The sequence below is a fragment of the Acanthochromis polyacanthus genome, chromosome 23 (assembly GCF_021347895.1).
Source record: "Acanthochromis polyacanthus isolate Apoly-LR-REF ecotype Palm Island chromosome 23, KAUST_Apoly_ChrSc, whole genome shotgun sequence".
In the NCBI taxonomy this organism is placed as follows: domain Eukaryota; kingdom Metazoa; phylum Chordata; class Actinopteri; family Pomacentridae; genus Acanthochromis; species Acanthochromis polyacanthus.
Window position 1 is genome coordinate 17,450,287 of NC_067135.1, and position 113,367 is coordinate 17,563,653.

At 40.6% G+C, this 113,367-nt stretch overlaps 7 protein-coding genes and 2 long non-coding RNA genes across 9 annotated transcripts; 1 reads left to right on the forward strand and 8 right to left on the reverse strand.

Moving 5' to 3' along the window:
• Positions 1 to 566: 566 nt before the first annotated feature.
• LOC110968208 (uncharacterized) lies at positions 567 to 11,358 on the reverse strand. Its single transcript, XR_007939886.1, has 8 exons — positions 10,195 to 11,358; positions 6,683 to 6,761; positions 6,528 to 6,578; positions 6,176 to 6,382; positions 2,220 to 5,935; positions 2,074 to 2,124; positions 1,785 to 1,967; positions 567 to 944 (listed from the first exon to the last, which is right to left on the reverse strand). It is a non-coding gene; the product is annotated as an uncharacterized LOC110968208 (long non-coding RNA).
• A 2,379-nt stretch (positions 11,359 to 13,737) lies between these two features.
• On the reverse strand, positions 13,738 to 16,931 carry LOC127532487 (odorant receptor 131-2-like). Its single transcript, XM_051944228.1, has 2 exons — positions 16,875 to 16,931; positions 13,738 to 14,688 (listed from the first exon to the last, which is right to left on the reverse strand). Exons 1-2 carry the CDS (start codon positions 16,929 to 16,931, stop codon positions 13,738 to 13,740), a joined length of 1,008 nt encoding a protein of 335 aa, XP_051800188.1.
• A 3,542-nt stretch (positions 16,932 to 20,473) lies between these two features.
• On the reverse strand, positions 20,474 to 23,669 carry LOC110970608 (odorant receptor 131-2-like). Its single transcript, XM_051944229.1, has 2 exons — positions 23,613 to 23,669; positions 20,474 to 21,424 (listed from the first exon to the last, which is right to left on the reverse strand). The coding sequence occupies exons 1-2, from the start codon at positions 23,667 to 23,669 to the stop codon at positions 20,474 to 20,476; spliced, it is 1,008 nt and encodes a 335-aa protein (XP_051800189.1).
• A 3,541-nt stretch (positions 23,670 to 27,210) lies between these two features.
• Positions 27,211 to 28,367, reverse strand: LOC127532488 (odorant receptor 131-2-like). The gene is made up of 2 exons (XM_051944230.1): positions 28,347 to 28,367; positions 27,211 to 28,161 (listed from the first exon to the last, which is right to left on the reverse strand). Exons 1-2 carry the CDS (start codon positions 28,365 to 28,367, stop codon positions 27,211 to 27,213), a joined length of 972 nt encoding a protein of 323 aa, XP_051800190.1.
• A 2,010-nt stretch (positions 28,368 to 30,377) lies between these two features.
• LOC127532489 (odorant receptor 131-2-like) lies at positions 30,378 to 32,305 on the reverse strand. Its single transcript, XM_051944231.1, has 2 exons — positions 32,225 to 32,305; positions 30,378 to 31,328 (listed from the first exon to the last, which is right to left on the reverse strand). Exons 1-2 carry the CDS (start codon positions 32,303 to 32,305, stop codon positions 30,378 to 30,380), a joined length of 1,032 nt encoding a protein of 343 aa, XP_051800191.1.
• A 5,387-nt stretch (positions 32,306 to 37,692) lies between these two features.
• LOC127532431 (odorant receptor 131-2-like) lies at positions 37,693 to 39,174 on the forward strand. The gene has a single exon (XM_051944084.1). It carries the CDS (start codon positions 37,820 to 37,822, stop codon positions 38,795 to 38,797), a length of 978 nt encoding a protein of 325 aa, XP_051800044.1. The 5' UTR covers positions 37,693 to 37,819; the 3' UTR covers positions 38,798 to 39,174.
• Positions 39,175 to 39,261: 87 nt separating this feature from the next.
• On the reverse strand, positions 39,262 to 58,346 carry LOC110968210 (protein NLRC3-like). Its single transcript, XM_051944082.1, has 11 exons — positions 58,172 to 58,346; positions 58,021 to 58,050; positions 57,669 to 57,791; positions 55,365 to 55,437; positions 54,979 to 55,204; positions 51,863 to 53,645; positions 50,735 to 50,908; positions 48,041 to 48,214; positions 43,875 to 44,048; positions 43,113 to 43,287; positions 39,262 to 42,309 (listed from the first exon to the last, which is right to left on the reverse strand). Exons 2-11 carry the CDS (start codon positions 58,026 to 58,028, stop codon positions 42,265 to 42,267), a joined length of 2,955 nt encoding a protein of 984 aa, XP_051800042.1. The 5' UTR covers positions 58,029 to 58,050; positions 58,172 to 58,346; the 3' UTR covers positions 39,262 to 42,264.
• Positions 58,347 to 69,505: 11,159 nt separating this feature from the next.
• LOC127532450 (transmembrane protein 272-like) lies at positions 69,506 to 77,016 on the reverse strand. The gene is made up of 5 exons (XM_051944128.1): positions 76,940 to 77,016; positions 74,511 to 74,597; positions 74,360 to 74,410; positions 73,994 to 74,200; positions 69,506 to 70,113 (listed from the first exon to the last, which is right to left on the reverse strand). The coding sequence occupies exons 2-5, from the start codon at positions 74,572 to 74,574 to the stop codon at positions 69,905 to 69,907; spliced, it is 531 nt and encodes a 176-aa protein (XP_051800088.1). The 5' UTR covers positions 74,575 to 74,597; positions 76,940 to 77,016; the 3' UTR covers positions 69,506 to 69,904.
• Positions 77,017 to 82,130: 5,114 nt separating this feature from the next.
• On the reverse strand, positions 82,131 to 84,083 carry LOC110968211 (uncharacterized). The gene is made up of 3 exons (XR_007939894.1): positions 84,024 to 84,083; positions 83,867 to 83,917; positions 82,131 to 82,276 (listed from the first exon to the last, which is right to left on the reverse strand). It is a non-coding gene; the product is annotated as an uncharacterized LOC110968211 (long non-coding RNA).
• Positions 84,084 to 113,367: the final 29,284 nt, after the last annotated feature.

A 113,367-nucleotide genomic window follows, 5' to 3' on the forward strand; every position in this document is an offset into this window, starting at 1 on the left:
AGTACAGACAGTTACATACTGAGAAACGGCCACAGTCTTCTTACCACAAAGGTACAAAGTGCTCTTCTCCTTCCAGCATCAGGAAATGTCTTCAAAGCTTCTTCAAATCAAAACGAAATACAATCAAAACATCAAACTCACGTCATTGTGCATTCAAGTGCACTCGGACAATGAAGTTGCGTTCAGCAGCGTCGGAAATCGGACCATCAGTAATAAGGTTACATATTTCCATAACAGCAAAGTGGAACTTTTTTTTGCCCGTGTGATATTTGGAGTGTGTCGTGAGAGCGTGAAGGGACTGAGTTGCGTGTGTCTCACGGCCAAAGCGTGAGAGTTGGCAGGCCTGTGAACTTGTTCATGTTAATGTTAGCTACATTTATCTCTTTCTGACTTGGCCTCACTTCATTGTGTGGACACTTACTTGTAACGTCTGATGTAATACAAGTTGTAATATTTGTTTTATTATTTAGTTTAATGCTATTTATGTGCAATAGTGTATGACTTCAAATGTAAAACACATTTCAGAAGAACATTCTGATAAAAGAATTTTAATAGAAAATAGAAAATGTATTGCATTTCGTATTTTAATGCAAATTCTATTTCAGGTATAAAAAAATAAAGCCTGTGATACCAGGGCTATCCAAATATCCTCCACAGTTTAGATAAAATATACATTAAAAGATTTATAGAAACACTGAAAATTATTGCCATGTTTACTGACACTTAATCCTCCACCACCCTTACGTTTTCTTGGGTTGTGCTGTCATCCTCACCAAACAGTAGGCATGTACAACAGCTAAAGAAAAGGATGTAGAGTAACACTACGTAGTTGAGGTTGATAGTCCACAAGGCAAACTGATACAGCGTCTTGATGCAGAAGGTATCCATACTGCTCATTGTTTTACTGAAGTTAGGTACATCGATGGAGTAGATCCACGTGATACCTATGGAAAAAAAACAGACGACAATGAAATAAATGTTTCTCACTGATTAATGTTCTGCTGTCTGTTGAGAAAAGCTTAATTCCTGTGTGGTAATATTGTAATGTTCCTCTGTATCCCTATGTAGATATTCCAATACAAATTATCTGTTTCCAGCAGGAATAGTCATTTACCACATTAACAATGGCTAGATTGTATTCCTGATTAATTTATTGTTATCGTCAATGAAAAAAAAAGCTTTTCTTTCCAAAATAAGGACATTTCTTAGTGACCCTAAACTTTTAAACAGCAGTGTACGTCCTAAAGTGTCCATTTCAAATGAGTGTAGTCGTTAGGTTTAGTGAAACCAGATAATGAAAACACATCCTGGATATATTAAAGTAGTCTTGTGGTACAGCTACTGTTTGTATGGCCTGGTGAAAATCGAGCTTTATAAAACATACCAAAATCATGATGAGGTAGTGTGAACAACGGTTTTTGCATGTCAGAAATGTGCATATATTTAGTCAAAACTGCAGTCGTTTTTTTTGGTGTGTGTGTTTAAGTTAGCACACAAACCTCATATGATATTATCTTTAGCAACAGTTGCCTTTGCACAACTAACAGGAAAGTAGTCATACTAAGGCTCTGGATTCTTTTTCGGGAACTAATCACTCTCCTAATATATATAATATAAACAGTTCATTCAACAACACAAAACTTTAACACAGAAAGGTTAGATTGAAGTGGTAGAGTTCGCTGTGGCAGGAAATAGCACTGACATGCTATCTGCGGCTGGAAATGGTTTGCTTTGACTGTTTGTTTGCAAACCCTTTAATCAACCACACAAAACTTTCAGCTTACCGGCGGTGAAAAAGCAGAAGAAGAGGAATGAGACAAGACAAATCCAGGTTGTGCTGTGATTACCGAAGCCACCGGTGCAGGGCATGATGGTGAGGAAAGCCAGCAGCAGAGAGAGGGCTCCCATTACCAGCAGATAGACAGAGATATAGGACTGCTGAGGGCAGCCATATTGGCACAAGGCTCCTGAAGGACAAATGTTGCAATCACCTGATATAAAGGTGCTGCCACAGAAAACAAATCCAAACAACATTTATAAAACGTTATGACTGTAAGTATACTTGCCACTTACCTATTACTAGCTGAGCAATGGACACGGAGCACAAAATCACCTGAAAACAGACTGAGATAAGGCAGAACACATATTAAAGTCCACAGCAGCACCTATGCATTAAGTTAATCCAGCTGGAGCACTTTTATTGTATCATTGTCTCTCACCGAGCGCTGCTGTTAGAGGCGTAGGAAGTCTGCAGATGTGCTGAGGTCTCTCAGTCTCTGACATAGCCTCTAATGATGAACCTAACCTCAAAAAAAGAGCAGAGACAGATGCATGAGCTCTCTGCTCTTAATGTCACGTACAATAAGGAGAAGTCTATCAGGCAAATTATCTTTCGTAACAGGTGCTCTTTTTTTCGGTGTATTGTGGTGGAAGAGGTTCGACAACACACGCTGGAGCCTACTTCCCTTTAAATGAAGTTCAATTTCATGTTTGAGCAGAAAGAACAGTATCATCAAGAACAGAAACTGCAAAGCTAATAAGCAACCAAGCTGAAAACAGAACATTGGCTGACTAATATTCCGTTTTAGTTCAAAAATACTGTCCAAACAGCATCTGTGTGGCAGATTGTAAAGGTTGTGTTATACTTCTCAGAGCGCCTCTTCAGCGTACCTCCTTCGTGAAGGCTTGAAAGAAAAATAAAAGCGCTTGTGAGCATCTGCAGGTTAGCGAAAGTTCACTGCTCGTGTGCAACTTAAAAAAAGTTTCCATATATGAGTCTCTCAACTTCTGAGGTCAGTGGCTTTTACCTTCCTTTTCTCTGTTTTGTAGTAATGACGTGTACAGGCCTATTATGCTACTTACATAAAAAGACAGATCATGTGCAGAATAAATAAGAAAGTCATGAAAATGAAACTATTTCCATGATGAAGTGGAGGATGGATTCAATAATCTCTCATTCGAGGTAATATTCTTATGCTGTGTAAGACTTTTAGCTGTATTCTTTTATTCTGGTTAGGTATTCAGCATAAGTTACCATGGCGATATACATGGTAAAAAGTTGAAGGACTGTGTATGCCTGAAAAGACAGTTAATCCAGAAGTTATCTCACTAACCTAACCCTAACCCTACCCTTAAATCCTACTAAAGACTGTTAAACATGTCCGCGTCATTACAAGTTAGTGCACTCTTATAGCGTCATTTATCACCACTCAATAGGTCTAGAGGTTTCCCAGTAGAACGTTGCACTCTAACAAGATGATCAGTGTTATTCACTTCACTTGTCAGTGGTCCTAATGTTATGGCTGATTAATTCATCTTGTGTAAGTGTACATAACCACACTTCTTCCTGGAAGAGTCTACTTCTCTCTATCAGAGCATGACCAAAGGTTTCCATGTGAGGTGAAGCATATGTTGTGGCTGTTTATAAGACCACAAGCTAACATCTGCCTGCTTAAATGCTTCACATAGAAGACTCAAAAGGCAATCAAAACAGTCTGGGTCTCTCAGAGGTCATACAAACAGAATGCACACAACTTCTGCAGATGTGGTGAATGTTCACTGATGAGAAAACACTTAGTGATCCTGTTCATATCACCCCACCCTTAAGCATCTATCTACAGAAGGCCACGCGACTGCTGTTGTCCCACATTCTTTACGATCATGATTTCAAATGTTCAAGTTTACTGGAAACATATCACTTGTTCAACAGCAGCTGTTGTGTGTTCAGCCTTGATGCAGCAAGGTTGCTAGACGTCAGGGTCGGCGTGACCACATAGGAAGAACATGCAGCTGCCGAACAGCGACAAAGCTAGTAGGATGTAGGTCACTGTGGTTGTCCAGAACGCAAACAACTAGCAGGAGGGACCACATTTGTGGTGCTCTTGCTGTAGTTGGGCTTGTTAAAAGAGTAGACCCACACATTACCTGGAGAAGAAACAAGAGAAATCATCAGACATGTTTCACTCGCATTGTGTGATTGACTCGAATGCTTTAAGGCATTTGTTGTCATCTTTTGCACACACGTCTAATGTTTGACTTCTTGTAGCTAAATCATTTCTGAATAATATCTGAATTTAAGGTCACGTTGGTCACCAGGGCTCTCCAGTATCATGTATTTACTGAGAGGCAGAAATGCAACGGATAGTTTGCCCAAAATATAAACGCGAAATACATATGAACATCAACGGACTGGAAATGACCTGATAAGTTCAGAGGACAGCTAAAAGGCTGTGCATGTGTTTCCTGGGTTTTACATCGCTGAGTCGAAATCATTCTTATATTTCATTTTACATGAACACCTAAGTGCTTTGTGTGCACCTATCAGTTTAAAAAAGGCCCAGGTGGACATCTAGTGGCTCATACATGTTATTACAGTGTGTTGCTTCTTTAACTGACTTTAATGTTGCCTTAAAGTTCTACTGTGTGTATTCTTAGATTTAGCTCGCTGTGACATTATTCCCTTTCCTTAAATGAAATTCAAGATTAAGGCTCACTGTTTTGACTCAGTAGATTCAACATGCACCAGTTCACCACTGTTCCATGTTTCTCTATTTGTGGATAATGTCTCTCACTGTGGTTCTCTGCAGTCCCAGAGCCTTAGCAATGACTTTGTAACCCTCCAGACTGATGAATGTCAATGACTTTGTTTCTCATCTGTTCCTGAATCTCTTTAGAATGTGGCATCATGTGCTGCTTTTTGAGACCTTTTAGTTACTTCACATTGACAGACAGGTTCTATTCAGCGATGTTTAGCTCCAGCAAGTCTGGCAGTAATCATATATGGGTGTTGCTGGTGAGACTGAACCCATTTGTCAAATGAATTTGGTCATTTGGTGGATTGGTAGCTAAGGGGGCAATTACTTTTTCCCATAAGGCAAGATGGGCTGGACAGCACTTCTCCTTCAATAAATGAAACTATCATTTATAAATTTCCTTTTGTGTTTTCTTGGGTTATCTTTGTCTTATGTTAAAGTCTTTCAAAATGCCAGTGAGAGGACCGTACTTTAGAATTTATTGTGTTACATTTGCTGTGTGATGACTCTGGATGCCAGACAGAGAAAAAGGTGCAGGCACTCAGTGTTGAACACCTGGCATGATTAAATCTGTGATTATGGTTTTCTTTTGGGTTTCCACATCCTGAGGAAGGTGTTTTGGTTTTTGTTGTCTGTAGCCAATTAAATAAATACATTTGAAGATTTTTTCTTTTTGTATTTTTTTCTCCCTATTCAATACTCTAATTGCAAGATGTATTTTCATGGCGATTTTGAACAATGTTACCACATATCAGATTTTCATCATGCCATGCAGCCCTGATTTGCATGTTAGTGGGTGAGATCTGCAAGAGAATAGGTGTTGTAAAGACTGTGCTTCTTATTTATCTCAGGATGTGACTAGCTTTCTATGCAAGATGAAACATATGTTGTTTTTGGCACCGTCCTAAGCTTAAACAGGAAGAGACTTCCTGTTGCGACACAATTCCCAAATAACAGATTTCTACTCGATTCTTTCGCTTTTAATTTCATTTACTTCTTTAAATGACAAAATAGAACATTTATTTCACTGTAAATCTTCAGATTAATTGTACATAATACACCATCTTACTATTTTGTGTATATCTTAGAGGAGTGAAGATACTACAACTATGGTTTTTCCATTTCTTTTAAGAGCTTGTTACCAAATGTTACAGTGCAGAGGAAAAATGCCGCTCATGCGTAACTGTGTGATTAGGGCCCTGGTGGTACAACAACGTCATCGTCGTCAGAGTTGGACCGGCCGCACATTAAGGCGAAGATGCCGACTACCAAGAATACAGCTAGAACGATGTAGGTCACGGTGGTTGTCCAGAAAGCGAACAGGTAGAGCCTCCTGTTGCAGTAAGGAACCCCTTCTATGATGTCGTAGTTAGGCTGATAAATAGAGTAGATCCATACACTACCTAGAAAAAAACAAAACAAAACAAAGGTAGTATGGTGTAATTGCGGCTAATGGTGCATCTACTAAATATTGACCTGAATTGGGTGCATATTCATGCCGGCATTTATTTTACGTAAATGCCAGCCAACCAGAAACATGTCTTTCCGCTGGCTTTGGTGCAATGTAAAGTAGGCTTGATTCTGACGTACTATGTGTCCTTTCTGTAGGATTGTTTGATCAGTCCACTTCTGTTTAAACTCACCAGCGATAAACCAGCACAAGAGGAATAAAGACACCAGCCCATTCCAGGCTTTGGAGACATGACTCAGTGGGTTGGAGGTGCCATCGGTGGGATCCTCGGCACAGGGCAGGCAGGAGAGCAGCGCTAGGACCAGGCTAAAGACTCCCAACACTATCAGATAGATGGGGATGAAGTGCTGCTGTGGACAGTCGCGTAGGTATACTGCCCCTGATGGAGAAAAGAGGCAATGACAGAACATTATTTGTGCTACGTTTTCAGAAATTTTAGATATTACCCACAAGAGTGTAAAAATGCAGACTGTTTTCTCATTTCCAACCACGTCTTCATTGAACAACTTAAATAGTGGACTCACCAATCGCAATCTGAACAATGGGCATGATGCTAAGAAGCACCTTTGAACACCCTGCAGAAAGAAACAAAATTCTTCCAGGTCCTTTTCTTTACTTATAATGTGAAAAGTTAAACTATGAAACGAGTGTCCATGACTTAAATGCCACTAGATCTCACCTAGAGCTGGTGTTGAGGGTTGACGAGTGCGGCGGAGGCGTCGAATAAGCAGAATGCTTGACATTATCAGTGATGAGGACTGCAGAAGATGTTAAAAAAATAAAATAAAATTGTGACAGAAGCACAGACTAAAGTAGCTTACATTGTTACAAAGACAGTAACATCTTAGATTTACAGCAGTGATGCTTGACCCATTGATTAATCAGTCAATTGATGAAAACCACTTTGATGTATTATAACTATTTTATCTTTTTCTTAAAGCAAAATGTCAAATATTTGCCTCCAAAATGTCATTTTCGGCAGTTTTTATTTGTCTTATGTGATGAGAAGCTCAAGCACTATTGGGTAAAACAACCAATCTGTGTCACTAACTGAATCATAATGAAAATAATCTATTCTTGCAGCTTTAATTCAAATAAATCTATGAATATATAAACATCAAACTTGTGGAAGTCTGTTTTGTTAAGAACTTTGTGTTCAATGTGTTAAATTTAACGATGCACAAGTCATCTCATCACCCTAAATTCAGTTTATTTGTCATGCATTTCCCAAGTTCAGTGCTGTCAAAAGTAAAGAAATAAAAATAACAAGGCTTGAAGTCAAATGGTGATGTGGAATAACATCTTTCAAAAGCTCTACCGACCTATAGAAGGCTCAGGCGCCTGAAAAACAAATGTTGTCAAATAAGGAGAGATAAGGGTTGAATATGCCCTCACCTTTAACCAAATTCAAACAAAGGTGTGGCCATGTAGTAGATACAATACAATGCCAATAAAAAGAAAAAATATTAACCCCCTAGCTGAAGGTTTCCTCTTTTAATGCCATTAGGCATCGAATTGGAGTCAATTCCATTTGATTTTTTGCCAATATTTGCAAAACTAGACTACTTAATGTCAAAGTGAAAACAGATTTCTACAAAGTCAACTGATTAAATATCCAAAACATAGTTCTCTTGCAGACTATCAGGTTGTCAAGCTCTTCCCTATACTTTGCTGCACTCATTTCATCCTCTACCTTTGCAAGGCTGATGCAGGAAAGCATTCTCACATCATGATACTGCCACCACCATGCTTCACAGTGGGGGTGGCGTGTTTGTGACAATGAGCAGTGTTTGGTGTCTGTCAAATGTGATCTGACAGTCAAAAAGTTCAATTTGGGTCTCAGTAGAACAGAGAATCTTCTTCCAGTTTACTTCAGAGTCTCCTATAGGCTTCTTGTTGAACTGCAATCTCTAGCATGCAACTCCTTCAGAGTAGTCATAAGTGTCTTGGTGGGCTCCCTTACTGTTTTTTTCTTGTGTTTTAGCTTTTTAGGAAGGCATGCTCAAGGCAGATTTACACATGTGCTACTTTCCTTCCATTTCTTGGACTGAATGTACTCCAAGCCATATTCATTGACTTGGAAATTTTCTTGTGTTTATTCCTGACTGAGGCTTTTGAAGAACCTTCCAGATACAGGAACCTTGATCTCCATTTGGCTAATTGGTGAGTCATTTTAAAGATGCTGAAGACTTGCAAGTAAAAATAACTTAAAGATTTTTTTAAAATTAATTAACTGCAACTTCACTGAAATCTGTTTTCACTTTTACTTGAGTTTACTTTGTTAAATTTTGTCAAAAAGCCGAAACTTATCTGACCATACGGTAACAGCAGCAACAGTCTCCCATGTACAAAGCATGGTAACCGCAGACATAACATTAGAGGAAATAGGTCACATGAAGCAAAGCAATTCAAATTTAACTTAATCCTTCACTGTAAAAAAACCAAAAAAAAAAAACCAAAAAAAACAAGATTTAACTTTAGCAAGAGCTGCGTCACATGCGAAACAAACGCGGTAAAACCTGAACTGACAACGTTAAACAGCGGCTTTGCCTTAATTTTGGTCTTTGCAAAAGGTTGGTAGATCCTCTGCTCACCACAAAAATGTATCATGGAAATAAAACAAACCAAAAATTATATATACTCTTATATACTCTTATATAACAAAAGTAAAAATCTGTCTGAAATAAAATAAAATTTTTAAAAAAAGACAGAATACTGGATAGTTCAAAAACTGTTTTAAAACCATTTTTTAAAAAATCATGCTTTTTAGTTTAGCTGCATACAACAAAACTGTCATTTTAGAGTCATGCACTGTCAAAGAAGAGATTAGTATTTGTAAAAATACACATTTTTGATGTGGAAAATCTGTAAAATAGCTGTTAATCAAAAATTTTCAATCCATCATCATCGTCATTGTCATTTTTCTTTCACATAACAGCAGATATCTGTGAAATAAGTCTTTTTCAGCAGATTTAAATAGAGAAAAATGTGTGTAACTTTACGGTTGTAAAAACTTTGTTTTGTTTATGGAAGGAAATGAATACCATGTTTCTATGATTTTACCCGTAATTCCACAAAACAGAAAAGCTAAAATCACAAGCAAAATATATGTAAAAAATATGACATAAAATCCACTTCTGCACCATGATAACCTTAATCTCCAACGGCACAAAATCTCTGGCGAGAGTGAACAGAAGCAGTTTATTGTGTAAAAACTGCTTTTAATCTCCGATACTTACCTTCTAAGTGACTCAGAATTCACCTTCTCTCTGTCTGCTTCTACTCTCTGACAGCCGCACCTTTTTGAACACAAAACCTCCACCTCTAGGAAGTGCACATGTGCAGTCAGATGCACGTTCACACAGTTAGCTGATTGTTTAAAGGCTCCCAAACATCAACTCCAAAATTTCTCCATTCCCTGTTCATGACATGTGTGGGTACCATCTGTATGCATACCCGAGACTGAAAATAAAAAGTGGAGCAACACATAAAAGAAGCATATCTTCGAACAGGTGCAGGTTCCTGATCAACAAATATTGTCAAATGAGGACTGATAGAGGTAGAATGAGTACCTCAACTTTTATCAAATCAAAACAAAGGTGTGGACACAGAGTAGCTATAAAATAAAGTTGATAAAAAGCATTCACTTCCCCTGGAAGGTTTCTTTTTTCTTGCATTTCAACTGTGCATTATGGTCATATTTTAAGAAAATAATGTAAATTAATAAAACAGATACAATTTAAAATAAATGACAATATAAATATTCATCCTTTTTATTGTATCTTAAAGACCTGATAGTATATTATCCTAGTAGAACTCTTCGCTCTCAGACTGCAGGCTTACTTGTTGTTCCTGGAATTTCTAAAAGTAGAATGGGAGACAGAGCCTTCAGTTATCAGGCTCCTCTCCTATAGAACCAGTGCCCAGTTTGGGTTCTGGAGGTGGACACCCTCTCTATCTTTAAGACCAGGCTTAAAACCTTCCTTTTTGACAAATCTTATAGTTAGGGCTGACTGGGTGACCCTGAGGGGGTCAGCTGGTGTCTTCATTGGCACAACTGACTTCCCTTTTTGATGTCCCTTAGTTCTGCTGCTATAGGCCTAGGCTGCTGGGGGACCTCTCTGGATGCACTGAGCCTTTCTCTACCTACCTTTATATTGAATACACACACCATTATTGCATTATACTCACTCTGTTTCTCCCTGTGTCCTTTCTCCGAGTGCCCTTCCCAGAGCCAGATGCTTCAGATCTGCGGCTGCTGTCCCACCAACTGGTCTCGTCTCCATCATGTCCACTGTGGGAGGATGCTGCTGCTGACCTTCCTCCAGCCCACTGCTTCCAGCTGCCCATTTCCACCAGTCAACTCTGCATCACTCTCACCATACTTGATATGCTAATCTACGTAATCTAATCTAGATACATTTAATGCCAGAGCCGTACAGCATAACAGTAAACTATGAATCAATTTCAACGTTAGCTTGTACTTTGTATGTGTAGGAAACAAGACAGGCTGAATGCACACAAGGGTTTTATTTCAAATAGGAACTCAAAAACAAACTACAAAATTTGACCGGAAGACTACAACCACAACTAAGAGGTGACTGAAACTCAAGGGGACTCCTATAGGCGTGGAGGTATAATTAACACACTAACTCACGATAGGTACCACCTAGGCAAGAAAGACAACCAAAATACTAGAAACTCGATTCTAAAAAAACATTAGCAGCTAGGAAAGGTTCAGACTTGAGCAGATTTTGACGACCACTAAGAACTAGCCGTGTTGAGGAACAGAAACTAAGGAACAATAGATGCTCGGACTGGGGCTTAGCTGTGAGCGGTGAGGGGGCAGGTTCTCCTGGGAGGGAGCAGGCTGGAGACTTTGGCCGAAGCAGGCTCGGAACCCCACGGTGTTGGGCGGGAAGTCTGCAGCGGCAGGTCGGTAATGGCGGATAGCGAGCGGATTTGGGATGCAGAGGTGAGCAGGTCCAGGTAGGTAAACGGAACCGCTGGCAGAACTTCTACATGGAGGACTGGAGCTGAGATACAGGTGGAACACAGCAGGAGTGGGCGGACCAGATGTAGCTTCTATCATGATCCGGCACTGAGAGGTGAGTGGCGTTAGGTTATATTGTGAAGAAGGTGGCTTCTGATTGGCTGGATTCCTCCCCCCCGCTCCTGCACCAGCTGATGATGATTGTCGATAGGAAACACCTGTGGCTGCAGCTCCCATCCAAAACACATGGGCTGAATCCCAAATCGCCCCCTACACACTCCCCCTCCACTACCGAGTGTCACTCCAAAAGAAGTCACACTCGCAGCTGTGGAGGGCACCTATTATTGAAGGGGGAGGGTATAAATACGAATGTCAGGAATGGGACGCCCTGTCGCCTCACCGGAAAACGGAAGACGTCATTGCCATGGTAACACAAATACGCCTACTGTGCATGGCTGTACCGTTGTGGCACAGGTTGCAACTAACAAGGATCGCTGCTGCTTCCAGAAGACGAAAGCATCCCACTTTTTTTCACTCACATTTTTTCCAATCCTATTATCTGGCATTTCAAATCCAACAAATGAATAAATGAATTCTATCAGTTGTGTTCAAATTTTAAGGTGTCAGGGGGTGCACAATTAAATCAAACATCAGAAGAGAAGAAGATTTGTTTCTTTTGATTTAACTTTTTACATCACTCTTTATGTGATGTTCTGTCAGTGTAAAAAGGGCGTGGGAGAAATAAAGGACGCACGTGGAACTCACATCAATATGTTGTTTCCTCCTCCATTTCGACGTTGCACTTCCTGAAAAAGTTGTCCAGAGTGAGCATCGATGCAGACTCGCTATTTAAGGGCTGAACAGTCCACTCCCCCTCCGCACTACGCGGTTTGGGACGGCCCTTAATATGGAGGACCCTCCGCGGGAACGCGCAAACGGAGGGGTAGTGTGTAGGGATAGTGTGTAGGGGGCGGTTTGGGATTCAGCCTTAGAGAAGGAAAGAGGGGTGAAGGGAAGGGGAGAGCACTGTCTAGGCCCAGCAGCCACAGGCCTGACAGTATGTATCATCAGGCTTATCATACATGTATCCCATTGTGTGTTATATGTGGTTCTGTTTAAAGGGTGTTTTCCTTGCCTCGCCTAGCTATGGCATTGAACTGCCAGAAACAATGCTTCTAGGCATTCCATGTTTTCCACACAGGAGATAGCACTTGATTGCATGACTGTTGTATTTGATGACTGCAACCATGCATCTTGGCATTCTCTCCACCAATTTGGTAGTACCATGTTGGGTCTTGTTTTTTCACTACCTGTCTCTCACTCATGCTCATTCCCAGCAGTGCCAAGATGGCAGCCTTTATGGCTTCACATAATTGTTTTGTTTTAGGCATTATGTGAGAGCTGACAACTTCTGAGATGTGCTACGGCTTGAATGTCAGCAGGAAACCACACTGAGCCTTTGCATGTGCAGCGCTGCTTAGGACATGAAATGCCCTCTTATGGACCCTGGGAATACAATAAAGCTTCAGCATATCAAATAGGACATGAAGCATTATGGAATCAGCTGCATTTTTTGTCGTGTTCATTGTATTCTTCCGGTAATATACCTTTAGTGGTACCAGGCATTGAAATGAACAAGAAATTGAAGAAAACAAGGGTGTTTTAACTCGACATTTATTATCATAGACTATTTTCTGCATCATACACCACGTGTAAAGTTCATGTTTAATTTCCGTTGCCTGGTTAATCTACGTCTTATGTTCAATCGTGATTTTTCTTCATATCTAGTAGTCGTTATGATTTCTGTTTTCATTTTCTCAAGCTGCACTGAAGACCTGGTAAAGATGTCTTTTCTGGTCTGCAAAGCAACACAATGAATCATCTAAATTATGAAGATTTCTGCACATCAGTCTGTTGTAAATTCTTCAAAGTCTTGAATAAAAACTTGACCTTTGGATGTGCTTTTTAAAAATTGTATTTTACGTTGCACCCTCATTTATCTTTTGAAGTTTAGTCTTATCTGCATTGTTTTTCAGCTTCATGTCAAAGTCCCACATTTTCTTCAAACACAATAAATTTCTTCTGATGTTATTTTGTTTTCAATCATCCCTTCTTGTAAAATTCTTTCAAACTGTAGTTACACCAACTATAATATGAAGAAAATAACAAACAAGAAAAGGTAACCATCAGTCCCTTTATTAATCACACAATTGTTCCCAATTCGTGGCTTAAATATTTTCTTTGTCACACATATTTTTCTTTTCCTGGCAGAAACACAGCAGATAAAAACTCCAGTGAAAAATGAGACAGATGTTTGGAAAGGTTGAAGGTATTTTTCAGATGAGGTGGCTGATGCTGTGCAGGACAGAGAACCAGGCAGAGTTAGTTTCCTTCAGAGAGCAGCAGAGGAAAAAAGCAGCAGATAATCTTCACAACATGATCAGTGTTATAGCTGACAGTAAAAATTCAAATGTAATGTAACAATCACAAATAATATATTCTCAATAAGAACAATAACACTTTGTTGTGACAGGATTCTGCTGTCGCAGAGGATTTAAGACAGACTGACAACACAACAGAACAACATTCTCAAAACAATGTTTGTGAAGCTCATTCAGAAGCTTTCAAGTTAAATCAAGGATTTGGAAGCTTTAGGATGTTATTTACCATTTATACCACATATACAGACATATGTAAAGCTTAGTTCATGTATATTTAAACCGAGGATGAAACCTCAGACTTTACTTTGACACCTGTCGGCAGCAGAGGTAGAACATGAGGACAGGCCTGATGCTCTGATCTCTGAGGCCGTAGATGAGTGAACTCAGACATCTGGGCACAATGAAAGTAAACATATAAACAAGAGTCTGGATGCGGACAAGCACAATTCTGACCACTACTGTTGACAGAGCAATGAGCAGTGGAGTGTAAATGGTGGAGGAGAGGCTGAGGCCCAACTGCACCAGATGCAGCAGCAGTGTGTTTCGAGCCTTATGGGCTGAAGCTTTGTCTGCAGAGGCCGACCTGGCTGCTGCTGCAACACCAATATAGGAGGAAATGATGGCCACACCGGCTGATGTGAACACAAAACCTGTGAATGCTTTGCTATAAGCTTCAGATATTGGTCCAACAAACATGTTTTTGCTCGAACAGAATCCTTTGACCTGGAGATTCAGCAGGTCGTCAAAAGGAAGCTCCAACAGCAGAAGAAGTCGAATGAGAACATTCAGAAAAGAAAACATCCAAATCAAAATGACTGACACATCTGTGTTTCTGACCGTGACAATATCAGCATGTCTCAGTGGGTAACACACAGCAACATATCTCTCCACAGACATCACCACCAGAGTGAGAGGAGAGATCACAGTGGTGAGAATAGTGAGCTGGGTGAGAAATCCACACACAGGATACGTCATTATTACTCTATCAGCAGCCAACAAGAACAGAACCTGACTCAGAACCAGCTGCACAGTTTCAGCAAACAGCAGGTTATACAGCAGAATGTAGCGAGCAGTCTCACAAAAGACAGTTTTACTCCTCAGAGTGAACAACATGATCCCGTTAATGTAGAGAAACACACAGGATGGAATTGTAGACAGAGATGAAACCATCAGAATCTCAAGGAACCTGTCATCCTGAGCTTCACTGTGCACAGAATCATTGGCATGAGACATTTTAGAAGTGAACTGAAGCTGTCATTGTCCCTGGAAATAAAACAGAAAGACAGTCTGACAGTTTGTATTCATACCATGAAGATCCAGAGTCAGCACAGACATCTGTTGAATCTGCAGGTTGGAGGCTGTTCTGGTTTCCAGGTGAGCAGTGCTGGACTGCAGGGTTTCTCCAGTCACACACTGGATATGAGCTTCGTCCTCACAAACATCTCACGTGACTTCATCACCTGTCCACAGGGCTAACAGCCAATCAACAGTTATTTCCTGAAAGAAGGAGCTGTTGTGTCCTTGGTGACATGTGGTGATGTTTTAATTTGTTGTTGTGTGTCAGTCTGAGTCAATTCAGACAGAATCCAGGAAATATGTTGCGTCTCCCAAAAGACTGACCTGGGAAATCCTTTCAAGGTTTCAGTGTACTTGGAGTTATTAATATAATTGCCATCGCCGTGAAAGGTGGTAAAGACAAAGACAGCATTGTTTCTTTCAGATCTGAATGACAAGAGCTGGTGCCAAATTTTGATTATTATCCCTTGAATTAGGAGAAAAAATGCAAACTTTTCAAACAACACTCATGTTGGGGACCTAGAAAATTCCTGAAAATGGGTATATAAATGTATCAATATTTCCTTGTGAAAATATAGTTAGTGTTAAATATCTGACTAACTTTTTAGGCTTTTAATGTCAGTGGAATCTAATGTGTGGAATATGTGGCAAGACAAGGTTCCAGTTTTTTCGATTTAACAACATGGGAAATAAGTGTTATGTTGATGATGACTGAGTTGAGTTGCTGCCATGTAGGGGAAGGCTTCTTCATGGATCAGTGGTGGCTACCAGGATGGCGGACTCCCAAAAAGTCCCCCATAAGGATGGAATGAAAGAGTGGATCGAACATACTATCGGTCTGAAGGGTTGGAGCCCATGAAAAGCTGACATGCTTGCAATGACCAACAGGCCATGGCCTGAAATTAGGTGATTCAGAAACACTCAGCTGGTAGCTGTTAATACGGTGCTAATATGCAAGGAATGGCCAGAGAATAGGCCGAAGAAGATTCGGGATGCTGTCAGAACTTGCTGGAAGTGGAACCAGGATCAACACCATTTCTCAGCCAACAGCACTGCATCAGTGTGTAAAGGTCTGAAACATGTCACAAATTACAAGCTGCCACCAGCCACCTCTGCTAGGAGCCAACAGCTGGCTGATGACCTGAACCTGTTCTACTGTAGATTTTAAAAGAACTATCTTACACCCCACACCGACCCTCTCTCCGCACAGCCATCAACACTTTCTGCAGCCCGGCTTACCGCCCCCTCTCCCTACCTTCCTGCCACCCTGCATGCACTCAAAATCTGTGAAGAAGACGTCTGTCAGCTCGTCAGGAGACAAAAGACCCAGAAAGCACAAGGCCCAGACCGAGTCTCACCTGCCTGCCTGAAAGTCTGTGCAGACCAGCTTTCATGTGTCAGATTTTCAACAGATCACTGGAGCAGTGTGAGGTTTCTTCCTGCTTCGAATGCTTCAACATCATCGTGGTCACCAAGAAACCCAAGATCACATTGCTGAATGACTACAGACCCATCGTTTCAACGTCTGCGGTCATGAAGTCTTTTGAGAGACTGGTGTTGGTCCACCTGGAAGACATTACCAGACTCCTCCTGGACCCCTTGCAATTTGCCTACCGAGTAAACAGGTCAGTGGATGATGCAGTCAAAATGGGACTGCATTACACGCTGCAGCATCTTGACAGATCGGGAACCTACGTGAGGATTCAGTTGATGTACTTCAGCTTGGCCTTCAACATGATCATCTCCTCCCAAACTCACCGAGCTGTCAATGCCAGCCTCCACCTGTCAGTGGATCACCAGCTTCCTGACAGCCAGACAGCAGTGGGTGAGGTTGGCCACCTTCACATCTGGCACCTGCACAATCATCACTGGTGTCCCCCAGGAATATGTTCTCTCCCCTCTGCTCTTCTCACTGTACACCACCAACTGCACCTCCACACAACCCTCTGTGAAGCTCCTGAAATTTGCAGACAGCACCACTGTTGTTGGACTCATCCAGGACAGTGATGAGTCTGCATACAGAGAGGAGGTCGAGCGGCTGGCTGTCTGGTGCAGCCTCAACAAGCTTGAACTGAACACGCTTAGAACAGTGGAGATGACATTGAACTTCAGGAAGAACACCCCTGCACTCACTCCCTCACCTTCCTGGACAGCACTGAGGCTGCTGTGGAGTCCTTCAGGTTCCTGGGCATGACCATCTCTCAGGACCTGAAGTGGGAGCCCCACATAGCGTCTATGGTGAAGAAGGTCCAACAGAGACTGTAATTCCTCTGTCAGCTGTGGGAGGTCAATCTGCCACAGGAGCTGCTGATCCGGTTCTACTCAGCAGTCAATGAGTCGGTTCTGTGTTCCTCTATCGCTGTCTGGTTCGGTTCTGCTACCAAATCAGACATGAGGAGTCTGCAACGGGCAGTCCGCACTGCTGAGAGGATCATTGGTGCCTCTCCTTCCCCCCTCCAGGGCCTGTACTCCTCCAGAATGAGGAAAAGGGCAGGAAATAACCTCTCCAACTCCTCCCAGCCAGGGCAACGCCTTTTTTAACTGCTGCCCTCCGGCCGCTGCCTCAGAACTCTGAACACCAGAACACTGAGGCACCGGAGAAGCTTTTTCTCACAAGTCATCTCCCTCATGAACACTGGACCAGTTAGCCACAAACTGACTTTTGAAAATACCAGACTCGTGCAATATTCAAACCCATACAATTCATGTGCAGTACTTTAATTTATGTGCAAGTCTTTACAGCCCATTTGTAATAATGGAATTCATTTTACTTAATATGTAGATATAATGCTGCTGTTTTTGTAGTTTGTTTTTTGTAGTCCCCACCATAAATTGCCACCTTATCGTAGTGGAGGGGTTTGAGTGTCCCTGTGATACTGGGAGTCATGTTGTCCAGAGCAATAGCCCCTGGTAGGATCTCCCAAGGCAAATTGGTCCTGGGGGAGGGACCAGACACAGAGCGATTCAGAAAACCCCGATTACAGCAAAGATAAGGAAAGTCACTACCTCGCCCGTAGTGTCTGGTCAGGTGCTATGTGAATTAGGGGTTTGGCAGGAGTGGGCGTCTAGGTGCACCACCTCCTGGTGGTGTAGACTAGCTCTGGGGACATGGAAGGTCACCTCACTGGTGGGGAAGGAACCTGAGCTGGTGCGGGAGGTGGAGCAATACCGCCTAGATATAGTTGAGGTCGCCTCTACGAACAGTAAGAGTTCCAGAACCAAAATCCTGGACAGCGGTTGGACTCTCTCCTTTAATGGAGTCGCCCAAGGTGAGAGAAGGGAAAACTCTGACTGTTGTCTATGCTTATGCAACGAACAACAGTTCATAATTTTACCTGGTAGCTCAAGGTAGCTCATAATTTTACCTGGTACCAGAGCACCTTAGGCCAAAGGTCGATGATTGACTTGCAATCAATCGTGTCATCAGACCTGCGGCCTCATGTCTCAGACACTTGAGTAAAAACAGGTACAGAGCTGTCAACTGATCACCATCTGGTGGCGAGTTGGATTCAGTGGTGGGGAAGGCTGCCAAACAGACCTGATAAACCCAAACTTGTAGTGAGGTCAAACTGGGAATGTCTGGATTGGTGCAGCATCAGCAGTAATGCGGGCGTTGTATCAAACTGTCGTGGTGAAGAGGGAGCTGAACCGTAAGGAAAAGCTCTCAATTCACCGGTCTGTCTATGTCCCAACCCTCACCTACTGTACGGTCATGAGGTCTGGGTATGGACCGAAAGAACGAGATCACGGATACAAGCGGCTGAAATAAACTTCCTCCGTAGGGTGGCTGGGCTCAGCCTTAGCGATAGGGTGAGAAGCTCAGACATCTGGAGGGAGCTCGGAGTAGAGCCGCTGTTCCTTTGCGTCGAAAGAAGCCAGTTGAGGTGGTTTGGCCATCTGATTTGGATGCCTCTGGGGAGGCTTTGTTTGGAGGTTTTCCAAACACATCCACCTGGAGGAGACGGCTGCCTGCCACGGTTGCTCTCTGTCGTTGTGTCTGTTTTAGAAATTTGGTACTTTGTATTTTTTTGCTATTTTCATTTTACTACTATCCTCTGTGTAATTGTATATATTCCACGAACCTTTCTCTATTGTTTATTGTTCTCTGGCAAAATAACTTCCACCAGGATGAAAAAGTAGATCTTATCTTTTCTTATCTTAACTGGTTACCAATGTTACTGTTCAGTCTGTCAGCATATTTGAGTGTGTGTGTCTGTGGCTTTCACAATACACAATGGCCTTTTTGCAGTAAAAGCATCAGGAGGATATTTAGGAGGGAAAATCAACACACAGAGTGAATGCATCTGACTTTTTTCAGAGATTTCAATAACTTAACAATGTTCAAAAAAATCATTGTGCCTATTTACTATATGCATTCTTTTAAAAAAAAATAAATAAATCAGGCGGCTGCAGTGAAAATGCTATAACACCATAAAACAGTGGATAGCTTTTTTATTTATTTGCACAATATTGTTTTAAATAATAGAAATGTCTTTGTATTTCTTGAAAAATCCATCACACCTGTATTTTCAATTTAAAAAGTCAGTGTTGAAATACATTCATTTTATTGGTTTATGTTTTCTTGCAGTGGTATTAAGAACCATAGAACATCAGTGGCATTGGTATCGATTGCCAAATTACTGGTGTCTTCAGATCTCTAACAGTATCATTAAGTGACTGTATGAAAATGTTCTGCTGGAATTTAAACCTTCATGTTTTCTTTCTGTACCTCTGCATAAATCACTGACCTCTTTTGATTCGGCACTTATTATCATAGACTATTTTCTACATCGTACATCATGTGTATGCTTTATGTTTCATTTCTGTTGTCTGGTTAATCTATGTCTATGTCATTTTTTTTTACATATCTGTCACAGTGGTTATGATTTCTCACATTAGTCTGTTCTGAATTCTTCAGAGTTCTGAATAAAAACTTGACCTCTGGATGTGCTTTTAAAAAATTGTATTTTACATTGCACCCTCATTTGTCTTTTGCAGTTTAGTCTTATCTGTATTATTTTTCAACCTCATGTCAAAGTCCCAGATTTTCTTCAAACACAATAAATTTCTTCTGATGTTATTTTGTTTTCAATCATCCCTTCTTGTAAAATTCTTTCAAACTGTAGTTACACCAACTATAATATGAAGAAAATAACAAACAAGAAAAGGTAACCATCAGTCCCTTTATTAATCACACAATTGTTCCCAATTCGTGGCTTAAATATTTTCTATGTCACAAATATTTTTCTTTTCCTGGCAGAAACGCAGCAGATAAAAACTCCAGTGAAAAATGAGACAGATGTTTGGAAAGGTTGAAGGTATTTTTCAGATGAGGTGGCTGATGCTGTGCAGGACAGAGAACCAGGCAGAGTTAGTTTCCTTCAGAGAGCAGCAGAGGAAAAAAGCAGCAGATAATCTTCACAACTCAACATGATCAGTGTTATAGCTGACAGTAAAAATTCAAATGTAATGTAACAATCACAAATAATATATTCTCAGTAAGAACAATAACACTTTGTTGTGACAGGATTCTGCTGTCGCAGAGGATTTAAGACAGACTGACAACACAACAGAACAACATTCTCAAAACAATGTAATGTTTGTGAAGCTCATTCAGAAGCTTTCAAGTTAAATCAAGGATTTGGAAGCTTTAGGATGTTATTTACAATTTATACCACATATACAGACATATGTAAAGCTTCATCCATTTACATTGAAGCCAAGGATGAGACCTCAGACTTTACTTTGACACCTGTCGGCAGCAGAGGTAGAACATGAGGACAGGCCTGATGCTCTGATCTCTGAGGCCGTAGATGAGTGAACTCAGACATCTGGGCACAATGAAAGTAAACATATAAACAAGAATCTGGATGCGGACAAGCACAATTCTGACCACTACTGTTGACAGAGCAATGAGCAGTGGAGTGTAAATGGTGGAGGAGAGGCTGAGGCCCAACTGCACCAGATGCAGCAGCAGTGTGTTTCGAGCCTTATGGGCTGAAGCTTTGTCTGCAGAGGCCGACCTGGCTGCTGCTGCAACACCAATATAGGAGGAAATGATGGCCACACCGGCTGATGTGAACACAAAACCTGTGAATGCTCTGCTATAAGCTTCAGATATTGGTCCAACAAACATGTTTATACTCGAACAGAATCCTTTGACCTGTAGATTCAGCAGGTCGTCAAAAGGAAGCTCCAACAGCAGAAGAAGTCGAATGAGAACATTCAGAAAAGAAAACATCCAAATCAAAATGACTGACACATCTGTGTTTCTGACAGTGACAATATCAGCATGTCTCAGTGGGTAACACACAGCAACATATCTCTCCACAGACATCACCACCAGAGTGAGAGGAGAGATCACAGTGGTGAGATTAGTGAGCTGGGTGAGAAATCCACACACAGGATACGTCATTATTACTCTATCAGCAGCCAACAGGAACAGAACCTGACTCAGAACCAGCTGCACAGTTTCAGCAAACAACAGGTTATACAGCAGAATGTAGCGAGCAGTCTCACAAAACACAGTTTTACTCCTCAGAGTGAACAACATGATCCCGTTAATGTAGAGAAACACACAGGATGGAATTGTAGACAGAGATGAAACCATCAGAATCTCAAGGAACCTGTCATCCTGAGCTTCACTGTGCACAGAATCATTGGCATGAGACATTTTAGAAGTGAACTGAAGCTGTCATTGTCCCTGGAAATAAAACACAAAGACAGTCTGACAGTTTGTATTCATACCATGAAGATCCAGAGTCAGCACAGACATCTGTTGAATCTGCAGGTTGGAGGCTGTTCTGGTTTCCAGGTGAGCAGTGCTGGACTGCAGGGTTTCTCCTGTCACACACTGGATATGAGCTTCGTCCTCACAAACATCTCACGTGACTTCATCACCTGTCCACAGGGCTAACAGCCAATCAACAGTTATTTCCTGAAAGAAGGAGCTGTTGTGTCCTTGGTGACATGTGGTGATGTTTTAATTTGTTGTTGTGTGTCAGTCTGAGTCAATTCAGACAGAATCCAGGAAATATGTTGCGTCTCCCAAAAGACTGACCTGGGAAATCCTTTCAAGGTTTCAGTGTACTTGGAGTTATTAATATAATTGCCATCGCCGTGAAAGGTGGTAAAGACAAAGACAGCATTGTTTCTTTCAGATCTGAATGACAAGAGCTGGTGCCAAATTTTGATTATTATCCCTTGAATTAGGAGAAAAATGCAAACTTTTCAAACAACACTCATGTTGGGGACCTAGAAAATTCCTGAAAATGGGTATATAAATGTATCAATATTTCCTTGTGAAAATATAGTTAGTGTTAAATATCTGACTAACTTTTTAGGCTTTTAATGTCAGTGGAACCTAATGTGTGGAATATGTGGCAAGACAAGGTTCCAGTTTTTTCGATTTAACAACATGGGAAATAAGTGTTATGTTGATGATGACTGAGTTGAGTTGCTGCCATGTAGGGGAAGGCTTCTTCATGGATCAGTGGTGGCTACCAGGATGGCGGACTCCCAAAAAGTCCCCCATAAGGATGGAATGAAAGAGTGGATCGAACATACTATCGGTCTGAAGGGTTGGAGCCCATGAAAAGCTGACATGCTTGCAATGACCAACAGGCCATGGCCTGAAATTAGGTGATTCAGAAACACTCAGCTGGTATCTGTTAATACGGTGCTAATATGCAAGGAATGGCCAGAGAATAGGCCGAAGAAGAAGATTCGGGATGCTGTCAGAACTTGCTGGAAGTGGAACCAGGATCAACACCATTTCTCAGCCAACAGCACTGCATCAGTGTGTAAAGGTCTGAAACATGTCACAAATTACAAGCTGCCACCAGCCACCTCTGCTAGGAGCCAACAGCTGGCTGATGACCTGAACCTGTTCTACTGTAGATTTTAAAAGAACTATCTTACACCCCACACCGACCCTCTCTCCGCACAGCCATCAACACTTTCTGCAGCCCGGCTTACCGCCCCCTCTCCCTACCTTCCTGCCACCCTACATGCACTCAAAATCTGTGAAGAAGACGTCTGTCAGCTCGTCAGGAGACAAAAGAGCCAGAAAGCACAAGGCCCAGACCGAGTCTCACCTGCCTGCCTGAAAGTCTGTGCAGACCAGCTTTCATGTGTCAGATTTTCAACAGATCACTGGAGCAGTGTGAGGTTTCTTCCTGCTTCGAATGCTTCAACATCATCGTGGTCACCAAGAAACCCAAGATCACATTGCTGAATGACTACAGACCCATCGTTTCAACGTCTGCGGTCATGAAGTCTTTTGAGAGACTGGTGTTGGTCCACCTGGAAGACATTACCAGACTCCTTCTGGACCCCTTGCAATTTGCCTACCGAGTAAACAGGTCAGTGGATGATGCAGTCAAAATGGGACTGCATTACACGCTGCAGCATCTTGACAGATCGGGAACCTACGTGAGGATTCAGTTGATGGACTTCAGCTTGGCCTTCAACATGATCATCTCCTCCCAAACTCACCGAGCTGTCAATGCCAGCCTCCACCTGTCAGTGGATCACCAGCTTCCTGACAGCCAGACAGCAGTGGGTGAGGCTGGCCACCTTCACATCTGGCACCTGCACAATCATCACTGGTGTCCCCCAGGGATATGTTCTCTCCCCTCTGCTCTTCTTACTGTACACCACCAACTGCACCTCCGCACAACCCTCTGTGAAGCTCCTGAAATTTGCAGACAACACCACTGTTGTTGGACTCATCCAGGACAGTGATGAGTCTGCATACAGAGAGGAGGTCGAGCGGCTGGCTGTCTGGTGCAGCCTCAACAAGCTTGAACTGAACACGCTTAGAACAGTGGAGATGACAGTGAACTTCAGGAAGAACAACCCTGCACTCACTCCCTCACCTTCCCGGACAGCACTGTGGCTGCTGTGGAGTCCTTCAGGTTCCTGGGCATGACCATCTCTCAGGACCTGAAGTGGGAGCCCCACATAGCGTCTATGGTGAAGAAGGTCCAACAGAGACGGTACTTCCTCTGTCAGCTGTGGAAGGTCAATCTGCCACAGGAGCTGCTGATCCGGTTCTACTCAGCAGTCAATGAGTCGGTTCTGTGTTCCTCTATCGCTGTCTGGTTCGGTTCTGCTACCAAATCAGACATGAGGAGTCTGCAACGGGCAGTCCGCACTGCTGAGAGGATCATTGGAGCCTCTCCTTCTCCCCTCCAGGGCTTGTACTCCTCCAGAATAAGGAAAAGGGCAGGAAATAACCTCTCCAACTCCTCCCAGCCAGGGCAACGCCTTTTTTAACTGCTGCCCTCCGACCGCTGCCTCAGAACTCTGAACACCAGAACATTGAGGCACCGGAGAAGCTTTTTCTCACAAGTCATCTCCCTCATGAACACTGGACCAGTAAACCACAAACTGACTTTTGAAAATACCAGACTCGTGCAATATTCAAACCCATACAATTCATGTGCAGTACTTTAATTTATGTGCAAGTCTTTACAGCCCATTTGCAATAATGTAATTTATTTTACTTAATATGTAGATATAATGCTGCTGTTTTTGTAGTTTGTTTTTTGTAGTCCCCACCATGAATTGCCACCTTATCGTAGTGGAGGGGTTTGAGTGTCCCTGTGATACTGGGAGTCATGTTGTCCAGAGCAATAGCCCCTGGTAGGATCTCCCAAGGCAAATTGGTCCTGGGGGACGGACCAGACACAGAGCGATTCAGAAAACCCCGATGACAGCAAGGATAAGGAAAGTCACTACCTCGCCCGTAGTGTCTGGTCAGGTGCTATGTGAATTAGGGGTTTGGCAGGAGTGGGCGTCTCGGTGCACCACCTCCTGGTGGTGTAGACTAGCTCTGGGGACATGGAAGGTCACCTCACTGGTGGGGAAGGAACCTGAGCTGGTGCGGGAGGTGGAGCAATACCGCCTAGATATAGTTGAGGTCGCCTCTACGAACAGTAAGAGTTCCAGAACCAAAATCCTGGACAGCGGTTGGACTCTCTCCTTTAATGGAGTCACCCAAGGTGAGAGAAGGGAAAACTCTGACTGTTGTCCATGCTTATGCAACGAACAGCAGTTATTAATTTTACCTGGTAGCTCAAGGTAGCTCATAATTTTACCTGGTACCAGAGCACCTTAGGCCAAAGGTCGATGATTGACTTGCAATCAATCGTGTCATCAGACCTGCGGCCTCATGTCTCAGACACTTGAATAAAAACAGGTACAGAGCTGTCAACTGATCACCACCTGGTGGCGAGTTGGATTCAGTGGTAGGGAAGGCTGCCAAACAGACCTGATAAACCCAAACTTGTAGTGAGGTCAAACTGGGAATGTCTGGATTGGTGCAGCATCAGCAGTAATGCGGGCGTTGTATCAAACTGTCGTGGTGAAGAGTGAGCTGAGCCGTAAGGCAAAGCTCTCAATTCACCGGTCTATCTATGTCCCAACCCTCACCTACTGTACGGTCATGAGGTCTGGGTATGGACCGAAAGAACGAGATCACGGATACAAGCGGCTGAAATAAACTTCCTCCGTAGGGTGGCTGGGCTCAGCCTTAGAGATAGGGTGAGAAGCTCAGACATCTGGAGGGAGCTCGGAGTAGAGCCGCTGTTTCTTTGCCTCGAAAGGAGCCAGTTGAGGTGGTTTGGCCATCTGATTTGGATGCCTCTGGGAAGGCTTTGTTTGGAGGTTTTCCAAACACATCCACCTGGAGGAGACGGCTGCCTGCCACGGTTGCTCTCTGTCGTTGTGCCTGTTTTAGAAATTTGATACTTTGTATTTTTTGCTATTTTCATTTTACTACTATCCTCTGTGTAATTGTATATATTCCACTAACCTTTCTCTATTGTTTATTGTTCTCTGGCAAAATAACTTCCACCAGGATAAAAAAGTAGATCTTATCTTATCTTTTCTTATCTTAACTGGTTACCAATGTTACTGTTCAGTCTGTCAGCATATTTGAGTGTGTGTGTCTGTGGCTTTCACAATACACAATGGCCTTTTCGCAGTAAAAGCATCAGGAGGATATTTAGGAGGGGAAATCAACACACAGAGTGAATGCATCTGACTTTTTTCAGAGATTTCAATAACTTAACAATGTTCAAAAAAATCATTGTGCCTATTTACTATATGCATTCTTTTTTTTAAAAAAATATCAGGCGGCTGCAGTGAAAATGCTATAACACCATAAAACAGTGGATAGCTTTTTTATTTATTTGCACAATATTGTTTTAAATAATAGAAATGTCTTTGTATTTCTTGAAAAATCCATCACACCTGTATTTTCAATTTAAAAAGTCAGTGTTGAAATACATTCATTTTATTGGTTTATGTTTTCTTGCAGTGGTATTAAGAACCATAGAACATCAGTGGCATTGGTATCGACTGCCAAATTACTGGTGTCTTCAGATCTCTAACAGTATCATTAAGTGACTGTATGAAAATGCTCTGCTGGACTTTAAATCTTCATGTTTTCTTTCTGTACCTCTGCATAAATCACTGACCTCTTTTGATTCGGCACTTATTATCATAGACTATTTTCTACATCGTACATCATGTGTATGCTTTATGTTTCATTTCTGTTGTCTGGTTAATCTATGTCTATGTCATTTTTTTTTACATATTTGTCGCAGTGGTTATGATTTCTCACATTAGTCTGTTCTGAATTCTTCAGAGTTCTGAATAAAAACTTGACCTTTGGATGTGCTTTTTATAAATTGTATTTTACGTTGCACCCTCATTTCTCTTTTGAAGTTTAGTCTTATCTGCATTGTTTTTCAGCTTCATGTCAAAGTCCCAGATTTTCTTCAAACACAATAATTTGTTCAGATGTTATTTTGTTTTCAATCATCCCTTCTTGTAAAATTCTTTCAAACTGTAGTTACACCAACTATAATATGAAGAAAATAACAAACAAGAAAAGGTAACCATCAGTCCCTTTATTAATCACACAACTGTTCCTAATTCGTGGCTTAAATATTTTCTATGTCACAAATATTTTTCTTTTCCTGGCAGAAACGCAGCAGATAAAAACTCCAGTGAAAAATGAGACAGATGTTTGGAAAGGTTGAAGGTATTTTTCAGATGAGGTGGCTGATGCTGTGCAGGACAGAGAACCTGGCAGAGTTAGTTTCCTTCAGAGAGCAGCAGAGGAAAAAAGCAGCAGATAATCTTCACAACTCAACATGATCAGTGTTATAGCTGACAGTAAAAATTCAAATGTAATGTAACAATCACAAATAATATATTCTCAATAAGAACAATAACACTTTGTTGTGACAGGATTCTGCTGTCGCAGAGGGTTTAAGACAGACTGACAACACAACAGAACAACATTCTCAAAACAATGTAATGTTTGTGAAGCTCATTCAGAAGCTTTCAAGTTAAATCAAGGATTTGGAAGCTTTAGGATGTTATTTACAATTTATACCACATTTACAGACACATATCGAGTGTTGTCCATTTACATTGAAGCCAAGGATGAGACCTCAGACTTTACTTTGACACCCGTCGGCAGCAGAGGTAGAACATGAGGACAGGCCTGATGCTCTGATCTCTGAGGCCGTAGATGAGTGAACTCAGACATCTGGGCACAATGAAAATAAACATATAAACAAGAGTCTGGATGCGGACAAGCACAATTCTGACCACTACTGTTGACAGAGCAATGAGCAGTGGAGAGTAAATGGTGGAGGAGAGGCTGAGGCCCAACTGCACCAGATGCAGCAGCAGTGTGTTTCGAGCCTTATGGGCTGAAGCTTTGTCTGCAGAGGCCGACCTGGCTGCTGCTGCAACACCAATATAGGAGGAAATGATGGCCACACCGGCTGATGTGAACACAAAACCTGTGAATGCTTTGCTATAAGCTTCAGATATTGGTCCAACAAACATGTTTTTGCTCGAACAGAATCCTTTGACCTGGAGATTCAGCAGGTCGTCAAAAGGAAGCTCCAACAGCAGAAGAAGTCGAATGAGAACATTCAGAAAAGAAAACATCCAAATCAAAATGACTGACACATCTGTGTTTCTGACAGTGACAATATCAGCATGTCTCAGTGGGTAACACACAGCAACATATCTCTCCACAGACATCACCACCAGAGTGAGAGGAGAGATCACAGTGGTGAGAATAGTGAGCTGGGTGAGAAATCCACACACAGGATACGTCATTATTACTCTAGCAGCAGCCAACAGGAACAGAACCTGACTCACAACCAGCTGCACAGTTTCAGCAAACAACAGGTTATACAGCAGAATGTAGCGAGCAGTCTCACAAAACACAGTTTTACTCCTCAGAGTGAACAACATGATCCCGTTAATGTAGAGAAACACACAGGATGGAATTGTAGACAGAGATGAAACCATCAGAATCTCAAGGAACCTGTCATCCTGAGCTTCACTGTGCACAGAATCATTGGCATGAGACATTTTAGAAGTGAACTGAAGCTGTCATTGTCCCTGGAAATAAAACACAAAGACAGTCTGACAGTTTGTATTCATACCATGAAGATCCAGAGTCAGCACAGACATCTGTTGAATCTGCAGGTTGGAGGCTGTTCTGGTTTCCAGGTGAGCAGTGCTGGACTGCAGGGTTTCTCCAGTCACACACTGGATATGAGCTTCGTCCTCACAAACATCTCACGTGACTTCATCACCTGTCCACAGGGCTAACAGCCAATCACCAGTTATTTCCTGAAAGAAAGAGCTGTTGTGTCCTTGGTGACATGTGGTGATGTTTTAATTTGTTGTTGTGTGTCAGTCTGAGTCAATTCAGACAGAATCCAGGAAATATGTTGCGTCTCCCAAAAGACTGACCTGGGAAATCCTTTCAAGGTTTCAGTGTACTTGGAGTTATTAATATAATTGCCATCGCCGTGAAAGGTGGTAAAGACAAAGACAGCATTGTTTCTTTCAGATCTGAATGACAAGAGCTGGTGCCAAATTTTGATTATTATCCCTTGAATTAGGAGAAAAAATGCAAACTTTTCAAACAACACTCATGTTGGGGACCTAGAAAATTCCTGAAAATGGGTATATAAATGTATCAATATTTCCTTGTGAAAATATAGTTAGTGTTAAATATCTGACTAACTTTTTAGGCTTTTAATGTCAGTGGAATCTAATGTGTGGAATATGTGGCAAGACAAGGTTCCAGTTTTTTCGATTTAACAACATGGGAAATAAGTGTTATGTTGATGATGACTGAGCTGAGTTGCTGCCATGTAGGGGAAGGCTTCTTCATGGATCAGTGGTGGCTACCAGGATGGCGGACTCCCAAAAAGTCCCCCATAAGGATGGAATGAAAGAGTGGATCGAACATCCTATCGGTCTGAAGGGTTGGAGCCCATGAAAAGCTGACATGCTTGCAATGACCAACAGGCCATGGCCTGAAATTAGGTGATTCAGAAACACTCAGCTGGTATCTGTTAATACGGTGCTAATATGCAAGGAATGGCCAGAGAATAGGCCGAAGAAGAAGATTCGGGATGCTGTCAGAACTTGCTGGAAGTGGAACCAGGATCAGCACCATTTCTCAGCCAACAACCCTGCATCAGTGTGTAAAGGTCTGAAACATATCACAAATTACAAGCCTTATCATTAAGTGACTGTATGAAAATGCTCTGCTGGACTTTAAACCTTCATGTTTTCTTTCTGTACCTCTGCATAAATCACTGACCTCTTTTGATTCGGCACTTATTATCATAGACTATTTTCTACATCGTACATCATGTGTATGCTTTATGTTTCATTTCTGTTGTCTGGATAATCTATGTCTATGTCTTTTTTTTTACATATCTGTTGCAGTGGTTATGATTTCTCACATTAGTCTGTTCTGAATTCTTCAGAGTTCTGAATAAAAACTTGACCTTTGGATGTGCTTTTTATAAATTGTATTTTACATTGCACCCTCATTTCTCTTTTGAAGTTTAGTCTTATCTGCATTGTTTTTCAGCTTCATGTCAAAGTCCCAGATTTTCTTCAAACACAATAAATTTCTTCTGATGTTATTTTGTTTTCAATCATCCCTTCTTGTAAAATTCTTTCAAACTGTAGTTACACCAACTATAATATGAAGAAAATAACAAACAAGAAAAGGTAACCATCAGTCCCTTTATTAATCACACAATTGTTCCCAATTCGTGGCTTAAATATTTTCTATGTCACAAATATTTTTCTTTTCCTGGCAGAAACGCAGCAGATAAAAACTCCAGTGAAAAATGAGACAGATGTTTGGAAAGGTTGAAGGTATTTTTCAGATGAGGTGGCTGATGCTGTGCAGGACAGAGAACCAGGCAGAGTTAGTTTCCTTCAGAGAGCAGCAGAGGAAAAAAGCAGCAGATAATCTTCACAACTCAACATGATCAGTGTTATAGCTGACAGTAAAAATTCAAATGTAATGTAACAATCACAAATAATATATTCTCAATAAGAACAATAACACTTTGTTGTGACAGGACTCTGCTGTCGCAGAGGGTTTAAGACAGACTGACAACCAACAGAACAACATTCTCAAAACAATGTTTGTGAAGCTCATTCAGAAGCTTTCAAGTTAAATCAAGGATTTGGAAGCTTTAGGATGTTATTTACAATTTATACCACATTTACAGACACATATCGAGTGTTGTCCATTTACATTGAAGCCAAGGATGAGACCTCAGACTTTACTTTGACACCCGTCGGCAGCAGAGGTAGAACATGAGGACAGGCCTGATGCTCTGATCTCTGAGGCCGTAGATGAGTGAACTCAGACATCTGGGCACAATGAAAGTAAACATATAAACAAGAATCTGGATGCGGACAAGCACAATTCTGACCACTACTGTTGACAGAGCAATGAGCAGTGGAGAGTAAATGGTGGAGGAGAGGCTGAGGCCCAACTGCACCAGATGCAGCAGCAGTGTGTTTCGAGCCTTATGGGCTGAAGCTTTGTCTGCAGAGGCCGACCTGGCTGCTGCTGCAACACCAATATAGGAGGAAATGATGGCCACACCGGCTGATGTGAACACAAAACCTGTGAATGCTCTGCTATAAGCTTCAGATATTGGTCCAACAAACATGTTTATACTCGAACAGAATCCTCTGACCTGTAGATTCAGCAGGTCGTCAAAAGGAAGCTCCAACAGCAGAAGAAGTCGAATGAGAACATTCAGAAAAGAAAACATCCAAATCAAAATGATGGCCACATCTGTGTTTCTGACAGTGACAATATCAGCATGCCTCAGTGGGTAACACACAGCAACATATCTCTCCACAGACATCACCACCAGAGTGAGAGGAGAGATCACAGTGGTGAGAATAGTGAGCTGGGTGAGAAATCCACATAGAGGATATGTCATTATTACTCTAGCAGCAGCCAACAGGAACAAAACCTGACTCACAACCAGCTGCACAGTTTCAGCAAACAGCAGGTTATACAGCAGAATGTAGCGAGCAGTCTCACAAAACACAGTTTTACTCCTCAGAGTGAACAACATGATCCCGTTAATGTAGAGAAACACACAGGATGGAATTGTAGACAGAGATGAAACCATCAGAATCTCAAGGAACCTGTCATCCTGAGCTTCACTGTGCACAGAATCATTGGCATGAGACATTTTAGAAGTGAACAGAAGCTCTCATTGTCCCTGGAAATAAAACACAAAGACAGTCTGACAGTTTGTATTCATACCATGAAGATCCAGAGTCAGCACAGACATCTGTTGAATCTGCAGGTTGGAGGCTGTTCTGGTTTCCAGGTGAGCAGTGCTGGACTGCAGGGTTTCTCCTGTCACACACTGGATATGAGCTTCGTCCTCACAAACATCTCACGTGACTTCATCACCTGTCCACAGGGCTAACAGCCAATCAACAGTTATTTCCTCCTGAATTACAGACATCAGAAAGAAGGAGCTGTTGTGTCCTTGGTGACATGTGGTGATGTTTTAATTTGTTGTTGTGTGTCAGTCTGAGTCAATTCAGACAGAATCCAGGAAATATGTTGCGTCTCCCAAAAAACTGACCTGGGAAATCCTTTCAAGGGTTCAGTGCACTTGGAATTATTAATATAATTGCCATCGCCATGAAAGGCGGTAAAGACAAAGACAGCATTGTTTCTTTCAGATCTGAATGGCCAGAGCTGGTGCAAAATTTTAATTATTATCCCTCACATTTTCTGGTCTGTGTTAGATGTACTAGAAAGGTGGACACAGAGAATGAGGTCAGCCATGGAAGTCCAATGAAACCAATGGATTCAAGAGTGTGGTCCAGTTGATGAGGTAGGAGGTTGGAAGGTCTGGTATTGATGATGGCACAGAAGACGGACTGTTCAGTGGATTACAGCCAAGGGAAGCGGTGCACAAAAAGCATTGTTATCATGGCCAAGAGTAAGGGTGTAAAAACTACTCTTTCAGAGTCTGAGAGTCGAGCACTGGCCATTACTCTTCAAAATCTTGGAAACATTTATGAGCAGACAGCTCAAGCCCTTGGCAGAAGTGTCCGTACAACAAAGACAGATCCTGCAGAAACTTGCCTCGCTCAGGACGTCTATCTGGTCTAACTGCAAGAGCCAAGAATCTGATGAGAAAGGCCCAAAGTAAAAGATACCAGTCATGCCCGCAATTCAGCCAGAGGCTGAAAAATCTTGCAGAAGATGCTTCGAAGAGCACTGTGCATAGTTATATGACACAAACTTTGGGTCTGAAACTGCAAAAGGAAAAGAGACTGGCTTTCACAAAGAGATACGTAAGTCTGACTCCAAATAACTGGAAGAACTGGATTTTCTCTGATGAATGCCCACTCTACTTATTTGCGACACCCAACAACCACAACAACCGTATCAATAAAGCTGATTGTGAAAAATTACCATCTTCAGAGCAAGTGAAATTTAGTGCCCATAGTATGGTTTGGGGGACAATGTCTGCTTCAGGTCTCTCAGAGCTGCACATTTTGCCTCAAGGTACCACTGTTAATGCACAATATTATATCACCAACATTCTGGAAGAGGTACTACTTCCAGGGCTTGTGACTGAATGGAAAATGTTTAACAGATGTTTGAAATTGGCATTTATGCAAGATGGCGCCCCTGCTCACATTGCCCGTATGACCCAGCTCTGAGCGTCTACCTAGCTTTCTGTGTAAGGTGGAATGGCCATCAAACTCCTCTGACCTCAACCCACTTGGGAACTGTTGAACTGTGGAATCCTGAACAGTCACATCTTTACCAGTCCACCACCGACCACCATGAAACAGATCAACTCTAGGGCTGTGAGAGTGGGAAAAGATAGAATCACCCACATTCGAGAACCTTGTACATTCCATGTCTGAAAGACGGAAAATCATGACCAAAGCGAAAGGGGACCTTATGGTATTATTAATTATAGAGGTTAACCTGATGAATTTAGACCAAAATTTTTGACAAAAAGATACATGAAACCCCAACACATTTCAGGATTTAGATGTTGATGCTCAGAACATCATTGCTGGGTCATACGGGCAGTATGAGAAAGGGCACCATCATGCATAAATACCAGTTCCAAACATCCATTCAGTCACAGGCGCTGATCTTTTCCTCCTGGCCAAAACTGGTAGCAGTACCTCTTCTAGAATGTTGGTGGTATAATGTTGTGCATTAACAATTCAATTCAATTCAATTTTATTTGTGTAGTGCCAATTCCAGGTCAAATTGTCTCAAGACGCTTTACGGAACCCATATGCCCGAGTGTGGTACCTTGAGGCACAATGTACAGCTCTGAGAGACCTGAAGCAGTCATAGGCCCCCAACCCATACCACTGACACTGAATTTCACTTGTTTAGAAGATTTTTTCACGATCATCTGTATTGATACGGTCATTTTGGCTGTTCAGTGTTGCAAATAAGTAGAGTGGGCATTCATCAGAGAAAATCCAGTTCTCCCAGATTTTACTTTTTGCTCATTGTTTATTTTCATTATTGCTCATCATCTACTTTCATTTTCACTCACTGGTTACTTCGATTTTTGGTATCTGAATTTTCAGAAACCAACTCCTTCACAACATCAACTACACACTAAAAGCCTGGTAAGTTCAGTCACCAAATGTAGAGAAATATTATGATTTGAGTTTAGATACGACCCTTTTAGAACATGTTTGGATTTTTCCTCTGGGTTCTGGGTTAACAGGCACCTTTAACATGTAAGCAAAGTTTTCAGGACAGACGCTGAAGTTTCTTCCATTTACTTTGGACTTGTTTGTGTTGTTAAACTTTGTCTCTGCATAGAAACACACCATCTCCTCGAACATTAATGAATATTTAATGCATCTAAATGAGTTGTCAGGGGATGGGGTCAAATGTGGGGATTTCTCTTTGGGACACCTGGGAGTATTTCACCAAACTGAAAACAACATTTCCAGAACAACAATAACATGCCTCATCATTTGCAAAGTTTAGGAGCAGTTCAACTTTTACTCATAACTTTGTTTATTATCTTTGGTACGTCACAGTTTTCATATATTTTTCTGGAAGTGGACATTAGATGTCAAATCTAGAACAGTTCAGAACTTTGTATGAAATCCTAATAGGTGATACTGTGTTAGATAATAAGCAATAATGAAAGTAAACAGCATGCCAAGGCCAAAGTAAACGGCATGTAGAAGTGAAATAGACTCTCACTGAAGTCACAAGTAAACAGTGAGCGAAAAGTAAAGTATTAAGCAATTGTGAGCCAGAAAACCAGACAATGAGAATAATAAGCAATTGAAGATGAAAAATAAACAGTGAGTGAAAATAAAGTAGATAGTGAATACAAATGAAATAGCAAGGAGACTGAAGAAGAAACTAAACAACAAGCAAAAACGAACATAGATAGCTATCTATAACATTATTTGGATGTGGCGTTGGTTTTGTTTTAAGAACCAGCCCAACTACGCTGCATGTTAACATCATGGCAGTTTGTTCATGTGACTGATGTATTGCTAACTTTCCTTTTCCCCTTTGTACAAATTTCTGAACTTCAGGAGTTAAGAAAGCAACAACAGAAGGAAAGTTCGGTTTTATTTATTCATTTTTGTCATACTTTAATCAACAGCCTTTGAATTGTACCTTGAAATATAAAGTAAAGACGAAGTTAACTGCAGTGTCACTGCTCGTTATGTTTAGGGACGTGTTTCCTTAATTAGTCAGGGCCTTTGCTAACTTCTCGAGGGTAAATGTTGTTTGTATGCCGCCAAAAATGTTCCCATCCAACAGTCTCCAGACAACTCATTTAGTCACGTTAAATATTCAGACAGTCACTAATTAATGTTTTGAGTAAATGTTTACATGATTAATGACTCCCAGGGGCATCTTTAGAAGTCTTCATGCAGAGGGGAATAACATGCACCACCATGAGGACAAATGGTGGCAAAGTTTGACAAGAACAAACAAAGTGAGTGACAAAAGTTTACCTTGGCATTTAAATGTACAAAGCATCTGATGCTGATTTTGTTTTAGTCACAAAACTCTGAACATTTAACGTATACTTTGAGTTTTATCTTGTGGACAGTTTTAGGCTGCAGCTATCACTGTCTTAGTGTAAGGTTTCCACGGTTACCAGCATTGTTATGGTCCATGACTGAGTGTCCATTGTCCCTCAGTGCTGCAGTAATACAGTAGACTATCCATAGTAAACTTAGTTATAAATTCTAAACTCCAACAGCTTTGTCCATCTTGGACATTGAACATGCTAGATATTGGGGGTAAAAAGATGTTTTTCTGTGATGTACGGTGCCTATAATAACATTCTTCCTCCTTGGAAGCTTTCCCTTTTATTTCTTTTCAACAATCAATCATAGTCATTGTATTTGTTGTTTAATTATGACCAAGGCTGGCAATTTTTTTTGCAATTATAAAGGGTTTGGGTAAGGGTTAGGGATAGTGTTAGATAGGGTAAGGGTTAGGATTAGGGATGCGTCGGGTTAGGGCTAGATTGGGTTAGGGATTGGTCAAGTTAGGGTTCGGTAGAGTAAGGGTTCGGCTAGGGAAAGCCTCAGCACAAGCACGGGCACAAGGACTGTTTGTTCCCTATTGTGTCCCTCTAAAAGACCAAGACATAAAAGGACATAAAAGAACATGAGGGTAAAGGTTATGTTAAGAGAAATGACTAGTGGGACTTAAGGTCAGAGTTCACGGTCCATGTCCAGCAGGAAATTATCCAGGAAAGCAACTGCTACTGTTCTTCTTTGTTCTTTTACAGGTTCCAGGGCGTTCTGCTGAGGGAGGACCGAACGGAACAAGAGTACAACCCATCATGTCAGGAGTTGGATTCAAAAGGTGAGTATGTAAGGTCAATAACAACACATACTGTAGTCAAGAGAAAACATATCAAAGGTAAGTACTTCGAAAGTCATACTAGCAAGTATTTTAGAAAAAAGAGAGAATATATACACTCATATCCAACCCCAAAATGTATTTACAATTGCGAGACCATACTTGTTCCTGCTCTGTCTGGACTGACCCCCAGTCCCAGCTGTGGTTTCCTGGTGGAGAGGCCTTACATTAAAGGCAAGTGTCTATCATAGAAGTCTCAGGTATGTACCATCATTAAGACCGGAAATGTCAAAACATAAAAAATGTCAATAAAATATAATGTAAGTGCCTTATAACATATAAAAGATGAGTGCTATACACATCAAAATTCATAATCATACAATAAAAACAAACCACACTTGTTTGAAATGATAAAAGACAACAGCAATCAACATTATATCCAAGAACAATTGTTTAAAATCATCAGGTAGAGCTAAGGTTAGGTAGGGTTAAGGTTAGTCGGTTAGTGCTAGAGGTCACACATCTAGTGAAATGGAGATCATCAGAATGCAGTAAATGGGTCTCAGTGATTGAGGTATAAAGAAATCTGGATTGAACTACACCATGGAAATTAAAGAACACTCCAAGCAACTGAAAAGATTAAAGCATAAGTCAGGTAGTGGATGCAACATAATGTCCATGTCACTGAATATCTCTTTGAGTAAATTTAAATCTGTCATTGACAAGTAGGAGGAATATGACACGTCTAAATCTGAATAGAGCAGGTTGTCCTCAAAAACTGAGTGACCGTAAAAGAAAACCACGAGTGAAGGAGGCCACCAAGACACATATGACTACTCTGAAGAAGTTTTGATGGCCATAAAACCAAAAACCTTAATTTTTGGCTCGCAATATCAAACAAGCTTCTTCCAGTTGACTTCAGAGTCTCCCACCTGCCTTCTGGTGAACTCTCGTCAAGTTTTTGTGCAAACATTTTTCAACTATTTCTTCTTCTTTGTCACTCTCCCATAATGTTCTGACTGGTGAAGAAAAGACAACAGTTGTTGTTTGAACACTCTCTGCTATCTCAGCTGCTGACACTTTCATCTCCTTCAGAGGAATCATAGGTGTCTTGGTGGCCTCCCTCACTAATGACCTTTTTGTAACTCCATCAGAGTAGTCATAGGTGTCTTGATAGCTCTGCCACTAGTCTCTTTCTTGTAACTCCTTCAGACAAGTCATAGGAGTCTGTCTTGGTGGCCTCCCTGATGAGTGTCTTACTTTTAACTCTTTCAACAGAATCATAGGTGTCTTGGTGGCCTCCCTCACCAGCCTCTTCCTTGTAACTCCTTCAAACAAGTCATAGGTGTCGTAGTCGCCTCCCTCACTTATCACTTTCTTGTAACTCCATTCATAAGTGTCTTGGTGGCCTCTTTCGAGTCTCTTTCTTGTAACTCCTTCAGATAACTCACTACACACAAAAATCATGAAAACATAGGAAATTCTCGATGATGTTCTCCAACATATTTCCATATTTTCTGTCTGATTTGACATGAACTGACTGTGGTTTGTGTGGTACTTGGTATTTTCCAGCTGCACAGCTGCTGGCTGGTTTCTGCCTTCCTCTGCTGACGCGTGGACATATGATGGTGTGACGTGAAGCTGCTGTGAGGACAGAGCTCATAAACAACAGCAGAGGTTTAGTCAGCTCTGCAGATCAGCTCTGCCCACACAGCAGCCTGCAGCTACGCTAACGTGTGTTTGGATGATGCTGTGTTTCGCCCTAAAGAACATTGTCCTAAGTTGTATCTTTTAACGGCTTCATTGTGTTTTTCTGCTTCACTTTCATCGTCAAGCTCTGAAATGTCATCCAGAAATCAGAGTAACATCACAGCTGGGCTTCAGGATGACGGGCTGCTGGGAATTGTATTGTTCTGTATTGTGACCACGCTGCCATCTTGTGTGTTTCTCTACATTAACGGGATCATGTTGTTCACTCTGAGGAGTAAAACTGTGTTTTGTGAGACTGCTCGCTACATTCTGCTGTATAACCTGTTGTTTGCTGAAACTGTGCAGCTGGTTGTGAGTCAGGTTCTGTTCCTGTTGGCTGCTGATAGAGTAATAATGACGTATCCTGTATGTGTATTTCTCACCCAGCTCACTATTCTCACCACTGTGATCTCTCCTCTCACTCTGGTGGTGATGTCTGTGGAGAGATATGTTGCTGTGTGTTACCCACTGAGACATGCTGATATTGTCACTGTCAGAAACACAGATGTGGCCATCATTTTGATTTGGATGTTTTCTTTTCTGAATGTTCTCATTCGACTTCTTCTGCTGTTGGAGCTTCCTTTTGACGACCTGCTGAATCTACAGGTCAAAGGATTCTGTTCGATCACAGGCATGTTTGTTGGACCAATATCTGAAGCTTATAGCAGAGCATTCACAGGTTTTGTGTTCACATCAGCCGGTGTGGCCATCATTTCCTCCTATATTGGTGTTGCAGCAGCAGCCAGGTCGGCCTCTGCAGACAAAACTTCAGCCCATAAGGCTCGAAACACACTGCTGCTGCATCTGGTGCAGTTGGGCCTCAGCCTCTCCTCCACCATTTACACTCCACTGCTCATTGCTCTGTCAACAGTAGTAACCAGGGCTGTGCTTGTCCGCACCCAAACTTTCATTTATATGTTGGTTTTCATTGTGCCCAGGTGTCTGAGTTCACTCATCTACGGCCTCAGAGATCAGAGCATCAGGCCTGTCCTCATGTTCTACCTCTGCTGCCGACTGAGACTCTCAGTTGTCAAAGTAAAGTCTGAGGTCTCAACCTCGGTCAAAATGTAAATGGACGACACTCGATATGTGTCTGTATATGTGGCATAAATTGTAAATAACATCGTAATGCTTCCAAATCCTTTATTTAGCTTGAAAGCTTCTGAATGAGCTTCACAAACATTACATTGTTTTGTGCAATGTTATTCTGTTGTGTTGTCAGTCTGTTTTAAACCCTCTGCGACAGTAGAATCCTGTCACAACAAAGTATTATTGTTCTTACTGAGACTGTGTTATTTGTGATTGTTACATACAGTGGTACATGAATCTTTCTGTTCTCCCCAGGATAATCATGATATTTGAGATTTTTTCAGCTGTTTAAGTGGTCGTAATGAGTTGTGAAGATTTTCTGCTGCTCTCTGATCAAAGCTAACTCTTTCTGGTCCTTTGTAGCGTCACCCACCTCATCTAAAACACACCTTTCACCTCTGTCTCATCTTTCACCGGATTTTTTTTTCCAATGAAGAGCAAAATAGTGAATTTTGTTCTTTTTATTGTTTTCATTAAACAAGAACTTTGCAGCCAAAAGCTTGTGAAAAATTGTGTGATTACAAAAGTGATTGATAGTCGCTCTTTCTTGTCATTTTATTCGTATTCCACTTGATGAACACAGTGTGACAGAATTTTACAAGAAGGGACGACTGAAAGAAAAATGAAAACAGAACAAATTGAATGTGTTTGCAGAAAATCTGGGACTTCCTGTGTTCTTTGGCAGACTAGAACAAAGAGCATCACTATAGTGTAGTATCCTGGTTATGACGCGAGTATTAATCTGTCTGTATTTCTTAAAGAGACAAACTATATCATTCAAATGTATTTATATATATATATATATATATATATATATATATATATATATATATATATACCGGTATAGCAATCATATTGACAACTGTAAGAAGCACAGATGCTGAGTGAATAACATACTTAGACAAAAAGGAGATTAACTAGAAGACAGAATGTAAACATACAGTGATGACATGGTGTACATGCAGAAAATAGTGTATTACAGAAATAGTAACTGATAAGTCAGAAGAGGTTTATGCAAAGCAGTGCAACATGACAGCTGAAAGTGCAGTGGCAAATTTCATTTCAGTAATTTAATAATACAGTTATAGATGTAAACATATTATAAACATAGTAGTGGGTACAATAAGCCTACATATCAGAGCAAAACATAAACCGATCAAATGAAAAGTTCTGGGTGAATGTCAGCTGTCAGTTTGTTCTCATTTCAGACTTCCACAGAATAAGTTTAAAAGTTAGAAACAGAAAAGCTTTATTTACTGCTCTTAAATACAATAAACTGTTTTTGTTTTTTTTTTACTATGTGAGACATGAAGCATCAGGACTATGAAGGTAGATTTGTTTCTTTATTCTTCAATCGAAAAAAAGTTGCTCCAATCGCACAACATGTTTTCAATCAGAAAAAACTTCACTTCAATCAAAAAAAACATTTTCAATCAGCTGCACAAACATACGACTATAGAAAAGACTGACTTCCCCGCACACAAGTAGCTTCTTCTGGAGAGAGATTCGTCATTGGTGTGGACACCTGTCACTCAAACATGCCCGACCAATGGAGAAGCATCCGCCCACTGTGGGATGTTTGTGTCAAAATGATTCAATCGCAAAAACAGGCTTCAAAACTTTTTTCACTTCGATCGGAAAAAAAGGTGTTTGAATGCCAAAACAAAGTCGAAACACTCCGAACACTTTTTTTTTGCTTTGATTGAAAATATTTTTCTTGATTGAAGCTATATCTTTTGTGATTGAGTAATAAAGAAACAAACGTCCTACTCATTTTATGTCTCAAATCCAAAAATATGACTTCAATCAGAAAATATATTTTCAGTCAAATAAAAACTGAATTCAATAATGAAAAAATTTCAATCAAAGAAAAAACGTGTTCGAATGCATTTGTTTTTTAGTCTCAAATATTTTTTTCTATTGGGAAAACGTTTTTTCTTTGATTGAATTTTTTTATTATTATTATTGAAGTGACCTTTTTTTTATTGAAAACATTTTTTGAGGTTGGGGCTGCTTTTGTTTTCATTGAGTAATAAAGAAACAAATGTCCTACCCATAATATGGCTCAAATCCAAAAATATGACTTCAATCAAAAAATGAATTTTCAACAAAAAAAAAATTCTATCAAAGACAAAACGTGTTTATATGCAATTTTTTGGATCTCAAATTTTTTTTGCGTTTGAACAAGTTTTTTCTTTGATTGAAAATGTTTTTTTTGATTGAAGTGAAGTTTTTTCTGATTGAAAACATGTTTTGCGATTGGAGCAACTTTTTTTTCGATTGAAGAATAAAGAAACAAATCTACCTTCATACAGGACTTGGTTCCTGTGTGATGATGTGACCTCGTCTGTGACAAGCTGGTGACTCATTGTGAAGAGTGTGACGCCCTCTAGTGGCTGAATTACAGCAACACTGAAGCTGAATTCAATTGTATTTGAACTTTCTTAATGTCTGACTGTAATTCTGTTCAGTGAATGGATAATTTAAGTTATGAAGTTATATTTTGTTTTTGCTTAAGCACTTTTTATTGTTTCATTGGCTGATGTGGTCAGCTTGAAGCTGTTGAGTGTGTGCATCAAAATCCTCCAAGACAAATGTCACAAAGTGGCTGCTGGAGTTATTTCAATTATGCATATATTTATGGAAAATACTGAAATGTGTTGTGCACATCCAGCCACAGAACTTTCATCCATATTTGACATGAAGAACCATTTTCAATACTGCCTGCCCTTGCTCTGTTTTCTTTTCAGATTTTTTTTTAAGCTCAATGTTTTTTTTTTTACTATCCCTTAATGTTATCTCTATAATAAGATTTTAACAGCTAAAATGCTCTTAAATTACACCAGAATGCAGGAAATAGGATCAATAATTTTCAAAATTTTCTGGGGGAGGGCCCCTTGTTGGCATCCCACACAAACCAAATCTCACTCTAAGGTCTGGTCACAAGTTGGCAGCCCTGTGATCGTCAAACAACTAATGTGCCGGAAAAGTCCTAATTAAACACCAAAAGGCCCTTAGCGTTATTTACAAGCTCAGTCAGGATGCGTTTCATGATTATGTGTTAATAAAGGTCAGACTGAATCATTACCAACCATGACGTCATGCAAATGTGAGGACAAAACAAAAAAGGTAACACTGGAACATTCCCACAAACAGACCAAGGGCTGACAACCTGGAATTGAGGTTCCAAGTGGGCAGATATCAGTCAGAGTGGAAAACATCTTGAAACTTCCAGCACATTCTGCAACCTCACATCAACTCCCAATGGATCGAGTCAACATTAGCTGCACTTCTCCGTCATTCCCAGTGTGGGGCTGCAACACTAAACTATACAGGAACAACACACTTCATACTGTTTCACAGTCCACCTCCCAGTAACATGGTCCAGTCTGAGCCTCTACACACCAGCTGCTGTTGCTGCTTCAATCTCTGGATCATCAGGACACACTTCATTCTGTCAGCACAAACATCGTCCTGATCAGCATCACTTCCAGCTGCAGAGAGAAGAAGAAAGAGCAGAGGAGATCAATGAGTTTGATCAGCATCAGGTGTGTTTCTCTGCACATTTCACTGCAGTCCACAGTGGAAACAAACTGCTGACAGTCATCAAGCTTCACTGCTGCACAAACTCTTCAGTCATGGATTTAATGCTGCTCCATTTGAACCAACAGTCTCTGAGTGTCCATCAACATCTCATCTGCTCCTCAAACATTAGCTGACAAACCAACATGGAGGCTGTCAGTCTACACATCTGGATTAAAGCAGACACAAGGAAACATATCCAGATGTGAGTGCTGGATCTGAGCAGAGCTTCTGCTCTGTAGAAACACCTCATGGTTCCGACATGTGATGATGCTGCTGGTGTCAAATAAAAGCCGCTGGTTTGCAGGCTTCAGTCTCACTCGTCTCAGAGCTGTGACAAACATCACACTGATCAGCTGATCACTGTTGAAATGAGACAACAAACACTGAGATCAGATCTGATGGACACTTTGATGAAGGAGGACAACTGTCTCTGCACATCTGGAAGGCTGTCAGCTGGAATCAGCTCTATTTCCTCAACACATCAACACGACAACAACAGTCGGCTTCACATCCACTCAAACATTCCATGACAACAAGCTTGTGGCTCCTTTGACTGGCTGACAGCTGTCTCCGTTTCTGTCTCCATTCTGCTCTCACAGCTTCACTGAGAAACTGCAGGTTTACAGGAGACACTGGATCTTTGCTTTGATACTGACTGTGTTTAGTAGAAAACTGCTGAAAGCAGCAAAGATTGATGGAACCTTCTACTGACCTCAAGAGTCTTCAGGCTGCAGTCTGGACTCTTCACAAGATCTAACAGATATTCCACTGATGAATCCTGCAGGTTGTTGAAGAACAGGTCCAGATGTTCCAGATGGGAGGGATTGGACTTCAGAGCTGAGACCAGAGAATCACAGCTGATCTCTGACAAACGGCAGCCCCTCAATCTGAATAAAGAATAAAAGATGTAGATAAAATCATCAATGATCCATCAGATGTGTTCAGGTTCTCAATGTGCAGATCAACATTACTTTGTCCTCATCAACCAGCTTTTCTCGAAAAGCAGCACAGTGACTTTGTCCTTCTCTTATTGTGGATCATCATCATGTCAGCCTTCTACACACATCATCCACATGTCAGCACAACATTCATCCACCTATTCATGTCCACACATCAATAACAGGATCAGGATCAGTCAAATAAAACTCAACACAAACCAAAGAAATATTTCCAATTCACTCAGGAAACTTTGTCACTTCAAACTGATCTGAGTTCAGAGGAATCCAGATGTGACTCTTCAGCTCAAATTACAAACATTAATTTACTTTAACAACTAACACTCAACACTTTAGACACTTTCTGCGACAAACATGACTTTTAACACAACAAACTGAATTTAGAACAAAAAAACAGAAAATCTGAACCAGAGCAGATTTACAGCTTCATGGATGGAAGTTCTGTTGAACATAAAAGAGCTTCAGTTGTCGTTAAACACATCAGATCTACAGCAGTAACAGACAGACAGTGAACTGACCTCAGAGTCTTCAGGCTACAGGCTGGACTCCCCAGAAAACCACACAGATGTTTCACTCCTGAATCCTTCAGCTTGTTGAAGCTCAGGTCCAGATGTTTCAGATGGGAGGGGTTGGACTTCAGAGCTGAGACCAGAGAATCACAGCTGATCTCTGACACACTGCAGTCCCACAATCTGAATAAAGAATAAAAGATGTGAGTTGAGGAGACGAAGTTCCTGCTTAAAATCATTCAGAGTTTCGTTATGAGTTCAGAGCTGAAGAAGCTTCAGAATGTCCATGTTTACAAAATGGAAACGCCAAACAGCTGAAGTCAATATGATGTAGCTTCAAACAGTCCCACTGAAGCAGTGAAGAAGAGCTATCATTAATATTAATGACAACATGCCGCTGCTTCAATGAAGACGGAGTGACTTCAGCTCTAAAACTCTGTAGCTCCACCAGTGGCTCCATCAACACAAACTCATGCTGAGCAACAAACACAAGGAAAAACACTCGGACATTTATTTCACTTTCTGCTCAGAGTCACAGAAACACACAAGAAGGAAACTTGGACAAAATGAGGCTCCAGACTCCAAAATATCTTCATGTTCTGGAGCAGTTCATGAAGCTGGTAGTTCATTTCTCACCAACCAGATAAGTTCCGTCTGCTAGCAGTCGCACACACTGAACACATTCTACCAACATTGTTCAGGATTAAAGGGAAGCATTTCTCAAGCTTTCTTTAACTGTGGCTCACTTCACAAATTCACTCTCAAATTCAGAACATCATTTCGACTCTCCATCACAATTTCGCTTTCGGAGCACAGAACAGCAGGATTTAGTGGTTTGAGGCTGCAGACAAACTCTGTCTGACTTTATTTTCACTCTTTCTCTGACTCAATGTTGCTGTTAATGGCACAAGAACAACTTCAACTCTTTTCTTCACTAAAACCATTAATATCACAGTAAAACACTGTCAGAGAGAAAGGTCTGCATCCATTTTACACTTCAAAGCGAAGAGTGAAAGAGCTTTAATAAGCACATTGGGCCTCATTCATGAAGCGTTCTTAAGAACAACATCTGTTCTTAGAGCCTTTTTAAGAAGATTTTTGGCATTCACGAACGTGTTCTTAACTGACCTGTTCTTAAAAGTAAGAACAAATTCTAAGAACACTCAGGAGGACTCTTACACACAAAAAAATCTGCTCTTTTAGAATTTTGTTACAGTCAAAACCGATCCAAAAATTTGAATTTCTTTCTTAAAATGATTCAAATATTACCACAAATTATTTAATTTAAAACTAGATTTATTCAAGTGAATTTTAGTGATCAATGGTTTTATAGTTCAGTGCCAGTTAAACTCAAAATCAGATTTTAGATCTGAAGCTGCACTTGGTCACATTAACGTGTTCAGAGGTCTGTGGGAGGTACAAGCGCAATGACCACTACGACGTGCACGCGCGATGACCGCCGCCACGTGCACACGCCCCGGTGTGCACAAGCGCACTGACCGGGGAGACAAGGCGGACATGGCCTGGGCAGTTTTACCTGTCACTGCAGCAGAGGCAGAGGGTGTTTTATTACGACACACACCCTTTCTGAGTATAAAAGTTTAGCTGTCTCAGGTCAGACTTTATTGGCTGTTTGAAGCTCTGTCATCTGCAGAAATGACCATCACTCTGGTGGGCGGAGTTTCACCTGCACTCCAGTGCTCACGTGTCTCAAACACGCTCTTGCTGCTGCCTTATAAGGAAGTTTAGAGGGTGTACCTTTTACATTTACAAGTCAATACAATGTAAATGTCATGTTAATGAGAGGGGAGGGTGTTCGTAGAGACTGTTCTTGAATCCGGCGCATCTCCCTCCTAAGAACAGATTTGGCTTGTCAAGAACGCTTCGTGAATCCGACGTACTTTTCTCTTGGGAGTTCTTAAAGCCGTTCTTATGAACGCTTTTCTACGAACGCATTCATGAATGAGGCCCAATGTTCTGACATTTCCTTCTTATCTGTTCAAGGTGGAGCTTTTCATTCTGATGCAATACTGGACAATTGAATCAAACACTGAACAATATTTGATTTAGTGACGCTGTCCAAAGTGTTCTGATCATCCATCAACACATCATCAGTGTCATGGAGTCATTTGCTTTCTGTTGCTGGAAATAATTATTGGATCTATTTTACATTTCAATCATCACATTATGGGACAGAATAGTGTTGCTTCAAAACAATCTTCCTGCAGAGAGGTGCTCAACACACTTCATTTATGTTCTGTTTATATGAGGAAATAAAGCACTTTGAATTCAGTTTTTTAGTTGCTTTGTTTATTTCTTTCATAAAAGTCAAAGTTGTGGACGATAAAGAGTATCAGTCAGAGGAGTAGTACTGTTTAGATCTTCATGATACTCATCCCTGATCACATGACATCATCCAACAGTTGGAACCACCAGATGCTGAATATTGGTTTTTGTCTCTCAGGATGAAAAACAGCTTGAATGACAGCTTAAATTATCAATCCACTATTTGATGAGTCCGTAGACAAAACATCAAAAACATTTCAATCATCCATCCATCCATCCATCCATTTTCCTCCGCTTATCCGGGGCCGGGTCGCGGGGGCAGCAGGCGAAGCAGGTCGTTCCAAACGTCCCTCCCCCCAGCGACACTTTCCAGCTCTTCCTGGGGGATCCCGAGGCATTCCCAGGCCAGACGAGATATATAATCTCTCCAGCGAGTTCTGGGTCTGCCCCGGGGTCTCCTCCCAGACGGACGTGCTCGGAAAACCTCCAGAGGAAGTCTCCCCGGAGGCATCCGAATCAGGTGGCCAAACCACCTCAACTGGCTCCTTTCGATGCGAAGGAGCAGCGGCTCTACTCTGAGCTCCCTCCGGATGTCTGAGCTCCTCACCCTATCTCTAAGGCTGAGCCCAGCCACCCTACGGAGGAAGCTCATTTCGGCCGCTTGTATCCGCGATCTTGTTCTTTCGGTCACTACCCAAAGCTCATGACCATAGGTGAGGGTTGGAACGTAGATGGACTGGTAAATCAAGAGTTTCGCCTTACGGCTCAGCTCCCTCTTCACCACGACGGTTCGGTACAACGCCCGCATTACTGCTGACGCCGCACCAATCCGCCTGTCCATCTCCCGCTCCATTTTCCCATCACTCGTGAACAAGATCCCGAGATACTTAAACTCCTTCGCTTGGGGAAGCAACTCCCCCCCAACCCGGAGGAAAAACTCCACCGGTTTCCGGCAGAGAACCATGGCCTCGGACTTGGAGGTGCTGATCCGCATCCCTGCCGCTTCACACTCGGCTGCAAACCGCTCCAGTGCGTGCCGGAGGTCACGGTCTGAGGATGCCAACAAAACCACATCATCTGCAAAAAGCAGCGAAGCGATCCTGAGGCTCCCAAACCGAAAACCCTCCCCACCACGACTGCGCCTTGAAATCCTGTCCATGAAAACCACAAACAGGATTGGAGACAAGGGGCAGCCCTGGCGGAGTCCAACACCCACCGGAAACGTGTCTGACTTAATGCCGAGTATGCGGACACAGCTCTCACTTTGGTTGTACAGGGACCGAACGGCCCGTAACAACGAGCCTCGGACCCCATACTCCAGCAGTGCCCCCCACAAAGCCCATCATGGCTTCACTCATTTATCCAGCAAAAACATCAAACTGCTTCCAGTCTGTCCACTGTCAACACTCTGTTTTCTATCACATCAAACTGAATATTTGTGCTTTTGGACTGTTGCTGGGACAAAACCACACATTTGACGACACCACCTTCGACTCTGACAAAGTGATATCAACATTTTTCACTCATTTTGTCATTTGATAAACTAAACTACTGAAATAACTGACAGCTTAAACAGCTGCTAGTTGCTGCTGTCAGTTTGAACTGAAGAGAAACATGTGGTCAGATATGAGCTAAAGATCATGTGTGCCAGATTTTTCTCTGTCAATTATTCACTGGAGGATTTTTATTCTTAGACTGAGCTTTGAAATGTGCAGCTCAACATTTCTCTCAAAGAGTCCAAGGACTAAAGCAGAGAAGAAGAAAACAGACGTTGTCATGAAGATCCTCAGTGTGGATCAGTAGAACATCAGCCTGATGGCTGCAGTTTAGAGTCACCACAACTTTACATAACATTCATCTCAGCACACAAACAAAACATGATGTCTGACCTCAGAGTCTTCAGGATGCAGTCTGGACTCTCCAGAAAACCACTCAGATGTTTCACTCCTGAATCCTTCAGCTTGTTGTAGCTCAGGTCCAGATGTTTCAGATGGGAGGGGTTGGACTTCAGAGCTGAGACCAGAGAATCACAGCTGATCTCTGACAAACTGCAGCTCATTAATCTGAATAAAGAATAAAAGATGTTGATAAAATCATCGATGATCCATCAGATGTGTTCAGGTTCTGAGTGTGCAGATCAGCATTACTTTGTCCTCAATCAGCTTTTCTCGAAAAGCAGCAGAGTGACTTTGTCCTTCTCTTATTGTGGATCATCATCATGTCAGCTTTCTACACACATCATCCACATGTCAGCACAACATTCATCCACCTATTCATGTCCACACATACAGTGCCTTGTGAAAGTATTCGGCCCCCTTGAACTTTTCAACCTTTCGCCACATTTCAGGCTTCAAATATAAAGATACAAAATTTTAATTTTTTGTCAAGAATCAACAATTGAGACACAATCGTGAAATGGAATGAAATTTATTGGATATTTGAAACTTTAACAAATAAAAACCTGAAAAGTGGGGCGTGCAATATTATTCGGCCCCCTTGCATTAATACTTTGTAGCGCCACCTTTTGCTGCAATTACAGCTGCAAGTCGCTTGGGGTATGTCTCTATCAGTTTTGCACATCGAGAGACTGAAATTCTTGCCCATTCTTCCTTGCAAAACAGCTCGAGCTCAGTGACGTTGGATGGAGAGCGTTTGTGAACAGCAGTCTTCAGCTCTGCCCACAGATTCTCCATTGGATTCAGGTCTGGACTTTGACTTGGCCATTCTAACACCTGGATACGTTTATTTGTGAACCATTCCATTGTAGATTTGGCTTTATGTTTTGGATCATTGTCCTGTTGGAAGATAAATCTCCGTCCCAGTCTCAGGTCTTTTGCAGACTCCAACAGGTTTTCTTCCAGAATGCTCCTGTATTTGGCTCCATTCATCTTCCCATCAATTTTAACCATCTTCCCTGTCCCTGCTGAAGAAAAGCAGGCCCAAACCATGAGGCTGCCACCACCATGCTTGACAGTGGGGATGGTGTGTTCAGGGTGATGAGCTGTGTTGCTTTTACGCCAAACATATCATTTTGCATTGTGGCCAAAAAGTTTGATTTTGGTTTCATCTGACCAGAGCACCTTCTTCCACATGTTTGGTGTGTCTCCCAGGTGGCTTGTGGCAAACTTTAAACGAGACTTTTTATGCATATCTTTGAGAAATGGCTTTCTTCTTGCCACTCTTCCATAAAGGCCAGATTTGTGCAGTGTATGACTGATTGTTGTCCTATGGACAGACTCTCCCACCTCAGCTGTAGATCTCTGCAGTTCATCCAGAGTGATCATGGGCCTCTTGGCTGCATCTCTGATCAGGCTTCTCCTTGTTGGAGGTGAAAGTTTAGAGGGACGGCCGGGTCTTGGTAGATTTGCAGTGGTCTGATACTCCTTCCATTTCAATATGATTGCTTGCACAGTGCTCCTTGAGATGTTTAAAGCTTGGGAAATCTTTTTGTATCCAAATCCGGCTTTAAACTTCTCCACAACAGTATCTCGGACCTGCCTGGTGTGTTCCTTGGTCTTCATGATGCTCTCTGCACTTTAAACAGAACCCTGAGACTATCACAGAGCAGGTGCATTTATACAGAGACTTGATTACACACAGGTGGATTCTATTTATCATAATCAGTCATTTAGGACAACATTGGATCATTCAGAGATCCTCACTGAACTTCTGGAGTGACTTTGCTGTACTGAAAATAAAGGGGCCGAATAATATTGCACGCCCCACTTTTCAGGTTTTCATTTGTTAAAAAAGTATAAAATATCCAATAAATTTCATTCCACTTCACGATTGTGTCCCAGTTGTTGTTGATTCTTGACAAAAAATTACAATTTTATATCTTTATGTTTGAAGCCTGAAATGTGGCGAAAGGTTGAAAAGTTCAAGGGGGCCGAATACTTTCACAAGGCACTGTAAATAACATCTGCTGACCTCAGTCCACTCTTTCATTACAGGATCAACATCAAATCTCTTCATTCTTTCATTTATTCCATCACCTTCTTCTTCTGTGGAAATCAGCTTGCTAGCTTTGTCTCATTCAAATCTTCCAGTGTGTCTTCCAACAACAGTCACATGTCATCTGTACATTACAGAGGGATTCTGATTCCTGCTGTCCACACTGACTGTCCACTGCTCTCTTCTTAACACAACTCCACTGGAAGGAATCACTTCATCAGCTCACCTCACACTAACATCAAGCTTCAGCTTCTGACTCACACTAATCAACTTCCACACTGTTGACAACTAAACTCCTCTTTGACTTCCTGAGGCTCCACTACAGCTCAGCACAAACACTGTGGAAACACAAACATACTGACTGGATCTGTGGAAGTCAGACTGCTGAAGCCTCACATCACTTCCACATCAGCTTTGCATTCAGACACACAGCAGGACTATGGATTCTGTCCTCCATCTTGGAACTCTGCAGTCAGCTGATCAGGGGATTTATTCACACTTCAACAATGTCAAACATTTTCACACTGTTTTGAGGAAAATACTCCAAATTTATTCACAACAAACTCCAAACTTCAGTCATGGATTTGACTTAAATATATTGAAAAACTATCAACAGTCAGAGAACTGACCTGAGAGTCTCCAGTTTACAGTTTGGACTCCGCAGTCCAGCAGAAAGCTGCTTCACTCCTGAATCCTGCAGGTTGTTCCAGCTCAGGTCCAGCTCTATCAGATGGGAGGGCTTACACTTCAGGGCTGAGGCCACGACTTCACAGTGACTCTCTGAGAGTTTACAGTTCGAAAGTCTGTCATGACACATAAATGACAAAACATGTTATTATGAAAAAGGACACTTTATATTTCCTTCATGCATCTGATAGCAGAACATTTGGACTGGTCCTGTTGGACATTTAGTTCTTCACATCAGTGCGTCAGCTGATTTTCTCTGACTGTTGGACATGAAATTGAATTCTCATTAGCCTCTCTCACACCTGTACACTTTCAATCTGGATTATATCTATAATCTCAGTGTTTAATCAGCAGATGGAGGACAGAAGATGGGCTTCCATTCAGGCTTCCATACTGTCCACAGTCTGTCAGTGTGATCTGATCCCACGTCTGACTCCACAAAGTTCTCAGAAGAACATCTGGATCAGAGGAACATTTTCTGTCTGAATGCTCACACCACACTTACAGAAAGAAAAAACACAAAGAAATTCAAGAAAAACATCACAAATTATTAGAAATACATGAATTAAAAACCAACTCAAAATAGTAACAGCAATAATTCCATTAAATCAGTTCTCCCAGACATCAGAAATGATGCAGAAAATAATAAGAAAAAAACATTTAAAAGCTGTATGTCTGATTATATCAGACTGTTTCCAGAAGCTCCTCATGTAATAATAACTGATGCTGAGATAAAACCTGGACAAGAACCTCTACAGTTCTTCATGTGTTTCAGCAGATCTGCATGTTTCCTCCGTCAGCCAAAGAAAGAAACTCACAAGAAAAAACTGTCTGATGGAACAATTATCAGAATGCAATAGAAAAACTGTCCTCATTCATTTAACAGCTTTAAACACAACCGAATGAAAAATCTACATTTTCACAGCATTTGAAAAGCTGAGACTAAACACAGCTGACATGGAAAGTTAAAAATAAACAAATGGAACACTGAGAATATTCTAGTGAGAACATCTGAAGAATTCAACTACTCATCTACTCTGACTGATCATGTTCAAGACATCTGAACTCACCCAGCCTTTTTGCAGTTCCTCACAGCTGGAATCAGTCTCAGTTTTCCCTCATTCGATGTTCTGTACTTGTCCAGATTCAGCTCATCCAGAACCTCCTCCGACATCTGCAGCATGTAGGCCAGAGCTGAGCAGTGGATCTCAGAGAGTTTCTTCTTTGATCTGTCCTCTGACTGCAGGAACTCTTGGATCTCCTGATTTACTGAGAGATCCTTCATCTCCATCAGACAGTGGAAGATGTTGATGCTTCTGTCTGGAGACATTTTATGACTCCTCATCTCCTTTAGGTTGTCGATGACTCTTTGGATCATTTCTGGATGGTTCTCTGTCTGACCCAGCAGGCCTCCTAAGAGTCTCTGGTTGGACTCCAGACAGAGGCCATGAAGGAAACGAACAAACAGGTCCAGGTGACCATTTGTACTGCTGAGGGCTTTCTCCATCACTCTCTTCAGGTACACATCCAGAGTGTCTCTGTTCTCGTCTTTCCAGTTGTTTCCCAGGAAGCCCTCCAGAACCTTCTCCTTCCTGTTGGTGTAACAGTGGAACATGTAGACTGCAGCCAGAAACTCCTGAACGCTCAGATGGATGAAGCAGAACACCTTGTCCTGGTACAGCCCTCTCTCCTCTTTAAAGATCTGTGTGAACACTCCTGAGTACACTGAGGCTGCTCTCACATCGATGCCACACTCTGTCAGGTCGGACTCATAGAAGATCAGGTTTCCTTTCTGCAGCTGCTCAAAAGCCAGTTTTCCCAGAGACTCAATCATCTTCCTGCTGTCTAGATCTGTCTCAGCTCCTCTATCATACTTGATCTTCTTGACTTTGATCTGAACCACCAGGTGGTGGATGAACATCTCAGTCAGGGTTCTGGGCAGCTCTCCTCCCTCTCTGGTTCTCAGCAGCTCCTCCAGAACTGTAGCAGTGATCCAGCAGAACACTGGGATGTGGCACATGATGTGGAGGCTTCGTGATTCCTTGATGTGGGAGATGATGCTAATGGCCTGCTCCTCATCTCTGGATCTCTTCCTGAAGTACTCCTCCTTCTGTGGGTCGGTGAACCCTCTGACCTCCGTCACCATGTCCACACAGTCAGGAGGGATCTGATTGGCTGCTGCAGGTCGTGTGGTTATCCAGAGGCGAGCAGAGGGAAGCAGATTCCCCCTGATCAGGTTTGTCAGCAGCACATCCACTGAGGTGGGCTCTGTAACATCAGTCAGGACCTCATTGTTGTGGAAGTCCAGAGGAAGGCGACACTCATCCAGACCGTCAAAGATCAACACAACCTGGAAGTCTTCAAACCTGCAGATTCCTGCTGCTTTGGTTTCACTGAAGAAGTGATGAACAAGTTCCACCAAGCTAAACTTTCTCTCTTTCAGCACATTCAGCTCTCTGAAAGTAAATGGAAACATGAAGTGGATGTCCTGGTTGCTTTTGTCTTCAGCCCAGTCCAGAGTCAACTTCTGTGTTAACACCGTTTTCCCGATGCCAGCCACTCCCAGTGTCATCACTGTTCTGATTGGTTCATCTCTTTCAAGTAAGCCTTTAAAGATGTCTTCTGCTCTGATTCTTCTTTCTGCTCTGTCTGCTTTCCTGGATGCTGCTTCAATCTGTCTGACCTCATGTTCATCATTGACCTCTGCAGTCCCTCCCTCTGTGATGTACAGCTCTGTGTAGATCTCATTCAGGAGGGTTGGCTTTCCTGCTTTAGCGATGCCCTCAGACACTCTCTGGAATTTATTCTTCAGACCACATTTATGTTTACGTCTACAAACTGCAGCAGCAAGTTCTGAATGAAAACACAAGAAAGAAACAGTAAAACAGAAATAACCTGGATATTAAAGCACCAAATTACCAATAAAGTGAACGTGACAGTTCATCCTTCTAAAGACTGAGTCTGTGAATATACAGTCATGGAAAAATTATTAGACCACCCTTGCTTTCTTCAATTTCTTTTTCATTAAAATGCCCAGTACCACTAAAGATATAGAATACAGTGAGTACAACAAAAAATGCAGCTGATTCCATAATACTTTATGTCCCATTTGACATGCTCAAGCTTAATTGTATTCCCAGGGCAAGGACAGTTGGAAGTTCAAGTTCTTGAAGTTTTTCTGAAGTCACACAGGGCACGAAGAAGTCCTTCATCAAGGAAAGGCAGAGGAAAGCCTGGTTACTCTTTGCTGGGGATCACAAGGACTGGACTGTTGATGATTGGGCTAAGGTTCTCTTTAGTGATGAATCCAATTTTCTGTTGATCCCCACTCCAGCCAACTTACTGGTTTGGAGGAAGCCTGGAGAAGCCACAAACCAGATTCACTGTCCCTACAGTAAAACGTGGGGGGTGGATCAGTGACAATCTGGGGTTGTTTCAGTATGGGTGGAACAGGGCAAATCAACCAGGTCATGTACAGGGCTACTCTTGAAAACAGTCTTCTTCCATCAGCTGGAAAACTCTTTCCTGCCACTAATGACTGGATTTTCCAACAAGACAATGTCAGTTAAAGCCTGGATGGAGAACCAGAACACTGGAACCATGTGTTGGTCTGCTCCATCACCAGATCTAAACCCAAATGAAAACCTGTGAAAAATCATTAACCACAAATGGAGAACCACAAGCCCAAAAACAAAGCAAATCTGTTTGACTTTGTGCAACAGGAATGGGCTGCTGTGACAGCAGAACAATGTCAGAAGCTGGTGAAAAGCATGCCAAGACACATGATTGTAGTCATCAGAAACAATGGTTATGCAATCAAGTAGTAACTCCTGTGTATATCATGTGACTAAAACAGACAGAAAAGAAAACACAGAATGCCTGAAAGCACTGTTTTCAGAAGTACAATGCCTTAGCTATTGATGGAAGAACTGAAGCGATTTGGTTATTATCAAGAAAACCATGGACAATGTCTGATATCAGCTCTGAAATTAAACTCTTATGAGCTAACTTTGTTGTTATTACATTTGTCCAAACAAATGTACCTTTAGTGGTACCAGGCATTAAAATCAACACAAAATATGAAGAAAACAAGGGTGGTCTAATCATTTTTTTCATGACTGTGTTTGGAGACTTTCGTAAATGTGCTGTTGATCGGCAGCTTCAGTCTTTACAAAAATCCTCTTACTGCTCTGCAGACAGTCAGCCAGCTTCTCCTGCTTCATTCTCCTCAGGAACAACACTGTGATCTGCTGAAGCATCTCTCTGCTGCTCCTCTGATCTTCATCATCACCTTCCAGCTCCTCCTCATCCTCCCTCTGACTCTCTGAGCATTCTGGGTTATCTGGACTCACAACCTTCTGCATCTTCTTCAGCTCCTTCTTCAAAAAAGTCACCATGTTGTCTTCCAGCAGCTGGAACACAGAAATCTGCCAATGAGTCCATCAGAGTCAAATCATGGAGCCAAACATCAGATCCATGTTGGACACATTGAGAGTCCACTGGTCTACAAAGAGCAGCATGGAAACGCCTGAACACAACAGATGAAGAACAACTTGTTGTCCGTGTACACACCATGAATATGGAGTCTAGGTCATGCTGCTGTACAGACGGAGCTCTGGGAACCTCCGAGTTCTGCTGGTCCACTCTGTGGATCAACATCAACAGTTAGATGTCAGTACGTCTGTAAACTCAGACAAATGACATCAAATCAAATGTATTTATAAAGCCACTTTAAAAACAACCTGAGTTGACCAAAGTGCTACACATGCTCACAGATAGGCAGAAAAGAATTTAAAAATATAATTGACAATATACATGCATAGACAATGTAAAACGAGTAAAATCAATGAGCAAAACTAAATTACACAGTATAAAATACTGTAAGAGGCAAAAGAGGACAGCAACGTGGAAGATCAATTGTTTAAATAAATATGAAGTTTTAAGACCATTGAGAGCAGCCAGAAGCCACTGAAAACCTGAGCATCTTGAGGTCTTTCTTGAAATATCATCAGATTAGAAAAGGAAAGCTGTTCCAAAGCTTTGGACTCTAACCCGACTGCAAAGGTTCGACCTCCCAGCAGTCTCAGTCATGGAACAGTTATTACCATTTGGTCTGATGAAGCTGATATGAGGCCTTGAGGTGGAGAAAGAGCAAAGAAGTTCAGAAATGTCACCAGGTACCAACCCTTGCATGGCTTCATACATAAAACCTAATTAATATCAATTCTGTATGTAACCAGTAACCAGGGGGCTGCACAGTGGAGTAGTGGTTAACATTTTCCCTGGTTCACATCCCGGCTTTCCTGGGATCTTTCTGCATGGAGTTTGCATGTTCTCCCTGAGCATGCGTGGGTTTTCTCCGGGCACTCCGGCTTCCTCCCACAGTCCAAAAATATGCTGAGGTTAATTGGTTACTCTAAATTGCCCGTAGGTGTGAATGTGAGTGTGATTGTTTGTCTGTATATGTAGCCCTGTGACAGACTGGTGACCTGTCCAGGGTGTCCCCTGCCTTCACCCAAGCCAGTTGGGATAGGCTCCAGCACCCCCTGCGACCCTAGTGAGGATAAAGCGGTGTATAGAGGATGGATGGATGGACCAGAAACCAGTGATGGCATCAGAGGCCAGGTTTAATGCTTTCCATTGTGAATTAATGACCATAGAATCAGCTACTGAATGAAACCTCTGGTCCTGCAAATAACAGCAAGTTACTGTAAGCAGCTAATGATGAGCTGCTAATCTTGCATCACAACACACCAACATATGGATCAGCTGAGCTTCAACTTCCAGCCTCTGAGCTGCTGCACACAGCCTGGAACTGAGGCCTCCTTTGAAACACCAGTTCACAAAGAAATGAAGTCCAAACTTCTTCCCTGTGGCTTTAAATTCATTGGTCACAGTAGATGTTCTTCACTTTGTCAATGCAACAATCCCAAACAAGCACCCAGAAACCTCCATAAAGCCAAATGTCTCTCCAGGTCATCACAGCAGGTTTCACCGTTTGCTATTTGCCCTCCTCTGTCCTAACCTTCCCAGCAAGTTGATTTCTCGCGATATTTGTGAGTTCACAAATCTCTCAAGAAAGCATCTTGTACCGCTCCCGCTTTCACTGTTCGGACAGAGCCAAGTTGGCAAGGGCCAATCACACAGCAGTATTCGTGTGTGGGGCGGGATATCCGGGTGTGAAGACGACAGCACTCTAGACGACACCAAGCGCCAGTAGATCAAAACAAACATGGCAACGGAGGACAACGATCGTGTAGCTGCTGCTATTAAGTCAGTTTTAGCTGAATCTCGTATCGCTTCTTTGAAGGAAGAACAACGAGAGGCTCTTTGCGCATTTCTGGATGGTAAAGATGTTTGTGCTTTTTTACCTACGGGTTTTGGTAAGAGTTTAATCTACCAATTGGCTCCGCTCATTGTGAAGATCCCGCGATTGGCTAAAAACAAGCCTGTCAGAGGCGGGACATACTGTTGCATTGTCCAATCCGTGCCTCTTTCCTCCGAACGGATTTACATGGAGCGGTCCCAGATTGATATTGTGGAGTACTATCAAGTACTACACAATTATTAATCTGGCTATTGCCAGGTTACCTCTGTCCAGCAGCACCTGAAACCTGACTGTAGCTTCCTGCCTACACTGTTTGAGCCAAAGCACAAAGACACCACCTGCTGGAGCAGCTGGTGTCCTGCAGCTGCTTCACCACATAACCACAGCATCTATTCTTTCCACTCTGACAGCACACACAGGAACATTTCCATTGATGCGACAAAGAGCTGAACTGACATTCAGCATGTGTTTGAGGATTCCATCATAAAGACAATAAACTGACTCACTGACATTTTATACAGTTACAACATTTAGATATGAATAATTACCTCTTTGCAGCAGAAGGTTGTTCTTTAAATCCCAAAAAAAAATCCTTTGACTGGTCACTCTTTAAAGACACACAGCTGGGTGCAGGTCCAGGTTCAGATCCTGGTCCTGGGTTCTGATCGATGCTGGTGGACAGAGGAAAACCAGCAGCTCAGTAATTGCAGCACAAACGAGCAGCTTCACAACAACCAACACAGCTGGAAGTTCAAGCAGCACCAACACCATGTCATAAATCAGAGTCCAAACTAGCAGCCTGCTGGAGCTGCTGTCAGGTTGCAGCTTAATCATGAAATCTCTTTACTGGACTCTATCCAGAGTTCACACACAACTGTCAGGCTCAGCTGACTGTCATACCTTTCCATGATGGTGAAAACCTGCAGCCACCTGAGGACACAAACACGCAAAGTTCAGCCGTCAGTCTTCAGTCTCAGTCAAAAACACAGCTGACTGTCTCTGCACATTTCATTCTGTTTCTCAATAAACTGATTCCAGACCAGCCACCGACCAGCTGATTGTGGACGTCCACAGCAGCAGACAAACGGCAGCTTGTTGATGACAAACACAAATCAAAGGTCTAGTTGCTCAACTCGTTGCAGACAAACAGCTTTCTGCTCCTCTCCTGAGCTCCATCGTCGTCCTTCGTCGGCTCTGCAGGAACCAAATGGCTCAAAGCACAAACCAGTCTGAACCTGCAGAGATCAGAGGTCAGCGCTTTATCCTTCTCATATCAGACACGGAAACAGGGCATTATGTGAGTCTAAATCAATCCACCCTCCCAGTCAAAAACATTTTATTTCCTTACAACTACAGTCAGACTCAATAAGAAACTTAATCTTAACCTGAAACTTGAACTTAGTCTCTCACACCCAACTGGAAAACACAAAAACCACTTGTGTTGCTTGTTGTGTTCGCCCACCTGTCCCTTATTCTGAGTTTTTATCTGAGTTCTCAGTGGATTCAGTTCAGACACAGGCATCACTTTAACATCCATGTAGACACTAAGAATGAAGCCTCAACTCTACAGTTAGTTCACTCTTAGACTCAGTTGGTTTTTCTCTAAATCGAAACAAACCAACTCACTGTTTTAATCACAGCCTCCATCTTGTTCTGACCAGTGACATCCAAACCGAACATCTGATTGTTTTTCCGCAAAACTGTCTTTTCTCTCATCATTTGAATAATGTTCGAATTTACAGTGATGGACTGATGGACCCAAACAGAGACAGAATACTAGAGGTTTGTCACTGAAAATAAAACTTGGCTTTGAAAAAGAAAACGCCAGAATCGAAATATGTTTAATTAAACAACTTGTTGAAAAGTTCAACTGAAAAATGTAACACACACATTGAAAATTATTTTGTTTTGCTTTCAAGTTTTTGTGTTTAAATGTGGTTTTCATTACATTTTATCAACATTTTTTCTTCATGTATGTGATTTCTACCATCAAATACAGCGCCCTCCATAATTATTGGCAATCCTGGTTAAGATGTGTTGAAAGCCTTAAAATAAGTTACATTTTTATTGCAGAAGCATACTCTCACACTGAAAAATGTACAAAAATGTATTATAGGAGAAGATTAGGTGCTGTTTTGTTGGCAAAAGGAGGTTGTACAAAGTATTAACATCAGGGGTGCTAATAATTGTGGCACACATGATTTGATGTAAAAGAATTATTTCTTAATGTGTGATTTTTTTCCCCCCACTGAATAAATGCACTTGAACTAAAGGCTGGATTTTGCTCTTTTTTTCATTGTGGTCCTATATTATTTAGAAAAAAACCTAAATTTATTAAAAGCTAAAGAAGACATCTTAACCAGGGGTGTCAATAATTATGGAGGGCGCTGTATTTATAATTTTTCTACTGATGTCAGTGTTGTCTGTTTTCAGCTATTTTCTCTTTTTCAAAACCAATTTTTATTTTAAATAATTACTTATTTTGTCTCTGTCATGGTCCCAGACTACAGAGAATGCTGTAAGACATGTCATTGCAGTAGAAGTGTTTATCTGAGAATCCAGAAACTAAATTTAAGGAAATAATTCCATTATTATTTACTTCAGAGACAGTCTATCTGTGTCAGTTCACCTCACTATGCAAAGTATCGACATAAAATGGAATTAATAAAACTGAAGAAATAAATGTATAAAATGGAAGTGAATGAATGACAGCAGTCAGCAACATTCAGTGAACTGATGGAGGCAGAAAGCCTGAATAACTGAGAGCCGACAAGTTGCTTTGAATCACAACAAAACTCCCACATCATCGGAACTGCTCACATCTTTGGATTTACAGACGGGAACCTCCCAGCTGACAGGAAACAGTCTGACAAGGTTGAAGAACCTCATAAGGAAAATGTTTTAATCAAACGTCTGAAGAAAATATAGACTGTAAGTTGTCATGAAGTGAGGATGCGCAGTTAGTGAAATGAGGTAAGAGGCAGGTGTCACGGTATAAAGTGTTGGTCTACCGAAAAAAATTAAAAATAAAGTAATTCTTGTGCATTAACAGCATTTCAGTCACAACATCACAAAATCTGAAATCACTTTTACCAGGTGAAAAACTGCATTGTGTGAGTTGAACTGATCCTTTAAAGCTGTTTCAACCTCATATGTGTTTTAACTGGAGATGTCTGTGGTGAGATCATTATCTGGTCTCACTTTAGACACACAAGTTGGTCTACTATTCATGGAAATATAAGAACAACATCTGCTGCACCAGTAGAGGAGCATGAAGCATCCTCAAGTTCGGTTAGAAGATATTCACAGATTCAGATTTCCGGCAACAAGAACTCATGAGATATACGCTGTCAAAACAGAAGCAATGCCTCTTTTGAATCGTTGTAAGCTAGACAATGTGCTACAAGGCCAGTTTTATCAAAAGTAGCTGATTTTCAAGCTGTAGAAATAACATTGTCCTATGGACACCTGCTGTGTCAGAGTGAACAGGGATCGTCTGCAAATAGCAAAACCGCTGCAACAGCGAAGAGAGACACTAAACAAATATTCAATTACTCAACTTTTATACACTGTAGTGTCACCAAATTTACTGCAGCCATCAATTGGCTCCTGCTGGTCATACTACAAGCCTTGGTTTGATATAAAAACATTTTTCAGAATTCTTTCTTAATATTTTTTTTATTAGTAATAAAATTAAATAACTGCACTCTTATGTACTGTATTGTCACCAAAATCACTGCAGCAAACAATTGGTCCCTGTTGGTCATACTACAACTCTTGATTTGATATTAAATATTTTTCATAATTTTAAGGGCTTTTATTTGTAATGAAATTCAACAACTTCACTCTTATGCACTGTAGAAAAAAATAAACACAATCTAACCATCAATTGGCTCCTGTTCGTCATACTACAACCCCTGGTTTGGTATTGAATAAAAAAACATCATTTTAAGTAATTTTTATTAATAATAAACTTCAATAACTTCCCTCCATTTTACTGTAGTGTCACCAAAATCACTGGAAACATCAACTGGCCCCTGCTGGTCATACCACAACTCCTGGTTTGATATAAATGAAAAAAATCTGAATTTTAAGGAATTTTTATACATCAAAAAAATTCAATAACTTCACGTTTACACACTGTAGTATCGCCAAAATCATCGGAGCCATCAATTAACTGCTGCTGATCATTCTACAGCTCGTAGTTTGACATTAAATACGTTTTTGATAATTTTAAGGATGTGTTTTAAATTATTTTATCATTTTTACTATTATTTGATTAACAATAAAATTCAGTAACTTCACTCTTATGTACTGTGGAAAAATTACACTCTGTCTAACCATCAGTTGGCTCCTGTTGATCACACTACAACTCTTGATTTTTCATGATTTTAAGGATTTTTTTATTCGTAATGAAATTGTTGTACATACCTCAAATATATTTAGTTCTAACAGATAAATATGCTTATCCATTTTTTGGTAGATTATGGAACATTAAAAACCAAAAGTAATTGATTTTTATTTTATTTGGGTTGTTTATTGCCATGTGAAGTTGTGCACACTATTTAGTGTACGTTCTTGTGTACAAAGTTTAAGGATTGAGTAAATTAGCTTTGATGGCTCTTTTCTTGACGTATGTGGTACTATATTTTTAGATCCATAGTGCATCTATTTTTCCCAAATACATGATACTGAATAGGATAAGGATAAGGATAAACTTTATTCATCCCGCAGTGGGGAAAGTTCACCATTACAACAGCTCCAAAGAAAAAGTACAAAAGCATAAAGGCAGTACAAAAATAAATAAGAAAAAGGAAGACAGTGCAAAAAATGCAGGTAACATTATATGGAGATCTTTTTTTATGAAAAAAAATGTTTTATATAAAACCAAGAAATGTAGTATGATCAGCAGGAGACAACTGATGGCTGCAGGAAATTTGCTGACACTACAGTACATAAGAGTTGATAAAATACACTGAGGTTTGACAGTGAATCTCCTAAACCAACTAAATTAATTGTTTGTCAGAGAATCACTGGACCCTTAAATCACAACACTCAATCAAACATTAATATAGTTTTGATTGCTTAACATGACTCATAAGTGGAACTATGCTTTCATATAAGAGAAGTAACAATCACCCAGATTACATAATTTGGACTTCGAGAGCAGTCAACTTGGACGTAGTCGGCTGCTCACCTGGAGACCGACGAGCCTCCGTGGTTCAGCGGCTCCAGGGGTAGTTCGGTCCAAATTTAGATCTGCTTGAATCCATTCTTTGTTGTTTGGGCCAATAAACACTTTGTTTTAATCTACTTTGGTATCGCTCCTCACAGAGAAAATAGAGTTCAGTAATGTTCCTTCAGTCAGCGGTATTTTTAGATCACATTCTTGTGTAATCTTTAAACAGTGCCGAAAGAGCAGTCCTTTAGCCCATAATTCCAGCAGAACAAATACTCCGTAGCAGATCATGTTGAATCCCCCTCCAGAGTTGCGAGATAAAATCCCCTTTGCTCAGAGCATTTCAACCCTGGTTTGCATTGAGTGACCACCACCCAACAACTCCCAACTTGTGCTGTTATCAGGTGCAACATTACTGCTGTCTACAGATTTTGCATACGTGATGTGACATTATTAACATACGTAATGATCTCATACTAAATTAACTTGAGCAATGACTTCATCTTTCCCCCCTCCCAACTCGCACCCTTCTCCCATCCACCGATCACATGGACTCTTCATGTTTGAGGAACTGAAATTATTTTGAACTGACTAGCCACCCCGCTGTCTCCAGCTAAGAGCAGGCCCCTGATCAGGAAATGGAGGAACGGATGGCAGTGTCTCATTGTGCAATCTTTTGGACAATGTGTACAGATTTATAAAAATCCCTAAAGTTTATTTTGAGTTTAATAACCTTCATCGTGAACACTTGACCCTAGTTCACCTTAGCTCTTGACTTCTCACCTCATTACCAAGTTAAAAACCTTTTAGTTTAACAGTAGTCAAAACTCTTTCTAAAACATCTCAGTTTCACAGTAATCAAAATTCTTAAAAGCATTTCCATTTCATAAAGCATCAGTACCGCACTTTAGTCCAATCTATCAAAAACATCAGTTCCCCTGGTAACCATAAAACATCAGTTTTCACAGTGAGTTGCTGTTCTGACCTGGTTACTTCTTAAACAAAGATTAGAAAAATAGGTATTTGAATTACCTTAAACACATTATTTAGATTATGGCATAATTTGATCATCAATCACAGGTTATAATATCACAATGTTCCCTTATTTAGCTGTTGTTCTCAGACGTGAACTAACCGTGACCTCACCCGCTGGTTTCAACGCCGAGAAAATGAAGCCCGGATTTTGCTACTTCCTGGTCGCCATTTTGGATTTTTTGGAGCCAGTGACGTAAAAAGCGTCATCAAACAGGCTGGACCGGAGAGCAATGAGGGGCAGGACCAGTCAATGGGACTGTCAATCAAGTATAGCCACGCCCCCTGGCTCCGCCAACTTTAACGATTTATTTAAAACTCAGTATTGATTTATTTTAAGATCGGCCACCTGATCTCTCATTTTGACCATGAAAACTAACAGGAAAAGAATCCTGAGCTGTAGAAAATCAGTCTATCAAATTTTATTTTTTCCCAAAAATGAATTGGGGTCTATGGAGAAAAAGCTTTTTGGAGCCAACCCTAGCGGACGGCGTGATATTGCAAGTTTTTGACACTTCCGGGTTGGCTTCAATTCTGGAGCCAGATGCTATGTCCACTATATATACAGTCTATGGTTCTGCCAGAGTCTCACCCTTGTGGCTAATTCTGGGATCTCATATCTCTGATATTGAATTTTATTACTAATAAAATAATTTTGAAAAATCCTTAAAATTATGACAAACAAATTTAATGTCAAACCAAGACTTGTAGTATGACCAGCAGGAGACAATTGAGAGCTCCAATGATTTTGGTGACACTATAGTACATAAGAGTAAGGTTATTCAAATTTATTACTAATAAAATAACAATAAAACAATACAAATTCCTTAAATTATGAAAAAAAAAGTTTTTATATCAAATCAAGAGTTGGAGTATGATCAGCAGGGGCCAGGTGATGGCTGCAGTAAATTTGGTGACACTACAGTACATAAGAGTGAAATTATTGAATTTCATTACTAATAAAATAACAATAAAATAAAAAATTCTCAATATTCAGGTTTTTTATTTAAGTCAGCTGGGATAGATTCCAGCACCCCGCGACCCTAATGAGGATTAAGCGGTGTATAGCTCATGAATGGATGGAATTTAATATCAATTCAAGTGTTGTAGTATGATCAGCAGGAACCAGTAGAGTGTATTAAAGTTAAGGTACTGAATATCTGTGTTGCGTCTCTCTTCGCTGTTGCAGCGGTTTTGCTATTTGCAGACGGTCCCTGTTCACTCGTCGCACAGCCGGCTGCGCATAGACGCCAATGTTATTTCTGCAGCTTAAAAGACAGACACTTTTGATGAAACTGGGCTAGCAGCACACTGTCTACCTTACAAAGATGGGAAAGAGGCATCGTTTATGTTTTGACAACGTGTATCTCATGAGTTACTGATGCCGGAAGTCCGAATCTGTGATCTTTCCAACTTTACCGAACTTTCGATTTCTCCACCAAATCACGCAAACTAACTCCTCCACTGAAAAAAACAAAACAAAAAAAACCTCAGCCTTAGTAAAAGCAGCGTCACATGCTGAACAAATTCATTTGCTGTGCAAACACTCTCTGTCTCTGCGTTTAATCTTTTACATTTACCTGGTGTCTGAATCACAGTTCTCCTCCTCTCCTGCTGCTCTCACAGTCGCACCTTGCCGGATACCTCCGCCTCACGGACGCGCGCATAAACATGAAGGGGCGCGTTCACGCAGTCAGCTGATTGCGGTTGCAGAATCCTAAAAATCAGCACTAAAACACTTAGCTACATTTCTCCACCCCCTGATCGTGATGAATCATATATGGACATCACCTGAGTCAGTCACTGATGAAAACAAAATATTTTGAAATGTTTTTTGTTTTTACTCTTCAATTAATTTATTTTTGAATATTACAGCAACTACATAAAAGAGGACACTGCATGATTCAGCTCAATTCAATTTTACATATATAACCCATCTGACGCTGGCTGGGCGGGTTGAGAAGCACAAACTCAGTGTATGGTAGTGTATATACAATACCGTCCAAAAGCTGGGCGTCGCTTTCCATGAAAATTCACGCTTTTTCTTCATGTGCTGACGTAATTGCACAAGGGTTTTCTGTTAAGCAACGTGAAATTTATACAACTTTACCAATTGTATTTTTATTCATGCTTTTATTCTGAATGATGTGTGCATATAAGGAAGTGAAACATTCTGTGAGTGTCTGCATACTATTTTCCTTGGTCACTTGCACAAGTAAAATCTAAAAGAAACTAAACTGTGTTAACCATCCACTGAGGCTAGCAAAGCTAGTGTTCATGCATGATGCATTACACACAATTGTTTAATGAAATTCCAGATGCTGTCCTTTTATCCTACTCAAACACACAGATTATTTAAAGAATAAATAATAAAGTAGTCAAAAAATGTGAACAAGTTGTGGACAATGAATTCAGTAATTTCATATGAATAACTGCACACTAGAACTAATACAAACACTAACCAAAAACCCACAGAAGGTTACATCTAAGCAGGCAGTAGCAGAATACATGACACAAACACGAAAGCTTACTCCAACTATAGTAACCTGGGAAATGGGGCGATAATACGAGATCAATATACAGTCTGTCAGGGTGTCAAACTCGTTTTAGTTCAGGAGCCACACACAGTCCAATTTAATGTCAAGTGGGTCGGAGCATTAAAATCACAGCATAATAACCAACAGATAATGACAACTCCTTTTTTTTTTTTTTTTTAGTGCAAGAAAAGTACATTCTGAAAATTTTCACATTGATGGAATTATCTGTTCTACAAAACATTTTGAAGAAACTGAAATTGGTTAAGAGCTGCACAGTGGTATAGTGGTTAGCACTTTTGCCTTGCAGCAAGAAGATCCTTGGTTCGAATCCTGGCCTGAGCCTGGGATCTTTCTGCATGGAGTATGCATGTTCTCCCTGTGCATGCGTGGGTTTTCTCCAGGCACTCTGGCTTCCTCCCACAGTCCAAAAATATGCTGAGGTTAATTGATGACTCTAAATTGCCTGTAGGTGTGATTGTTTGTCTGTATATGTAGCCCTGTGACAGACTGGCGACCTGTCCAGGGTGTCCCCTGCCTTCGCCTGAGTCAGCTGGGATAGGCTCCAGCACCCCCCACGACCCTAGTGAGGATAAAGCGGTGTATAGAGAATGGATGGGTGGATAAAATTTGTTAAGAAAAATAAATTCAATTTCAACAATATTATACCTCAATTTATCATTTACAGAATACAACTTACAGATCAGGGCTGCACAGTGGAATAGTGGTTAGGGTTAGACACAAAATGACAAAAGAGCAATATAGCATTTTGTTTTATGATCAAAACAATTTGTCATGGTCTAGAAATTATTTTAAATTTATAGCTTTACAAATTTATAATTTGCACTTAATGTCTTCTCTGTAATTTTTATAATTTACAAAGTCGTCCTATGGGCCAGATTGGACCCTCTGGTGGGCCAGTTTTGGCCCGCAGGCCGCATGTTTGACACCCCTGGTCAAGACTAAAGAATTTGAGACTATGAATTAATACAAACCTATTAAATACCAAAGACTAATGTACCAAATACTAACCTAAACAATATGGCTAAACTACCAGTCTGGCTCAACAATAAACGGACTTAGCTGAGAGGAATACAAGGTGGAGGGTCTGGGTGCTGAAGCAGGGGAGATCCTGGATGTACGGAATTGGGCGTCAGAAGAAGAGATGGCTCATTGTTGCTGCAGCCTCATGGGCACACGTGAAACCTAAGAGAGAGGAAAAGGTGAGGAGGAGGGGAAAGCACTGGCACTAACTGGAGTCCAAGGCTGTGGGCATGATTCACATGATGTCGGGCAGGAAGTGATCAGTGAGATTGCCACAGTTCTTTCATATCTAGAATCAGAATCAGAATCAGAATCGGTTTTTATTGCCAAGTAGGTTTTTGCACTTACAAGGAATTTTCTCTCTTGCCCTTGGTGCAAGTGCAGATAAAATAAAATAAAATAGTAAGTAAAGAGATGTAAGAAATATGGTTAAAATAGACAAGGTATGTGCAGTTACTACACAGTAGTAATTAATATAGTCAACAGAGCTGATTTGCACTGGCACGGGCAGTGTTTATGAGCGATGTACCGAGTGAGGTTGATGAGAATCATGAGATGGACGCAAAACCCCAAAGTTGCAGGTTGTAAAGCCGAAACAGAGAAGTGATAAAACATTCTGTAAAGCTGAATGGAACCGCATAAAATGTCTGTGGGTTCATCACTAAGGGTGTCAACTGGCACTTTACATATCAATAAAATATAGCAAGTTGAGCAATTTTAAACAACACTTTGCATGTTTGTATGTGATTAAAAAAAAGTTTTTCATGTGTAAAAATTATAGTATAATTTTCCCTTAATGCGGGGTTCTCGGCCCCGTTCTGTTCTGTTATATATGCTCCCCCTCGGCTGCGTAATCAGCAAACATGGGTTGTCATTTCACCGTTATGCTGATGACATTCAGCTTTATATTAACCCTTGTGTCATCCTGCAGGTCAAATTGGCCCGCTATAGAGTTTGAAAATGTGGGGAAAAAAATGCAGTTTTATGTCCACATTTTAAACATTTTTGGGAAATCTTTGAACATTTTTGGTGGAGAAAAAGAAATGCTCATAAAAAGTTTGTGCAAGAACATTCACAAAAAAAATCAACCAAAATCCAGCGATTTTCGCTGGATTTTGGTTGATTTTTTTGTGAATGTTCTTTAAGAAAATGTAAGTTTTACTGATATATATGTAATCATTTTTGGATAATTTTGGGATTTTTTTGGAAGATTTTTACTCATTTTTTGAAAATATTTCTAAGAATTTTCTTGCCAAATTTGGTGGAATTTTTTTAAAATAATTTTTTTAAGGAATTAGTGGAATTTTCTTCCTGAAGGTGCTGGATTTTGGTTGATTTTTTTGGAAATATTCTTAAAGAAAATATCATAAGTTTTACTGATATATATGTACTCACTGTAGATAATTTTAGGATTTTTTTAGAAGATTTTTCCTCATTTTTAAAAAATATTTACAAAAATTTTCTTGTCAAATTTGGGGGATTTTTAAAAATAAAACTTTTAAGGAATTATTGGAATTTTATTCCTGAAGATTTAGCAAATTTTCTGAAATTTGGGGATTTTTTTGCTGAATTTTTGGATTAGGAAACAATATTTTTTGGTGTAAATGAAGACAACAGGAGGGTTAAAATAGCCCCAAATCCCTCTGCTACTCTGTTGGGCATCACAAACTGCCTTGAGTAGATAAAGGCATGGATGAACAGCAATTTCCTGCAGTTAAACAGCAACAAAACTGAGGTACTTCTTGTTGGCACACCCAATAGGTTCAGTCAGCTCCCATATCCCAGCTCAGCTTAGACAGCCAGGCCATTCCCTTGTCATCTTCAGCCACTAATCTGGGGGTCAGGTTTGATCCTCACAAATCACAAAACCCGACTGTGCAAGACCTCATTCCATCATCTGAGAAACATCTCCAAACTTCGTCCAACTCGAACTCTCTCAGACACAGAGAAACTTGACGATGCCTTTATCTCCTCATGGTTGGATGACTGCAATGGGCTCTTCTTTGGGATTCCTGGCAAAAAACATCCTGCAGCTTCAGTTCATCCAGAACTGCACTGCCAGGAGCCTGATGGGATAAATATGTTCACATGACCTCCGTTCTCCACTCCCTACACTGGCTCCGTGTCTCATCACAGATCGACTTCAAAATCCTGCTACTGACCCATAAATGCATCACAGACCTCTTTATCTCCAGAACTGATCACTCCCCAATCCTCTGCCCGTACACTCAGGACAACAAACAAACTGCTTCTCCATAAAACCACCATCAGACGACTTTTGACATTTTATCCTTCTGGAAAAACGAAGGTGACCCTCATTTAAGACTCGGTTATCAGAGATCACCTACTTGTTAAGTATGGAAAAGATCAGATACACTGGTTCCCTCAACTCAGCAGTCTTTGATTGATAGAATGTGTCAATGTTTTTTGGCTTATTTAGCTAAAACACCTGATTCTTTGGGTACAGTTCAGTGTTTATATCTCTGGAACGTACGACTGTGTGTATATAGACCACACTGAGTAATGTTATATGATTTTTTTACATTCTTTTTGTTATTATTGCTATTTTCATACACCATATTGACACTTATTTATTTGTCTTCATTTCATTTATTTCTTTAGATGACAAAATATAACATCTCTTTCATTGTAAGAATCATAAATCGTGGTACATAATAAGCAATCTTAGTATTTAGTGTATAAAGACTTTAACATTGTGATTAGGAGGCTTAAAAGGTGATCAAAGAAAACACTGGATCCCTTAGAGAATACAAACAGAATGCACACAACGTCTGCAGAGGTAGAAAATATTCAGCGATGAGAAAACACTTGGAAATGTTATTTACATTATTCTACAGTGAAGCATGTATCTACAGAAGGCTGTGCAACTGTTCCTCATTTTTTAAGGGCATGTTTCCAAATGCTACAATCAAGTGGGAAAGTGCCACTATTGCAACAACAGATGTGTGTTTTCAATCCTGAAACGACGACGTCTCTAGACATTGTCGTCGGGATCGGCACGGCCACACAGGAAGAAGCAGAAAAGAACGCAGCAGCCACCGAACAGGAACAAACACAGGAGGATGTAAACCAGCGTGGTGGTCCAGAAGGCAAAGAGGTAGAGCGTCTTGTCGCAGTACGGCTCTACATGTGTGGTGTTCCTGTTGTAGTTGGGCTGATAAATAGAGTAGATCCACACATTACCTAGAAAAAATAAACAAAAACAGTAGTTAGACATGAGTCCGTCGACAATCTAACTTCATAGCACACTGTGTGTTCGCAAGTAGTGTCATTTAGTTAATGTTTGGCAGAAATATGAGGGATATTTTGGCTAAATTCTGTATCATCAAGTGTGTAATGAACCTCACTGAACAAAGCTGTGAAGTTTAGAGGACAGTTGACAGTCATGCGCTTCCTCTGTGGTTTTAGAACAGCAGCTGAAACCATTATTATAATTCATTGTACAGTTGCAAGCAAAACTGTTCAACCCCCCCGTGACATTTTTAACATTCTGGCAAAATGATCAACATTACAACTGCAGGCGATTACTAAATCATATAAGAGATGACTGAAAATCAAGATTTAACTCTTATCCATCCAAAATTTCAACTGTTTGACAAAAAGCAGGTTTCAAAATGACTCAACCCCCTATGAGGCTGTATCTTTAGTACTTCGTGCAGCACCCTTTGTGCAGCGCTTCTTGGGAATTTTGTGTTGAGCCATCAATTTAATCAAAGACAGAGATGGATTCAAGGCATTTTTATCTCAATGTAGAAGATCTAGCACTCATCATAGTACAGATGCATCTCATATTATTGGAATGTGGCCCTCTATGATTGATTTCAGTGAAGACTTGAGACGTTCACGCGCATGCTAACGTGTATGCGCAACATTAACAGCACAGGGACTCACTTAGTATACCAGCTCCAATTCACAAGTAGACAACAACAATTCAACAGGGCATTATGCAAGAGATTACTATGTGGAGGAAGAGCAGCATTTCCTCCACTTCCGTTCTTCTAGACACTTTGTAGTTCATAGTTCACAAAGTTAGCTCAACCCCAACAGTAAGACGGACCACGTCACCACATGACCTGACGAACCAAGTTCAGTTGCGGTTCGAGAAATATGCATAGCTGCCTGCTTATTCATCACATGTCTCAAATGCAGTCTAATGCAACAGCAACAAATGTGTCACTGAGCTTGAAGGGATATTCATGGCAATTCATCATTTAGAAACAGAAGAAATCTAGCACAAACAGCTGAGATGAGAGAGATTATGGGTCAGTGGCAAGCCATTGTTGGAAAAAAAAAATCTCCTATTAAACCTTGACTACAGCTCAATAGAAGGTACATGGTAGGACTCTGATTCAACCAGAAGAAGAATCTTTGGTCTGATGAGGCCAAAATGGAACTTTTTGACCATCAGACTAGATACTGTGTTTTTCTGACACCAAACACTGCAAAAACACACCATTCCCACTGTGAAGCATGGCGGTGGCAGCATCATGACGTGGGGATACATCTTTGCAGCAGGCCTAGGAAAGCTTGTATAGGCGGAATGGAAAATGAATACAGGACAGCATAGGGACATCCTGGAGGACAACCTGATGCAGTTTGCAAGAGAACGGCAACTTGGGAGTAGATTTGTTGTCCAGCAGGACGACGACCTGAAGCAAACAGCCAAAGCTACCCACTGGTTTAAAGACAACAAGGTGAATGTTCTGGAGTGGCTAAGTCAGAATCCAGACTAATTCAACATAAAATTGGTGGCTGGGCTTTAAAAGGACTGTTCACTCATGATTTCCATACAACCTGACAGAGCTGGAGCAGTTTCGTAAAAAGCAGTGTGGTGGAGAGTCCAGATGTGCAAGGCTGAATGAAGCCTATCCATATACACACGTGGACAAAATTGTTGGTACCCCTCAGTTAAAGAAGGAAAAACCCACAATTCTCACTGAAATCACTTGAAACTCACAAAAGTAACAATAAATAAAAATTTATTGAAAATTAAATAATCAAAAACAGCCATTACTTTTGAATTGTTGATTAACATAATTATTAAAAAAAAATAATGAAACAGGCCTGGACAAAAATGATGGTACCTCTATAAAAGATTGAAAACTATTTGACCAGAGTGACATGATTAACTCAGGTGTGTCATTTAATTGACATCACAGGTGTTTCCAAACTCATAATCAGTCAGTCTGCCTATTTAAAGGGAGACAAGTAGTCACCCTGCTGTTTGGTGAAAAGGTGTGTACCACACTGAACATGGACAACAGAAAGCGAAGGAGAGAATCGTCCCAGGACATCCGAAAAAAAATTATAGACAAACATCTTAAAGGTAAAGGCTATAAGACCATCTCTAAACAGCTTGAAGTTCCTGTGACAACAGTGGCTCATATTATTCAGAAGTTCAAGACCCACGGGACAGTAGCCAACCTCCCTGGACGTGGCCGCAAGAGGAAAATTGATGACAAATTGAAGAGACGGATCGTTCGAATTGTATCCAAAGAGCCCAGAGCAACCTCCAAAGAAATTAAAGGTGAACTCCAAGGCCAAGGTACATCAGTGTCAGATCGCACCATTCGTCGTTGTTTGAGCCAAAGTGGACTTCATGGGAGACGACCAAGGAGGACACCACTGCTGAAAAAAACTCATAAAAAAGCGAGACTGGAATTTGCAAAAATGCATGTTGACAAGCCACAAAGCTTCTGGGAGAATGTCCTTTGGACAGATGAGACCAAACTGGAGCTTTTTGGTAAGGCACATCAACTCTATGTTCATAGACTCAAAAACCAAGCATACGAAGAAAAGAACACTGTCCCTACGGTGAAACATGGAGGAGGCTCAGTAATGTTTTGGGGCTGCTTTGCTGCATCTGGCACAGGGTGTCTTGAAAGTGTGCAAGGTACGATGAAATCTGAAGACTATCAAGGCATTCTGGAGAGAAATGTGCTGCCTAGTGTCAGAAAGCTTGGTCTCAGTCGCAGGTCATGGGTCTTCCAACAGGACAACGATCCAAAACACACAGCCAAAAACACCCAAGAATGGCTGAGAGAAAAGCATTGGACTATTCTAAAGTGGCCTTCTATGAGCCTAGATCTGAATCCCATTGAACATATGTGGAAGGAGCTGAAACATGCCATTTGGAGAAGACACCCATCAAATCTGAGACAACTGGAGCTGTTTGCTCATGAGGAGTGGGCCAAAATACCTGTTGACAGCTGCAGAACGCTCATTGACAAATACAGAAATCGTTTAATTGCAGTGATTGCCTCAAAAGGTTGTGCAACAAAATATTAAGTTATGGGTACCATCATTTTTGTCCAGCCCTATTTCATTAGTTTGTTTTTTTAAATAATTATGTTAATCAACAATTCAAAAGTGATGGCTGATTTTGATTATTTAATTTTCAATAAATTTTTATTTATTGTTACTTTTGTGAGTTTCAAGTGATTTCAGTGAGAATTGTGGGTTTTTCCTTCTTTAACTGAGGGGTACCAACAATTTTGTCCACGTGTGTAGACTCAATGCTGTAACTGCAGCCAAAGTACATCTAGTAAATATTGACCAAAGGGGGTGAATTCTTATGCAGCCACTTTTTCTATGGGTTATATCTTATAACCAACTGACACAATTTTATAGAAACCCAGTTTCATTTGTGCATGAAATATACCTTTTTGGCAAATTCATGTAAAAAAAAACATAACAAAACTAAATCATATTGACCATTAATGCTAAAATGCAGTTATTGGGGAAAATTTCAGACTGGTTTAAACAGTTTTTATGGACCTTGTGTCTACTTTAGAGATGCATTGACTCAACAGTGCTAGAATTTTGGAGACAACAGTTTGTGGTGCTACTCAGCTGTACTGCATTCGACTGATATGTCAATGTTTAATCTGACTGGTGTAAATTTAGAACGGGGATTTGCCTATGACAACTGTTTTAACTGATGTCCGCCAACCAGAAACAAGTTTTTCTCTTGGCTATGATGCAATCTAAAGCCAGCTTGACTCTGTCGTACTGTGTCCTTTCTGTGGGAGTCATCTACCAGCCTACTGCTGTTTAAACTCACCAGTGATAAACCAGCAAAAGAGGAAGCAAGAGGTCAGTGAGTTCCAGGCTGTGCAGATTCGGTTCAGTGGGTTGGTGGTGCCATCTTCTGGCTTCTTGGCACAGGGCAGGCAGGAGAGCAACGACAGCACCAGGCCAAAGACACCCACCACTATCAAATAGATGGGGATGTAGGGCTGCCGAGGACAGTCTTCCAAGTGTACTGCCCCTGGTGGACACATGGGCGATAAAATGACAAGTTTTTTATTTTATCCACAGATTCAGAGAAATGCAGACATCTTATCATTTCACAACTGAGTAAAACCACTGCATTACTGAGGAATTTGAATGGAAATCTAGAGGCATTCATTTTAGTGAGTGGACTCACCAATTGCAATCTGAGCAATGGGCATGGCGCAAAAAAGCAACTTTGAACATGCTGTAAAAAGAAAAGAAAATGTTTACAGGCTTGCATAATGTACTTTCCTATACATGGTATGACATAAAGCGTGCATGACTGTGACATCACCAGATCTCACCTTGTACTGCTGGTGAGGGCTTATCAGTGTTGCGAATGCGTTGAATAAGGCCAGTGTTGGACATGATCAAGTACTGAGGTCTCTCACCTGCAGAGGAAGATAAAGAACAATGACTGAAGACTAATGCTGTTGACATTCTTTGAAAAAGTAAAAGATATAACGCAAAGCGCAGTACTCCAAGGCTGCTCAGTTGTTGGATGATTTCCGACGAATGAAACCTTTAAAAAATCTGTGGTCCACAGCGTTCGATTTGTAGTAGGATTGCAATTGTGATCGTCAGCAGGCAACTGATGTAGTGTTCACTTGTTGTCATAGTTACAGTGACGCCGTGCCGCTATCTCGCAATGATACAGAAATCTTGAACAAATCCATGGATCCAGACTGTAAGCCGCATCACTGTCAAAATCTAATCAGTTGGTCCTTGTTATCCCCCGCCTCCACGAAGTGGAAAAGGGGGATATAGGTTTGGCCTCCGTCCGTCCGTCCATCCATGCTTCCGCGCGTCCGTCCGTCCGTCCGTCCGTCCGAGATGAAGGGGACAGCTTTTCTCGGAAACTATTACAGCTAGGATTACGAAATTTAGAGTGTAGCTTCACACCATGGACACCTTGATCAAGTTCGAAAATGAGACCTGTGTGATAATATTTAACAGAGTTATGGCCCTTGATCACTATTTTGGATATAGACTCATAGACATCACATGTGGCGGGGGGATATTGATGACCATGTCGTCTTGTTTCATTTCTGACCTTCCCTGAAAATTTCATCAAAATCCGTAAATCTGTTTTTGAGTAACATTGGTAACAGACAGACAGACAGACAGACCAGTGCCGATCGTCACATAACTTCACCGCATTCCTTGGTGGAGAAACAAAGGTTTTAGATATGTCAACATAAAAGATCAATTTTTTTCCTCCCATTGTTCCTTCACTTCCTTGTTCTTTAACCACAGCATCTCTGATTCACAACATCTAGGGAAACAGTCAAATGATCGCCCTTATGGTGTATTCTGATGACTATTTACACTAAAGTGTGTAATTTCACTTTTCCTGGACATTCTGCCAGGTACTGTGAGCGTCACATTGTTCAATACATATTCAGTCGAATGCTTTGCAAGAACTCCAGTTGCAACAAACTTTTACTACTGAACAAACAATTCATCACTTAGTCTAGAAATGTCTTCCAATAATTAAAAATATTCATTGCAATACTGTAGCAAACAAACTGATGCCTTTATATTGCTGATTTTGTCCAGCCAAAAGTCAAAACAAATTCTCTAGTGGCTTCACTGTTTCAGCTCATCCCATTTAGTTTCAGCAAACTGTTAACAGTCGATGAGTCCTTTCTGGATTTGCATACAACTGCAAATATAATCTGGTGACATCATTTATGTGCAGTTATAATGATCATCCATCGCCGATTTTAGGACGTGGCCTCCATAAAGCTGGTGAGACTAACCAGAGACAAACAAGAATTCAAAGCGCCGTGAAGCCAATAGAATTCCAGCTTCTTTTAAAGTCCACGATGGCTGCCTGGATTTTAAGCTTTCTTTGAAAATTACGTCTCCAGTACAAGTAAAAATAACTCTGTTGACATCACCATGGCATCATCAGGTCATGAGGTCATATTGTTGGAGGTTATAAATTAAGGTCAGTTCAGGAGAAAGCAAACGTAAACGTGATTTGTAAAGCCAGCAAAGCCTGCCTCTGGACCTACAGAACCACTTCCAGTGGAACTTTGCATTAAACATAAGTGACAGTAAGTTTTTTTCTTTTGTTCCTTTAGTTTTAGTCTACAGTTAAGTTGTCAAGCAATTTGCAGACTGAAAATCTGATTGTAGAGACCACGGACAGTGTTTCTGGGTAAAGTTAGGCTTCTCTAAATTAAATCACAGAGGATGGAAAACATTTCATACAAAGCCCGTTTGATCAGTACTACTGGAAAAGCAGTAGCTAAGAAATCATCTTGTCTTCTAAGCATAAAAACAGACAGCAAACATGATAAGAGTTAGAGGAAATACGTCATGAGAATAACAAGCTGTTTGCTCCCATTTTGAATAAAAAGTTTTCAATGAGGTTTTTAGAGTTTATCAGCTACAACGTGTTAAAACTATTCAATTTTTCCACCAAATCAGGCAAACTAACTCCTCCACTGTGAAAAACAAAAGTCAGCTTTGGTTAAGGCGGCGTCACATGCTGAGCAAATCCAGTCAAACCAGAACAGATAGCATTGGACTGCGGCCTCGCCTTCATTTTCAAGTTTGGAAGAAGACAGACAGGTATCGAGGCCCTACGGTAACACGTTAGTGCGTTTCTGCAGCCTGATAACTGCCCTCGTATCCAAACAACACTGAATTCCTGCTACGAGTCAACAGAATCAATTTACTGTGCAAACACTCTCTGTTTCTGCGTTTAATCTCCGATATTTACCTTGTGTCTGAATCAGTCCTCCTCCTCTCCTGCTGCTCTGACAGCCGCACCTCGTCGGATGCCAAACCTCCGCCTCACGGAAGCGCGCATAAACAGAAAGGGGCGCGTTCACGCAAGTCAGCTGATTGTGGCGCCAGACTCCTAAACATCAGCACTAAAACTTACATTTCTCCTCCGCCTGATCATGATGACTCTCATAATGACATTGCAGTGGTACCATATGCACCCATAGTCGAATTTGTAGGGAAATAAAAAGTTAGAAATGAAACTTACCAAGACAAACAGACATCACTTAAGTCAATATTTGACGAAAAGAAATTATTTTGGAATGTTCTTTGTTTAGTCTCTTCAATACATTTCTTTCAGAATACTACAGTAAATACATAAAAGACTGAATTGAATGATTCAGTTCAAATGAATTTTATTTATATAATGGAAATTACAATTCAGATTGCCTCAAGATGCTTTTCAGAACCCATAAGGCCTGAACCCCCAGAGCAAGCCCTAATGACAACGGCAAGAAAGAAAGAAAGAAAGAAAGAAAGAAAGAAAGAGTCCAGCTTTAGATTGCTCTAAAGGTTGCAGGTGCACACTCAAAGTGATCCAGAATCCAGGATCCTTTCCGGATTGCCACCAAAATTAAATCAGCTCTTCCTCTTACCATAGACTACATCCCCTCAAAATTTCATCTGAATCTGCCCAGGCGTTTTTGAGTTATCTTGTTAACAGACAGACAGACAGACAGACACACAAACGCCGGGTGTCACATAACCTCCTTGGCCGAGGTAATAAGGCCCAGTGTCAGCTGGCTACTGAGGTATGAGATTATTGGCCTTTAAAAACTGTACCGACCAGCTCCTGATAAACAAATGCTGTCAAATGAGGAGAGATAAGGGTAGAATGAGCCCTCATCTTTTATCGAATTGAAACAGAGTCGCTGCCTCGGTGTAGCTACTGCATTGTAGTGACTTTAAAATGAAAAGCACATCAGAAATATGTTCATGTTGTTTTCACTCCTCTTTTTATTTTGAGTTGCTGATCCAAATCTTGCTTTATATGTGCTCAAACCTACAGTATACTTCTTTTTCTAGACACACGAAAATGTTCTTGAGTCTCTTCCTCCTCTCTGATCAGATTTGAAAGAATGTTGCTCTGCAACTCGGCTAGGGTACAGAGAAGTTATTTATTTCCGAGGAGCATAGTTAACAAAGAAGCCAAACTAAACTGATGGAAAGAGAAAAGGTGTAATATCAAAGTATGGTGAACAGTGCTCCAACATGCTGACAGGAAACAGCTAAACTCCATACCCAAACTGAAGTACAAAAGTGTGTTTGTTCTCTCTTGAGGCGTCTCTGATCTTCTGGAGGCCTCATCGACCTCCAAAATGTTCATTGTTCTGTATTGTTTCTCTGTTCTCCATCTGCTGTCCATCCCCACTCTCACCCCAACCAGTCGAGGCAGATGGCAGCTCATTATGGTCAAAATTTAAAGCACATTATTATGATGAAGTCCCGGTTGTATGAAGCATTACATTTAACCATCACTTTACATTTGGACACAGCCTTACAGTCATGAACAAGGGCAGGAATGGTTCACCACAGGGAAGGAAGTCACAGGGCCAGCAGGGAGCAAAACAATTTATAAAACAAAAGTGAAAGTGGTCTTCATTTTGATGGATTTTTTTTCTCGCACAGAATAACTAAACAGTTCATTGTCTTTATCTGTTATATGGAAAACACAGACAACATGGTATTGCCAAATTGAATATAACAGAGGGATGATTTTCAGTCTCAATTTTACTATACATTCTATAGTTTTACCTAGACCGACTTCTTTCATTCATACACAATGGTATCATAAAGAAATAAACCCAGAATGCATCATGTTGGAGATTTAATCAAATGTATTTGAAACAACAAAGATTGAGCTTCATGTGAGTAAGTAAGCAGTTTTTAACCAATACATAGCTGAACTGGCTTTTAAGTAGGCCTCAGGGTAGTTTTGATGTTCTGGTGAAAATACCGGGCTCCACATATAATAATACATAATACATGTAAGAAGTCTCAGAAGTCTGCATTTTCTGTGTCGTATTTGTTGTATGACGTCTCGACAGACCAGAGAGAGAAACTAACGCAGGTATTCGCTGTTTGGAAATTGCAGTTGTGAATGAACCTGATGTGTTTTGGTTTGTCCACATAGACCTTGCTGCTGTTAAGCTGAAGAACCAACAGAGGGCACTGAAACACCACAAATGACTGTGGCAATGATCACTTGCTTCATCAGCTGATCAGTTTCAGTCACATGGTGTGCATCAATAGTGACAGAAAAAGGGATGACAAACAAGTCACATGAATCAAATGAAAACAAAAAAACAAAGTTGCTGCAGGTGAAATGTATTCATCACTGCAGTAATTATCCAGTGGAAGCCTCTTACCTATTTGCTTGGTTAAATCCAGGTGTCGACTTTTTTTTTTTGATGGGCAGTGTATATATTTGTTGGTTGTCACTTTTCTTCAGTGTGTGTATATTTTACAGGTAGGGGAAAATGCAAACTGACAAGCACTGGTGTGTATTTGAAATGTTTTGAGCCAACTAGAATTACTGCATTTTATTTTCTCAACCCCACTGCAAGTGCCTCATCCGAGAACTTTAATGTTATTTTTTGTGGCTGTAACTCTTCCTCACTCTTTAACACTACAATAATTGTTTATGTATCGCATGGCATATCATCATTGCAATATTTTGCATATGGAATGTGCTTCTGGAAACAGATGAGGACAGTATGAACATTGACAAACAGGTTGATTGTTTTACTGAATACATCAGCTTCTGTAGACACAGTCATACCTGCAAAGACTGTTCGCTGTTTCCCCAATAACAAACCATGGATCACAAGCGACATAAAGGCAGTCCTCAGCCAGAAAAAACAAGCTTTTAGAGGTGGTGACAAAGAACAGCTCAAAGAAGTGCAACATGAGTTGAAGAGGAGACTGAAAGTGGCCAAGCTAGAATACAAAAAGAAGACAGAGAAGAATTTTCAACACAGTAACATTCGTAATGTGTGGAGAGGAATCAATACCATCTCTGGACACAACTGTAAAAAGAGGAGAGAGCCAATAGTGGATGATGTAGAAAGAGCTGACAAACTCAACTTGTTCTTCAACAGATTTGACACTGTGGACATACCTACTTCCACTGCTACTCCTCCTTCATATGGAAATCCCCACTGTAGCTCCTCCTCCTTCTCCTCCGTCTCCTACACATGTCTCCACAGCTGCAGCCACTTCCGTTCCAGCACCTGTATCCGTCTCTGTCACAGAGACAGGGGTGATGTTGGAGCTTCAGAGACTTTGCTCTGGGAAGGCAGCTGGCCCAGATGGTGTATGTCCAAGACTGCTTAAAGGCTGTGCTGCACAACTGTGTCAACCTCTCCACAGGATCTTCAACCTGAGTCTACAGCTGGGGCAGGTGCCTGCTCTATGGAAAACATCCTGTATTGTACTGGTACCAAAAATCAAATGTCCGGCTGAACTAAATGACTACAGACCTATTGCTCTAACCTCACACATCATGAAAACTCTGAGGCGACTGGTTTTACGTCTACTGAGGCTTGAGGTCAAAGACAAACTAGATTCCTTGCAGTTTGCATACAAAGAACACATTGGAGTGGATGATGCCATCCTCTTCATGCTTCACTGTGTCCTGTCTCATCTGGAGGAACTTGGAGTTTATGTGAGAATCATGTTCTTTGATTTTTCAAATGCATTCAACTCCATCCAACCCACCATCCTCAAAGACAAGCTCACAGAGATGGGAGTGGATCCTTCCTGTGTTTCATGGATCACAGATTACCTGACAGGAAGGCCGCAGTTTGTCAGGCTGGGGAACTGCGTTTCTGGGACATTAATGAGTAGTACTGGGGCTCCACAAGGAACAGTCCTGGCTCCATTCCTGTTCACTCTGTATACATCTGTCAACGCCTCAAAGACAAAGGAAACGGTCATAGATTTCCACAGATCCAAACCCCCTCTTTATCCAGTGAACACTTGTGGCGTGGACATCGAGATGGTGACATCATATAAATATTTAGGTGTCCACCTTGATAATGAGTTGGACTGGTCTACAAACGTAGACTTCATCTACAAAAAGGGCCAGAGCCGACTTTATTGCCTCAGAAGACTTCGATCACTGGACATCTGCAGTAGGATGCTGCAGATGTTTTATCAGTCTGTGGTAGCAAGTGTCCTGTTTTATGCTGCAGTCTGCTGGGGAGGCAGCATAAAACAGAAGGATGCAAGGCGTGTGAACAAACTGATTAAAAAAGCTGGCTCTGTGGTTAGAATCGGATTGAACACATTGGAGGATGAGGTGGAGAGACGGGCACTAAGCAAGATGGAGGCCATTCTGACAAACATGGATCATCCACTTCACATCTGCCTCAATGAACAACGAAACATCAGTGGACGGTTCCTATCCCTGCGCTGCAAGACCGAAAGATGTAGGAAATCTTTCATACCATCAGCAGTCAGGCTATTCAATTCAAAATTAAACAGATAAGAACCCTAACAACTGAATTTCCCTTCGGGGATGAATAAAGTGATTCTATTCTATTCTATGTTGTGACTTTTTGACAGTGTTCAGTATTTGGCTGCTTACACACAAATACATTTCCTGTTGTGGCACAGTAAAGTTCTCATACAACAGACTTCCACTCAGTTCTGCCTCTTTTAATTACATGTATTTATTTCATAATACAGCATCTCTTATTTTAAGTCTCAAGATTAGGGGACATAAGGTGTAGTCCAAATATCTGTATATCGTAGAGAAAAGAAACTCTTGACGTTTATCGTTGTGATGAAATGTTTCACACTGGACACTAAAAAGGCAACTGAAAAAATGTGTGGTCCCTCAGAAGACCTACAAAGGAAAAGGTGCAAAGTGCTCACAGATAAGTAAACGAACAGAGATCTAATTTACAACATTCTACAGTTGAGCATTTGTCTACAGAAGGTTATGCAGCAGCTGTTTTTTCACATTTCTTTGAGAGCATGTTTCCAAATGCTACAGTGCAGTGGAAAAATGTCACTCGTGCAGCAACAGTTGTGTGTTTTGGACTTTGTCCCTAGACATCTTCAGTTGGGATGCTGGCTTTGCAGCAGATGAAACACAGGGCACAGCAGCAACCCAGGAACAGAGCTAAACCTAGTAAGATGTAGCCCGCTGTGGTTATCCAGAAGGCAAACAAGTAGAGCGTCTTGTCACAGTAAGGATCCACATTTATTGTTGTGCTGTTCTTGTTGTAGTTGGGCGGGTAAATAGAGTAGATCCACACATTACCTAGAAAAAACACACACAATAAAATGGGAAAGATTATTAACAGACACGATTCACTCGTACATTGTATGATTCAGTCAAATGAAGTCAAAAACACTGATTATCTCTTCATCATGGAACCTGTTAGTGGGTTGGATATATTAGGCAGCACGTGAACGTTTTATCCTCAAAGATGATGTGTTAGAAGCAGGAAAGATGGGCAAGTGTCAGGATTTGAGTGAGTTTGACAAGGGTCAAATTGTGCTGCTGGATCACTGGGTCAGAGCATCTCCAAAACTGCAGCTCTTGTGGTGTGTTCCTGGTCTGCAGTGGTCAGAATCTATCAAATAAAAAGTGGTTCAAGGAAGGAACAGTGATTAACCAACAACAGAGTCATGGGAGGCCAAGGCTTATTGATGCATGTGGGAAGTGAAGATTGGCCCATGTGGTCCGATCCAACAGACGAGCTACTGTTGCTCAAATCGCTGTAGAAGTTAATGATGGTTCTGATAGGAAAGTGTCAGAATACACAGTCAGGGTGTCCATGCTGACCTCTTTGCACCACCGAAAGCACCAACAATGGACATGTGAGCATCAGAGCTGGACCATGTAGCAATGGAAGGAGGTGACCTGCTCTGATGAATTCTGTTTTCTTGTACATCACATGGATGGCCAGGTGCATGATCATTGCTTACCTGGGGAACACCTGGCACCAGGATGATCTATGGCAAGAAGGCAAGCTGGTGGAGGCAGTGTGATGCTTTGGGTAATGTTCTGTTGGTAAACCTTTGGTCCATCCATGTGGATGTTATTTTGACATGTACCACCTACATAAGCATTGTTGCAGACCACGTACACCCTTTCATGGAAACGATATTCCTTGATGTCTATGGTCTCTTTCAGCAGAATAATGCTTCGTGCCACAAATCAAAAATGGTTCAGGAATGGTTTGACGAGTACAACAATCATTTTCAAGGGTTGACTTGGCCTCCGAATTTCCCAAATCTCAATCCATGTCAGGGCTCCCTCCTCACCCCTGTCGTTCCCACCTGGCATCCCAAATACCCCTTTTTCCCTATCATGCTCCCCTCTCTGCCTCTCTGTTCCTCTGTCTCTGTCTCCAATCCGCTCCTCTACCCCTCTACCCATAGCTGTGTTTATGCTGTTTTAAGAAACACCAGCCAACCAGAAACTAATCAAGAATCTGTTTTTTCAGTGTCATCACTCATCAGCCCACTGCTGTTTAAACTCACCAGCGATAAACCAGGCGAAGACGAATGAAGACACCAGTAAGTTCCAGACTAAGTAAAGTGGTGCTGGCTTCTTGGCACAGGACAGACAAGAGAGTAATGGCACCAACAAGCTGAAGGTTCCTCCCACTATCAAGTAGATGGGGATGTAGGGCTGCAGTGGGCAGTCATCCCGGTATACTGCCCCTGATGGACACACAGGTGATGACATGATATTACTTGCTCTATATTTACACATATTTCTGATTTTGTTAACAGATTCAGACAAATGCAGGCTTTCTACTATTTCAAAAGTATAACTGAGTGAAACAACTGCTTTACTGAAGTACTTGAAAAACACATGTAAACATTTAGGTGGACTCACCAACTGCAATCTGAGCAATGGAGATGGCACAAGATAGCAACACTGTGGTTCCTGCAGGATGACATAATAGCACACTTACAGGTTTGTTTCTATGCATGCATGTGCAACATTGAACTATGACACAAGTGTGCATGACTGTGATGTTACTTGACCTCACCTAGTCCTGTTAGTGAGGGCTCAGGAGTGTTACGGATCAGCTGAATACCTTCACTGTTAGACATTTTCAGTTATAAGGACTCTCACCTGCAGAAGAAGATAAAGAACAGGGACATAAGCATAAAAAAAGCAGAAAAAATGCAAAAAAATATCTCTGAATATGTCAGCATAAGACGTCTTCATTTCCTCGCTCTTTAACAGCAACATTTCTGACTTACAGTAAATACATTTTTACAGGAAAACTGAAGTGAACGATTGATCAATTCTTTCAATGAGATGGTAAACTAAATACTTTAGTATATATAAGACTAAATATGCAAGTAGATAAAACAATCTATGATACCACTGGATCTTTTAAAATGATAGTGTGGCATTTTTAAGGGTTTTCTGACATTTTTAGACAGTGTGAAGATAACTATTACTTGCAGCCAGTGGTGTGCACAGACATTTTGGGGGGCAGGTGCTCAGTGGAAAAAAAAGGCACCTTGTGCAGCATGTAGAACCACTGGCTGCCTTAATATAACAGTGTGAGATTTGAAAAAAAAAAAATCAGGAACACATTTTCTGTAACAGGCTGCACAGTGGTATAGTGGTTAGCACTTTCGCCTTGCAGCAAGAAGATCCCCGGTTCAAATCCCAGGGAGGGCCTGGGATCTTTCTGCATGGAGTTTGCATGTTCTCCCTGTGCATAAGTGGGTTTTCTCCGGGCACTCCGGCTTCCTCCCACAGTCCAAAAATATGCTGAGGTTAATTGATAACTCTAAATTGTCTGTAGGTGTGAATGTGAGTGTGATTGTTTGTCTGTATATGTAACCCTGAGACAGACTGGCGACCTGTCCTGGGTGTCCCCTGCCTTCGCCCGAGTCAGCTGGGATAGGCTCCAGCACCCCCCACGACCCTAGTGAGGATAAAGCGGCGTATAGAGAATGGATGGATGGATGGATGGATGGATTTTCTGTAACGGCATTTATTTTAACATCTTAATAATTCCCTTTCTTTGTCTCTCTTGATCCTTTCCCTTTTGGGCATGCTGCAATTGTTAAATTAAGAAATAGACAACATCAAGACTGATTCCTGACATTAGGCTACAACAAGGCAGAAAGCTACTTTTTCTTTTTGTCATTTAGCAAATAAGTCACAGCAAGTGTTCCATCTACCTAATGTAGGCTAATAATAAACCTACACAAACTAAATATTCAGTTATTGTGTTGTGCACATTAGATTTAGGTCTCACAAATAAAGGACAGTTTTATTTTGAAGGGACAAAAATCGGGTTTTTTTGGATCTCCCGGTTTAGGCGGGAGGAAGTCGTTGTGGCCCGTGTATACATATATATATATATATATATATATATATATATATATATATATATATATATATATATATGTGTGTGTGTGTGTGTGTGTGTGTGTGTGTGTGTGTGTATATATTATCATTTTCTGATATATCTTTTTTTAATATATATGTATGAATTATATTGATAGTCTATATATGATTTATATAATAATTTTCTCTGATATATTTATTATATTAATACTCCACATATGATTTATATATATTATGTTTTCTGATATATTAATTATATTGATACTCCATACATGATTTATATATGTAGTATGATTTTCTCTGATATATAACTTTTATATATATATATGTGAATGATGTTGATACTCCATCTATGATTTATATATATTCATTTTCTCTGATATATAGCTTCTATTGTTTTATATAGAAATATGTGTTCATTAGTCAGCATTTTGTTTATATATGTATATCTGCTTCTCTAACATATATTAGTGTGTGTGTGTGTGTGTGTGTGTGTTTACAGTGTTTGCAAAATACCTGTCTACAGTCAAGCTTAATATCAGAATATTCTATTACCTATTATTATTATCTATTATTCCTGCTATGAATATTACAATATGCCGAACCATTTGTCTTGTATCATAGCTACATGTATGACGTTTGCAGCAAAAAAATAAAAATAAAAAACGGGTGAAAATCAGTTTAATATTCAGAGTTAAGATGGATTAAATGCGCTGTCAAACAGTGCTGAGTGGAGCGGCTGACTGGACCAAGATGGCGGCCGTATTTCTCGCTGCGCAGCACCCCGAGCGGCGTCTACTCTTTATTATGTCTATGTTTGTAGCTGCTGCCACACGCATGTCCGCTCCTCGTGTTCACGTTATGAGATGGGGCGGGACGAGTCGCGGCATGGCAGGGGTCGTGTGTGTGTGTGTGTGTGTGTGTGCGCGCTTCTGTGTGTGCATCTGTGTGTCTATGTTTAATGTTTCAATTTTTTTTAAAAAGTTGAGATGCAGAGGGCACCTGCTTGATGCTGAGGGCGAAGGGGCAGGTGCTCTAGCACCACCTGATGTCTATCTGTGCACACCACTGGTTGAGAGACTGCAAAAGCCACTGGCCTGCTCACGTACTCAGGACAAAGAAAGCAGTGCTATTCTCAGGAACATTGTCAAACATTGTCAAACATGTAGCAGGTACAGTAAGCCAAAGCACAAGCCAGTTGTAGGTCTTCCTATGGCTTCAACCTACAATGAGACCGTGGCTGTTGACCTACATGGGCTTCAACCAAATGTGTGGTATTTACATGCTATTGACCACTTCACTCGCTTCAGTGCAGGGAGTTATTATCACAACAAAGAAGCCTCAAGAGATTGTAAAGCAGTTCATACACTGTTGGATCAGTGTTCATGGCCCTCCACGCAGGCTATTTAGTGACAATGGAGATGAATTCAACAATGAATATGTGAAAGACATGGCTGAGAAGTTTAATATTGAGATTAAAACTACTGCAGCTTACAGGAGTAATGGCCTTTTGGAAAGGCACAATCAAACTCCAACTGAAATGTTACCGAAAGATAAGAAAGACAGTAACTTTGACTGGAAGATGGCACTTGATTGGTCACTCATGGCAAAGAACTCCATGCACAACGTACATGATTATAGCCCTTATCAACTAGTGTTTGGCCAAAACCCAAACCTGCCCTCAGTGCTCACTGATAAACCCCCAGCACTGAAAACCACTGTAAGCTCTTGGGTAGCTCAACACATTGCGACTCTACATGCTATGAAAGAGGCATTCACAGAGGCTGAATGCTCTGAGAGAATCCGAAGAGCTTTACGCAAACAACTGTGGCCAGTTGACGACAGATATGACACAGGAGACAAAGTCTACGATAAGAGGGTGGACTGTAATGAGTGGAAAGGGCCAGGGGTGGTAATAGGCCAAGATGGAGCTGTTGTATTTGTAAGACATGGAGGAGTATATATGCAAGTACATCAGACAAGACTCAGAAAAGTGGATGATCCTCAAACCAACGATAACACTATAAAAGCAGAACAAAAGAAACAAGAAATTGACACTGCTGAGAATCACACAGTTACACCAGCAGCAGATTTCAGGGAAGCTGAAAGTGACAATGAGGAGATGTCAGAGACAAACAATGGAACTAATGATGCTGATCATAATGAACCCCGTGATGCATCAGAGTCAACTACAGTGAGCAGTCTTGATCAGTCTCAAATGCCACAAGCCCCATGAACACATGGCGGCCAAAAGATGAAAATTGGCCAAGTGGTAAAGTAGAAAGACATTCAAAGTGGACAACACCATACTGGGACAATTCTTAGCCGAGCAGGAAAGGCTACTGGAAAAAACAAAGACTGGTACAATATACAGTTCAGCCAGCCTGAGGAAATAGCTGGCACAACAGGATCAGTCAACCTTGGTGCAATGCACAGCGTTGAGGTGGTTCCTGCAGAACGAGAGAGCGTCAGCACTAACAATGAGGATGTATTAGGTGAAGACATCTTTCTGCCGGCCAGACATGCAGAGCTTTTCAGCTGGAAAAAGAACAATGCGTTTGATGAAGTCGAAGATGAAGGTCAGGAATGTATCTCAACCAGGTGGGTGTGCACACTAAAGGAAACAGCAGCTGGAGCTGTGCCAAAGGTTAGACTCCTAGCAAGAGGTTTTGAAGAGCTTAATACTCAAGAACTTCCAAAGGACTTGCCAACGTGTGCTACAGAGTCTCTGAAAATGATCATCGCAGTCATATGTCAAAACAAGTGGCAGCTGAACACCATTGATATTAAAGCCGCCTTTCTACAAGGTAAAACACTGATTAGAGACATTTACATTTGCCCTCCTCAGGAGGCACAGAGCAAAGGGACTGTGTGGAAGTTAAAGGAATGTGTTTATGGTCTAACACAGGGGTCGGCAACCCGCGGCTCCGGAGCCACATGTGGCTCTTTCAGCCCTCTGTTGTGGCTCCCTGTAACTTTGGAAAATAAATTGTTCTGCCTTTCAGGCGTGTTTCAATGCATTTTAATATAGAGAGTTTTATTGTGAAATTACCGCTCTTATTTTTACGAGTCACTCCACTGGATGTGCTGCGGTTTTCCCCTGGGACATGAGAGCGCAAAGTTGATGCAGAGAAGATGGAGAAGCAACGCCTGTAGTTTCACATTGTTTTGTACTCAAGAATGGCAAGCCTGTATATTAAAGCTCCACTCCAAGAAAGACATGTCTTGTCTTTGAGTCAAAAGTACTCATGAGTACTAAGGTAAACTACGGATGATTGTCTTACTCAGTATCTACTCTTTGATAGGGTAATACACGTTACTCGCAAGAACACGTCCAGCATCCAGGCAGCAGGTCAGAGAGTCAGAGGAGTGTCCTCTTGGAAAATAGGGCAGCGACTTACCGGAGAATAGTTATTAGCTTAAGATAAATAGATTTTACAAGTTAAATAGACATTGGCAAAATATTGATTTCCAGCTAACATTACGTAACATTTGAGGTCCAGGAGCAAAAATGACATTAACCAGGTAAGATAAATATTAGTGGTAGGACACAATTAAAAAAATGAATCTATCTAATTAGAGGCTTTGTAATTAATTAATCACGACTAATTAACAAGGGCATAGAGGTAAAAAAAAAAGCGATATATGCAGTGTTGTCTTCATTTTAAATGCCAAAAGGATTTTGCGGCTCCCAGTGTTTTCTTTTCTGTGGGAAACGGGTCGAAATGGCTCTTTGAGTGTTAAAGGTTGCCGACCCCTGGTCTAACAGATGCTTCTTTGTACTGGTACAACAGAGTCAGAGACACCATGCAACAGTTAGGAGCCACGGTGTCAAAAGTAGATCCAGCTGTATTTTACTGGTTAGATCAGTGTGGCAAGGTGATGGGGATCCTTGCATCTCATGCAGATGACTTTATCTGGGGAGGTACAGATGCATTTTCCACTATGATCATCCCTCGGTTAAAAACTGCTTTTCAGGTTGGTAGAGAAGAGCTCAGTAACTTCAAGTACATAGGAATGGAACTGCATTCTATGCAGGATGAAATTCAGGTAAAACAAAGTACTGTACATACATTAACAATCTGCAAAGCATTCCCATTGATCCTGTAAGAGCAACACAGAGTGAAGCACCCTTAACAGACAATGAAGCAGACATGTTAAAGTCCAAGATAGGACAAATTTTGCGGGGAAGCAAGGCAGAGTCGGCCAGACATGATGTGTGATATTTCTATCTTAGCCTCTAGCACCGAACATGCTACTGTTCAGACACTGCATTCTGCAAACAAGCTCATTAGAGAACTAAAATCAGAGAATATCATGTTGAGGTTTCAATATCTGGGAGAAAACAGCTCCCTCAAACTTGTGATGTTCGGTGATTCTTCCATGGGAAACCTCTCGGATGGTGGCACACAGGGTGGACATTTTATCATGCTCATGGGTGAAAATGGGAAATTCTCACCCATCTCCTGGCAGTCCAAACGCATGAGGAGAGTTGTGCGGAGCTCATTAGCAGGAGAGACTGTAGCACTTGCAGATGGGATAGACAGTGCAGTTTTTCTTTCATCACTATATTCTGAAATCACAACTGGAAGCTGTTCATGCAAAAATGTACCCATTGTGTGTGCAACTGACAACCATTCACTCCTGGATGCAGTAAAATCCACAAAGTCAGTCACCGAGAAAAAAACGCACCTTGAGATCAGTGGTATGAAGGAAATGATCCACTCTGGGACCATTCAGCAGATCATCTGGTCAGCCACCAACGAGCAACTTGCAAACTGCCTCACTACAAAGGGGGCATCTGCTCTCGGCCTTCTAAGAGCTCTCAGTGAAGGAGTTTGCAAATTTAAATTCTAGTTGACTTTGCAATGCTTTGCTTATTCTGTTAAGTTCCCATTTAGCTCTACATTCTCTGTATAGTTTATTCTATGTTATATTGTGCATGTTTACAATTCTGCCTATTACAGTTATGCATTTGTTCTACAGCCCAGAGGGATTTCCCCCAGGTGAGATTCTGAAGAACGATTAAGCTGGTCAAACGAGGAAATTCGCTTAGCTTCTCACTGCCTTCATCCAGATGTCTATCCCGCTTCCTCTGATAATTAATCTCAGTAGCCACTTTTGAGTGGTTAAAGGAATTACCAGTCACGTCTGTTCACGGCAGCTTCCCTCGTGACGGGTTTGGCACTTGGTAAGTTGCTAGCTTAAAGATTAAAGGTTTGGACATGAATAACCCCTGGGATAAGTTTAAAAAAGGTCACACAAAGACCCCAAAGACTAGTAACCTTCCAGAACCTTTTTTAGATGTAATTCACACATTAACCTGACTTTTTACCACCAGAGAAGATATTCATAATTGATGAATCATTGTGATAGGGATAAAGTGAATTTCCAATCTGTTAACTTTAATTGCAGGATAAATGTTTTATTATAATATTTCAGCAGGGCACAGCATAAGCTCTTAAGTCACAACACTCAATCAAACATTAATATAATTTCAATTGCTTAATATGACTCATAAGTGGAACTATGCTTTCATATAAGAGCAGCAATAATCATCCAGATTACATAATTCAGAGGAGGAGAGCAGTCGGCTTGGCCATAGTCGACTGCACTTCTAGACCGACGAGCCTCTGAGACTCACCGGCTCCAGGGGGGAGTGGAGGGGGTTTGGTCCAGACTTAGATCTGCTTATATCCTTTTTTTTGTCGTTTGGGCCAGTAAAAACTTTGTTTATCCATTCTGGTGTTGTTCCTCGTGAAAATAGAGTTCAGTAATGTTCATTCAGTAAGCGTTATTTTAAGATCACAGTCTATCGTAATCTTTAAACAGTGTAGAAAGAGCAGTCCTTTAGTCCATAATTCCAGTAGAACAGTTATTCTGTTGCAGATCATGTTGAATCACCCCTCCAAAGTTAGGTGGTTAAAATCACCTTTGCTCAGAGCATTGCTGTCTGGCTTGCATCGAGTAACCACCACCCAACAACTCCAAACTTGTGCTGTTATCAGGGGTACTTTATACTAAACTGAACCCTCCTAAGGTTTTGCATATGCAATGATGTAGTATCTGATCTGATGTGCTGTTAGACATGTGATTCTCATGACTTGAGACAAGTGATGTTGGTGTTGCTAGGCATGTGCGATATGTCAGAATGAAGTGTATCTTCTTGTTGAAAGAACTCAGTGTTGTATTAGTAGTTCCTGTGTCTAGGGTATTATCCTATGGATTTTGCCACAGGGTTTATCAATGAGGCGCTTGTTTTTTGGTCTTCTGATACAAATCACATGTTGTGACAATGGTTCCACTTGTTTAAAACATATAAAAGTGACCTCCGTATACTGTTCAGGGAGATTCATTTGGCCGGATCCTCCCAGACAGTCTCTCTGTCTGATCGATGCTGTTCTTCCTTATAATAAACTTATTATTAAGCAAGTCAGTGTCACTGACTTTTCTCCTTCACCTGCACATCACGGACATCAGAGAGAAACCACGACAATGACAGCACCCTTAACATATGCAATGATCTCATAAGATCGAAAGACCTCTGCATGTTTGAGGAAGTAATACTATTCATTTTGGACTGTCCAAACAGCCTGTCCCCAATTGATCATAAGACCCCTCCATTTTTGAGGAACTAAAACTATCCATTTCCCGATCTCTCCTGTCTGCAGCTCAGAGCAGGCCCCCGATCTGGAAATGGAGAAACATATGTCTGGGTCTAACTGTCCCTGACATCCACTGTGCAATCTTTTGGACAATGTGTACAGACTTAAAAAAAAGCCCCAAATTTTATTTCAGGTTTAATAACCTTTACCATGAACACTTGACCCAATTCTCTTTAGCTCTTGACTTCTTATACCTCATTACCAGGCTAAAAATATCTTAGCTTAACAGTAGTCAAAACTCTAAAACATCTCAGTTTCATAGTAATCAAAACTCTTGAAAGCATTTACATTTCATAAAGCATGAGTTCCTCACGAGTCATATCTCCCAAAAACATCACTTTTCACAGTGATACACTTCTGATTTTTACACTGTTTCAAATAAAGATCATATAAAAGATAAGCATTTGAGTTAGCTTAAATGCATATATTAGGTTATGGCATATTTTGATCATAAATCACAGGTTATAACATCACAATGTTCCCTTATTTAGCTGTTATTCTACCAGAGTCTCACCCCTGTGGCTGATTCTTGGATCTCATACCTACATGTATCTTGACAAGCCTGAAAACAGACTTTGTGCTGTTATATCTCCAAATACGGCACAATTGTGCTTGTCAGAGAGGGCACTGTGTAAACACTCTCCGTTTCTGGTATTAATATCTGATACTTACCTTCTATTTGAATCAGAGTTCACCTCCTTTCTGTCTGCTGATGCGTCTCTGATAGTTGTGTCTCTTTGGATGCCAAACCTTGATGTCTGGGAAGTTTACTGGTGTCAGTCTTTTATATACCAGTCATAAAAATGCAATCTGTCACTTCCCTTTTAATGATAAACTTCCTATTTACACTGTAAGGCTACCATATATTCCCCCAAGGCATCGTTTTCTGGGCAAATAAATAAATGGAAATTTAATCTACAAAGTCAGCATTTGCTGAAATTTCAATAGGATTTTACATATCAATAGTTTTTTTTTTTAAAGATTTTTTTTCCAATTTCAAGTAAATGTTGTAAACTATGATGGAATTATTTTAAGTAACATTAATGTGAATGAGAAAAAATATATAAAACAAGAAGGAAGGGTTTGAAAGAAGAAAAAAGAAAACCAGATTTGTACATAAGCAAACAGAATTTTTTATATGTTTCTAAAAATTAACTCATTTAAACTGATGAAAAACATAAAATGAGGAAGAAAAATGTACAAAGGGTGACAAAATAAGTTCACATTAACATACGTGCAGTAGTTAAACACTCGGTCAGATGGTAAAACAAAAGTGAAAGTTGATAAAACAAAAGTGAAAGTGCTCCTCATTTTGAAGGATTTTTTTTGCACAGAATAACTAAACAGTTCATTGTCTTCACTTATTAAATGGAAAACACAGACAACATGGTATTGTCAAATTGAATACAACAGAGAGATGATTTTCAGTCTCAATTTTATTCTACATTCTGTAGTTGTACCTAGACTGACTTCTTTCATTCATATAAAACGGTATCATGAAGAAATAAACCCAGAATGCATAATGCTGGAGATTTAATCAAATGTATTTGAAACAATTTATTGAGGAGAGTAATAATGCCATCTCATTCTGGCTCTTTTCCACAGAAGTACAACATGTGTACACAAATACAAGCTTCTTCCTCACATCTTCAGCTGGTGTCACTATCTCTTCATTTTTGTTCAAATAAATCACCTTAAGTTGCATCTTTTAAGCGGTCTTTGTTGAATTCATTAAGATTGAGCTTCATGTGAGCAAGTAAGCAGTTTTCAACCAATACATAGCTGAACTGGCTTTTAGGTAGCTGTTTTGATGTCCTGGTGAAAATAATGGGCTCTGTATAAAATAATACATCAGAAGTGTGCATTTTCTGTGTACGATGCCTCGACAGACCAGAGAGAGAAACTAATGCAGGGACTCACTGTTCGGAAATTGCGGGTGTGATTGAACCTAATGTGTTTCGGTTTGTGTTAGGTTCAAGCCCTGAAAACAACACACACACAGCACAGACAGAAGAGACAGCACGCACCAACTCTGACGTTTACTTGCAAGGGGAGACAGACTATACGCACCGCAGCTACAGCCATCCTTCTCCGGAGAGTTTGTCTCACCCAAAGCGTTTTATTGAGTTCAGTTACACAGTATGGGCATTGTCATATTTTACAAATACAGGATAACATCTCAAAACAACCCAATAGAGCTGGAGAGAACTGCCGGTGGAAAAGTACGAGCAGAAATAGAGGATTGAGACTTCCTCTTTATCTTACCTTGCAAGACATTCCGCTCTGCTTTCCCACGCTTAGAAAGTGAAACAAGTTTCTACCAGCGTGTGAATAAACCTTAAATGACATTATGCAGAGAAGCAATTCTTATAATAGGCATGCAAGAATGGACTCAGTGATAACTTCAATAAGCACAAATGAATGTAGACATATAATGTAGAAATATAATAAAAGTAGATGTATATTTCAACATTTCCAACAGTTTCTCCACATAGACCTTGCTGCTGTTTAGTTGAAGAATCAACAGAGGGAACTGAAACACCACAAAGGACTGTGGCAACGATTCCTTGCTTCATCAGCTGATCAGTTTCAGTCACATCGTGTGCATCAAAAGTGCCAGAAAAAGGGATGACAAGCAAGTCACATGACATAAATGAAAACTTAAAACGAAAAACATAACTGAAAACATTTAATAACTCTGACATGTAGACATACATTGGATTTTTTGAAAGACAGGAAGCACATCAAATTGATTCTGTAGTGAAGGAGGACAGGACCAGGGATTCTTAATAGACAGTTAAGCTTTTAGCCAATCAGAGGCCACTATGCTCTGTTGCTCTGCAGATGAACAATCTCATTCTGTGTTTATGGAAGTTTCAGAACAGAGTGTTTGTGAAGACTGTTCATATACACTGCCCGTCCAAAAAAAAAAGTTGCACACTAAAATTTTGTTGGACTGCATTGAGCTTTGAGAACATGAGGTCATTCAGTATATTCAGGAAGTCAGCTGACCTCATTCTTTGCTGAACCCGACCAACCCTAGATCATAACCCTAACCCCCACAGGCTTGTAGACACTAGCCATGAGTGTGTCACTTCATCCACCTCTTCTTACCCTGTTGCGCCCATCACTTTGGAAAAAGGTAAATCTCTGGACTCAGACCACATGACCTTCTACCATTGCTCCAGAGTCCAATCTTTATGCTCCCGAGGAATTTCAAACCTTTTTTTTTTCTGATTAGCCTCACTGATCAGTGCTTTTCTTCGAGCTACACAGCTGTTTAGTCCCAATTCTTTCAGCTACCTTCGCATTGTGAGTGTGGAAATGCTCTTACTTTCACTATTAAACATAGCTGTGAGTTCTGCTGTCGATTTCACCAAACGTGATCTCAGTTTACGATCATCCAAGAGTTTGTTCCGACCACATTTGTTCCTCGAAGATGGTTCACCACTATCCTACCAGGTAATAATGATGCATTGGACGGTTCTTAACCTGATTTTAGTAGTTTCAGAAATCTCATTGTTTTCTTCGCTTGATGCATGCCAATAATTTGCTCTTCTGAAACAGATTAACATCCTTTCCATGACCACAGGTTGTTAAAGAAATGAGAAGCTCCTCACTACTAGCCTAGCCATGCTAGATCCCATGTTTCTGACGGCACAAGGGACTAGGGAAGCTCAACAGGGAGGGAGGCGGGCTAAAAGGTTGTCTATCAAATCCCTCTGCAGCAAATGGGTCGGTATACAACCAATCAACGCAACGAATAGGCTGACGTGGTTCCGAGAGGACCGGCGGATTGTGTGGCTAAGTCCCATTAGCTTCCCAACCAGCGGAGCCGCGGAGCCAACTGGTATATTAAGGATTTGCCATATCCCGTCGGCATAAGTCCAAATACGTCTTTCTTCTCAATGAAACACTTAAGTGCCGTCCTTTGTTTATCTTTCAAGTTGAATTTTAGCTTCAAATCTTTAAGGGCTGTGGCCAAAGCCGAGTCGAAAGATAACTGCTTATTGTGCGCCGGTTGTTTCTGTCGGAATCGTCACGCCTCTGTCTTCACTTCGTTACGCCCGCCTTCTGACTCTGCACTTCATGGTGATTGGTCCGGCCAGTTTTAGGAGAATCCAGCCTCGAGCCTTATGGAGGGTAACTAGACCCACCCTGGCAGAGAATTAAATTCGTTGCTGTGGGTTGTCTAGCGCGGCTAGGCTACCTCACTACATCAGCGAGGGTTAAATAAGTTGTTGCAGCTGAAACATATTCATCAGTGCAGTAATGATCCAATGGAAGCCTCTTACCTATTTGCTTGGTTAAATCCAGGTGTCGACTTTTTTTTTTGGATGGGCAGTGTATATATTTGTTGGTTGTCTCTTTTCAGTGTGCATATTTTACAGGTAGGGAAAAATGCAAACTGACAAGCTTTGGTGTGTATTTGAAATGTTTTGAGCTAACTACAATTAATGCATTTTATTTTCTCAACCCCACCACAAGTACCTAGACCTAGAACTTTAATGTCATTTTTTTGTGGCTTTAATTCTTCCTCATTCTTTAACACTACAATAACTGTCTATCGCATGGCATATCATCATTGCAATATTTTGCTTATGTTGTGACTTTTTGGGAGTGTTCAGGATTTGACTGCTGACTGTTGATCCTCAGGGCCAGTGACCCCCTAATTAACTTACTCAGCTGTCAGGGAATCACCGGACCAGCTCTCCATCCTTCGGGTCCGGTCCTACTGCCCCCTGAGATCTTACTCAGAGGGATGCTGCAGAACTGTTAAGCTGGTTGACGAGGAAAATTCGCCTAGCTGTCTCACTGCCTTCATCCAGATGCCTATCCCTACTTCCCCTGATAATTAATTTAACCGAGTAGCCACTTCGGTATAGTTAAATTTAACCACCAGATACACCTGTTAACGGCAGCTTTTCCTCTCATAGATCTGGCACTTGTTAAGTTGCTAGGTTTAATTCAGAGATTATGGACATATAGACAACCTCTAGGATATGTTTATACTGGGCCAACCTGGCCCCTATGACTAGGTAACCTTTCAGAACCTTGCTACTATCATGCACGCTGTAAGTTAACTTATTACATCCAGAGCTAGATGTATAAGTATTTGTTCAGGGATAATACAAAATAGAAATAGAAATTAAGGAATAATAAAAGAAAATAGCACTTGCAATTTGTTGTCTTTAATTGCAGAATAATGCTTTATTGATATATTTTAGCAGGGCACAAGCATAGCCAATAAATCATCAGACAAATAATCAAACATTAGATAATATTCAAACCACCCTTAATCCATATCCCTACTGGTCTTATGCTTTCTTAAGAAAAAAGGGGAATGCGTGTTACCTAATGTAACGGTAATTTGGAGGGAGTAGAACAGCGGGTGGGGCCCCACCCGGCCGTTCACCTGAGCCCACCAAGGAACCCAGGGGGAAGCTGGAGAGAGCGTTAGTCCAAATTTCAGGTCTGCATGTAATCCAGTTTTGGGGTTTTGGGCCAGGAAAAAACTTTGTTAATCCATTCAGGTGTTATTCCTCTGGAAATAATAGAATCCAGTGATACTCCATCAGTCCATTGTCAAGCCCCGAGCACAATCTTGTAATCCTTAACAACGAATAAGATGCAGTTCCTTTAGTCCATTATTCCATCAGAACAGTCCTTCCTTCAGCAGACCAAGTTATTCCACTCATCCAGAGTTACGTGGTAATCATCCCCTGTGCTCGGACTAATGTCCGGATTGCACCCAGGCAGATACCCGCAACAAACTCCCCCGAACTACTTCCAATAGGTACAATTTATACATCACAGCTCTCTTTAATTTTGCATACGTGTTGACACCATACTCTAACCCACGCAAATAAATTACAGCCACGTCCGCCCCCCTCCGCAAATGTGCACTTCCTCATTCCTCACCCAGTAACCTTTACTTGCCCCAGACATGTTCTTGTCCCTTTTTTCACCTCTCTCTACTGGTTACAGGAACTTGAGAAAAGTGAATGTCAGCAGCTTTTAAAAGTTGCTGACATATGCACCACACATTTCAGCACGGTGCACACAGACTTACAACACTCCCCTACCCTATTTACAGAGCCAAAGAGCCCCATGACCCTCTAAGGGCATAATCTAAACTAACCTATTTTAACTCTTTTTGAATCACCCTCTAGTACAGTAATTCATTATCTACCCAGGGATCAACCAGTGATCCCCCCCTGAAAGCATTTCCATTTATCTAATAGCAGCAAAACCCTGTTTAACCTTCCGTCCTATTTTGTTAACAAAAGGCACTCACAGCTCCCTGTGAGGTGCTGCCCTCAAGTGGTTACCCCTTAGAACACAGTTACCATTCTCTTTGCTGCACCCTAGTAGACCAGTAACATTTTACTCAATTTCAAACAACATAAAAACACTGATATATGTATATATTCAAAGAAAAAGAGAAATAATAAAAAAAAGACATTCCATTATATTAATCAAACCATCACTACTTATAGTGAGACACGCTTCTGATTTCTACACTGTTTCAAAAATTAAAGGAGAAAATAAAAAGACATCCTTCCAATATAATCAAACCATCATTCTTCTGAATAAGGCACTCTTATGATTTGTACATTGTTTCAACACTGTAAATGTAAAGATGTAAAAATGTAAGCATTTGATTAATTCACACACATTCATTTGGTTATAGCGTACTGCATTTTAAATCACAGATTAATATATCATACCGTGCTTCTCTCATTCTACCGCCGCTCCTTCATAATTCCATCTTTATGGCTGACTAGGGATCCCATATCCATGACCAGGAATGTTGACATGACACACAAATACATTTCTTGTCGTGGCACAGTAAAGTTCTCATACAACAGACTTCCACTCAGTTCTGTCTCTTATAATTGCACACATGGCACGGCAGAAAGCCAGGAACATTAAATAACCTACTGTGATGTGGTACACTGTGGTTATCCAGAAGGCAAACAAGTAGAGCGTCTTGTCACAGTAAGGATCCACACTGTTCTTGTTGTAGTTGGGCGGGAAAATAGAGTAGATCCACACATTACCTAGAAAAAAAACACACACAATAAAATGAGAAAGATAATTAAAAGACACAATTCACTCTACAACCTAACTTCATAGTACATTGTATGATTCAGTCAAATGAAGTCAATAACACTGAATATCTCTCAAGTGTAAGGATTTCAGCCAGTTTGACAAGAGCCAAATTGTGCTGCTGGATCACTGGGTCAGAGCATCTCCAAAACTGCAGCTCTTGTGGGGTGTTCCTGGTCTGCAGTGGTCAGAATCTAAATACGCAAAATAAACAGTTGCAACTGTGAAGGAGTGAAAGCTTCATGGGAGACTGGCAAAGGTAGACCACTGCTGAAACAGAGTGCAGATTTAATCTGTCCTAGAGTTCTCCATAAAGCATGAAGAAGACTCTGAAGGTTAATGGAAGAAGGTTCTTGAGTCTGATAAGACCAAAATTGAGCAATCACACAAAACACTATGTTTGGTGGATACCAACCACTGCACAAACTGGGGGTGGCAGTATCATGAGGTCGGGATGCCTGTCTGTACCACAACATGGAAAGCTTGAAACATTAGAAGGGAAAATGAACGTAGCAAAGCATAGAGAAATCATAGATGAAAAGCTGATATAGTCTGTGAGAAAACTGTGACTTGGGAGAATGACCAGAAGCATAGAGACACGGCTACACATAAATGGTGTAAAGACAATAAGATGGAGGTTTTGGAGTTACAATCAGACACCAGACTGCAAACAGATTTGGAATTTGTGGCTCAACTTGCACAGGGCTGTTCAGTCATGGTCCCCTTGAGTGCAAATGTCTCAGAGAAGTGCTCACTCAACTATAACGCCAATTTGAAAACAGACTTTTATGGTGTATTGAGCTACATTGCATGAAACTGAGAGGTGTTAATGTTGAATCTGACTGGTGTCACTGGCCACAGCTTGTGCTGTTTTAAGAAACCAGAAACTAACCAAGAATCTGGCTTGAATTTGTCGTACTGTGTTTTCAGGATCATCATTCATCAGCCCACTGCTGTTTAAACTCACCAACGATAAACCAGGCGAAGAGGAATAAACACACCAGTGACATCCACATTGAGCAGACTGAGTAAAGTGGGTTGGTGGCGCCATCTTCTGGTTTCTTGGCACAGGGCAGAAAAGAGAGCAACGCCACCATCAAGGTGAACGTTCCTCCCACTATCAAACAGATGGGAATGTAGGGCTGCAGTGGGCAGTCATCCCGGTATACTGCCCCTGATGGACACACAGGTGATGACATGATATTACTTGCTCTATAGTTACACACATTTCAGATTTTATGCACAGATTCAGAAAAATGCAGGCTTTTTACTATTTCAGAAGAACAACTGAGTGAAACAACTGCTTTACTGAAGTACTTGAAAAACGTGTAAACATTTAAGTGAACTCACCAACTGCAATGTGAGCAATGGAGATGGCACAAGATAGCAACTTTGTGATTGCTGCAGGATGACATAATAGCACACTTACAGGTTTGTTTCTATGCATGCATGTGCAACATTGAACTATGACACAAGTGTGCATGACTGTGATGTTACTTGACCTCACCTAGTCCTGTTGGTGAGAGCTCACGAGTGAGACAGGTCAGCTGAATATTTTTACAGTTAGACATTTTCAGTTATAAGGACTCTCACCTGCAGAGGAAGAAAAAGAACAGGGACAGAAGCATAAACAAGCAGGAAAAAGAGTGCAAAAAAAGTTTCTGAAAATCTCAACATCAGATGTCTTTTCATTTCTTTGCTCTTCAACAGCAAAATCTCTGACTTACAGTAGTGACATTTTTACAGGAAAACTGTAGTGAATGACTGATCCTTTCAATGGGATATTAAACAAAATACTTCTGTATGTAAGATTAAATATGTGAGTAGATATAACAATCTATGATATCTTTGGATCTTTTAAAATGATAATGTGGCATTTTTAAGGATTTTCTGACATTTTTAAACAGTGTGACTAACTGAATTATATTGAAGATTACTTGCAGCTATGGACAAAAAAACTTTACTACAGGTTTACAAACACACACACACACACACACACACACACACACACACACACACATATATATATATATATATATATATATATGGCATGCCGTTTAGGAAATTATATATTGAATGAAAGTCGATATATATATAATGAAAGTCGATATATATATAATGAACGTTGATATATATATAATGAAAGTTGATATATATATAATGAAAGTTGATATATATTGAATGAAAGTCGATATATATATAATGAAAGTTGATATATATATAATGAAAGTTGATATATATTGAATGAAAGTCGATATATATATAATGAAAGTCGATATATATACAATGAAAGTTGATATATATTGAATAAAAGTCGATATATATATAATGAAAGTTGATATATATTGAATGAAAGTTGATATATATTGAATGAAAGTCGATATATATATATATATATATATATAATGTTCAGATTTTCATTCCATATATTCGTACTTTCATTCAATATATATCAACTTTCATTATATATATATCGACTTTCATTCAATTGAATTTTCATTCTATTGTTTGCCAGCCAGTTAGCCGCTGGTAAGCTAACAAGCTATGAAACAACTCCTTATAAAACCGGAGGAAAGCAGCAGCAATATTTCATTACCAGACCTGTAGTCAGAACCTCCCACGCTGTTACACAATGACCCATTAATCATATTACTGAACTATATGGTTATCATTTTTGTCCAGCCCTATTTCATTAGTTTGTTTTTTTAAATAATTATGTTAATCAACAATTCAAAAGTGATGGCTGATTTTGATTATTTAATTTTCAATAAATTTGTATTTATTGTTACTTTTGTGAGTTTCAAGTGATTTCAGTGAGAATTGTGGGTTTTTCCTTCTTTAACTGAGGGGTACCAACAATTTTGTCCACGTGTGTATATATATATATATATATATATATATATATATATATATGCCTGCTCTATGGAAAACATCCTGTATTGTACTGGTACCAAAAATCAAATGTCCGGCAGAACTAAATGACTACAGACCTATTGCTCTGACCTCACACATCATGAAAACTCTGGTGCGGCTGGTTTTACGTCTACTGAGGCTTGAGGTCAAAGACAAACTAGATTCCTTGCAGTTTGCATACAAAGAACACATTGGAGTGGATGATGCCATCCTCTTCATGCTTCACTGTGTCCTGTCTCATCTGGAGGAACTTGGAGTTTATGTGAGAATCATATTCTTTGATTTTTCAAATGCATTCAACTCCATCCAACCCACCATCCTCAAAGACAAGCTCACAGAGATGGGAGTGGATCCTTCCTGTGTTTCATGGATCACAGATTACCTGACAGGAAGGCCACAGTGTGTCAGGCTGGGGAACTGTGTTTCTGGGACATTATTGAGTAGTACTGGGGCTCCACAAGGAACAGTCCTGGCTCCATTCCTGTTCACTCTGTATACATCTGACTTCAAATACAGCACTGAGTCCTGCCACATTCAGAAATACTCTGATGACACTGCTATTGTGGCATGTATCAGAAATGGACATGAAGCTGAATACAGAGATCTGATAAGTGCCTTCAGTGACTGGAGTCAGAAAAACTGCCTGCTACTCAACGCCTCAAAGACAAAGGAAAAGATCATAGATTTCCGCAGATCCAAACCCTCTCTTCAGCCAGTGAACACTTGTGGCGTGGACATCGAGATGGTGACATCATATAAATATTTAGGTGTCCACCTTGATAATAAGTTGGACTGGTCTACAAACGTAGACTTCATCTACAAAAAGGGCCAGAGCCGACTTTATTGCCTCAGAAGACTTCGATCACTGGACATCTGCAATAAGATGCTGCAGATGTTTTATCAGTCTGTGGTAGCAAGTGTCCTGTTTTATGCTGCAGTCTGCTGGGGAGGCAGCATAAAACAGAAGGATGCAAGGCGTGTGAACAAACTGATTAAAAAAGCTGGCTCTAGAGCATAGGCGTCAGTTGGGGGGGGGGGGGGGGTGGCCCCCCTACTTTTTGTCAGGGGTCATTTTGTCTCCAACACATTCAAGTTCTTCACATGTAAGCCGTTGTAAACCCAGTAATTTTCAGCGGTATAGGAAATTCCGACACTCCTGAACGCACCATCCGCACTCGGCCGAGAGTTGCACAGACATGCAGCACACCTTCGTGAGGTAAAAAAAATGTGCAGATGCTAAATTTGCGCCTGTGCCAAGTGGAAGCTCCGACCAGAGGCATGCAGGGGCAAAATTTCGGCCCAGAAGAATTAGTTCTATACTGGCCCACAGACCCTTCAACCTGCATGTACTGATAGCTCAACAGGTTGAGCTTCTACCTTTTGTGCAGTGGTTGTGAGTTCGAGCCCAGCTTGTGGCATTTTTGCCGCCGTTCTTCGACATTTTCTCAAAGTGCTGTGGTCTCCATCCCCCCCACTTTTAATAACAAACTGATGCCCTTGCATTGGAGGATGAGGTGGACAGACGGGCACTGAGCAAGATGGAGGCCATTCTGACAAACATGGATCATCCACTTCACATCTGCCTCAATGAACAACGAAACATCAGTGGATGGCTCCTATCCCTGCGCTGCAAGACTGAAAGATGTAGGAAATCTTTCTTGCCATCAGCAGTCAGGCTACTCAATTCAAAATTAAACAGATAAGAACCCTGACAACTGAATTTCCCTTCGGGGATGAATAAAGTGATTCTGATTCTGATTCTGATATGCATGAACTTGCATGAACTTTCAACTAAACTGGACATTAGGTGGTACAGTGAGCAGTGCATATTAGCAAGAACAGCAATTCAGTCAATCCATACAGTAAACTACTGATTAAACAATGAATTATTTCTTTAAATGTCCACAAACAATGAAAAACACCCATTACAATATTGCAGAAACTGAAACTAAATTGCTGATTTTGTCCAACCAAGAGTCCAAAACCTAAAAAATCCGCTTTCAGTGCTACTTCAACCAGCAAATACATGTCCCCATGAAGGAACTAGCCTTAATTAGCTTCCCCCATTTGTAAACAGTCAAGAGTCCTTTCTGAATTCTCATATTTATGTCCTTTATTTAGACTTCTGTGAGGTTAATTCTGATTTTAGATCAGATTTTTATTAAAAATTTTTGTAGTTTATCAACCGCAACAGGAGAAACTAAATCCTTCACTTAAAAAAAACACATGCTGAACAAATATAGCAAAATAAAGCAATTAATGTTAAACTGTGACCTCAACCTTCTTTTCAAGCTTGCTAAAGGTAAGGAAGTACTCCGCCTACCCCGACAACAGGGCAGCAGAAAGTCAATAGTGCAGCCTGATAACAGATTTACTATCTCCAAATACAACAGACAAATTAAGCTGGTCAAGAAAGTTTACTGTGTAAACACTCTGTTTCTGTTTTTAATCTCCAATACTTACCTTCTATTTGAATCAGAGTTCACCTCCTTTCTGTCTGCTGCTGCTTCTCTGACAGTCGTGCCTCTTTGGATGTCAAACCTTCACGTCTGGGAAGTTTACTGGTGTCAGTCTTTTACACAGCCATAAAAATGTAATCTGTCACTCCCCTGTTAATGATAAACTCCCTATTTACAGTGTAAGGCTACCATATATTCACCCATGGCACATTTATAGGCAAACAAATAAACGGAAACTGAATCAACGAAGTTCGCATTTGATTTGGACAGGATTTTACATGTCAGTTTTTTTTCAAAAAAGGATTTTTCAATTTCGAGCAAATGTAAACTATGATGGAATTACTTGATGTGAAATTAATGTGAATGACAAAATATACTGTAAAAAAAATGGAAGGGTTTTGAAAGAAAAAATAAAGAGATTTGTACATAAGCAAACAGAAGTCTAAGATAAGTGTCTAAAAATTTAGCATTAACTCGTTTAAACTGATGAAAAACATAAATTGAGGAAAAAAATGTATACTCACAGTCAATAGAAACTTTGAGGTAGAAATGTACACAGAATTCTACTTGTAGGGGGGTTGTAATTATTCATTGTGGATTTACTGATGATCTAGTGCCCTGGTAGTTGAGATAATGATGAGTTGTCATTTTGTCATGATTTATTGCACATGAGTTGGTCACTTTGCAAAAGTGAACCAAATACACACCAAGCAATACTCAGTGAGTATCTGCACAATTTGAGAATGGGTTTTGAAGGCCTATTTAAAGGCCACCATTGTTAGTCCAGTGAACAGCATCATGCCGCGTCTATCACATGAACAACGTCTCCGGGCACTGGGTATGGTGGAGGCCGGTTTGAGCTACAGTGATGTAGCCAGGCGTATGGGCTGTTCCAACCCACAATCAGAAGCCTGGTCCAAAGCATGCGCCGACGGATTGCTGCCTGCATCGAAGCAAATGGAGGCCATACTCGGTATTGACTCTTGTGACTTTGTGTTTGGCAGGTGCCGTTTTCTTTTGTGAAATTCTTTATTTCGAAATCATTCTTGAAACTTTAGATTTTTGTTTCTGTATGCCAATATGCTAAACAAATGATTCATATGAAGAAAATCCAGTTTCGGGCTTCAAAATAAAAATTATGTTGAAAAATATGGTCTCAAAGTTTTTAATGACTGTCAGTGTACAAACGGTGACAAAATAAGTTCATATTAACAAATGTACAGTGGTTAAACACTCAGAAGGTGTTTTCCACTTCCACAAATTTATTCAAGATGTAAGAACACAAATAAGAGTATATATTCAGAAGAAATATTTAGAGGGAATGCTAGAAAAATAAAGGAGAGCATTTAAGTTTAAACAAAAACATGTAAATGAACTAAAACAAGAGCAGATGGAAGTAAAATAAGATTAAAAACCATTAAAGGCCTTCTATGAAAATACAATCAAGTGTAAAGTGAAAGCTGCTGACGTAACTGGGTCAGACTCCTGATAAACGTTATCAAACTAGTACAGCAAAAGGATTGAACAAGCCCTCATCTTTGGTGGAACAGAAGCTGATGTGTGACCACAGATAGCTTTCCCAGCTGTCCTGTCTGATGAGGGTACTTGTGTAAAAACGTAAAATATTTTGTAAGAGTTACAGATCCATTATTGTTAGGATGCAAAACAGATTTTGCTTCACCACCCGTACTCAAACCTTCAAAGGTTTTCATGTTTTAGGTGTGATTCACTTCCTCAATCACTTCAGCCGGATCTGAAGTCAGCAGAAGTGAATGAGACATATAATTGCCTAATAAAAGTATACGCTGGCTGACCTTTGAAGTTCTTTTTGCTGTTGAATTACTGGGCAATATAATAGAAAATTGTTGACAATATATATGTTTTTTCATTTTAAAAATGCAAAGTACTTCTAACTGCATTTATTTTATCCTCTACCTTTACAAAACTTCCACTGACTGCTGCTATAAAGCATCTCCACATCATGATGCTGCCACCACCATGCTTCATAGTGGGGATGTGTGTTTGGTGCTCACCATGCATAGTGTCAAGTCTTATTGACAAACACTCCATTTTGGTCTCATCAGACCAACAAATTTTATCCCGACTGACTTCAGAGTCTCCACATACCTTCTGGTGAACGAGTGGAAAATGTTTTCTTCTTGTTCCTCTCTCATGAAGCTCCAAGAGTTTGTTCCGATCACATTTGGTCCTCAAAGATGATGGTTCACCACTATCCTACCAGGTAATAATGATGCATTGGACGGTTCTTAACCTAATTTTTAGTAATTTCAGAAATCTCATTGTTTTCTTTCTTTGATGCAGGCCAATAATTTGCTCTTCTAAACAGATTATCATCCTTTCCATGACCACAGGTTATGTCTTCCAACATGGTTGTTTAGGAAATAAGAAGCTCCTCACTGCATCAGCGAGGGTTAAATAAGTGGTTGCAGCTGAAACATATTCATCAGTGCAGTAATGATCCAATGGAAGCCTCTTACCTATTTGCTTGGTTAAATCCAGGTGTCGACTTTTTTTAGGATGGGCAGTGTATATATTTGTTGGTTGTCACTTTTCTTCAGTGTGCATATTTTACAGGTAGGGGAAAAATGCAAACTGACAAGCTTTGGTGTGTATTTGAAATGTTTTGAGCCAACTGGAATTAATGCATTTTATTTTCTCAACCCCACTGCAAGTACCTAGTCCTAGAACTTTAATGTCATTTTTTGTGGCTGTAACTCTTCCTCACTCTTTAACACTACAATAATTGTCTATGTATCGCATGGCATATCATCATTCCAATATTTTGCATCTGTTGTGACTATTTGGCAGTGTTCAGTATTTGACTGCTTACGCACAAATACATTTCCTGTTGTGGCACAGTAAAGTTCTCATACAACAGACTTCCACTCAGTTCTTCTTCATGTTCCGTCCTTTACAGGGTTGGAGGATATGGTAGTTCTCCACGTACTTCTATCTTCGGCTGTTCTTACTGCCTCCCTGTACTGCATTTCTGTCCACTTCTTTATATTGTCTGTCCACATTGCTCTTGGTTGTCCTCTTTGCCTTCTTCCATCTATTTGTCCCTCTAATAATATTCTTGATATGTTATTTTTTCTTATGAGATGACCAAAGAACCTGAGTTTTCTGAGTCTTAATATGTGCTCTAATTGTGTGCTCTTATTTTTTATGTTGTTTAAGACTTCTTCATTTGTGATTTTATCTGTCCAGGATATTTTCAGTATTCTTCTATATGTCCACATCTCAAAGGCAATAATTCTTTTCATGATGTTATTTGTAATGGTCCAGGTTTCACATCCATATAACATGGTTGACCATAGCACTTCAAAATTCTCTTTCTGGTTGTTAGTCCTAGATTTTTATTTGTCAGAATGCTTCTCGTTTTGTTAAACACACCCCTTGCTTTTGAGATCCGCCTTATAATTTCATGATGATTCTTTCCATCTTCGGTTATCTGTTGTCCTAGGTATATGAATGTATCCACTTGATCTATAGGTTCTCCATCAATAGACATATGAATTCTTGGTGATGGGCAGGTCTTTGATATTACCATTGATTTCGTCTTTTTGGCATTCGTTTTCATACCAAACTGTTTCCCTGCTTCATTTACTTTTGTCAGAATCTCTTTTGGTTGTTCTTCATTCTCTGCCAGCAAGACTGTATCGTCAGCATACCTCAAGTTATTGATGTTATGACCTCCAATGCTGATCGCATTAATATTTTCTATACTTCTGAAAATAAGAGAATTAAATTCGTTGCCGTGGGTTGTCTAGCACGGCTAGGCTAGTTGTTTCCTGTTGTTTCTGTCAGAATCGTCGCGCCTCTGTCGTCACTTAGTTACGCCCGCCTTCTGACTCTACACTTCATGGTGATTCGTCGGCCAGTTTTAGGAGCATCCAACCTCGAGGCTTACCGAGGGTAACTAGACCCACCCTGGCAGAGAATTAAATTTGTTGCCGTGGGTTGTCTAGCGCGGCTAGGCTAGCGTTCTCTTGTTCCCTTGCCATTTATAAACCACTTTGAGTTTCATTTATTTCACTTTCTATGATATTCTTGTTCCTGTTTAGTATTATGTGCAATATGATTTTCAGTATATGGCTCATAAGACTTATTGTTCGATATTCAGAACATTCTGTGACCTTTGGTTTCTTAGGAAGTCTTATGAATATGGAGTCCTTTATGTCACCTGGAACAGTACCAGTTTTGTAAACCATATTGCAAAATTGAGTGACATGGTTAATCTCAGAAAAATCTCAGAGATAATGTTGTCCAGTCCTGCAGCCTTGCCTGATTTTAGGTCATTTATTGCCTTCTTTACCTCATCCACCAGCAGATCTTCACCATCTTCATTTGAAGGCAATTCTAGGTTGTCATTTCTTGCATCACCATACAGTTCCGTCACATATTCTTCCCATCTATTTTTGATTTCATTTTCATCAAATAGCATATTGCCATTTTTATCTTTGATACACTCACTTCCTTTGTTTGTCTTTCGTTTTCCAGTCACTTCTTTGATTTTGTCATGCATTTCTTCATGTTGATTCCTGGCCTCTCGTAACTCTATATCTTCACATTTCTTATTCCACCAAATTTCTTTTGCATTCTTGCATTCTGTGTCAATTCTCTTTCTCAAGATTTCATATTTACTCAGTTCTGTCTCTTGTTATACATATACTTATTACATAATACAGCATCTCTTTTATTTTAAGTCTCAAAATTCAGGGGACAGAAGGTGTAGTTGAAATATCTGTGTATCTTAGAGAAAAGAAACTCTTACAGTTTATCTTTGTGATCAAATGTTTCACACTGGACACTAAAAAGGCAACTGAAAAAATGGGTGTTCCTCAGAAGACCTACAAAGAAAAAGGTGCAAAGTGCTCACAGATAAGTAAACAAACAGAGATCAAATTTACAACATTCTACAGTGAAGCATTCATCTACAGAAGGTTACGCAGCAGCTGTTTTCCCCCATTTGTTTCACAGCATGTTTCCAGATGTAATAGTGCAGTGGAAAAATGTCACTCGTGCAGCAACAGTTGTGTGTTTTGGACTTTCTCCTCAGACATCTTCAGTTGGAATACTGGCTTTGCAGCAGAAGAAACACAGGAAACAGCAGCAACCCAGGAACAGAAAAGAACCTATTATGATGTAGCCCACTGTGGTTATCCAGAAGGCAAACAAGTAGAGCGTCTTGTCACAGTAAGGATCCACAATTGTGCTGTTCTTGTTGTAGTTGGGCGGGTAAATAGAGTAGATCCACACATTACCTAGAAAAAAAACACACAATAAAATGAGAAAGATGATTAACAGACACAATTCACTCGTACATTGTATGAATCAGTCAAATGAAGTCAATAACACTGATTATCTCTTCATCATGGAACCTGTTAGTGGGTTGGATATATTAGGCAGCAAGTCAACATTCTGTCCTCAAAGTTGATGTGTTAGAAGCAGGAAAAATGGGCAAGTGTCAGGATTTCATCTAGTTTGACAAGAGCCAAATTGTGCTGCTGGATCACTGGGTCAGAGCATCTCCAAAACTGCAGCTCTTGTGGGGTGTTCCTGGTCTGCAGTGGTCAGAATCTAAATACGCAAAATAAACAGTTGCAAAGGTCGACCACTGCTGAAACAGAGCGCGGATTTAATCTGTCCTAGAGTTCTCCATAAAGCATGAAGAAGACTCTGAAGGTTAATGGAAGAAGGTTCTTGGGTTTGATAAGACCAAAATTGAGCAATCACACAAAACACTGTGTTTGGTGGATACCAACCACTGCACAAACTCACAAATACACCATCCTCAATGTGGAGCATGGGGGTGGCAGTATCATGAGGTCGGGATGCCTGTCTGTACCACAACATGGAAAGCTTGTAACATTAGAAGGGAAAATGAATGTAGCAAAGCATAGAGAAATCGTAGATGAAAAGCTGATATAGTCTGTGAGAAAACTGTGACTTGGGAGAAGACTGGACTCGTAATGACCAGAAGCATAGAGACACACCTACACATAAATGGTGTAAAGACAATAAGATGAAGGGTTTGGAGTGACAGTCGGACCCCAGACTGCAAACCAATTTAGAATTTGTGGCTCAACTTGCACAGGGCTGTTCAGTCATGGTCCCCTTGAGTGCAAATGTCTCAGATTAGTGCTCACTCAACTATAACGCCAATTTGAAAACAGACTTTTATGGTGTATTGAGCTACATTGCATGATACTGACAGGTGTTAATGTTGAATCTGATTGGTGTCACTGGCCACAGCTTATACTAAGAACCCACAGTGACACCAGTGTAACAAGCACTTTGAGTGCCAAAGTCTCTTCCTTGTAAAGTTTTATGTCTGACCTCAACTCATTAAGTCCTTTTAGGAAAAATGGGTGTGGGTTCTTATTGGTTAAGAAACACAAGCCAACCAGAAACTAACCAAGAATTTGGCTTGAATCTTTCATACTGTATTTTCAGTATCATCACTCATCAGCCCACTGCTGTTTAAACTTACCAGCGATGAACCAGGCCGACAGGAATAAAGACACCAGTAAGTTCCACATTAAGCAGACTGAGTAAAGTGGGTTGGTGGCGCCATCTTCTGGCTTCTTGGCACAGGGCAGACAAGAGAGCAACGCCACCATCAAGGTGAACGTTCCTCCCACTATCAAATAGATGGGGATGTAGGGCTGCAGTGGGCAGTCATCCCGGTATACTGCCCCTGATGGACACACAGGTGATGACATGATATTACTTACTCTATATTTGTACATAATTCTGATATTATGCACAGATTCAGAAAAATGCAGGCTTTTTACCATTTCAAAAGTATAACTGAGTGAAACAACTGCTTTACTGAAGTACTTGAAAAACATATGTAAACATTCATAATAGAAAGTCTACTCACCAACTGCAATCTGAGCAATGGAGATGGCAAAAGATAGCAACTTTGTGATTGCTGCAGGATGACATAATAGCACACTTACAGGTTTGTTTCTATGCATGCATGTGCAACATTGAACTATGACACAAGTGTGCATGACTGTGATGTTACTTGACCTCACCTAGTCTTGTTAGTGAGGGCTCAGGAGTGTTACGGATCAGCTGAATAACTTCACTGTTAGACATTTTCAGTTATAAGGACTCTCACCTGTAGAGGAAGATTAAAAAAAAAACAGGGACAGAAGCATGAACAGGCAGAAAAAGAGTGCAAAAAAAGTTTCTGAATATGTCAGCATAAGATGTCTTTTCATTTCCTTGCACTTCAACAGCAACATTTCTCACTTAGTGACATTTTTACAGGAAAACTGTAGTGAATGACTGATCCTTTTAATGGGATATTAAACAAAATACTTCTGTATATAAGACTAAATATGTGAGTTGATATAACAATCTATGATATCTTTGGATCTTTTAAAATGATAATGTGGCATTTTTAAGGATTTTCTGACATTTTTAGACAGTGTGACTAACTGAATTATATTGAAGATTACTTGCAGCTATCAGACAAAAAAAACCTTTGAACTACCCTGGACATTAGGTGGTACAGTGAGCAGTGCGTATTAGCAAGAACAGCAATTCAGTTAATCCATACAGTAAACTACTGATTAAACAATGAATTATTTCTTTAAATGTCCACAAACAATGAAAAACACCCATTACAATATTGCAGAAACTGAAACTAAATTGCTGATTTTGTCCAACCAAGAGTCCAAAACCTAAAAAATCCACTTTCAGTGCTACTTCAACCAGCAAATGCATGTCCCCATGAAGGAACTAGCCTCAGTTAGCTTCCCCCATTTGTAAACAGTCAAGAGTCCTTTCTGAATTCTCATATTTATGTCCTTTATTTAGACTTCTGTGAGGTTAATTCTGATTTTAGATCAGATTTTTATTAAAAATTTTTGTAGTTTATCAACCGCAACAGGAGAAACTAAATCCTTCACTTAAAAAAACTCACATGCTGAACAAATATAGCAAAATAAAGCAATTAATGTTAAACTGTGACCTCAACCTTCTTTTCAAGCTTGCTAAAGGTAAGGAAGTACTCCGCCTACCCCGACAACAGGCCAGCAGAAAGTCAATAGTGCAGCCTGATAACAGATTTACTATCTCCAAATACAACAGACAAATTAAGCTGGTCAAGAAAGCTTACTGTGTAAACACTCTGTTTCTGTTTTAATCTCCAATACTTACCTTCTATTTGAATCAGAGTTCACCTCCTTTCTGTCTGCTGCTGCTTCTCTGACAGTCGTGCCTCTTTGGATGTCAAACCTTCACGTCTGGGAAGTTTACTGGTGTCAGTCTTTTACACAGCCATAAAAATGTAATCTGTCACTCCCCTGTTAATGATAAACTCCCTATTTACAGTGTAAGGCTACCATATATTCACCCATGGCACATTTATAGGCAAACAAATAAACGGAAACTGAATCAACGAAGTTCGCATTTGATTTGGACAGGATTTTACATGTCAGTTTTTTTTCAAAAAAGGATTTTTCAATTTCGAGCAAATGTAAACTATGATGGAATTACTTGATGTGAAATTAATGTGAATGACAAAATATACTGTAAAAAAAATGGAAGGGTTTTGAAAGAAAAAATAAAGAGATTTGTACATAAGCAAACAGAAGTCTAAGATAAGTGTCTAAAAATTTAGCATTAACTCGTTTAAACTGATGAAAAACATAAATTGAGGAAAAAAATGTATACTCACAGTCAATAGAAACTTTGAGGTAGAAATGTATGCAGAATTCTACTTGTAGGGGGGTTGTAATTATTCATTGTGGATTTACTGATGATCTAGTGCCCTGGTAGTTGAGATAATGATGAGTTGTCATTTTGTCATGATTTATTGCACATGAGTTGG

What these genes read in the sequence shown, in the direction of transcription:
- LOC127532489 (XM_051944231.1), bottom strand. Translation starts at nt 32,305, where the DNA reads ATGACTGGTATCTTTTACTTTGGGCCTTTCTCATCAGATTCTTGGCTC. An exon ending in AGATAGACGTCCTGAGCGAG is followed by an intron (nt 31,329 to 32,224) that starts GCAAGTTTCTGC and finishes GGACAATGAGAG; the next exon opens with CTTCTGTTCACTTCTAAAAT.
- LOC127532487 (XM_051944228.1), bottom strand. Translation starts at nt 16,931, where the DNA reads ATGGTCATGCCCAGGAACCTGAAGGACTCCACAGCAGCCTCAGTGCTG. An exon ending in CCTCAGTGCTGTCCAGGAAG is followed by an intron (nt 14,689 to 16,874) that starts GTGAGGGAGTGA and finishes GGACAATGACAG; the next exon opens with CTTCAGTTCACTTCTAAAAT.
- LOC127532450 (XM_051944128.1), bottom strand. Translation starts at nt 74,574, where the DNA reads ATGTCCAACACTGGCCTTATTCAACGCATTCGCAACACTGATAAGCCC. An exon ending in GCCCTCACCAGCAGTACAAG is followed by an intron (nt 74,411 to 74,510) that starts GTGAGATCTGGT and finishes TTCTTTTTACAG; the next exon opens with CATGTTCAAAGTTGCTTTTT. An exon ending in CTTTTGCTGGTTTATCACTG is followed by an intron (nt 70,114 to 73,993) that starts GTGAGTTTAAAC and finishes TATTTTTTCTAG; the next exon opens with GTAATGTGTGGATCTACTCT.
- LOC110968210 (XM_051944082.1), bottom strand. An exon ending in GGCTGACTGTCTGCAGAGCA is followed by an intron (nt 53,646 to 54,978) that starts GTAAGAGGATTT and finishes GTTTTCATTCAG; the next exon opens with AACTTGCTGCTGCAGTTTGT. An exon ending in AGGAACTGCAAAAAGGCTGG is followed by an intron (nt 50,909 to 51,862) that starts GTGAGTTCAGAT and finishes GTGTCATGACAG; the next exon opens with ACTTTCGAACTGTAAACTCT.
- LOC127532431 (XM_051944084.1), top strand. Translation starts at nt 37,820, where the DNA reads ATGTCATCCAGAAATCAGAGTAACATCACAGCTGGGCTTCAGGATGAC.
- LOC110970608 (XM_051944229.1), bottom strand. Translation starts at nt 23,669, where the DNA reads ATGGTCATGCCCAGGAACCTGAAGGACTCCACAGCAGCCACAGTGCTG. An exon ending in CCACAGTGCTGTCCGGGAAG is followed by an intron (nt 21,425 to 23,612) that starts GTGAGGGAGTGA and finishes GGACAATGACAG; the next exon opens with CTTCAGTTCACTTCTAAAAT.
- LOC127532488 (XM_051944230.1), bottom strand. Translation starts at nt 28,367, where the DNA reads ATGAAGTCACGTGAGATGTTT. An exon ending in TGAAGTCACGTGAGATGTTT is followed by an intron (nt 28,162 to 28,346) that starts GTGAGGACGAAG and finishes GGACAATGACAG; the next exon opens with CTTCAGTTCACTTCTAAAAT.